The 105,692-nt window shown below is 37.7% G+C and overlaps 5 protein-coding genes across 6 annotated transcripts; 3 read left to right on the top strand and 2 right to left on the bottom strand.

Annotated features, from left to right (window-relative positions):
• The first annotated feature begins 11,048 nt into the window (after positions 1 to 11,048).
• LOC140225828 (uncharacterized protein C05D11.1-like) lies at positions 11,049 to 30,435 on the top strand. Its single transcript, XM_072305780.1, has 18 exons — positions 11,049 to 11,586; positions 12,723 to 12,863; positions 13,712 to 13,812; positions 14,441 to 14,650; positions 15,607 to 15,738; positions 16,821 to 16,975; positions 17,446 to 17,545; positions 18,580 to 18,849; positions 20,129 to 20,383; positions 21,185 to 21,361; positions 21,888 to 22,124; positions 22,469 to 22,649; positions 23,832 to 24,078; positions 25,391 to 25,577; positions 26,405 to 26,548; positions 27,597 to 27,754; positions 28,612 to 28,764; positions 29,990 to 30,435. The coding sequence occupies exons 1-18, from the start codon at positions 11,412 to 11,414 to the stop codon at positions 30,042 to 30,044; spliced, it is 3,078 nt and encodes a 1,025-aa protein (XP_072161881.1). The 5' UTR covers positions 11,049 to 11,411; the 3' UTR covers positions 30,045 to 30,435.
• Positions 30,436 to 31,367: 932 nt separating this feature from the next.
• On the bottom strand, positions 31,368 to 42,900 carry LOC109041418 (uncharacterized). The gene is made up of 8 exons (XM_019057776.2): positions 42,577 to 42,900; positions 40,907 to 41,023; positions 39,750 to 39,860; positions 38,950 to 39,053; positions 37,499 to 37,612; positions 35,841 to 35,951; positions 34,517 to 35,113; positions 31,368 to 33,907 (listed from the first exon to the last, which is right to left on the bottom strand). The coding sequence occupies exons 1-8, from the start codon at positions 42,605 to 42,607 to the stop codon at positions 32,501 to 32,503; spliced, it is 2,592 nt and encodes an 863-aa protein (XP_018913321.2). The 5' UTR covers positions 42,608 to 42,900; the 3' UTR covers positions 31,368 to 32,500.
• A 152-nt stretch (positions 42,901 to 43,052) lies between these two features.
• LOC140225834 (recQ-mediated genome instability protein 1-like) lies at positions 43,053 to 48,670 on the top strand. The gene is made up of 4 exons (XM_072305790.1): positions 43,053 to 43,175; positions 44,557 to 44,694; positions 46,111 to 46,341; positions 48,605 to 48,670. Exons 1-4 carry the CDS (start codon positions 43,053 to 43,055, stop codon positions 48,668 to 48,670), a joined length of 558 nt encoding a protein of 185 aa, XP_072161891.1.
• Positions 48,671 to 48,677: 7 nt separating this feature from the next.
• LOC140225829 (uncharacterized) lies at positions 48,678 to 52,958 on the top strand. The gene is made up of 5 exons (XM_072305781.1): positions 48,678 to 48,865; positions 49,336 to 49,404; positions 50,100 to 50,807; positions 52,311 to 52,406; positions 52,547 to 52,958. Exons 1-5 carry the CDS (start codon positions 48,827 to 48,829, stop codon positions 52,652 to 52,654), a joined length of 1,020 nt encoding a protein of 339 aa, XP_072161882.1. The 5' UTR covers positions 48,678 to 48,826; the 3' UTR covers positions 52,655 to 52,958.
• Positions 52,959 to 66,150: 13,192 nt separating this feature from the next.
• On the bottom strand, positions 66,151 to 94,766 carry LOC109041420 (Fanconi anemia group D2 protein). Of its 2 annotated transcripts, none has more exons than XM_019057779.2 (23): positions 94,146 to 94,766; positions 90,053 to 90,198; positions 88,798 to 88,937; positions 88,183 to 88,315; positions 87,745 to 87,821; positions 87,432 to 87,624; positions 86,134 to 86,339; positions 84,509 to 84,659; positions 84,045 to 84,142; positions 82,688 to 83,178; positions 82,092 to 82,198; positions 81,525 to 81,598; positions 80,321 to 80,443; positions 79,300 to 79,552; positions 78,171 to 78,319; positions 77,225 to 77,486; positions 72,990 to 73,328; positions 72,073 to 72,340; positions 71,020 to 71,245; positions 70,329 to 70,518; positions 69,441 to 69,590; positions 68,529 to 68,696; positions 66,151 to 67,253 (listed from the first exon to the last, which is right to left on the bottom strand). In XM_019057779.2, the coding sequence occupies exons 1-23, from the start codon at positions 94,609 to 94,611 to the stop codon at positions 67,092 to 67,094; spliced, it is 4,572 nt and encodes a 1,523-aa protein (XP_018913324.2). In that variant the 5' UTR covers positions 94,612 to 94,766; the 3' UTR covers positions 66,151 to 67,091. The 2 variants fall into 2 exon arrangements, with proteins under 2 accessions (XP_018913324.2, XP_018913323.2); XM_019057778.2 differs by having other exon boundaries at positions 88,183 to 88,318; positions 94,146 to 94,765.
• Between the last annotated feature and the right edge of the window lie 10,926 nt (positions 94,767 to 105,692).

The raw sequence follows: 105,692 nt of genomic DNA, 5'->3' as shown, positions 1-105,692 counted from the left end.
TTTTACTCGCCGCACTTGGCTGGCTCGCTCAGATTTCCCGCCGCGCGCTGCTCGTTTAGTGCAACGGCCAATCAGCGTTGCGGGCGGGAATGTACGCGATTGGTGGAACTCTCGTTGACCGGAAGGCGGGAAAAATTTAAATGTTATGAAATATTTCACGAATTTTGACGGGGATCACGAGACACGAAGCTGCGTTTATGAGAACTGTGAAAAAATGATTTCAGGAGATGGTCACACGACATAGCATCCAAGAGATCGGAATAATGTTGCATAAATCATCGATGGTGAAAGTTGTGAAACACAGTGCTCCCAAATCTCCGCTGCTATTCTGCCGTGCTAAGGAAGAACGCCGCACACTGTGGTATTTGACCGAAAAACCTGGCCAAAACCTCAATTTTAAATTTTTTTTTAGTGGAAAACCAATGTGATATTCGAAATCTACACTGTTTTTTACCCTGGTAGACATGTATGTACCATTTTTCGAGTGGCTCAATTTCCCGCGAAGAGACCACGAAGTTACCTATTTCTCAGCGATTATTTTGATATGTTTCGGCGCGCTACTCGTCGATCAGTTTACTTCAACTGTGCGATCATAGGAGGGAAGTTCGGCGATATGCAACACATTCTTAGGGGTATATTCTACACAACTAACCACAGTATTTTCGAAATTTCTTTTTTTAGTGATTTTCACAGGAGGTTGAAAAGTGATGTAAAAGTAAACGTTTTTTTCGAAATTCAGAGGCCGATATCTTTTTTCTCTCAACTGTTCTCAAGCAGTTTGAGGCGGGATGTTATAGTCCGAAGTGGGTATTTTCAGGATTCAGGGCTGACAGACTGAGGAAAACTGAGGAAATTGAAATTTTTGACTTTAAAGATGGACTTTTGAGCGATTTTCACAAAAATGAATGGGAAAAATTATGTCGATATGACGACTGAAATTGTATTTTTCCAACAGCTCTGACCCATTTAGTACCAATTGGGTGATGTTTGGTCACCCAACCTGTTTTTTTGGCCCCTACGCCCTCGAAAGAGGGATTAAAAAAAATAATTTGAAAGCGGATGGGAGGGTCACTTTAAAGTCTTGCAAAAGTGTTTAATCCGTTATCTAACAATCTCTTCGTGCATTATCCTTGAGTATAGACATATTTATGCCATGATTTACTTTGACAGACAAATTTGAGTCCATGCGGCCCCGGGGATGGGGCTTTAAAAGTGGCCCTCTGGCACCATGAAATTACGCTGTGAGGCACATTTGAAGCCTCGTAAAAGTGAGATATGTGGTTTTCTTACAAATTTCTTAGTGAAGTGCCTCACTTTGAGATGTGGGACCATGGGTTAGGAAGGAACCCATCAAAATGAATCTTTTTCACAGGTGCTTTCTGTCCTTACAATGGTTCTTATTATGATAAAACTCATTTTCATCTTATAATTTATCCTCAAATCATCATATGGAGGTCCCGGCACTTTCATATTAGGACTAATTTTGATTCAAAACTGTCAAAAATCTAATATCTAGAATGATTCATATTAATTTTTTTGAGAAATGTACAATTACTCCTCAATGTGAGAGATCGGCTGTTTTGTCAAAAATTTTGAAGTGACTTACGCTGTTTTTAAAAAAAAAACCATTAATGAGGTAATAGAAAGTCCTTATTTCGAAAAGTAGACCATAGGTGAAGGAGAAACTCGTCTAAATGCACCGCTTTAGTTAGATACTTTGCGTCCTTTTAAAGGCTTTTTGGAGGGCTTCTTGCACCCTCTTTAAACTCTCCGCAAATTGTCATATGATGTGTTAGGTGGTTAAATTGTGCATATTATCACTTAAGAAGAAGTACTGATTGTAAAATATTTTTAAAACTCGGCGATATCTGGTGATAAATAGTTTTGGCCAGCTTTTCAGGTCCAATACCACAGTGTGCGCCGTATGAACATTCGAGTATTTGCCAAATTTCCTCCGATAAAATTTTTATTTTTGAGGCAAGTTATGAATATTTTTCCTTGAAATTTTCAGGAACTTTAGGTGAACTTGCGATCAAAATTATCTGAAAAAGTAGAGGGAAAATATTCCTCAGTTTACCAGGAAATTTGTGTTTTATCAAAGGAAATTTGGCAACGCCTGAAGGTTCATACGGCGTCTTTCCTTAGCACGGCAGCATTGCTTATACTTTTTTTTCTGCAGAGACACTAATGAAATTTAACACGGGAATTTTTACAAAAATTCTACAAGGAATAAAAAAGATACTGTAAAAATTTAAAAAAAAAAATAATGTTGTCGATCCTCCTTAAAATGTGACAATAAATGTGGAAAGTCGTAAGTCGAGAATTCGAGATGCGCGTTTCACTTCTTTCACTATCGATGACTCGATTGCGTTGTTTCAAAATATTCGTTTCTTATCGATTTTTTCCAAAGAATATTAACCTTCAAGGACCAATGTTATATTTTGGTTTTGTAAAAATTAACCATAATTTTTTCCTGAGCCAAAGAGGAAACGATCTCTGACTCGGAATGTTACCTAAATTTTACCACTCATACAATTGTTCAAGCGTACTTCCAGTCGCATATGCAGAATAAGGTTGGGGGGGGGGGACCTTCCACGTGGGGGTATAAATACCCCCCCCCCCCCCGACCCTTAACCTACCCATCACTCATAACCTACTATTTCAAGTTTGGTCGCTTAACGTCAACGATAGGACATTTATCGATATTTCCCCATTTGAAGCTACGGTAAAGAATCGATTATTACGGCGAACACCCTGTATATCGAGCCTTGTTCTTAGGTTTAAATGACAGATTAATCGATATCGCGCAAAGCACGCCACGTCACCGAACCAGCGTGACTACAGTGTAGTAAAAATGTTGCTTCCTCATAATTATTATCTAAAAAATCTCCCAGAATAGCAAATATTAGCTTTGGCTTTCCATTTATTAAGTTTAAAGGAAAATAATTGTGTAAAATTTAACACTGCGCGAATATTCAGTATTTATAAAAGAAAAGGAGAAGTTGCACAATTTTTAGAACGCTGTAATCGCGCTGGTTCTCTTTTGCTAAATGCGGCGCATACATCGATTGCGCCGTTTGAATTATTTGATTATAGACCATTTTTTTACAGTCACTTGATCATATGTTCAAATCCGTCTCTTCGAATCAAATAGTCATTAAGAAAATTGAACACTCAGATTTTTTTTAAAATTTTACGATCCTTAAACAAACGACTGAAATCATTATCGCATTTATCGCATTTGGCAAAAAGGAACCAGCGCGATTACAGTGTTTTGAAAGTCGTGCAATTTCTCCTTCTCTTTCAAAAATACTCAATATATGAACGGTATTAAAATCTACACAATTATTTTCATTCAAAATTAACAATTTGTTAGTGGGAAGGAAAAACTATTTTCAATGGAGATGTTGCATGTGTGAGGAATTTGCGATTTGACTAGCTGTTGATTCTTGTGTAAAAGTTCGCGAGAAACACGATGGTGCCACTGGTTTTCTCTGAAATCAACTCCCAAGCTCAAAAAAAGTTCTCAAGTTGAGGCCAAAATGGAGGGGATATCCAACGCTATCCTGAGAGTCCACCTCTACATCAAAACAAACTCTCCATCTAAAGATAGGGAACAAATACATTGACAGGGCTGCCACTTTATTTGGGGACTCCAAGACTGAAAACACGGCAACCCTGCTAATGTATACTTGCTCCCTATATTTGCATGGAGAGTTTGTCTTGATGTAGAGGTGGACTCTCAGGATAGCGTGGGTTATCCCCTCCATTTTGGCCTCAACTCGAGAGCTTTTTTTTTAGCTTGGGAGTTGATTTCAGAGAAAACCAGTGGCACCATCGTGTTTCTCGCGAACTTTTACAGAGAAATCAACAATCAAATCGCAAATTCCTCACACATGCAACACCTCCATTGCACATCCCTGGTAAAAATTGGCAGTAGAATCTGTGTTCCAAAATACCATAGACTTAAAGCCGGCTGTAAGATTTCCAATAGCTTCTGTAGCCGGCTGTACAATTTCTTATAGCCTTTTATAGCCGATGGCGATTCAGCATTAGCCAGACGATACATTTTATGCTAAACGTTACTAAATACGGATACTAGGACTTAGTGAGTTTTTGGACCACCGCTCTCTTTTTGTGCCGTAGTATCTTGATATATTTTGCGAGGAAAGCTCCGCACTTTTGAAGGATGTCTGTCATTATTAATATGTGGGAGCGCCTTCAATTTCTTATGATACCGTGCAATACCTCTGGTGTGAAATAGTTGCTTCATACGCCGTGGCACGCTGCGGCGCGGCGAGAGAGCAGAGAGCGCAAAACGCGCATTGGCGCCTACAAACCTAACAGTGATACTTCACGCATTGCGCAATGCATGAAGTATCCCTGTTAGGTTTGCAGGCGCCAGTGCGTCGCCGCTCCGCTTTGTGTTAGGCTCTAATATTTCATCTCGCGGAGACAGCGTTTTTCAACTCATGATTCTGAAATGTTTGCACACTCTGTATGGATTATTCTCATTTTAATTGATGTAAAAAAATGTGTTTTAAAGGAAAATATAATATGTGTTTTGTAAATACTAGCCGTTCTGGGCGCGCTTCGCGCGCCCGTCACGCCTAGCCGGGGGCTACGCCCCCTGGACCCCCGGTCACTCGCTACGCGAGTGACATTCGGCTCGCTTCGCGAGCCGATTTTGTAGTAGTTGCAAATTTTTTATCACTATATTTTGAAGATTTCATAGAAAACATTATGAAATTCTCACTCCACAATTAACTTGTAGAATAATAATGGCAGGGCAAGAAATAGACTATATCTTAAAGTGGACGGTTCCCACTTAGTAAAAACAGCCAACACCACGTGAAGGTGAGGAACCATCGTTAGCCACTTTTTTTTTTTTTTTCTTCTTTACTTTTCTGAAAAATATTTACTGAAATTTTAGTTGCGTCCCCTAAAAGGAAACGCGGAGAAAAAAATTTGTGCATGGAACCCGAAGCTGAGATCATTGGATCTCTAAGTTTTCGGATCACGCATCCGAAAAGTTAAGGTCCATCTGCCGAAGTTCGGGTCAGACAATTGAAGTAGTTCGGTATATACCGAAGATTTCAGGTCACACATCTGAAGTACTCGGTGCATACCGAAGTGCTGCAGATTTCTGACTCAGAGATTTAGGAAAAACACAGTAGAGAACCAAGGAAATCACAGTGGAACAGAGAAAAAAATACAGTCGAATAAATAAAGAAAACTATTATCGAAGAAATTCTAATTATTAGAAAGTAATTAGCTGGCGTAATCAATGCGTAGTTGCATAGAGCATGAGCGAGATTTATCATCAACTGACCGCTGGCCGCTAGGTACCTGGGTGGGCGAGCGACAATACGTAAGCGGTGGCATATGGTTCGATTGACAGAGGAGTGGGGAACGGTCAGACGTAGGGGAAAGGTTCAGGCTGAACCGTTCAGCACAGCGCAGCGTCAGTCACCGGGTGGGGAAGAGAGTCCGGGAGGGGACACTTCCCCTCGAGTGAAATAGAAAAAGGCAGAATCCTTCGAAGTTTATATTAATGATGATTAAGGTAGTTCCGTACCAAACTTAATGATTTCCAAAGCACACGAATTTCTACACAATTTCTTATAGCCTTTTATAGCCAATGGCGATAAAGTGGAAAGCCTTGCGATAGAAACTACATCCCGACTGTATTTTTTTTTAAAGCTCCGTATAGCCCGGCTATATGATTTGCTCCGCTTTCTACAGCCAACTATACATATGATTTTCTATAGCCTTCTTTAGTCGGTTACAAGAACTCCTATGGTATTTTGAAACGCAGCTCCTATCGCCAATTTTTACCAGGGATGTTGAATTGTTTGGAACACTCACCAATCTCATGACAATGCCGGGAGTTAGTGGACGCACACACCGTTATTATCGGAGGGTAGGTTTTTCCTCAGGATTTACAGCGAGATCCCTACACTTTCACTGCGTGATCTCGCGGAAGCTTGGACACCCATATTTCCACTCCCCACTATCGACGAAACCGTCTGCACGACAAATGTGTCCGTGCGGTCGAAGCTAGCCACCGCCGAAGCAATCAAATAAACGGAGAGAAACGTTGCGAGTACCCACAAAGAAAACCAATCAAGGGTGTCGTAATACTACCGTGCTAAGTAAAAACGCCGTATGAGCCTTTAGGCGCTGCAAAATTTCCTTGGATAAATCACGAATTTCCGGCAATATTAACAAACATGTTTCTTTCGATTTTTCAGAGAATTTCGTTCGTAATTTGATTTAAATAGTCTGCAAATTTCAAGGAAAAATATTGATAACTTTTCTCCAAAATAAACATTTTATCGGAGGTAATTTGGCAACTCTCGAATGTTCATACGGCGTTTTTCCTTAGCACGGCAGAATAGCTCCCGAGTCGAGCATAATGGGTGGGAGAAAGGGGGCACCGTCCCCCATGGTCACTCTCCTCACGGGAGATCCGTCGACTTTTTTTCTTCTTTTTTTTTTACTTAAGACTACAAGACTATAATACTTCCCTAGTAGCTGAACAAATTTTTGTTTTTCTAAAAAAAATATAAAAAAAAATATCTGTTATCTAAATGATAGTTTTATACAAAAAAACGTGTAACGTTTATATAAAAAAAAAAAAAATCAAAATTCAGACCTAACCGTAATATCGTCACCTTCCAGGCAAAGTATCACAAGCGCCATGCGACGTTTAAAAATTTCCGCCGCCATTTTATTTTTTCACTGAGAAATTTTTGGTTGAATCTGTTCGAAAATTTCACTAAATTTTATCGGCAGCACAAAGAAAATTCGGTGTAATTTTCGGACAGCTTCGTTGAACAATTTCTCTGTAAAAAAATATAATGGCGGCGGAAATTTTTAAACGTCGCATGGCGCTTGTGATACTTTGCCTGGAAGGTGACGATATATGAAAAATGATAAAAACTAGATAAGGTAATTTTTTTTACAGACAATTTTTCATTTTTTTATATAACGCATGCATACGAAAGTGTTAAAAGTGAACATTTTCATGTAACTATTATGTAAAAAAAAAGTCATAATTGGACGTATTTCTATCAAACAGAACTATGTGCATTATGACGTGAGCCCTGTTATGCATGTATTCTTATGGGTGTCAGGGCTCATGTCTTAATGCACATAGTTCCGTTTGATAGAAATACGTCCAATTTTCGTGTGCTTTTCGCGAATTAGAAGATTTTTTAATATTTTTGCGAAAAGCTCACGAAAATTATGACTTCTTTATATAATGGTTACATAAAAATGTTCACTTTTAACACTTTCGTATACATGCGTTTTATAAGAAAAATTAACTTCCGTACCTACATAATCTTTGTCTTTTCCTTCTATGGTTCTGCTACTGGAGTTAATCTACTTAGGTACTTGCATTTACAATTGTAATTATTTAATCACTAAACGCTGAAATAATGTCGGGACTGCCCTGGGGCTACTTTAGCTAGATCCTTTGTCTAGAACACTGATTCCAGAACATTTTGCTGATATAAAATAGATTTTTTGTCTTTTGAAGGAGCGTCAAGGGATAGGGTAGTTCGGGCCTCGGTCCCTTGACTGAGTCTCTGGCTCCAAAAATGAGCATTACGTAGATACCTTAGGTACATAATGACTTATTTAAAAAGAAAGGGAACGGACTGTCGTAGAACTGGTTGATTGTGCAAATGCGAATGGGGAAATCCTCTTGGTGGTTTATAATCCTCATGTGAAATGTACATTTGTGGAATTCACGAAAAAAAAAAAAAAAATTAACGGAAGAAAATCGGTATCCAAATTTTTTGAAATTCTAAATATCGACCGTGTTGATGAGTGTTAAAGTCAATTACAATACTCGCACACAACACACCGAAGTAAATTTGTTTGTCAAAATGCCCTAAAATAAAGAGATAAAATCTCGTATAAGTGCTAAGTTGCATTTTCAAGTAAGAAAAAATTAAATTAAAAAAAAAGCTCTCTCATCCGCATAAAAGTTGAACTTTCATTCAGAGTTTTTCCTTTTTAAAATGTGCAATTAAGGTTTCCTATTATTACTTTTTTAGTTTTCGTCTTTAAATGAATGCCATCCTAGCACTGAAAAAAGCTGGGGCCGGAGCCTCGTCGAGACATAATAAAATAAACTCGTTTTTGTCATCCGACAACCTTGCCGCAAACCGTCGCGATGGTTGCGTTCGTTGCGTTCAATTTTGCCGGGTTGAACGTTGAATTTAATGATTCGCCCTGTGAACGCGGGGGTTTTCCTCACCGCCCGGCAAGCATGGTTGCGTCGCGCGTCGGTGTCTGATGATGGATGAAAACGCACGGAATTCCCCGTTTCCTCTCTGTAGGCCGCAGTCGTTGTTGGTGCCAGGAAATAGTCTGGAGTCGGTGGTCGAGAATACCTCTGTTCCGATGTTTAGTTCTTGGACCTCTAACACGATCCACTCATTGCAGCTCCGTGCCGCACGTCTCGCCATCATCCGTAAGAAATGAAATGTCTCTTCTCGGTAGCAGAAAGCCCATCATCGCGGTACGGCGTGCTGAGGGCCTTTCCTGATGAAAAGTGGAAAAGGTTCCCTGGTAAAAATTGGCAATAGAATCTGTGTTTCAAAATACCATACACCTACAGCCGGCTGTAAGATTTCCAATAGCTTCTATAGCCGGCAACACAATTTCTTATAGCTTTTTATAGCCGATGGCGATTAACCAACAGCCTGGCGATAAAGTGTATGCTAAACGTTACTGATTTCGGATGCTAGGACTTATTGTTAGTGAGTTTATGGACTACCGCTCTCTTTTTGGGCCGTAGTATCTTGATTTATTTTGCGAGGAAAGCTCCGTTCTTTTGAAGGATGCCTGCCATTCCTAATATGTTGGAGCGCCTTCAATTTCGTATGATACTGTGCAATACCTCTGGTGTGAAATAGTTGCTTCTAACGCCGTGGTGCGTGGTACGCTGCGATGCGGCGCAGCGGGCGGGCAGCCAGCGCGAAACGCGCATTGGCGCCTACAAACCTAACAGGGATACTTCACGCATTGCGCAATGCGTGAAGTATCCCTGTTAGGTTTGTAGGCGCCAGTGCGCCGCCACTCCGCTTTGTGTTAGGCTCTAATATTTAATCTCGTGGAGTCAGCGTTTTTCAACTCATGACTTTGAAATGTTTGCACACTCTTTATGGATTATTCTCATTTTAATTGATGGAAAAAAATATGTAGTGAAGGAAAATATAATGTGGGTTTTGTAAATATTAAAGTGATTCCGTACAAACTTAAGGATTTACAAAGCACACGAATTTCTATACAATTTTTTATAGCCTTTTATAGCCGATGGCGAAAAAGCAACAGCCAGGCGATAAAGTGTAAAGCCCGGCGATAGGAACTATAGCCCGGCTGTATAATATTTCATCGCTTCGTGTAGCCCGGCCGTATAATTCTCCCCACTTTCTACAGCCAGCTATATGATTTTCTATCGTCCTCTTCAGTCGGCTATAAGAACTCCTATGGTATTTTGAAACGCAGCTCCTATCGCCAATTTTTACCAGGGTTCAGAGGAGAACTGGAATAGCCCTGCAAACTGCAAACTCCTACGAGATTTCTTGAAAGAGTGCCGAGGTAATCGGGCCCACATTTTCTCGACAGAGGTCTCCGAGGAACCCTTTTGCGGGCTAATTCTTGAGACTGATGGACAAAGTGATGAACGAAGAAGACAAATGGAAAATAGAGTAACCTCATTGGTTAAACCGGGTGGTTGTCCTGGACCTTCAGACTTCGAATTTCAGTCACACTATTTTTCTCAATTTTTATTCATTGTATTTCTACTCGTGGGTATACATTGCAGAAGGACCACATTAAGGGCCGTATTCGTAGGCGGTGAATCGCTGGTAAACCGGAAGCTATTTACTGGATTGAAGTTTTCGACTTAAATAAGGAGGAAATTGAGGTATCCAGAGATGAAGACCAAGGTGACATATGGAAAAAAATTGAGGTATTGTAGTCATTTCCAGTATAACCCTTGGTTCAGGGTGCTTTTCGTTGAAAAATTTAACTTTGGAGCTCACATTCTCGTGCTGATATTCAAGTTTCGGTTCAGTTAGAATTCGGTACTTGTCTACCATTTAATACGATTTTGACGTATTTACGCGAAAAAAGAGTGTTTGGTTTTTATTTCCCCGTGGAAAAACTTCTTTCGCGTCAATTCGGATATTTGTTAGGGGCTGAAATAAAAAATTTAGTCCGAAACCACCCTAAAATTAAACGCGTGAGGTTCACGTTTTCATCGCCTCGCACGAGGACGAACGCAGCAGCATGGCATCACGTAAACCATTGCGTTTTCATGAGCGGGCAGGGCCGGATTTACCTACTTGTCGCCTGTATTTTGCCGCCCCCTTCTCATTCGTTTCGAAACATCAATAAAAACCATCAAGTGAACGTGCCGGAGGGGGAGGTGAGGGGCGCATAAGACGCGTTTATTTGTGTTGGGCACATTTTTTGCAAAAGCCCTGTCAACACTTCTAACAAAAGTTCACGGAACTTTGCGCGAAAGTTAAGTTCCGTAAACCTATCTCTGTGTGAACAAGACCTTCCATTTGCGAGAAATGAACGTAAAAATTATGCAAGAACAAACATAAATGCAGTTTATTAATTTTAACTTCCGCCGCCGCCGCGCCGCGCTGACCGCACTGTGTTTGGCACAATGCGGGAAGTATTCCGACAGTCTTGTAGGCGCTATGCGTTTCACGCCGACGCGACCGTCGCCGAACGTACGGCGCGCGGCGTGCGTGTTTGACGCAATGCGTGAAGTATTCATGCAGTCTTGTAGGTGCTAATATGTGTTACATGCCGACCGCCGCACAGTGGATTGGGTCAATTAGAGAGGTCGGACATGCAATTTTTGACAAAAACTGCTAATGCTGATGTTTATTTAATCAATCGGATTCATATTTTTGAAGAAGCGAAGTAATAAAAATCAAGTAAACTTCTCTTTATTTCTACATTGTGGCAACATAGCATGGCATAGAACAACAACAACAGTGGTTGCATTTGGCACTTTTGCAGGTTAGATTCCCGCCTTTGCGTTGGCTTCATAGCGTTACATCGAGTTTTATTTAATTATTTAGCTCTTTTCCTCGTGGGAAAGTTTCCCATCTCTATTCCAGGTGTCAGTGAACGCGTTGGATTACTAACTTCGCCCCAGCAAGTGTAAATTTTTTCGTTTTACTTTAAATTCTCAATACGCACCTCGAGAGAGCCGTTCGTGAGCGGCATTCCTATCAATCCTTTATCAATTATCAGCTGATAACTAGATGTTCAGATAGGCGTGTTTTGAAATTTCCTCTCTTTTCCGAGTAATTTGGCTCTTCTATCTCATCGCCCTAACTTTCGTTGCGAGTGTGTGTCTAATAAGGATGGCCCCCACTGACCAAACAGGACAAAATAGTCACTCCAACAGCTTTGAGCACCTGTTTTCATCGAAAGCCAATGACAGCATTGCTGTCCACAAGTACAGGTCTTCGAAGACAGGACTCACTGTTGTCATTGCAGATGTTGATGGGCCTGTGGTCAATGGATACTTTTGCCTTGGTAAGACACAATTCATCTCAGTTCCTGGCAGTTACTTGTCAAGGCGGATGAAGAAAGGTGGTCGCATTTCGAGTTGAGCCGCCATTTAAAGGCTGTGAGGCGCAGCAGAGGGTACATATTTTGCCATGCAAGTAGGATGTACCGGAAAGGTACCCAATTCCATGGGGCGTCAAGAGGGTACGAAATGCGACCACCATTCCTTATCCACCTTGGTTACTTGTATTTTGTTCATTACGGTACTCATGCCTACAATCGTTATGAAACATAGAGCTTGCGCATCGTATATTGAGACAAACGTCAAAGTATTGTTTATGTCACCACTCATCAGGAGTGCTATCTGACTGCATTCAATAACCTGTTGAGTGGTGCTAATTCAGAGCTAATTAGAGATTGATGTTTGTCTCAACATACGATGCATGAGCTCGTACAGGCCATTCGTCAACAGGCCGTCATACGGCATTGCATTATGTGGCTGATCATAGTCTCAAATCTACTGTTTTGGAACTGGTAAGTGCTCCAATGGTTTCTTTGCGACTAAGGCGGAGCTCGCCCATTGCATGTTGAGGAATTAGCTCCGCTTCCTTGGTTCATGCATCAGGTGGTCACCGATGTTGAGTTGCTGTGAACAAGATTTGACTTTTGTCTTTACATTCAATGCCCTCATTGCTGTTGCCTCATTGGCTCTTGCAAATTGATAAGTAAGGGGTGAATAATTTGCAGAGATTTGCCGGTTAAAGTTTGTGAGGGCTAAGCTTACTTATCATCTTAGAGAATTTACTGAATTCAAAAATTTCTATCGTTTAAAATATCAAGTAAAATTGAAGCCCTGGTTGCAAAAAGGGCATTTCTTAGTTGCAGTGTCTCATAATTTCAGGTAACTTTTCATCCATTATAATTGAAGCAAATTGCATGGAATTTGTCAAAACTTTTACTGAATTTTCTTCATGATTTTCCAATGCTGGAAACTAAACATTCAAGAAAATTCACTAAATATTTTCCTCTCTAAAATGTAAATTAACCATGAAAATTGTGAGACACTGCAACCAAGAAATGCCCTCTCTGCACCCAACGCCTAAACTCAAACTCATCAGTTTTTTAAGGATATATTGAAAAGAATATTTGTGTTACAATTTCAGCAACGGAGGCGTTCGATGATGATGGATTACCGCACACTTTGGAGCATCTGATATTCTTGGGCAGTGAAGAATACCCATACAAAGGCGTTCTTGATCTCCTAGCCAACCGATGTCTTGCCTCAGGAACCAATGCCTGGACAGGTGCGTAAATCACTGATTTTTTTCTGCATCTCGTCTCCAGAAGTGATTTTGGTGAACCTCATAATGCAGCTGCTCTTGATTTACATTTTAGTTAGATTGGAAAAGTCCAAACTTTTTTTTTGATCTCTTTTGGAGATCAAAGCAAGCCTAGAAATTTCAAGATGTCCTGTAATGTATGACCATCTTTGGAGAAAGATAGCATTGTAAAATAAGTTGCCAAACAAACATTTTTGTTTAAGAAATGCTCGAAAATGTCAAACCAAACTGGAGTTTAGATGTCTTGAAGTGTGCACTGTTAGAATCAAGTTTTGGCAGAACTTGTGTTTAAATTTCAACCAATTATTGTTAGGAGCTCAGAATTTTGGGCTTATAATGGCACATCCTCAATGGTACCTACCCTCTCTTGGTTTAAAATTCAAAATCAAAACAACGTTTAATCTAACGTTATAAAATTGCTCGTCTTATTCTGTGATATCAGAGACAATTTTCTGTCTAAAACTCAAGTGCCATTTTTACCTCCTAAAACAATCTCCCCATTGAAAATGTATCTCTCCAAACGATGAGCCCTTCTCCTGATGATGGTCATGGTATAATGATTTTTCTTTTCGCATAATAATTTTCTCCAAATGCAACAGAAGACCAATTCAAATTAATCCAATTTTTTTTTACTTTTACTTAATCTTCAAATTTTTGTTTTTGTCATTAATTAGTACATTCTAGTAAAAATTGTCTTTGACATCTCATGTGGGCTGCCAGGATCTCATGTCAATGTAGGATTAGAAGAATTTAGAGGAAGATAAAAGAAACTGAGCCTCTTTTATCAACTTTTTTATGATTTCATGTTTCAGACACGGACCATACTTGCTACACCATGACAACAGCAGGAAGCGAAGGCTTCCTCTCATTAATGCCGGTGTACCTCGATCATATACTTTATCCAACTCTAACGGTATATCTTCTTCATTCATATTTCTCCTTTTTAAAAGCTGTTATCTTCCTGGAAAATAAAAACTCTAATATCATGCATCATCCGCTTAAAGATGAGTGTCTACAGAGACTATTTAAGTTACATGTCGAAAGCACGAAATCACTCATCTCCTTGTACGATGTTGCAGACTTCCTGTTATACTTTGTTTTTTCATTAGAAATCTAATCTACTCAATTTCTTGAAAAGTTCCTTAATTTTCCCTCTCTGTTCATGGAATATTATGTGTAAATTTTGAGCTGTAAAGTTGTCTTGTTTCTCTTTGATGCAAATAATAGGAGCAGAAATTTTGAAACACAATAATGGAGGCATGTGGTTTTGAACTTAAGCCACTTGTGTAACTGGATGGCAGTCAGTGGTAATCAAGGTTTGAAGGGTTCGCATTTTGCTGGTTTTTTGGTGTTTTATGAATTGAAGGGAATAATTATGCAGAAAAAAGTTACACACTGTGCACTGTATACACTAAATTTACCGCACAGACAAAATGAAATCTGCTCCATAGTCTAAAAGAGTCACAGTAAAAATCACTGAAAAAATCCTTGCAGTTGAAGGTTTCATATTTTAAAACCTTTACTCCTTTTTTTTTGTGCAGGATTCAGGGTTTTTGACAGAGGTGCATCATGTAACTGGTGAAGGCAGGGATGCAGGAGTAGTCTACTGTGAAATGCAAGGCAGGGAGAATACCGGTGAATCTCTAGTCTATCTAAAATTGATGCGAGAACTCTACCCTGGCAAGTGCGGTTACAAATCGGAGACAGGTGGAATCATGAAAAATCTCAGAGAATCATGCAACAATACAAAAGTAAGACTCCTCTATTTATTTGATGATCCATATTTTTGAGACACATGGACACATGAACAAAGTCCATTTCATTGGAAGAATTAAAAAGAACATATCAGTGCAAATAAATGATTGGTTGCATCTTAGGAGTGGAGTTAGAAGTGTAGTATGGGCGAGATTCAATGCTCAAGCTTGGCCATGAATAAATGAATATGCAGCAAAAAGACATGGCACATCTTGGAGCAGATAGGGGGTTTCCTCAAAAGTTTTTTTGCAGATAGACTTGCTTTACTTGATGCTGCATGTCATGAGAATTGCAATACCCAAAAGAGGTCTATCTGCGAAAGAGTAGAAAAACTTTATCCGTCTGTAGCATATAATGTATTCTTTAGTGATTTTTGAAGTAGCTCTCATTATCTGGTGCATATTAGCATCTTCATCCTTTTCTAAGTTCATTGGCATCTCTTCTTAACCTATTTTTGCAAAATCAGTTTTCAAAACTTTCATCAGAGAAAAATCTCTTTTGTCTTTAACCAAGGACTAAAACACAACTTGGTAACTAGTGCAATTGTTCTAACAAGAATGGCATCATCAAAGTGTATAATCTAAAAAAAATGAATTAACTGTTATATCCACTGTAAATTTTTCAAGACCAAAAGGAATCTTGAAAGTTTTCATGCCCAACGCCATAGTGCTCTGGTCTAAAATTTTACCATATTGAATAAAATATATATTGTTTTGAAGTAAATTTTTCAGTTCGCTCCTACCAGCTGTTTTAGGGTGCCAATCCAAGAATTTGAGAGGAGTAAATTCAGTTTTAATGCATTTTTGCTGGCATGTTGTTCCAATCTTCAAAATTTTTGCTCTTCAAGACAGCGTGAGTTTTTTCTTTGTTATTAAAGTTCTTGTAATTTACATTTTAAACGATCCAAAAAATACGATAATTTGCTCATATTTTTTATTTTACTCTCTGGTAGGTCAGAGATTTTCACAAGAAATTCTACCGAGCTGAAAACTTGCGCCTCATCATCACTGGCCAAGTCTCGGCTCAACAAGTCTTTGATGCTTTGGCGCCTATTGAACAGAAAATCCTACTTAAAGCCCATCAGGTACAAATGTCTGATTTATCTTAGATTTAATTTTTTTTTACCTCATTCAATTTTTCTTACATAACTAAGAAACAGACAGTCATGAAGATCTATTTCCAATTTCCTCCGGAGAGAATATTTACACACACATAGTTGTTACATTCTAAAAAAAAGCTTATTTTTGATGGTCCAAAGAGAAAAGCACCTTTGTTCAGAAAAACTCAAAATCGGCATATGAGTACCACTGCCTTGAGGAATGTTTTGCGAACACTTTGTAGTGTGTGTAAAAGTGTGTACACTGAGGATCCAAAAATGTCAAACCCAACTGTAGTCGTAAATGTTCAAAATTTGCTGCTCAAAAAATGTAGTTTCTAGAAAAAGCCATTCGAAATTTTTAATCTGCTATTTGTGAGGCTCAGAAATGTCTGATTATAATGAAGCTTTAAATCATTCATCGGCATATTTATGAGTAAGCCTCTCTTAACTTATCCCATAGAATACTGGAGAGTTTTCCTTTGAGAACTTAAATTCTAATTTTTTGACCCAACCTAGCAAAGATGAACAGATTTAATTATAGTCAGTCTGACTGCAAATCCTGTTACCTAATTCTCTCATGTTTTATTTTACCAACAGAGAACTTAACTACTTCACGCTTTTAAACCCAAATTTCAAAGTAGCTTAGTTTTCTGTGTGAAAAATAAAACATGAGAGAAAATTGGGTCGGATGTAGTTAAGCTCATTCCGGTTAATCTGTCTAAATCATACTGCTGAAGCAACTTATATCTATGTCTAAATGTGTTCTTTGTACATACTTTTCTTCCAAGAGTACAACCTAAAAAAAAAACCGCTGAAACATTTGCACGCACAAAGACAACTTTTTTTCAAATACTATCACTTTTTCTAATTTTGATGTTTTCAAATTTCTGCTAATTTTTTTTCCTTGTTGGACTTCTAAGTTAGTGCCTCAAAGTTGGTGTGATCTTTCTTTGTTTCTCCAAGAATAATTACCCATTCACTATCTGTCAACTGAATTTAACTCAAAGCACCCTGTTAATTCTGCGTTGTTAACGTTGTTTAATTAAATTTTTTCCATTTTAAACCAGACACCACAAGCTCCTTTCAAAAGACCCTGGCAAGATCCTGTGCCCCCTCTAACAGAATCTACTGAGAATTTGGTCTTGTACCCATGCGATGATGAGGAAAATGGCATGGTATATGTCGGATGGAGAGGCCCATCTGCTTCAACCGATATTTACAAGTACATACCTATTTCTTTTTTGCGCAAGTCCATTTTGTTCGATTTTCAATCCATCACACGATCGATTTTTCAATTGGAAAAAATAATGTTCAAATTTGCCTTTTGGCTATTTCATTGTGGTCACCACTTAAAGAAGAAAATATCTGCCTTTCCTGTGGCAAAATGTCAGTTTTTGATCTCCAAAAATAGTTGACTTCTAATTATTCATGCTATCTATTTGGAAGCAGAGTTTGAACTCTGCCCCATCCCTGAAAATTTTCCCGATTTTTTAGCTTCTATTCATATGTTATGACCACAAATTTTAAATTGAAAAATAGGTTTAAAAATATATCAACATGCTTTTCTCAGATTACTTGAAACAACGTGAGATTACAGAGTCTGTCTCAGAAGACTTTGAAAAATATACAAGTTTTTTAGTGGTTTCCTGCGGTGGTGTATTTGCCTCAACTTCTTTTGTACCTCTTTTGCAGACTGACCTGCTGTTCTGTGCTATTGAAGTACCTGACCGATACTGCTGTCAGCCCCCTCTCCCAACACTTTGTCGAGATTGATGACTCTTATTGTAGTAATGTAAGTAAAGATCTTGGCTTGTACCAATCTTATCTCCAACTCTTGCAAGAATTATCCTTCCAAACCAAATTAGAGCTCCTATCCATCATAGCTGAAATGGATGCTTAAGAATGGCATGTCAAGAAATCTGTCATTCATTACTAGCATCGCTGATAATGAAGAGAATTTTAGAGCAGACAAAGGCTAATAGATTACACTGATCGACAATTTTTCTTTCTATTTTTTTTAGATTTGCCAAAAATTTGGTAATTTATTTAAGGTAGATATTTAGCACTGTTTTCGAAAATGACCATTGATTCTCTGGATCAATTCAGTTTTCCTTTGAAAAATTGGAATATTCCTTAAAAAGCAAGCTTTGTCAGAGAAAATTCAATTATTTCAGAAAATCTGTGCACGTAAGAGGAAAACCAAGGCCCATTATGTATATAACAGCCAACAATACATAGATAAGCATGTATTGCATGTCGAACACATTTCCCCTCTGTCCCTAATATGGAGGTTTTTCCAGTGAAATTCCACCTTTGCCTGTAGTATACCACCATCTAAAGCTCATTCTATTGTCTGAAGAATGTAATGGGGTCATTATCACCTACTTTTTGTTTCTGAAGCCGAAAATGGCCTCAGTTTTTTTTATAGCACCACCATATTTTCGGAACATCGAATTTCAACCAAAAGAATGGTTTTTTTCAGCCCAAAAAACCCCCATCTCTTTGACAACTTAATTTTTCAAAAGTGGTAGGAAAAAAAATCATTGGAAAAACTGTCAGCCTGCGTTTATAAAATTGAAATTTTTTAGAGGCAGTTAAAAGTAACAGGACACTTTTCCCCTTCGAGACTCTTTCCCTCGTGAGAAATTAGAAGGTAGCTGGAAAATAAATGTGTCAAGTGAGGGACAGTCAAATTTTCTAAGTTCTATTGCATTATTTATTACAAAAGTCAAAGACATATTCAAGAGTATGTGAAGAATTTCAGAAACTTAGTATCAGTTTTATTTGTCAACTTCCTGCTGATTAGTGCAATTTGCTTCCCTGCAGGTGTGTTATTCTATCGTCGAAAATTCAGAATCAGCATTCCTCCTGCAGTTTGAAAACGTGCCGGTGCCCAAACTTGACGCTGTTTACCCGAAACTGAAATCTGTCTTGCATGACATCAGTCATGGTGTGGAAAAGATCGACATGAAGCGGTTCCATTCTGTGATTCATCGGCACAAGCTTGAGTGTCTTAGTTTCCTGGAAACAAACCCTCATCCTGCCGTAGCTTTTATCGTGATTAATGACATGTTGTATGGGAACACGAAAGAAGACGTGAGTATTTGTCTATACTGAGTGCATATACAACTGCAGCATCAGCTACTTCTCTTCACTTTTCACAGGGGTATGATTGGAAAGACAGTTTGCTCTGGCGTTATAGCATGAATATCAACCATTCTTTGAGGTTAATGGGAAAAACACTTTTAGTGAAGATGTCACCATGGGGATTCACCATTATGTCGAATTGGATCCGAACAATAGCAATGACACAACCTCTCTCAATTCCACCAATGAAAATGAATTGATACATGATTTGAAGTCATATCTGTATAAACAGCAAATATTGAACAACTACCATTTATAGGAATAATTATATAGGGAGGAATAATAAAAGATAGGAAAATGTTGGTACCAAGTTTCAGACTTTTGGTATAATTTTCCATTAAGACATGATTAAAAAACTGCGTTATATCTAAAAACAACAGATGTCAGAATTCGCTGAAGAGCATCAATCTCCTTTTTTTTTTTTTTTTGAGTTTATTTATTGTAACCTTCCTAGGAGAAAATATATACAATTATCTTAATGTATGTACATAAGGGTATATAAAAGTAATAACTGGATAATTACTTATTTCTATAATGATGTTAATCTCCTTAAGGATCATTTATACAAGCTTATCACAATAGCAAAAAATTGAATAAGACCTGTTGCATGAAGGCCTTTAGGAGATGGCACCCCTTGCATTCCGCTGTTTATATTTGTATGGCCTCATGTATTGATTTTCCGTGATGTTACTCTAACCGCGTCTATAGTTGAAAGTAATCATGACAGACGAGTGAAGATTTACATGAGGAAGTTCAACTATTCCCTAATAACATCAGCTGTTAAATTCATACCTTAAAAAAATTGTTGTAATGTATGTATAATAAAATCATTTTTGTTCTTTATTTTAAGTAAGATGTATGTGAAATACACAGAAAAGTATGAAGCAATGAAAAAAAATTGGAATCAAATTGTGTTAAATTCTAAAAATCACTTACATTGATGCTAAACGCAAAATAAATTTCCAAATATGCAACATAAATAACTAAAAAAATTGTGAAACATTTCTTTCAATTTATAAAAATGAAGTGATGAAAACTTGTAAAAGTGGAAAGAGGAATTTTCTTGCAGAAAAGAACAAGAAAAACGTAAAATACAGCAATCTCATTTTTCACAGAATAATGTCATGTAATGAGCGTCATGAACCGTTAGTCTAAGTTTACAATTAACCTCAAGTAAGAAATTTGCCACTGAAATTTTCATCTCATGAATTTTTTTGTCTTATTTTAGCTGGACCTCCGATTGAATCAAATATCGCAGCTAGACAAGATGAAGAATGAGCCTCTAGAATTTTGGGAGAGTCTTCTCAAGAAATATTTTGTTGACGCTCTTCATGTTCTGGTGAAAGGCAAACCAAGCACAGCAGAATTAAAACGAATGATGACGGAAGAGAAAGAGAGGATCTCAAAGCAAAGAACTCAAATTGGGGACGAAGGTCTTAAACAAAAAGAGCGCGAGCTAGAAGCTGCCATGGCTCAGAATGAGGTAGTCTATTGTTCAATTCGGTTTAGCATTTTAAACCTTTTCAAATTGAAGCCGTAACAGAGGGGATCTCTCTTGCTACACTGAGATTCCACCTCCGTAACTAATCAAACTCTTCATGCACAGACAGAGAGCAAAGACATTAGCAGGGTCGCCATGGTTCTAGCCTTGGAGTCCCCAAACAAAGTGGGAACTGTGCAAAGTATTTGCTGCTTATATGTGTTATGGAGATTTTGATTAACTGTAGAGGTGGACTCTCAGCGCAGCGCAGAACATCCCCACTTATGGCCTCAACTTTGAGAACTTTTTTTGAGCTTAGGAGTTTTTTTTAGAGAAACCAGTGGTATCATTTTGTTTCTCACAAACAGTTACTTGAAGAAATGTACTTAAATTGTAGATCCATGACACATGCAATAACTCCACCGTAATTCACTCAAAACAGTAGATTCTATTCTAATATGGCAGTTCATATGTTTTATGTACTATACGATTGTGCTAAATCAATTTTCTCTGTTATTCGGCACGTTTTGCAAGTTCTACCATTTTTATAGTCTTAGTCTCAAGTGGAAAGAAATGCATTTTTTATAAGGCAATTTCGGTTGAATTATATCTTGGAATTATAAATACCAATTACATCAATTTTGAGTACTATCGGGTGAGTTTTAGGTATCTTTACTGGTGCCTTAAGTTACACAGTTATTTTTAGTACTTATAACATGCTGTTAAATAGATAGTTGTTTTATCTAATTTTTATTTGAATTTCAACTTGACCATAAGTTTCTCTTTTTTCTTTCGAATTTGCAGATTCCTCCTCCCAACGATATGCTTGTCAAAGTTCCGATTCCATCAACGGATTCCATCAAATACCATTCCATCCACAGTTATTCTGCAGATCCAGATAGTCCACAGCACCCTCTATTTAATGCCTCAAAAGCTCCTATTTACATGAATGTTGATGACCTACGAACCAATTTTGTTTATGTGAGTACTGATTTTTAGCTCCTATTCATATGAATGTTAATTTTTTGCAAACTAGTTTTGTACATGTGAGTACCTATCTTTAGCTTTGTCCTTCAGAAGATATGGCTCTACTGTGCCAGAGATTTAACTGTAGTTGTCAAGCTATTTATTGGGAATATACTCTTGAGAAGTCATTAATTCAGAGACAGATTAGGTGTCGATGTGAGGTATTTCAGTTTTCAGCAATAACATTGATGTCTAACAGAACCGGAGGGATGATGAAACTAACCTTTGTGTGCACTACAGTAGTGGTTGAGGTTTTCTGGGAAGCTCAAAAGGTTTAAATGTGAGGATTGTTCTTACAATGAGGTGTTTTACATCAAGGCCTAATTTCAGATTTGCCTAACGGAAAAATTTTGGATTTGATGACTAAATGTCTAATTTTATCGCAAAATGTGTAATGTAATCAATTTTTGTCTACATGTAGTGTTTTAAGTCGTATCTACACTCCATACTTCATTGCATTAATTGATTGTTGTCGTTACAGATGGCCATCCTGATGGATAGTAGTTCGCTCCCTCAAGAACTCCGTTCCTATCTGCTCATACTCACTGAGTGTCTTTTGGAGAGCCCTATCAACAGAGATGGGAATATGATTTCTTATGAAGATGTAGTGACCCAACTAGAGTCAGACACCGTTCAGACTGAAATCAATGTAGGACTGGAACGAATGCCAAGATTCACGTGTGGTCCGTACTCGGAGACTCTTCGCTTATTTGTTCAGGTAACCAAATTCCATTTGCAATCATATTCTTTTTTGATTTCCTTGATTCTACTTTTTACACAATATAATTTAAAGTTTTCCTCATTTGTAAAATTGCATTTTGTATGAATCTACTGGAGCCCCCAATGAAAATTTCAAGAAAGATAAGTCAGCTGTAATGTCATTTTAAACTCTAGGTTTGAAAATTGTAATTAAATAAAAGCTTACTGACTAGTGTATTACTTCAATACCTGAAGGTTAAATTACAATATTTTTAAGGTTTCTGCAAACATACTCTCAGCAAAGTTCAATTCAATTTTTCTACTTGCAAGTAAATTATTCTTAACAAACTGTTTTGATTTCAGCTTGAGCCCGAAAAGTTTGAAAAAGGAGTTAACTGGATCCGTGAAATTTTATACCAAACAGTATTCACTGCTGAACGAATCAAAATAATCGCTACGAAAATCATTAATGACGTTTTTGCCATCAAACGTTGCGGAAACTCTATGGTTCGAAATTTAATGAAAGGCCTTTTTTTCAAGAAAAGTATGATCCAACTTTTAACTTCATTTAATGTTTCTTATATTGTTTTTATGAAGATGCGTCAGATTTTTTAATGTAACACCGTTTTCAAGAAAATGAAAGGTGCAAACCATACCACAATGTAGTCACTGAACATTGTAATTGCCCTGAAATTGAATCGTGTCGTGCCAAAATCACTATTATCCATTTTTCTAGCTGTGTGCTTTATCGTGTTAATATTATCCTTTTAGCGCCTGTACTCCATACAATCATAAAAGTGGTATAAATACTCATTCTGGGATTGAGTTAACTCCAAGATGAGTCAGCACTTTCATGGTTCTCTTCTACTTTAAAAAGTGTCATCAACCCAAATTAACTGAAGACTGGAAATATAGACTTTAGTGGTTTTCACTCAACATGATTCAATTATTAGCTCATCTTATCCTGTGAAGTGCAAAAAAACATCCTCACTGACTTATTTTTATTTTACTTTTTCTGGAGAGATTAATTTTCCCATGCATCAACCATAAATTCCGGAGTCGACCTCCCAAAAGGAACTCGTAATTTCATAATATTTTTTTTATTCTGTGCTCCTTTCGTGTTAAGTCACCAATAGTATACCCAACTTCAATGTTTCAAAATGAAGGGACATTTTTTAAATGATGTATTTTTTATTTTTTGTTCTGCAACATTCCCCTTTCATTACACGGCTCCTGAAATGTCTAAAAAGTCAATAGCTTCATCTCCTTCTGTGACCAAAATTTTGCTTTATTTGGAACCACATTGACAGTCAAACCAAAAAATCATGTCTCTTGTCTGTAATGTTTCAAAATCTCCGCTCCTCCTTTACTTTTTTAAAGGGGAAAAAATCAACATCATTTCTCGAAGTTCTCACAGAATTTTCTCAGTTCAGAGAAGAAAAATCATGGCAATTTTTAAGAATTCCTGTTGAGTAGTTTTCTATTTAAGAAATGAAGTACGACAGGAAGTCTGCAACATCTCAAACCGAGGTACGTGGTTTTAGAAGTTTCACCGTCAACATGAAGTTTCTCTTATGTATGTATTTCACAAATTTTATTTCTGGGCTTAAAATCAGGATCCTAACACTTGCAAGGCGAATCAAGGCCCATTTTCTTAGTTTAAACCTTATTCAACTTACAGGATACTTCTGATTAACTCAAAACAACTATATTTTTTGTCATTCAGGTAGTAATCACTATGCGTTCAGTGTTCTTCAACAGCATAAGTTTCTGACTAAGTTATTAGAACGGTTAAGTGCAGACCCAGAAAAAGTAATTTCAGAGTTCAATGCTGTCAGGGAAGTTATTACCACACCCTGCAACATGGCCATTCATCTTTCGGCGAACATCGGAAATCTCTGTGAATTGCACCCTGATGCAGTTTCAACTCTTGCCAGACTCCTGCCTGATACTCAAACACCCGTCAAAAACCCGTAAGTCACTCTCTATGCGATGCAAGAGTATTGAATATATTCACCCTGTGCCCCTGTGAAATCTTACCCTACAGTATAAAATCATAAGGGTACTGTGTCACGCTCAGGGTGTCACGCTAAACTTGTCACAAACCGGTTTCTCCTCCACTCCCCGCTCCCCACCTGCCGCCCACGTTCACGTGCTTCCTGCCGTCTCCTGCTCCCCTCTGGCTCGGAGCCCTCCACCACCTGTGCCACTCCAGCTACCGTTGCCGCTACCCCTCTTACCTCCCGTCAGTCACCACTGTCGCACAGTGGATCGAGTCAATAGGAGAGGTCATACAAAATTCGGAAACTTTAAATGCTTACAACTCGGTTTATAAAAAACTTTGAGGTTTTAAAGTGGTTCCATTGGTTTCCACAAGAAATTTGTTGCTCGAAACACTCCTTGAAATTTGTAATGTGATGAAATAAATATTGAAATTTGCAGTTTTAGTAAAAAAATTCATGTCTGACCTCTCTAATTGACTCGACTCACTGTGCATCATTTTGGCAATAATTTTGTCCATTCATTTATCTTGGCGATTTTGCGGAAGCAAGGACTCCCACAATTCCTCAGTCTACCTCTCCCTCTTACACTTCGCCATCTAATCCAACTTCCTTAATTACCTATCTTACCTTTCTTACCTATTTTTTTATATTTTTTTAGCGGGAAGTTCCAGGGCCTTCCTGATTCGGTAAGTCCTACCAAAGGGCCTGTTAGATGAAGATCGCGTTTACAACCTTAATTTTCTCATTTCCACATGTATATTTCAACCCCCAAGGTAAAGACCTTGGGGATGTAGTTAGGTTTTTTCCTGTAGATTAGATGTGCGAAGCGCCTCTGGGGGTTGGACCGCGGAGCAGCCAGGGGGCGCAGATGATGGTATAATCATCATCGTTAATTTTCACCTGTTCGCAAATACATCTTAGTGCCCAGATTCTCAAGATTGAGATATTGTCAACGCCATTGAAAGAAGTATTTTACAAACATTTCGCTGTAATTGCCCAGCAATGTTAAGATCAAACGGGTGGTATAAAGACTGAAAGTTTGCTGCTCAAAAAATGTAATTTTGAACTAAAGTTTTTTAAAATTTCAATCAGCAACTTTCGGAGCTAGACATAATTTGATTGAAATGTAACTTTATTCCTTCCTTTGGCAAGAAACTTATCTAGAACCCACGCATTTTAATCTTAAGGATCCTGGAGAACATTTCCTGTCTTAAACTCAAAATCTGATTTTTTGACCTAACTTTTGTTTGAAAACATCCAATTAAAAGATCTTCTTATTCAGGCTGCACGTTACTCCGGATTGGGAGTTGCTCTCATCCGAAGAAGAAAGACCTGTGTCTGGTTGCGTCGTCGGGATGGGGTCTGTTGAATCAAATTTCTTCCTACAGTCCACACCTGCCATCAAAGAGTTTGATCATCCTGACCTACCTGTACTTCTTGTATTCCTACAGTATTTAACACAGCTAGAGGTTTGTATCTTTTTACTTAACTTCTTTTATCTTCATTTAATTCATCCCGGATCTTATCCACTCTGAAGGAATACAGGAAAGCTCTACATGTCTGCTTCATTGTTGCTAACAAAAATAACCGAATAACAAAAATACGATCATCCAAGGGAAAAAGGACCCTGGTCCATAGATGTATAATTGTGCAAGTGCCTTTTATCAAGTTCGGTTAAAAATTTGAACCCTGAGATTTTAATAGAAAACTCTCCCTAGTGTTTCAAAAAAGAAGTTGCGAGTAGTTTAGTTCATTTTTGTGCCAATAGAGGAGGTAAAATGACATTATAATTTATGCATTTTATGTCTGGAAAATGGATTAGTATTTTAAATTGTTTTTTCAAGTAAGTTTTTTAAAAGGACATAGTTTGGTTTTGTTTGACATAACATCATCTCCTACAAGAAGGTAGGTATCTTGTCTGTACTGTTTCAGTATTTCTATGAACATTTTACTTTTTATGGTAGAACCATTGTACTGTGTCTGAAAATATTGGTGTCTTGTCTCACAGGTGTAAAGAGAAATCAGTGAATATTTCAGCCTAAATTATTTTGAGGATTCTCATATGAAAAGCTAAATTGTCCATGAGAAATACTGAAAAAGTGCAATCGAGAAACGTTCCTTTGTGTAGGAGACAGTATTATGTGATAATGTTTTGTCCCAAAATCTTTGTTGAACACTCCTCCATGCTGTAACATCATTAATTCAGTTTTGAGCTTTTGTTGTGGAGGCCATTTTCCTCATGAATAATAAAGAATGATAATAAACGTCACAAATAATAAAATTTTTCTTTGTACAGGGACCTCTATGGCGACAAATTAGAGGCGCTGGTTTTGCCTACACATACAGTATGATCCCACGGCCGAATGAATCCTTGCTGAATTTAATTTTCTTCAAAGCATCCAATGTTGTTGCGGCTTATAAAACAACAAAAAAAATTATTGTAAGTAATTTATTTTAAATAATTTACTTAACACTATTACTTTTACTTTAATACTTCATTTTTTATCTATTTAATTATTTGTGATTTTCTTTTCTCTTGTTAACTTTTCTGCTTTCAATCAATGATTTGGAACAATTGACAAGAAGTACTTGACTCTAAGGGGAATGTGGCTTTAAATTGTATTAAAAATTGAAATTGTAAAAATAAACAATTAACACTGCTTCAAACATATAGTTGCTAAACGTTGAGACAGTAAAAAAGTAAGAAAATTTTTCGATTTTGTTTGGGTGTGTCTTGTTTTTGGTTTTGAATTTATTTGACGAGAAAATTACTTTTAGGCCTGTGTATTCATTTTTTATTTGTTCAAGAGTTGCAGCGCCTCATCAAACTCTTTTCGTCTTGTAACTATCTCAAAGCTATGAAAGAGGTTCTTTGAGTAAGGTATTGCATAAAACATCAGTAGCAAATTTTATAATTATGTATGAAGTTTATTCTGCAAATATTTTTGTGGGTTGCAAAGTAAAAATTGTTAAATTTACTCACTCTCTTTTAACTTAAGTTTGAATTTTAAGACCTGCCAGAAAACGTCCCTCTTTTCCACTTCAGTGTAAACAGGTCACATTCAAGGAGATGTTAACTCAAGAAAATTCAACTGAAACTTTAAATTTTGTCTGAATTTTGGTAAAAATGATTTTGTGTGCTTGGTCAGTACCAAGAGAAGCTGAGGAGGACCTTCATAGAATTTTTTCCAAGTCAAACTACCAAGTGAAGCAAGATTTTTTTTTTGGAACTTAATGAAGCAAAAACTCAAGATGGTCAAGACTGTCTTGTCAAACTTTATGTCACACACAATACTCACATTCGTACTACTGTTGTCCACTAGTTTTTCTCAGGAGAGGTCTCAAGTTTCCTAGAATTATACAAGTTAGATTTCCCTTAATTTTCCCCGTCTGATTTAATTCTTAGACAGCTCAAAAAGATTTTACAAAGTCGTTCCTGAAGAATGCTGACCTAGATAAAGTTCAATTTATGGTTCTTATCTTTACAGGAAGAATTGTGTCAGTCTCAGCAATGGGATGCAACACTCTTTGAATCAGCAAAGAGTTCGCTCATCTTTGAAATCATTGAAAGGGAGAAAAATATTGGTGATGTAATTCTTCAGTCGTTACTACGAAACTTCAAGAAAGTTGCCATGGATTATAACCAGTACGTATTTTTCAACGAAAAACAAGGACGTTTTCGACCCGTCTCTCGTCCGTTTTTTCTTCTCTACCCGTATTTATTCTTTTTCTTCAAGAAAATTATGAACTTTCTGTATCACCATCTCATTTAATAGATTTCTGCCTTTAAATTTGTCCGGCTGTAAATTAATAAAAAATAAAACATTAGAAGCTTAAGTTCGATGAAATGAGGGATTCGTCAATGAGAAATTTTAAAAAGCAGTAGTTAATAGTTGTAGAATTCAATTTTTTCCTTTTTGTTGTGCACTGCTTTTCAATAAAAACACACATGCGTGATCGGATCTGTAAAAAGGGACCTTATCTTTCAGCAGAAAATTTTCTTAACTTTTTATAAATGCATGGAAGGATAAAATGTGGAAATTTTAGATCAAGTTTACCTTCGAAAGCTCTAAAATTGAAGGAGATATGAGTACTGAAGCTCCAAAACAAGAATTCTTAGTTGTAGGAAAACGTGGTCTAAGTTTTTGGAAAAAGTTGAGGAAAATTTTCTCCTGGAAAATATGGTCCTTTTTCACAGATTCGGTCACATATTAAGCAAAATTACAGAAAGTAAAGGAAAATTTTTTCGAGGTGTAAAAAAATGGAACTTCTAGTCACCATTACAGAAGTTCATGTTTATATAATAAGGTTTTCTATATATGCATGTACAATGTTCTGTTCAAGAAAGATCCATAACGGTTATGTAGTAGGCTTTAATTTTTTCCTTCGTGTGATTACAAGAAAAGTCGTTCAATATCCCCTGCAAAATTCAGTAAATCAATTTGAAGATTTCAATTTCCTACTGCATGAATTAATTTTTAAAACTTTTTTTTCCTCCTGTAGGAAATTAGTGGAGAGTATCCAAAAAGTTACCATCGAAGACGTAAAAAAAGTCGGACCAAAATATGTTTTGGCATTGTTTAACTCGCCCCTCACACGAACTGCTCTTGTCTGCAATCCATCCAAAGTTGAAGAAACTGCTGCCGCACTCAAAGAGTAAGTTTTAATTGCATTCCAAATCGCAAAGGTTCTGCTACCGGCGACGTAAGCTTCCAAATCTTACCAAAGTGAGAGTTTTCTGCTGGTCTTAAGGTGGAGTCTTAAACTTTGACAAGTTTTAAAAATAATAAATTAATCAATAAAAAGATCAAAATTAAATTGGAGAGAAAAAAAAGAACTCAATAATCATAGAAAAGCATTTGAGTTATTGGATGTATATTTTATCTTATTTTACTTTAAAGTTTTCCACAATTTTTTTTTTAGCAAACTATATTGAAAAACTAGTCTTGATTAGCTTGCCTTGCGAGCTGACACGCCTAGCCAGGGAGTGCCCCTGAACCCCCGGTTCCTCGCTTCGCGATGAACTTGCGACTTGCTCTGCGAACCGCCCCTACCCCGCATAGCTTTTAACTTTAGTGAGAAGACAAGATCTTTGTCCTCATCTTCTTTTTCACCAAATTTCAAATATTACTGCAACAGGAACGGATGTATCATTTTAGACCACGTCCGCCATCTTGGATTTGAGAATTTTGAAAATCTGACCAAAAGTTTGAGTTTCCTGTCGAAAAATACCTCTTGATACCGAGTTTCACAAAAATCGATGCAACAGGAGCCAAGATAGCGTTTTAGACCTCTTCAAATTGAAGCCGTGACAGAGGGGATCTCTCTTGCTACACTGAAATTCCACCTCCATATCTAGTCAAACTCTCCATGCACAGATCGGGAGCAAATACATTAGCAGGGTTGCTGCGGTTCCAGCCTTGGAGTCCCCAAACAAAGTGGGAACCGTGCAAAGTACTTGCTGCCTATCTGTGTTATGGAGAGTTTAACTAGATGTAGAAGTGGACTCTCAGCGCAACACAGGATATCTCCTCCATTAAAGTCTCAACTTTGAGAGGTCTCCTGAGCTTGGCAGATCGTTCCAGAGGAAACCAGTGGTATCATGTTTTTTTTTTTTTTTTCTTTTGAAATATTTTGCATCAGGTTAAGCAATAAAATCGCACAGCTCTGACAGATGCAAGAGCTTCATTGGACTTGTTATCAGTGCAGCGCATCTTCTTTATCCTCGTCTTGTCTGTCAACTTCTCTGTCTCTTAACTGAGAAGTGCTCTACCCCTATTCTCGTTCATTTTATCTCAGTGAAGGGGAAGGCCGTTTTTATTATAATGCTTTTGTCATCTATATTTCATTGTCTTCAGCTAAGAATTTCTGTTTGTTTCAGACTTGGCTGCAATTTAACGACGTTTTCCTCATTAGAAGACAGTTTTATCAACTAGTAATGAGACAAAATCAGCTCGATTTTGCTAAGCTGTTCTTAAAGCTTGGCAGAATTTTTTCCTTGCCTATGGGAATATACTTAATTGGTGACCCTACACCTTACCAAATCAGTTTATTTTTATATGATAATTTAGGTGGATTAAATTATTCGAGTGCATGAAAATCAAAACTGTACTCAAGTGTGTTCCAACCAACATCAACTAATTACTAAGTGCTTTTTACAATTATTTTTATAAATTTTTGTCTCTGCATGTGATATTAATGAAAATTTGGGCGTTTTCTTTGCCTTGTAAGTTTTATAATTAATTGAACGTAGAATAAAAAAGAAGAAAATCTAACGCTTTTGTATGTCATTTTGTATTCAGATTAATAAAAGTTTGTTTAATGTTATTCACTTTGTTTTCTTTTACTATAAACTGAGTCAAAATCTGAATCTAATTTTTCTGTAAGTATGCCAATTTTTTTCTTGTTTGGAGTTTCTCAAAATTCCAATTTTAGTTGTATGCCTTGAAACAACACAGCTATTTTCGGGCAAGTTCTTCAGTCTTAAAATTCTTCTGGATAGATTGCCAAGGCACTTGATTTCATTCTCGTCCTGTCTGCAAACATTGTGCCATCTTGTTCCCATAAACTAACTTTTAAGATAGAACTTTCTACCTTGGACATGACTGCTCATTATAGACATGTACGTAGATTGATTTTTTAATCAATGATTTTGATCATTATAAAAGAAAACTAAAAGGGGTATTAACAAACAAATTTACTCATTAAATTTTTAATGAATTTTAATTGATGGCACATATGGATTGCCTAAGTACAAAACCACACATCTCTGTTTGTGTTGCGTCAGACTTTCTGTTATTCTTAATTTTTTACTTGGAAAACTAGTCTACATAATTTTTTAAAACCACCCTGATTTTTCTTCTCTCTTTGCAGAATAATCTGTATAAATTTCAAGATATAACGTTGCCTTGTTTCTTTTCAAAAAAATAAAATAGGAGCCGAAATTTTGAACCATCATAATGAAGATATGAGGTTTGGCACTTAAGCCATAGATACACAACCTTTCAGATGACAATGCTCTTCACAAATATAACTCGGTAGAAAAAACTGTTTCTTAAATGCATGTCTACTCCTGACAAACTTTCCTACATTTTTTAGTATTTCCTTGAGTATTTTAGGGGGGGGGGGGTGTTGCAATTTTCTTCAGTTTTCACGACCTGTTAGGTCCCTCATATTCTTCAACAATGACTTGAAATGTAAGTACCAAGAATAAGAACAATACATTTTTGATGGTTGGAGGAAAAGTTAAACACAAGAAAAACAGGATAACAATCAACAAATTTATTGATCTTGAAATACAAACTCAAATATTTTGAGAATTTGTACTCAATTAAAGATCTGTGGAACATGATTTACATTTGTTTGAAAATAAATTAAATCACTTTGATGAAAAATTAAAGATTATAACAGTTATGCGCTTTTTCACTTCTGTCGCCAACTAGTAATCATAAAGTTTACATTTTATTTGAATTAAAACCACTTGATTCACTTCTCCTTTTTACAGAATAAGCAAGACCATGTTGATTTTAACAAGCTGACACTAAGCGGAAATGATGTCTAATTGTTAGTCTAAGTCTTAAAAGCACTGTTGCTGCCTGCTTTCTCTGATTGAGGACTATTGGTTCAAGTTAGAAATGTATTTTTATCAAGTTCATTGCTATTCATTTATCCATATCCATTTGCTAAAGAACCTTCTAATAGTAAAAATAAAAGGAGAAAAGGTGCGTGAACAATAATTTTGAAGTTTAAACTTTCACTTTTATGCGCACAATTCAAGTAAAAATCTCAAGTATCATGTAAAAAAAATCGATTTTAGCCGTATGCTGGCTCCAAATAAACATTACTTTCAATTAAATTGGAAAAGACGAATTCAGAAGTAAGAATTCAGGGATAGAAAACACAAAAACCAGGCGCAGGAATCCTCTACCATTTTCTCAAAATACAAAAAAACACAATTAACAAAAAGACACAAAGAAGAGTGAGTCTAAACCTCAAACACAAGCAATAAAACCTAAAATAATCGAAACCTTATCCTGTATTGCGTCAAAATAAAGTGTATTATCAAAAATTGAACTCAAACAAATATATTGTAGAGTGGGTAGGGGTGTAAATTATAAATAAAGAAACAAATAAATACAACAATGCTATAAGAATTGGTTAATACACTAAATAGTCATTTCATACTAGTTAACTCCATGTTGATAGGTTTGCACTGAAAGATACCTCTTAATTTTATAAAAATAACTGCAGAGCGATACAAAAAAGTTTCAAAATAATTTTTAGGTCTCAAAAGTATAAAGTTTGAACGATGCTTAGATGCATAGCTAACTAGAATCTACAATTGTAAGCTCTGATGAGAGAATAGTATAATTATACTGCCACTAGATGGTCTTCATGAAGAACCACTGTCAGTGGATTCAGAGTTACCAGCGCTTGATGCTTCTGTGACAAAAATCTTACTTAGCTGCTCACTATTCAGAGCGCTCAGCTGAATAGATGCTAAATTACGGCTCATACGAGTGCTCTTGTTGACAGGCATCACAACGATTTCGATTGTAGGAACGTTATCATTATCCGGAGATACTTCAGTCTCGTCAAAACATTTCGCTTTGGAAAAGGAGTCCTTATGCTGCTTGGGCTTTGAAGACTTGGCAGGTGGTGGGCCTTCAGACTCCTCATCTCCGTTATTCTCTCGGTTCGCAGCGCAAATTTGCCGATGTTTCATCAGGGCCGAAAAGCGTTTAAAATCTTTATCACAAATATCACAGACAGTGCGGTCATTCTTATAGTGTGTAAGAATGTGGTCTTTGAGTTTATCCTTTCGGTAGAACTCTTTATCACAGCCGAGCAAACCTCGAAAAGAGCATTTGTATTTCTTCACCCCTTCATGGAGAAGCAAGTGCCGGCTCAGCCGGTCTTTGCGTTTGAATTTCATCGGGCACCGTGGGCAAGGGTATGGCATGCTAGAAGAGTGGACGCTCATGTGCCTATCCAGGTACTGTGGCGTCTTGAATTTTTTCTTGCATGTTTCACACTCGTACTGGAAATCTTCCGCGTGGATGAGTAAATGCTTCCGTAGAAACCGTTCCGCAACAAACACGCGGTTGCAAAACTGACACAAATGTCGGTGTGTATCTCGTTGCATGTGCTGTTTCAGAAGCTCTGAAGACATGAACTTCCGTTTGCATTTTTTGCACCTGAAATTCTTACCTGGAGCCTGTCCTGGCGATATCTCATGGTAATACTGGTGAATACCAAAGTCGTCCAGAGACGTGAACACTTTGTGACAAATGTGGCAGTTGTACTTAGCATCTTCATCGTGGAATGACAAGTGCTCCAGAAACGCATCAAGATCAGGTGAAGTCCACTCGCACACATTTTGAATGCACTTGTAGACTTTGCGATCTGCATGTGAAACTCTGTGGACTTTAAGTTCTCGAAAAGTTAGGAACACCTCAGAACAGAATTGGCATCCGTAAGACTGGCTCATGGCATTTGGTTTGCGGGAATCGGTGAGAACTTCACTTTTGACTAGAGTTGTGATTGGCATCGGCCAGACTTTGTGCGATGCCATGTGTTTCTTGACGTGCGACTTTTGTACGAAGGCACGCCCGCAAACAATACATTGGAAAGGCCGTTCACCGGTGTGTGATCGAATGTGTTGCTCCAGATCAAAGTTTTTATTTAACACTTTGTTGCAGTAGGGGCATTTTAACTGTTTTTTTTCACAGACCTCACTTTTGGCACTATTTAAGTCTGAGCCGGCTCCTGATTTTTCAGGTACTACTTCAACAACCACCTATAATTTATGTAAAAAAGATTAGAATTAGAAAAGAATATCGATATTTCATGCGAAAGAATTGTGAACTTAAAACCAGACTTCCAACATGTTTAAAAATTCTGATGGTATTCTTCATGTTATTTATCAAAATTCCCTATGGACTTAATAGTTCTTTGGACCACGAATAACTAAATGGTTCATGAGAGGTAATTTTGAAACATAAAAGTGAACGGACCTCCATCCCCTTTTTTCCCTTTGATACCTTTTTCTCTTTTTTACCTCGAGTAGTTCTCATGGACTAATACCCCATTACAGCTCCACCTTTCAGCCCCTTATCAGCCCTTCCTTTTTCCTGTCTTGTGCCCCTCATGGGTATAGGAAGTATTTTTTCCCGTGTGACCTTAGTTTCAAGACCTTTAAGAGTAAGTCAATTGACCAAGAAATAAACATGGAGCCTTCAATCTGATGCTATCAAGATAAAATCAATTTGATTAATCATTAGCGAAAATTGCACACTGATCCAACTTTTCCAAGAATAATCCTTGCATAAACGAGTAGTGTGTGAAAGACTTACTTGCTCGTTTGCATTTCAATTTAAATAATTCATTGTATAAAATGATTTCATACCTGTTGCTTGGGACTTAGTTTTCCTTGCTCATGTTCTATGTATTGATGGACGTTCAGATTGTCCAATGAGGAGAAACTCTGTTTACAGACATGACAGCCGAACACCTCGTGTGATGTTACATGATTGAGGAACGTGTTCAGATCAGGTGAGGTCCATTCACAGTCTTTCTGGCTGCAGCAGTAAACTTTCTGGTCCAAGTGCTTCAAACGGTGCGACTTCAATTCAGAGGGACTGGCAAATGCCTCCGCACAAAACTGGCATCGATTCGCTTCAGCAGCTCCAGATAAGTCCCTTGGCCAGACTTTGTGCGACTTCATATGTTTGCGGAGAGTTGCTTTCTGCGTGAAGGTCCTTGTGCAAACAATGCATAGGTACGGGCGTGGACCGGTGTGAGACTGTACGTGAAAGTCTAGGTCAACTTTTGAGAGGAAGGGCTTGCTACAGAAAGGACAAAGCTGCTTTTTCCCCTCCAAGCTACTTGTGTCTGCACTAGTTTCCATTCCCGGAATGGAATTTAGTGTAGAGTTATCACCTTCTTGTATGACTTCAACGATTGAAACAGCCACCGTTCTTTCGCCTAAGGCATTTGTTTGGATCTGGGGAAGAAAATGTTAAAATTTTAGATTGATGAGACAAGAGAAACAGTTTGCATGAAAACCTAAAATTAAAAGAATGCGATTGTCTTCAGGAAAAAGGACGTAAGTGCCACAACTCAAAATTCACATAATGGTATCATTCAGAAATGTTTTACTAACGTTTTGGAAAAAACATTCACACATGTAGTTTTTAAATAAAAAAGAGGATAAAAGTTTACCCTCCTATGTTCAGAGTTTAAAAGTAACTCAATTCCCTTTATTGGCGTACAAAATGAACTGCACCACTTACAATTTGTTCTTTGGAATACTTCAGAGTTTTTTTTTTTTTTTTTTTTTTTAATTCTTTGATTTAATTTGACTGCAAATCCTCTCTTAAAAATTCTGCCACTGGAACTATGGCCTCCAATCCCAAAAATGTTCCTGTCTAATAAGAGTCATTGGGGCCTAAAATCAAGATGCTCGAGGATAGGTGAAGAGTCCATAAAATGGGACATGTATGGGATACGTAGCCTTCAGCCTACAAAGGAATTGAGATCATTTTAAACTTGAGTAACACTAAAGTGACTAATGCAAGTAATTGAAAATAAAAGAAAGTATCTAGTGTTCCCGTATCTTTCCTGTAATTAGCTATTCCACCGTTATACCTTATATTTGGTACCTTACCAGGATGGTAATATTTAACATTAAATGTAGTTTAAACTATTTGCAGAAAAGACTGTCAACTAACCGCAGATAGTAGCGGAGAACTGGATAGGAAGTTGCTATCTTCAGATGTAACAAAAATTTGATTTGTGGTAGACGGCTCGTTGAAAAGCACTTCTCCTTTATCACTCTCCATCTGAAAGGAAACAAATACACATATTGTAAAAAATAATTTGTATTTGTACTTACTTTTATTACCTCAAACTCAGTATCAGCAGGAGGCAAAACTGTATCTTTCCTGCAAAGATTCCATCATTGTTAAACAGCCTCTATTCAGAAGTATTCACATTTGTGTTTCTCTGTTGAGAAGAATCTGAACAAAAACTTTGGGCACTTCCGAACAGAGTGCACTCAGATATGTTTCCTGACCAATTCCTGTTGTAAGGATTGCACATGCAGAATCTAACCTAGTAATGAAAGAGTTCAGCGTGAAAAAAAAAACCTTGCCCCAAAATTTTAGTAACCACCTTCTAATGCTTGTTTCATTTTAAAGGGTCTGGATTTATTACCAACCAGATAAATTTTTGGTGAAAGCTTCTCCCAGTAAAGTTGCACAGTGCACACTCCACTGCAGTTACCACCTATTTAACAAACAGTACTATGCAACTCCTCAGAATGCTTCAACTCATGAATTATATGGACGTATTTCTGTCAAACAGAACAATGTGGAGGGGGAAAGATGGGGTGTGCTCGTTAGTGCTCGGGTCATAAGAATGAATGGGAAATATTGGCGCCCCAGTGACGAAACCACCGTCGCCGCGCTTCTCCCGCGGTCGACTAACTCATGAGCCCTGTCCACAACGCTCCAGATACATACCCACGGCTCATACCCTGAGCACATAGTTCCGTTTGACAGAACGTGGAATCCCACTTTTCCAATTCAGCAAACAGAACTGTGAGCCAACTAAGTACGGCACCCATGAGCCTTGGGCAAGTATCTAGAGTATTGTGGACTGGGCTCATGAGATAGTCGGCCTCGGGAGGAGCGCTGCAGCGGCATCGTCACTGGCGCCAATATTTCCCATTCATTCTTATGGCCCGAGCACTAACGAGCACACCTCATCTTTCCCCTCCACATAGTTCTATTTGACAGAAATACGTCCATATAAAAGGATGCATAGGGTTTTAGATAGCTTGTGGTATCTTTTGACGAAGCATTCACTCCCTACGACCTGACCCTCAATAAGTATAAGATTATGCTACCTAACATCCTTCAAATTTTCACATTGGGGGGGGGGGGGGATTTTTTCTTCCAGGATCTGTTCCTTCAAATGCTCAGATTTTTCTTGAGTCTATATCAATCCAAAGGGCTGCAAAACCGGGCAATTTTCAGATTCAGTACATTACCATGACTACTCCAAGAAAATTACAATTACATTCACCGAAACCAATTACTCTTGCAAAACTAGCCATTGATGCCCAGAAAAGGTAAAGGGCTGAGAAATGGTTGGGGAGTATGCTTTAAAAAGTCCTGAACTAAAAACATTGTTAAAAAACTTTGAGCTTCCTCATGAACTTTTACAATTACTTGTTTCATTCAACCAATTTAGATTCAGAATCCCAATTTTCAGCCCTCTGCTGTGATATAATTAGTGGTGTTTTAACAGAAATTCTTGAATTTTATGCAAATATTGTGATCCAGAATGAACGAATGGTCATGAGGTAGAAATTAAAATGAAAAACCTGGGTAGCAAAAATGTTTTCTGTCAAGGAATTCTCAGCTGGATTCATCTGAAGGCTTGTGATTTCTGAGTCACTGGAGGGGAAGAGGGAATGAGCCGGAACCGCTGTTAATACCTGAAATGGCCAAAATAATAATGAGATTACACACAACAGTCGATTTGACAAGACTTAAGGGCGACCTCCACTATCCTACTGAGAATCTTTCGGAGGATAATGGACAATTTCAGGAGCAAAAGAGGACCTGTATAGTAAGTTTTCCACTCAGACACTTCTGGATCCATGCTCTCAAAACTTCTTTTTTTTTACAAACTGCTCTCTTCAGTAACATGGAATTACCTATGTTCAACAATCCTTCTTCGGAGTGAGGATCTCAGAACTTTTGTGTTACAATATAACAAATGTGAATTATTTGCAGTTTTTTGGTCCCCATTATCAATGATCGTAAGCCAACAGACCTTAATTACTTTCAGGAAATACCTTCCATAGTAAATTTTTCCATTCTTTTAGTTCTGTGAGAGTTACTCTTCAGGACGTGGTTTGCTTTACTGACAATGCATCCCAATAACAAAAATACAAGAAAAAAATGAGACAAAGCAACTAAAGGATTGTAATAAACATGTAAATAAAATGATGAAAACATCCCTCAACTTAAGGGAAAACATGAATCCCTCTAACCATCTAGATATGGTACAAGGTCAGAGAGAACTGCTGATAAGTCCCACTTTTTTTTCCATCTAAAATGAGAGGTCATTTTCTGAAATCCTTCAATATATAACAAGAAAGTGACTAATTTGTGTCAAGCCACTGCCCACTATTTCGAAAAGTTTCACCAAAATTCCTCAATTTTGACAAAAAAAAGTGACATTAATCGAACGGAATTTTGCAATAAAGGACTGGCTGTTTTTGGGCATATCCTAGCTGAATTTCCTCAACTCTACGTTTTTATGCTCATCAAAGATTCATATTTTGCGGAATGCATCAGGATTTGGTCATTTCCAGTCTCTTTTTAGGTCTAACTGATCTAAACATGGGTATGAGGGCCGGTTTGGCAAAAAATTCTGATTTTCGGTATTCGAACATTAATAAGCATTTTCCGCCAAAATCGGCCTTCAGCCACATGTTCAGGTCAGTATTAGATCCAAAAGAGACCGAAAATTACCAAATCGTCATGCATTTCACAAAATATAGACCTTCAATGGGCAAAAAATTGTTGAGTTGAAGAAATTCAGGGTGGGCGCAAAAACAACCCTCATTGACACCCCTTCTTTCCAGGTGTAACAAGACCAATAATGATAAGTGTCTACGGAATATCGAACATCAGCAGTGCCTAACATGGGAGCAAAAAAGGATCAAGGAAAAAGTTTGTAGCCAGAAAGTGAACAACGTGTCCAACGGTGCCTTTAGATTTATAAGCCAACTATTTATTTGACTAAAGTACTATATTAACTTACATGAGAATTTAAATCATTTTGGTCGATGGAAAAAGACAGGATGTCAGTGTCACTTAGGATCACCGATTCTGCCAGACTGGTTTTATCATTTCCTCCTACCCCGCCTGAAAAATAAGGAAATTGACAAGATGAAAAGTGGATGGTGCAGTTCTTATTTTACATCACTCTCTCAAATTCTAGTTCAAATCTACATATAGTGTCCCAAAATGATAGAAACTGGTGTTATATATTGAAATCTGAGCTATCTTTTGAACCGATCTTGGTCCTATTTGGACGTATTTCTGCCAAACGGAACTATGTGCATTATAACGTGAGCTCTGTTACGCATGTATTCTAATGGGTCTCAGGGCTCATGTCTTAATGCACATAGTTCTGTTAGACAGAAGTACGTCCCTTTAAAAAGAAATTATTAAAAAATAAATTAAAAAAAGAGGATATCGACTGAGACTAAAATTGGCTAACTTGATCAAAAATGGCCAAGTTATAGCAGCTGAAATCAGGACATAAGGCAACCAACCGCCTACTGGTTATTTTTCGCAATTTATTCTCACTGAAATGTGCCAGTAAAACTTTAAAATACTTTCACTGACAAGTACCGCTTGGCAACATCTAACATCTAGTTATTAAAAGACGCAAGGCAAAACCTTAGTAATGTTGCAAAAAACTGAATGAGTTGGTTTGGTAGGAATGAATTGGTGAAGTTCCTGCCGCAGGTTTTGTTTTATTATGCGAGCAGGACTCATTTATCTTTTAAATGTTTCTTGGGTCATATTTTTTTTTTATTTTTTATTATTACGTACCAGATCCATGGAGCTTCTTATGGTTGATGAACTGAGCAAATGAGGTGAAAAGTTTTTGACACTTTCCACACTGGAAGACATCGCATTCATCCAATGATAAATCTGTACAAACTAGAGAGAAAATAAAAATCAGATGAAGAGAAATGGAGATCACACACCAAGAGATAGTTGACTTTCACATAGTCTTTGGAATAGATAACTCTCTCTTTGAATCGTTTGTTCAGCTATATTCATGGTTTTATTTAATAAATGATGCAAAAATTTACATATATTACAGACAAAGGCGTTCGGAACAAATTGTCATTTTATTGTAAAGCTGTGTCACAAGGTCCATCTTTTCCTCCAACTTTATTGAGATAAAAAGTTTAACTATGCGCTTGGTCTGGCACAAAGAAGAAAGGAATTTTTGATGTGTTATGACATTAATCTTCTCATCCCATTGAACAGCTGATGGAAAAATTGGGACAGACTTTTTACATCTGAGATTAGCACTCGCACGGGCCATGAATTCAGCATGTGTAAAGGAGTTTTCTTGTGGAGACATGGCACTGCTGATATGTCATAAATGCAGAGCCTTTTTTTCTGAAGCAGTTGATGCAGCTTCCCTCTCATCCTTTCCGGCCGGACTACAGCGAGGAAAGGGGAGCTCACCACAATCATAAACACTTCCACTGAACAATGTGAGTAAAAATGCTGAAAACTTCATTTCCAGCCATGCTTTCCTCAAATTTGGCAGACAGAAATTTTGATTTTAAAACCAAATTGTGCTCAGGAGGTCGTAAAGAACACCGTACAACAAATAATGGCAAAATGTATACATGCAGAATCTTTCTTTTACATACAATTTTTGTTCCAATTTTCCTCCTCATTCTATTACATAAAATATTTGATAGTGTGATTAAGCTGAACACATTCCGTCCATTTGGGTTCTCCCTTTGACAAAGGAAAGACAGAAAATACAGAATCGCAAAAGAAAAAAAAAATAGTAAAGAAACGTATCCATTGAGGTTTTTTTTTTTTTAAACCAATACGAGGCATTCCTCACTTTTGGAAGTGCAGGTTTGTTTAGAATTCCAGACCCAAAATTTAGGAGGCGATAAATGAAAAACAAAAAAATGTAAGTAATAAATAAGAAATACAATTTTGTAAAATCCTACCGATATTATTTGCATGACAGGGGTCAGTAACAGAATCTGAACCACTCCCCAGATGATCAGTAGAGCTCTGAGTGTCAAGAAGTGATTGCATTGACAAGCCTGCCTCGCTTTCAACACCTAAAAACCAGGTTAAGAATATTAATAAATAACCACTACAATGCTGAAATTGATGAAAACAAAACCTGCACTGCTATCCAATCAATTGCATAGAGAGCTTCTAGCTGTAAGGATGTGTTATTAAGGCTATGAATGGCTTCCTTTGGTAGGCAAACCATGCATAGAGTTTTTTTTTTTTTTTTTGACTTCAAATAGCCTTCAAAGGCTAATCCCATTCAGTCCCTACCTACCTTCCCTACTGACATTGCATCTTTAATTTTAATGCAGATTATTTTCCCCCAATTGTTATAAATGAGAGGAAATTCAATTACTTTGTGATAGGGTTGCCAATACGTAACGGATACTTCCAAAGTATCGATACTCAGCGATATTGATACCATGTGGTATCAATCCTCAGACCCCAATATCGATGATATCAATACTTAATCTAATTCGGCTAGGAGGAAGGCCTCTTTTTCATTTTTAACAACTTCTCTCTCTTCTGTTTAACCTTCACTATGCACTGTGACAAACAACGGAGTAATTAGGTTTCTTACGATGATTACTTTTGTTAAACATGATAAAAGCTCCGTTCGATAACAGTGGTTAAGGACTCATAGAGCTCGCGCATCGTATGTTGAGACAAACATCGATCCCCGATTAGCTCTGAATTTGCACCACTCAACAGGTTAATACATGCAGTCAGGTGGCACCACTGGTGAAGGTGACATAAACAATACTTTGACGTTTGTCTCAGCATACGATGCACGAGCTCTAATAGTTGACTAAGCATGTGAGTAAGGGCGGTTTTGAGAGAAGCATAAATCTGGCGGTACTACACAGCCGAAAGACAGACACACACTCCAAATTATGGCATGCGATGCTCGATACTGGTATCGATGCTTAGAATCGATACCAAGTATTAATACTTCCCAGAGTATTGACATCCCTATTTTGAGATAAAACCTAACCAAAAGGGCTTTTTTTTTTATCGCGGATCAGGGTGGATCGCAGTGGAACGCACTGGATCGGAATCCTGAGCGATCCGGACCGATCCAAGTGTTCCAAGTGATAAAAAAATCCAAACTTGGAATTTGGTTCGATTTGTTATTGTTTTGATTTTTTGGGGACGGCAACTTCCTCGCATTAGGTTAGGATCACAGTGGATCGCGAGCTCGCCCCACCTCGGAAGAGCGATCCAGGTTCCACCCGATCCCTAACGCTTGGATACGCTGAGGAACGATAAAAAATACCGATGTCATCGCGATCCACCGTTCCACTGCGATGCGCATAAAAAAAAAAGCCCTCAAAAGGTTGGAATAGTCTACATTAAGTTCATGTTAGGTGGATGTTCCTCTGGCAAGGTGACCAGAGAGAATGATATTTCAAATGGCACAAAGGTAGTAAGCTACAAAATAAAACATTTCTTAACCAAGTACATATTGAGGCATACATGAGGGATTGTCAATCGTTTCAGTGAAAAGATGCGGATGGTTTCTTTCTGGACCATTTGGCTCCAACGCTACTTGAATTTATCCTCCGTTATGCATTAGACAAGAAAGAGAAAAACTTACCACTAAGGTCACTAAAGAATATTGATGCCATTCTGCGTGGGATTTGGTTTGGAAGCTACACAAATTGGACAATATTATGATGAAATATTCACACCAACTTTATACTAGGATACATAGTCCCCTAGGGGCTCATCCTTGAAAAGACGAAAATCAGGCCATGTTGGAAAGAAAACTCAGCAATTTGTAACTAAGAGAAAAACGTAAAAATTTATCCAACACATGAATACAAGTTGAAACTAGTAGACCTCATTATCACGAATTCACGATTCACGATTTTATTACACGAAAATCCAAGATGCCCGAAAAATTCACTGCAGTTCAAGTTGTGAGGGTCCTACGCGAGATCGCAGCACCACTGTTGTTTTGTTTTGATTTTAGGTTAGTGAACTCTGAGTGAACTTGCGATGCGATGATGGGGAAGACCTATTGAATTTTCCGGTTTACTGGTAACTTTGCTGTAAGAAACTTTTCATAGAATGATTCCAAACCAATTTTACAATCAAGTCTCTAATTTTTTCCGCACGAAAGGAATAATTGTACCTAGTGATAATCAATGGATGCAAGGATGCATCGACTTCTACCTCTCAGAAAACCCAAACGTAAGTTTTTTCTCATAAATTTTGCACTCAATGTAAGTATCTGTCCTTCAGTAAGCTCTATAACATTTGTGGCCAGACCATATTGTGCAATAGAGTTGCACTGTTCTGGAGCGACAATGAAGTCAATCCTCGAACGATGCATTTCTGGCCTCCTGTTCGCAGGAAAGTGGGAGTCATGCAGCACATTTCAGCACCGCAGCTTATGGAAGAATCACAGGCTGCGAGTGGTCTTCAGGATTTAATAATTTAAATTGATAATTGGACGTATTTCTGTCAAACGGAACTAAGCGCCAATTTGAGTTCCTTTTGAGGAATTTAGAATGCCGGATAGCGCGTTCTGTCAAACGGACCTAAGCGCCATGGAAAAGCATTGCGAGTGTAGGACGGAATGAGCCCGACGCCCGGTTTCGCCGCCAATCCAAGCCCCCCTCTACCTTCCTCACCCTATGGCGCTTAGTTCCGTTTGACAGAAATACGTCCAATTATTTTTGAGAATTTTGCTGTATTACTTCGATCTAAGTGGTAAGAAATTAAAAATGTAAGAGACTCCCGGTTTTTATGAAATAAATTTTATTCCTGTATTTTCTGAGCAAAGGTCAGAGCTGAAATTCCACGCATGCGGGATTTGCCACTCGCAGTTCGCCAGTCTTAGGAGCACCTACTGAACATAATAGCTACGAAAAGTGACTTCAGCAGCGCTCCAGTACATAGCGACTCCATTGTAATCCATGGGCTAGACTTGGGACTCGTGCATTTCGATGACGGTGTTTCACAACGTTTGCTCCTGTTGTATATTCTTGCTGGGAAGTGAGCAAATAATAACAAATTGATACTTTTCATAAAACATTTTCAGAAGCAAAACATGGAAACCGTGAAGTAAATACATTGATTGGCTCTCTAAGAAACTTGAAGCATGACAAGACAGCTGCAATGTCACAAACTGATGTATATGGTTTCTAAGTTAGTGATTGACATGTTTCACTCTTGGAAAGAAATTGCTTATCATATCAGCTCCTTTTTTTTCTTGCGCTCAAAGAGCATTTTTTCTCTTTGACTGCCAAATCAATTGGTTGCCATAATTAAGAGCAGTTTTAAATGATCTTGATTTGGTCAGTATACTTCAGCCAAAGTAACAGGGATTACAATATGTTACATAGAATCATGAGAAAATTGTAAATTTACTGTGCCCCAATATTGTTGGAATATTGTTCAAAAAAAAATTGCAATTAAATTGTAATTTTATTTCAATTTTTCATTGGCTTTTAGCTGGTCAAGAATTGTGATGGAATCGCTAAACCTTTTATTGGTTTTTTGTTAAGTTTTTGTAAAACTTATGGTTTTTGGTAAAGCCAGTTTTCTAACATTTATCTTGTTTCTCTAGAGCAATCTAAATGAAGGGCAAGCGTTTGTTTTTGACCAGTGGCTTTTGGCAGACTTGTGTGACGTAGGTGTGCCATGTCTACCTCCCAATTTATCTACCAGGCATTCTTCAGTCCTCCAAGGCTGCCTCACTCTCCAGGTAAACCACTTACTTAAAGATCCATCATCAAGATTGTAGGGAACCATGCCACTGCGATACCCTCTGTTGTCCTGTAGAGGCAATAGAATATAGTAGGGACATGGCCATTCAGTAGTAGTATCTGTGCACTGTTTAACTTTGTTGTGTTTAAATCGTGGATTACTTGTAGCATGCAAGACTGCAAGTGTTGCCTATGAGTGGGAGATTGAAACAACAAAGTCCAACTTGGTGGGAGCATAGCCATGCTTAGAAATGCAACGCTTGGTAGCGTTTGCCACAGCTATTAATATGGCCCACCATTGCTCATCAGGTGGTCCCTTAGCCTTGCATTATGATGGGATTGGTGAATGGTACAGGAGGAGAAGCACGTTCTCAAAAGAACGCCTCCAGTTCTCCTGTTGATCTCTCCTGTTCTCCATGAGAGACGCTTGGCCCATAATGGGTGTAAGTGTGCCACCTCTACTAATTCTAATAGCACAAAATGTTTGTGTCACATTTGTATTCTAGAAACTGATTGGATTCATTGCCACAAATGCATTTAAGAGTTGAATATGCATTTCTTCATTATGTATTTCCAATTTGTTGGTCAATCATCGATATTTGCCAATATACCAGTTCTCATTTTTCAACAGAAAAGTTGAGATTTATTCAAGTAAAGTATTTAGCAGTTTTATTGTCATTTTATCCCGTTAAAATTGTTAAAGAAAGATTAGAAAGTTTTCTCTTGATTTTTCCCAAGTATAAATTTCATCTTTTTTTAAACTTTTTTTAGCAATAATATTGCTAAAAAATTTTGTGGATAAAGTTTCGAATTTATAGAAATAGGGGTATATATATAGTATAGGGGTATATGTATAGTATAGGGGTAAATATAGGGTGCAATAAATTTGTCGTCTTCTGCACAAAAGAACGTATCTTGTCTGCGTGGTCTCGGAATTTTTACGAATATTTCATTTTTTCATGGAAGAACTGGCGCACAAATTAGGCTGAAAATTTCAGAGTCTATTCTCACAAAGTGGGAAAAATCCCTAAAAATTTCAGGAAAATTCATCTGACAGCTTTCCTGCTATAGTATAAAATGTAGGTAAAAATTACTGAAACAGCGCAATCAAGATATATGTTCCTTCGTTAGGAAACACAATAAATTGTTGTCGATAAAATCACAAAATCTGTGGATTGAATTGCAACTTATTACAACTTTGTCCTCTTGTTAGGTCCTGAAGAATGTTAGGGTAAAAATTAAGAATGATTTTGTCCTCTAAAACACCCTTTTATTTAATCTCAACATTTATCTCACACTTATCAATTTGAATCTCTTCATGTTTCCTTTTTATTAATTTTAGCAGCTTTCTGTATTTTGATTGAGATTTCATTACTGTCATGACTTTTTCATTGTTTATCATCAAAAAATTTCAGGTGAATGAAGTTATGAATGTGGGTCAGCCAGCCTATGCGCAGCTTCAAAAAGTGAGGAAGCTAGCTACAGAAAACGCCGAAGTAAATGACAATAAACCAACAACCCAAGCATGGGAGCCAAAAGGTGGCAGGATGCTACGTTTAATCATGACGGATGGTGTGCAGAAAGTGTTTGGGATGGAGTACAAGCCAATTCCAGCCCTGCAAGAGCCATTCATTCCTGGTTTCAAGGTAAAATAGTACCTTGTATGTCCCAATTTGAGGATTAAATGGTGTCAAGCAGTATATTAAAGTGGAATTTTTTTAATTACTCTAACACTAGTGACTACATCTGCATTTCTTCAAAAACCAGAACTCTAGACCTCAGATTATCCGACTTCAATTATCCAAAATAATTTTTAGGAGGACTGATCATTATTTTAACCCATTTTTTGTGTTTTTTCACTGCGGCAGAGTAATAACTATTGTTATGACTCTCTCCTATTCCGAACTTGTTTGCTTTCCCATTATGTATTTGTATTTTACCACTTGCGCACGTATTTAATCGTATATTTTACTTTTAATTATCGAATACAGCATTTTGTTCTGAATTTGTGTTTGCTTTATCCCATTTTATGAATTCATTGTGTCAGATTAAGCTAGTCATTGTGACCTCTGCATTATCAGAACTTTCTGTTAGCCGAACTGACCGACTGCCACATTAGTTTGGATAATCTGAGGTTTAGTGTATTTAAATTTTAAAAAATTCCGAATTGATACCAGGATATTGTAGGGAGGAGTGATAATCATCCCAAATATTAATAATTCTCAGGATGTAGAAATGTTTAATCGGTATTTTCCTAGCAGAGTGCTTCTGAGCAGTATTAAGGTACCAATTTTTTTTTTTTGCTCATATTTTTCAGCCCTGAAACCAAAGTAGACCATAAAAATTTGTGTTAAATCGTGGAGAGAAAAAAAAACATAATAGAAGAAATTAGATTCTGTAGTATGCCAAAGTGTGCTGATGATACCAAGGATGAGATGGAGATTGGATCAAATCAGTGTTCTTGATTAGTCAATTAAGAATCGCCACCTGCTGGCCTAAGTATCACCATGTTTGGCACTACGTTACCAAATTTATCAAACTTGTCTAATTTTTTACGAGAAAACTGATGAAAAGAATAACTCAAAAATTTTCCCTAACACTTCTTTTGTCGTCAAAATTAATTCCTGACATTTTTATGGGAGTATGTGCAAAAGTTTTAAAGGAAAAATTAACAATATTAAAATGTCTGCCAACGTAGTGTCTGAGTATAAAAGACGCTCAGGATACTTTGGCTGGAAGGTGACAAAATATGGAAGGTATTCTCTATCAAATATAAGAAGAATGGGAACGAATTCAACATAAGTGTAAATATTTTTCTCTTCAGATCCTGATAAGAGGACCTATCGAATGCCGAAAAGGAGTATTTCTCCTAGAGGAAAGACATCTAACTGTCTTCGGTGGAGAAGTTGATGATCTAGTCATACAAAATTCTTTGGAGAATCTTCTTCTAAAATCCTTGTGAGTTTTACACCGATCATCTCTTTTTAGAATATTTTATAGTCCTGTTGATACTCATCCTAGAAAAACTTTGAAGGCCTTGCTTCCACACCAAAAAGCTTTTTCTCATAGTATCTTCTTCACTTACCGCACAGTTTTTTGTGTCTCCTGGACATGCTCATTTTTCGGAGTTGACGCGTTTTTGTTCCCACTAATTCAAATCCAGTTTTGTCATAAATTCTCAAACTTTCAGGGCCGAAATATCCATAGAGCACCCCTCTAAGTGGCAATAACAATAGCTTAGTTTCAGGTGTTGTAGTTCTAAGGCCTCTCTTCCCCTAGAGTGATTTACATATAGTCAAAATGTTAGGGCTAAGTCCATGCTCAACGTTTTCCATAAAAGAGGAATTAAAAAGATAGTGTATTTCCTTTAGGAAGTGCGCACATATAAAGTATTTTAAAGCTATTAAGTACTTATTTTGTTTGTGGTCTTGTTGTGGCTTGTTTATGGACTCTTTCCCCACTCACGATTAGTATTTTAGGTTTAAATTATTACCAGGGTGTCTACCGGTCCTCAAAGTTCCCGACTCTCGAAAGGTGTCCCCTATCTCCCTGAATGTCCCCGATTTTCATGTTCAGGTCCCCAAAAACTGACCAGAATCGTCCACCGTAAATTTCAAATTAACGGGCGGCAGAAATTCGAACCCTCGCTGGCGTCTTTCGGCAGGAACGGTCCGAAACTTTGGGAGCTCGGTGTCAAGTTTATCTATATTTTATTTTATGTCGCTTTCTCTCGTGGCTTTTCTCTCGTCTATTAAGGTAAAAATGTCCCCAATTTTCATGAAAAAAGTTCCCAAATGTCCCGGATTCTGGTTTTTTCCAGCTGGTAGACACCCTGATTACATTTTTGCTTGTTCTTCTCATGTTTTAGTTTTAATCCAAAATCAACAGAAGTTTTTTTAACTGTTCCAGAAATTTAGAAACAGTCCAAAATCCAGTGAATTTCACTGCTCAGACTCAAATGCAAAGGGCTCCTAACAATGACCAAAGCCAACATGTAGCTCCATCACAAATTGTGCTCCTGCTAGAAATCAAAATGAGCCGTTCAACAACCAACCGCCAAATCTTCCACTCCATCGAAATCCACCTGTAGCTACCTCAACATCAAATCCTCCAGTCAACAGAAATAATCAAATGAGACAGCACAATAATTCACCACAAAATGATCAAATTGTAAGCACAGAGTAGTCTTTTTCTCCCTTAAAATTTACGAGTGTACATTTATATTGGTCGTGAAAATGAGGAATTTCAGTTAGGATTTTGCAGGATACTGAGCAGGGCTCACTGGCTGTGAGAGACCCACTGATGAGATCAGCAAATACCTAAATCGGCACAGATCTCTTGGCATGGCCCCGGCTCAATATTCCAATACCTCTGTCTGAGCTGAGCACTTTTTCCCTCAGTCTTACACTGAAACTCATTAGAGTTAACTTTGTGACTCTAATTTTAATTTTTAGATTTTTTTTGGCTTTGATTTTCCTGCAAATTAGTGTAGATCTAGCACTATTCTACCATTTTTGTTACTTGTAATGGATAAATCAAAGCTCGGAGAAAACATGATATACTAACTAAGTCACTGAAGCCTATCGACCTTCATTATCAAAGCCCCTTATAATGGATAATAGTTTCTTGGTAATTTTCAGAATCCTGATTTCTTCGAAGGATTTTTGGATGATGAAGATGATGACCTACTAGCCATGCACCTGGATCAGGTAATATTTTCTGTTTTCATGTCAGCTTTCCTTTTTTTCAAAAAAATTTCCTTACAGTTTGTTACAATAAGGAGTACTTCTACTGTATTAAAAAAATAATAAAAAAATACTCAGCTTGTTAGAATTTAATCAATCCTTCAGAGCTCAGGAAATCATATTTTAAAAAAAAAAAAACTCTGGATAACAATTAATCAATCAAGTGTGGATTCTAAAAATCTTTAGCGATTCCTAGCCAAGGAGTACTTCTGCATGGTCCTCTCCTTTTTTTCCCTTTTTTTTTGAAACCAAAACCTAATGTAAAAAAAAATCTATTGTCATTAAAAATATGTTTCAAATCTTAAACGTTCCCTACTTAGTTATTTTGCACAGTCTATTCTCCAAACAGAGGCCTCAGAATATTTTATTTTCAAATTATCAGAGTAAGTTCAAATCTGTTCAATCATCTTCTCTGTAGGGTATTGTGCAGCCGAAGTTCTAGGTATGTGATAAATTCAGATTTGAATTTTTGATTTTCCTGTATTTTATTTTCTTAAGTCAAAGCTTTTTGACACAGGACATCATCTTTAGGACAGATAGGGAGAACAATATTGCTAACAATTATTTCGTTGAATGACAAATCACTTTAGGCATTGCTACCATCTTTTCTGCTGTATTTAAGGTAAAAAACAGTCAGCTCATCTTCTATTTGATTACAGGTAGCTGCTGAAGAAAATAATGCGATGAACACCTCGCAACACTTAAACTCAGACGAAGACGAAGAGCTATTGCTTGTCTCCGAGAATCTTCTCAACCGAAACGCCGCAAGCCCAGTCCGTGAGAATGCCTCTCGCGATGATCATTCTCATAATTACTCATACCTTCACCTTGCAGGACCATCCTCTAGTCGTTATAATTTAACCAACCAAGAAGACAACTTTTCAAGATCTAGTCAAGACAGTGGGATTTTGTCAAGAACCTCTCAAACACTGAAGTCGACTATTCCTGTCGCTAAAATCAAGCCTAACCCAATTCCAGAAATGTCCACGAATGCATGTCCAGGGCCTTCAGCTCAAGGCAGTAGGGAAGTGCCGAGGGTTATCGGTACATCTTGTACTCCTCGACTACCGGATCTCCCATTTCTCAAACGTACTGCCTTGTCACCTCTAAAAGACAGTCAAGAAAACCACCCGATAGATAAAAGGATGAGGAGTTCATCCATAGATTCAGGTATAAACAATGCAAACACCCATCTTAACCTAGCAGCATCGTTTTTTGAGCTGTTTCAAGACTTATCTGTCCCAAAGTTTGTTGAAGCAAAAGTGGCATCTTTGGTGTCTAAACTCAGGATCAAGGATCGTAAGTGGATGCTGACAGTGAATATCAGTGATGGGCAAGAGACAATAGAAGCTGACTTCTCTCCAGAGGTAGGAAATATTTCATTTGTTGTTATCCTCAATCACGGGTTATAGACAGGGAAAAATTAAATTAATTGTCATTATTATGAGATCAGTCAAAGTTGTTGCCATGTTGTTGATGACATATTTCATTCTTTATTTTCAGGCTGCCAAGGAAGACACATAGTTGTATGAATTGCTGAATTTTTGCTCATCACCCCTAAAGTGTGCGACGGTATGTGTTAATGTATCAGTGACTGCACACAGGAATAGGGGTTGTAATGCATAAAGGCTCAAAATTAAATTTTTGATTCTAGAGCATGTCAGGGTATTCTGCAACAATTTTCGGACACAATCGCCCAAAAATGTCAAACCAAACCGATGTTATAGCGGTTTGAAGTTTGCAGTTCAATGAAGGCCATTTCGAGAAGAAGCCATTTAAGTAAAAACCTGCCGTCTGCTGTGTCCAGGGAATGGAATAATTGGATTATAATGCAATTTCATGCCCGCTTTTGGCACAAGCTTGAAGTGGAGCCCCTGCAACTTTTTTCTCAGAACACAGAGAGAGTTTCCCATCCAAACCTAAAAATCCAGTTTTTTTACTCAACCTAATGAAAATCGCTCTACCTAAAATTTTGCTGACATTTTTAAATTTTTTTCTTCATTCTTTTCCCTTGGGAGGTCACATTATTTCACTAAAAAGTTTCCAGGAAGCTGCCCTTTCTTTCTGTTGGGGAGCTGCAACCCATATGCCTCTCTCTCAAGCCCATTCTCAGTCTTGAGAGAAAATCTTTCTCCATGAAGAAAGGAGTCAGAGCGGTAGAAGCTGAATTGCATTGTTGTGTTGCCACTTGACTATTTACTTACTCAGGAAAAGTTGACAATTTTCTTTTGAATATTTTCTTGAATTTTTTTAGTTATTTGATACTGGAAAAAATTCTCAAGTTTGAAAAGTTTCACAGCTCCCTTAAGTCATAGAAGCCATGTTTTTTGTCTCACGGTAACTGAATTGAGATTGTGTTAGAACTTGCGTCACATAAATTGGCAGTTGTTTACTTTCCATTTGCAAGTGACTGTGCTACCATCGTCCAATAGCAATCAAGGACTAACCAAGTGCGATGCCTACGCCATGCTGCTGTTGTGTGCAGATACTGGAAACTAATATCTTTCCCTGAATAATATTTCTAAATTTGTCCGCTGCGAGTGACAGTTAGGAGTAAATGCCCAGTAACTAATTTGACGCGAATTCTACATTACTTCCAAATGAGTTTAGGAAAATATAATTTTTTTGACTAGTGATTAGACATATTCTTTTTTGGACTAAAATCACCCAAATAAACTGATGTCTTCAAAAACTTTTCGCTTTCAAGTTCACTCAGACTTTAATGTTAACTTAACCTCTCATCTTTCAGAAGGAAAAGCAAGGGGAAACAATGTCTCTGACTTTTTGACCCTTCAAACTTTATTTCTCCGGTTTTGTCTTAACAATTGACTCTCGTATCTTTAATTTCCTCAATTTTTTCTGTTCATTAGGTTCTGGAAAAATTGGTCGGTGAATCAGCTGACGATATTACAGACAAGAGGGATGAGATCGAAAGAAATCCTACTCTTAAGATGCAAATTCGTGATGTAAGTCGATCTTGATTTTAATATTTTTGTTAGCTCCTAATTTTCTCATTTTTAAAAAAAAAATGAAATTAAAATGTATGTCTGAATTTTTATTTGTCATTTTATTTTAAAGTAATGGGTGTTCTTTGCTCTTTTTTCAGGTGATAGCAGCAGGCAAGGCAAAGATTGGATCTTTAGAAGCCAAAATGAAAGTTGAGGTACCAAATTTGAACGCCATTCCAGTAATCACAGAAGTAATTGAAGAATAGAAAAGTGTGAGCCTCGTTTTATTTTTAACTTCAATTCATTCCCCTACTTCATCTGTACATTTTTTTCCAAAGTCTGTTAGAGCACTACAAAATGAAGCTTCTGTATGGACGGTTCTACATCTATGTAAAACCAAGTTATCTAGCACAACTTCTCAATAAGTACATTAAAGTTTATCCCAAAACTGCTCTCTTAAGGTGTGCCATCATCAAAATTGTTTGATATATAACTAGGAACACATTCATTATTTTTATTCCTATCGACTGTTTAGATAAGTATTCAAATTTTACATCATTTAGGCAGTTTTTATAATTAGTTTTTCATAATTTTTTTTTAAGACGGGAGAATAACCCATCCTCTTTGAGCTCCAGAAAAGATTAGCTAAGGATGTTTTGCTTGTTTAGAAGTTTCTTTACTAATCAATCAGAATGATTTTAGATATTTTTGGTGTAAATCAATCACTGAAGACTTTTTTTTGGTGAAAGATGAGGAATTGAAGTGATCAAAAGAATCTGAGTTTTAAAGCACATTTTAGAATGAGAATGGGCCTGTCACAAACTTTTGCTAGAGCAAAAATAAGAGTTGCTACTCTTAGAAAGTGTCTCAAAAATCACGATGAGCGCATCAGCAAACTCTGAAATGCACTCCTTACCTCACAATTTGCGCAAGAAATTTGCGTTTTTTCGAGCTTCCTGCTTCCAAAACAATACCACGGCACAGGTGAACATTTCGTTAGAGGAGTCATTCCATCCAACCCCTGCTCTTAAGGATACAACGCAATACCCAACATAGCCGACGCCAATCCGCCAAAACATATGTAACAGGATGATAATTCTAACCACCTGATAACAATCTGCGTGTTTACATTCACATTTTTCTCGCGTTGTTAGATATCCGCCTTGATAGACCTTGTGCTCTCCTCAACTTGCGCGCGGAAGCATCGGCTATGTTGAGCAGGGATTGAATGGAACGACTCCTCTATCGAAATGTTCACCTGTGCTGTAGTATCCTTTTTGAAGCTGCCCAACCAGCAACAACTGACGTTTTCCAGGAGAAAATTTTCGGATAAACTGGGGCATAACTGATGGGATAACATGAGAGTATCACTGGGGAAACTGATGTATTCCACTTTGTTATAGGACGGATTTTGGGGGGAAAACACATGCATTGACTTGGTTTAACCCCCGTTTTTCTCCTGTATAACAGACGGAAAACAGGAGTTAAACTTGTTTTTAACTGGGGGGTGATGTTTAACCCTAGTTTTTCTGCTGCATATCAGAAGGCAAACGAAAGTTAAACCTGTGTTATTCTGAGGTTTTCCCCCGGGATTTTTTTTTTTTTTTCTGGGAAAATTTTGGGTTGTTGAAAGCAAAAATCCAGCTTGATTCATTCCAACGTTTCCACATTGCACTTTGATTTTAGCCCTTTTTTCGCAGCATTGACATGCACTTTGATTCATTTTTTAGTTGTTTTAACAATTTTTGAGATTTACAATTTAAAAAAAAAATCTCAAAAATTGTAAAAACGATAGAAAAATTAATCAAAGTGCAGTGCATGTCAGTGCTCCTAAAAAGGGTTAAAATCAAAATAGGATGTGGAAACGTTGGAATGAATTAATCTGGATTTTTGCTTTCGAGACCCCAAAATTTTCCCAGCAAAAAAAAACAGACAAAAAAGTGCAAGGGTTGAATTGATGCGAGTATGATAAAATATTTGAAAAATGGTACTTTGAAATGTTACACAAAGAAATTCATATTTGAAATGTGAACAGAAACCCTTTTATTTTAACAAAAAAAATAAAAACAGAAATATATACAATAATGGAAAATGACAAGAATTAAGGTTGCAGGTTTGACCAAAAATTAATAACAAGAAAATGGTTAATGACCATCTTCATGGGTTTCTTCATCTTTAGTTTCTTCATCTTCCACTGGCAGTTGTGGTGCTTTTGCTTTTCCTGCTGCTTTGTCACTAGTGGCACTGCAAGTATAAAAAATACCGTTTGCTTAGGAAAAAGTATCATGGGGCAAGTACATTTTGGGGAACAAAATAGTACTTTTTCATTTCTTTCACATGACTGAATTCTTGGACAGAACTTTGAGACGCATATTTATGCTAATCAAGTTCACTACCGCAGCGCTACAAATTAACAGTTAAACAAAGCAAAGAAAAAGGGATACTACACGAACAAGGTTGAGCAACATAAATTGCAGAAATCTCAGGATGCGATCGTGAATGCATAATCAAGGTTTTCTTAATTTCTCCATGTTAACATTTTTAGACTTTGTAACAAAACTTCCGCAGCAATTTTATATTTAAAAACACACTGACTTTTGCAGCAATTTTGGCTACAATGCCACGTGTACGATTCAAACGACAGAAATAAGCACTCCTGTGTTAATTGCACCACCTGAAGTTGTCAAGACAACACAGTATCGTGCTTGCAAAATTCCTTAACTTTTCATGGGTGCTCCAAGTTCCGCAACATGCCTAATTCTCCAGACTGCCAGAAACCCTGCTGATGATGTATTAGTATGTGGAATGTATATTCTCTAAAAGAGCACAAATTCCTTTTTCATCTTGACTAACAGAAGCTATAGCAGCTCCCACTCTAGTATCAGCCCTTGTTCATTCTTCAACATTAGTTACAGCAGGGGTCTATTTGATGATTCGGTTTAAATCAGTCATAATAACCTCAGGAATTAACGACATTATTTTAACAGTAGCCATGGTCACATTAACAATGGCCAGAATAAATTCACTGCTAGAAATAGATAAACTAGCAGAACTACTAGCTACGAACTTTTACCTGACTTTCCAAAGAAAATGATATGATGAATTAAGCTCAACGTACCTTTGTGTCAATTTCGAATGAGAGAAAAGATCTGACACACTGCTATTAACGCGGGTGAAGTTTGCACTTTCCCCATGAATTTTCTCGACCATCTCTGTAATAATTAAGAAGAGGGACATCTATTAGTTTCTGCTGATTAGAATGAAGAAAAGGAACATTGTATAGAAAAATTCTGCTGGCCTTGCAGTAACTCATAATATAACAGCTAATTTTATCCGCAACACAGCAGAATATTTCCAAATGAGTTTCTTTCAGAGGACTGTGTACAGGACTTAAGGGATATAGCAAGGGATTCGAATTTCTTTATCATTGGAAATTATGTCTTTTACAAGCTCCATAGATGGATAAGCTTATCTAACTGAACTTACTGCAGCAAATTTCAATTGAGCGCGGGGCTGAATAATTCAATTTTCACCATGTTCACACTGGTTTTTATAGGGAGACATGACACTGCCTTTGCGTCAGATATATGCTGAGTCTTTTGAGATACATGCCGCGAGGCATGCCCTGTCTTACCTTTCCAGCAGTGTGTGGCATGTTATCATAGGAACAAAATACCACAAGAAAAGAAAAAAAAAGGGGGGGGGAGAAGAGAGAAAATGCTTGCCATTGAAAGGTTCAACAAAATTTGACATTTTGTAAAATATCATCACCTGTTAACAGGTGTTGATATCCTACCCTATGCTTTGCTGAAACTAATTTACTCGATTCAGATAAAAGACAGAAAACTTACTCTCCATTAATTTGAAAGTACAGGAATTGGCTTCGGCAGCAAAAGCAATTTTGCAGTCAAGGTCCTTCCGCTGCTGGCCTTTCCAAGAAAATTTGCAGAGGAACTCTTTTGAGATCAGAGCCCTTACCAGACTGCGGGCAGTCTTGCAATCCGTGGTTGTCTCCACAAATGGTTCCAACTGATCTGTGAGAAGATGTTTGTAGCATAGCGTGAATAAAAGTGAATGGATGGATTGCACAGATTACAAATACAATAGGTGAGCAGTAGTAAATGTAGCGTTGACTCACAGTAGGGAAATGAAGAATAAAAGTAAAAGAAAAAGAAAATGAAATTGTTTAAAAGTGAGAGAAGATATTGTAAAAATAAAATGAGGATGAAACTACAGCAAGAATGTGAGAACATGTGATAGAAGTGACTACATTGCAGTTACGAGGGACAATGATCCAGGGGGAGTGAGGCTGTGTCGCCAAATGTATGTATTTGAAGAATAATTGTAGGGCAAAGTGAATTTGGCAACCATGGAACAGAGAAAAATCGGACATGAAGGAGTTTGGGGACTTAAGGTACGGCAATTAAGACGCGGAATGCCGCCGCGGAATCGTACGCGGCGGACTCACGGGAAAATCTGTTACACGCGTTTCAATGGGAGCGGCAACTAAGGAGCGGAGCGATGCCGCGGCGTCACGGCGCTCCGATCTGTCGAAAACAGATCGGAGCGGAATCCCTCGGAGATTCCGCCTCGTCCGCCGAGGTTTTCGATGATTTTTCATGTCTATGTGCCGAAACGTGGATCGCGGTGGAGAAACCAATGGAAAATTGCGGGCCATCGTGACTTATTGGATTTATGAAAGAATTTTTTTTTTTTAGCACGATATCAACGCGTGGCAATCCTACCTCGTACCAGGTGCAAATAATACCACACAAATAGGTAAAAGAAACATGACACCTTTTTTAGGAAATAAATCTATAAAAAAAACGGAATAACTATTTTATGACTTTTTGGCATCTGAACAATTTATTTATACGTTGCTATATATCTATAGAGAAACCTAATCGACCAATCTTTTTTTGAATATCATGGCTGAAAGTAAAAAAATGGGTGTCTTTGCTTGCAATGTTGCAACTCTCTGCTCAAGCTTTATTCGTTAATTTGAAACTATTGATAGGGAGCTTATCTTGAACTTTTTGTAAACATTTTATTGCTGTATGTTGGAGTTTTTTTGCCAACGTGCGTTAAAAATTGTTTCGCGGTCATTCAAAAATACTTTTAGAAATTTTACAAAGGGATATTTTGACTGGTATTCTTGTAAAAAATATTAGAGCTTTTGAAACGTGGTGAATGTTCATTGTAGCAAGGCACAACACACCTACACTCGTGAGTTATCATCGGATACTGATGACGAGACTGCTGACGGACGCGGCGGAATTTTGGAGGCGATTCCGCTGCTTAGTTGCCAGGCACGGCGGAGCGGAAACAAACTCGACGCCTCGCTCGCTCGGGTCGTCCGCCGCGTCAGATTCCGCGGCGGCATTCCGCGTCTTAATTGCCGTACCTTTAGTTTCTGGGCGTAAGGGATAAGTTATTTTGTTTTTTTGTTGTTTTTTTTTACACTCAACTCACTCTTTTCGTTTTATTTTTCTTTTTTTGTTTTGTATTTTATTTTTTTTTATTTTTTATTTTTTATTTTTTTTTATTTTTTTTTATTTTTTTTTATTTTTTATTTTTTTTTTTTATTTTTTTATTTTTTTTTTATTTTTTATTTTTTTTTTTTTATTTTTTATTTTTTTTTTATTTTTTTATTATTTTTTTATTTTTTATTTTTTTTTATTTTTGTTTATTTTTTATTTTTTTTTTATTTTTATTTTTTTTTTTTATTTTTTATTTTTTTTTTTATTTTTTTTTATTTTTTATTTTTTTTTTATTTTTTTTATATTTTTTTTAATTTATTTTTTTATTTAATTTTTTTTTTTACAAACACATAGGAAAAATACATAAGTGGAAAGGAAGAAAAAGATGCCCCCCGAGGTTGAAAAGAGAAGAAATAGAACAATTACATTTGCTTAAAATTAAACGAGAGAAAATGGATTATAGAAAGAGAAGTCTAACGCATTCCAGGAGATCTTGTTCCTCCTGTTGCTGTTGAATGTATTGAAATCCGTCAGAGATCGTCTCTTGCAGGTCTTGGAGGATGATTTGTAGATGGAGTAATTCGAACTTTTCTTCATCCGTTGTCGTGGGTAAGGCTTGATTGTAGGCTTTCTTTGTGGCTATAAAGAGTTGTGTATCCGGGGATTTGTAGTTTAATAAGTAGTCCAGATATTGTGTCTTGAGATGTTGTTCGTATAAGAGTGTGCTAGTGAGGTTGTATTCCCGTTTGCTGTTAGCAATTTCGGATGCAATAGTGGATATGTCTCGGCTTAGCGAAGATAAATGACGGTTGATGATAGTGTATATGGGCACTGGTGCCCAAAATTCGGGGTTTTCGACTTTGGTGTTCATTGTGGAGGAGTTCGGAGACAGACGTGTGTCAAAAAAAAAGGGTTTTGTGGAGGGGATTTTTCAAGTTACGAGAGGTAGTTGGTGGAGATTTTTAAAGAAAGAAAAAAAAATTTTGGATTAATGGGGGGGGGGGGGTTTAAGTTGTTTTTTTTAGTTGCGAGAGGTACTTAAGGAAAACTGCGCCTCCACCAATGTGAGAAGATGTTTGGGTTGCTTTTAATTAATATGATGGATTTAATAGAAATTTATGATGGATTGAAATGAATTGCAACCAAAACAACTTTCACCTTCTTACCTAATTTATTCTAGATAAGGAAATCAAGGGAAATTAAATGAAGAGTCGGACTCAGTACGTTTGAAGTCTTTCGGCTATGTATATTAAGGAAATACAGTTAGTACGTACGCGTACGTACGTTTACGTATACCGTATTACAGATATTACAAGATAAATAAAGTTACAATTATTGAGTTTACAGATAGAATGGTTACAGAGATTTTAGTATGAAAATTGGAGTGGAAAAATTGGTAGAGGAAAGATTTGGGAAATAATGAAGGATTTTAGGATGATGAGATGTTTTACCTTAGTGCACCATAAACTGAAGATGTTGAACTTTTGCGTGTAACGTACGCGGTCGGATTTGCGTGTAACGAACGCGGTCGAAATTGCGTGTGACGTACGCGGTCGAATGTAACTTACGTGTTACCACCGAATTAACACTTAACACGTGTAAAACGAGGTGAGTGTAAAGTACTCAGACTAAATTGTGTTGTACGTAACACCGTCGAAAGTTTGAGTTGTAACGAAACTCGATCGCAGTCACTAAATTGTAACTGGAGCCTTAACGAGACTCAATCGAAACCACTAAATTGTGGCATAATGCTTGAGGGCACAAACCTGGGCTGTAGAGCAGAGATACTTTAAGTATGAAGGGTAAAATAAGATTGAGTCAAGGGCGCTTGGATGTTGCTGAAGACATCTCGGGCGCTTTATAGCGCAGGACGTGAATTCGTCATCGCAAGGGGCATTTCGGCGCCTACGATATTGATTTGAGGTGACTCATCAAAGACGGCGAGGGAAAGAATTCGGTTAGCAACAGAATTATTGACCTCACAGATCCACCTAAAACATTAAAGAAGGTACAATTAATTCCTATATCACCCGTAGGAAAATTTCGAGGGAGAAAACGTTAGATTTGAAATTATGCAGCGATTAGTACGGCAAAATATGAAATAATGATAAAAAATGCTTCACATTTTACACCAAAAAAAACTTAAATAAGTCTATAAGAGAAAATTTTCTGCCTTTTCCTACTAATGTGGTATATTCCTAGTAATTAGTTTCTAAATGAAATGCTCAGTAAGCAATTGGTAAGAGAATTGTACAAAAGCAGTAATGAAGACATTTCTGTGCTTGGTTCATGGTCCCTAAAAGATGAAACTAGGCATCATACTTCCTGAAATTGCAGAGAGAAAAATTTGACGGAATTTAATGAAATTTGGGGTTTTCGGTTTTTTTTCTAGTTGGAGAAGGAGAAGCCACAATTTCTGAGTAAGGTCTAGTTAGATCCTTCATAGAATATTGGTAATTATCTATTTCCATAGCATTAATGTCTATCAGATTTACAAATTTATTTTTAAGTTCTGGGAAATTAGCTAAAGACTGAATATTTTCAATATTGTTTGATTCGACTGTTCTTATATTCTTTTGGATTTCTTCAATCCTACCTGTAAGGTTTACTATAGAGTCTTTTTCGTAAGTATTGAGTAGTTTTTGCGCAGCTTTGAAGTTTAAGTCGTATGTAGCCATACATTTTTTTATCAGCTTTTGTTTATGCATTTCCGGGCATGTTGGAGAAAAGGTTTGGTGATTCCCCTTACAATGAAAACATTTTAAGTTATTAGGACAAATGTCTTGGCCCGCGTGAGTTTCGCTACACTTGTTACACCGAGACTGAGATTTGCAGATTAAGGAGTCTTTAAAAAAGGCTCGGTGTCCGTAATTTAAACAATTAGTACAGTAAACAGTACTATAGATATATGGGGAGGTAGCGCACCTGGAATAAAAGATGTATAGGTAATCCGGTCTTGTAGTGCCTTCCCATAAGATGTCTAGTTTTTGGCAGAAAACATTTAACATTTTCATAGGGGAGAGTGTTGTTATCATCATTAAGAAAATTATTTGCTTGTTCTCTCGTTACTAACTCGATATGGATGAGGTCCTTGTTTATTCTTTGGATCGTTTTCAACCCTGAGATTTTAGATTTATATAGGAACTCTCCAATGAGGGTTGGGTGTTTATTACCGATACCAGGTTTACTAATAGCTACCATAAAGGGTCCTGTTGCATCTTCTTCGTAACGATTGTCATTTAATTTCGAGGGAGAAAACGTTAGATTTGAAATTATGCAGCGATTAGTACGGCAAAATATGAAATAATGATAAAAAATGCTTCACATTTTACACCAAAAAAAACTTAAATAAGTCTATAAGAGAAAATTTTCTGCCTTTTCCTACTAATGTGGTATATTCCTAGTAATTAGTTTCTAAATGAAATGCTCAGTAAGCAATTGGTAAGAGAATTGTACAAAAGCAGTAATGAAGACATTTCTGTGCTTGGTTCATGGTCCCTAAAAGATGAAACTAGGCATCATACTTCCTGAAATTGCAGAGAGAAAAATTTGACGGAATTTAATGAAATTTGGGGTTAGAGAAAGGTGCTTATACCGTAAATTTTCAAAAGTAAAATGACAGTTGACCTTAGAAATATAGTTACATAAATACTTGAATCAAGCAAGTAACTACTTACCAACTTATCGTAGACAGTATTGTCGACTTTTAACAAGGTTGACAATGTTGTTAAATCGGTATTGGAGCTGATAGGGAGCATGCCCAATATTTTTTCCACAGCAGAATCAGCCTCAGCGGTGTCAGTTGCTGTAGAAGTAGAGGCAACAGGTCCTTGAGTTGCCGGGTTGGTGACAACAACAGTGGGATGGTGTCGATTTAAAGCTTGCAATTGTTCAACAGCAACTACCAATTTCTCCAATTTTGAATCAAGTTCAGTCATTTTCAATTTGAATTGCCTAATTAGGTTTTCTACACTTCCTGCAAAAAAAAAAAAAAAAAAAAAAAAAAAAAAAAAAAAAAAAAAAAAAAGTTAATCATGATTGCTATGTATTTATGAAAAGAAATGTACATTCACATTCAGAAGGCTGTATTAATTATAGTAAAAATTGTCTAGACAATTTATGGGCGTAAGTACTACATAGGAGAATTGCAGTGAGGGAAAAGAGGGGCAAAAAGAGAGGATCAGAACAAATACTTGTTTAACTTTTTTTTCAATGAGGAGTAATTTAGGCTGAATTTGACAAAATGAATTGAATTTGGGTTGATCATAAGTAGAAATTTGACTTTTAGAGCAACTTCAGCTTGATAGCAAAATGAAGAGGGGGAGGGGGTCCAAGAGGTAATCGTCCACATTCCTCTCACTGCTTAAAGATACTGAGATCTGACTCTCCTGATTCATGGACACCACAATCTGCATGAAAAACAGATAATAGTTTACAGTGTGCACGACTACATATGCTTACAACACTGAAAAAGAGGGAACAATCATGCAATAATGGAAGGGATTCCAGGAAATAATGATGAAAATAATGGAAAATTAATAGATAACATAATGATGAAACACTTACGTGAAAGTACATATAGGCTTTGAGAAATAGTTTCTGTAGTCAGGATCTTGTTGCACGCGCAATGGTGGAATATTCCGGCCTTTAGTGGGCAGCTGCAAAGCGTTCCTGCTTCTTGGGTGGAATCTTAAAAAAACGCAAATTTCTTACGCAGACTGTGAAGTTAGGAATGCATTTCAGAGTTTGCCGATGCGCTCATCGTGATTTTTGAGAGATTATCTGGACCGCATTAAACAGAAAGGAACCAAGCCACATCAGTTATTGCCAAATTTAATCGGGCAATTTAATTTTTTACATGAATACGGTTGTGCAGATTTTAGAGAATTTTCTCCATAATACAAAGCAAATTCCTTAAAATTTGCAAAGGAGTCTGCACAGACATTCTTTCGTAAAACAATGTAATTTCCCTGTTAAATTTGGCAATAGCTGATCTGGCTTGGTTCCTTTCTGTTTAACGCGGTCCATCTGTAAGGAACAACTCTTACTTTTGTTCTAGCGAAAGTTTGCAACAGGCCCATTGATTGTCAGGCCAAAATTGATAAAATGTTGAAAGCAAAGGATTGGCAATGACTCCTTCTTCAGTCTTTTAATCTAAACATTTCCAGCAGCTTTACCAGTAAGCAGGCGAAAAAATCAATGTTTTCCTACTAATTAATAACTATGTTTAGATTTTAAGAAAAAAACTCCTGATTGTTTCAATATATAGTTTACGCAATTTGTCATTGTTTTGTTACCTTGAAAAGGGATTGAAAGTTTGTTATGCAATTTTACAAAGCTCTATCAATTCTAAAGAACGGCTGTGATATTAATTTCTGTTGAGCTCACCCCAAGTAAGTTTACACACTTTCGTAGTGCCATAGAAGATCTGCTGTTTTTAGTCTCAGATGGCAAGTGCACAATGCTTAAAATTTTCCGGACCCTGAGAAATGGAGCTGTTGCACATGTAAGGAATTTGCGATTTAAGTACTGACTCCTATGTAGAATGCCTCGAAAAATACGATGTGCCACTGGTTTTCTCTGAAATCAACTCCCAAGCTCAAATAAGCTCTCAAAGTTGAGGCAGTCATGGAGGGGATATTCCTCGCTATATTGGAAGTTTACTTCTATGTTAAGTCGCACTCCCTATGCAAAAATAGGGAGCAAATACATTAGCAGGGTTGCTGTGTTTTCAGTTTTGAAGGACCCCAAACAGAATGGTAGCCCTGCCAGTGTATTTTATTCCTACCTTTGCATAGAGACTGCGACTTAATATAGAGGTAGACTTCCAACATAGTGTGGGATATCCCCTCCAGCAGCCTGATTGTTGAAATGTTGTGTTTATCGACCGGTTAAGACAAAATTAAGGAAATGTAGCCGTGTGATTGGTCGGTTTTGTGAATCATCCTCTTTGTCGTGCCTTTAAAGGATTTAATCATCGAGAAGCTACAGGCATCCCTCGAGCTGCCGACACTTAGTCGTCAAATTCTGGAGAAATATACCCTTTATCGGCACGGTAAGAGGATAATTCATAAAACCGACCAATCACATGACTACATTTTTCTTACTCTTGTCTTAACCGGTCGACAAACACAAAATTTCAACAATCAGGCTGCTGTTCAGCCTCAACTTAGAGAGCTTTTTTTGAGCTTGGGAGTTGATTACAGAGAATACCAGTGGCACCATCGTGTTGCTTGGAAAATCTTACGCAGAAATCAGCAAAAAAAAATCGCAAATCCCTCAAACGTGCAACAGCTCCATTCAGTAAGTGAGCAAGGCCAGAAAACGCAGTGTGTTACTTACTGTTGTCACAGTACCAGAGTTCAAGAGGCGATAAGGAGGTGCAAGAATGTGTCTTATCAGTATTATCTGAGTGCCTGACCAAGCATTTTCTTCTCATTTCTCAATACATTTGTATTATTCTTGGGTACACATGTGCTATTAGTTTTTGTTGGTAGGTAAGTCCTTTCGTGAATGAGCCAGAAATAGTGAAATAGTAAAGATATATAATAGCCAGAAATAGTAATCCATGTGTTTGCCGAAAGAAATACAATTGAGAGTTAGCACCTCTTTCAGGTAACCATATTTTTTCCTTGTTCGGTTTGGCCCACTCTCCATGAATCTGGATAATTTGAAGCACATTAAATAATTGAGATAAGGGATCTTCTGTCTCCTTCTAGATGTGTGTTAGGTAACTTTCTTTGGGTGAAGTCTATTGTACTTTATTTTTAAGGTGAAAATTTTTATTTAATTCATTGCATATTACTTGTAAAGAAAGACGTTCAACAATGTATTAATTTTTTTAACTATGATCTCAAGTAAATTATTTGTATGCGATCAAGACACAAAGTTATAAAAATGAAAAGAATAAAACAAGTACAATTTTTAAAGCAAATAAGATTTTTTGTTTCTTCTTTGGCTCCACATGATGTACATTTGTGCCACATGGTCAATGCAGATTAATAAGACTCATGCGAGTTGCAGATCTTGGATCTGGTTTTCCCAATAAATTTGCCCAAAATATTCTGCCGATAATCCATTACTGTACACTGGTATGTTCATTCATCAAGCCTCAGCAGGTTTCTAAGTATTGGATTCAATTGGTCATATCGAAGGCTCATGAACAATACCTTCTGACAATTTTGACAAAAACGAGTCAGCAACTGTCCAGCTTTCTACAGTATTAAAAATGCAAGCTAACATTTTAAGATTTTCCCAATTCCGCATTGAAGTGCTGTAAGGCCTTGTCTCCACGAGCCGTTTCGCGAGATTTGTCCCAGGGAAAAACTTGTACCCCTAGGACCCACTGAGAGAAGAAGAAGAAGTGAAAACGAATTTTGCGATATTTTATTCATTACAACATTGTTCATGTTTGTTTAGTTAAAAAATGTGTCTAATTGTCAATTGAGTGCAATTATTATTTTAATCCCGGTCAAATATTCGACTTTAACTAATTTATCTTCCCGCGCAAATTAGTCGCAGGACTACAAAGAGCCCTGTCCCGTGGAGACGGTAACTGGGAAAAATCCCAGAAGTTTCACTTCTGCGATTCGAACTTGGGAAAAATCCCATGAAATCGCCAGCTTAAAGGTGGGCGATATTGTTCATTAGCCATTGATATACAAAAGCAGTCCAATGAAAATTGGAGACCCTTAAAAGAATTTACCTGTTTCAGAGGTGTCTTTATTTAAGTTTAGGAATTGAAGGCGGGTGTGGGCAAACCCGTGTGGCAGAATTCGATGCTCAAGCTCTGCCATAAATGAAAGGAAAGCTGTCAAAAGACATGACTCGGCTTGGTAGAGAGACAGGGTTATTCTTAAAGTTGCAGTGCACATACACTTATTTAAACGATACTTCTCCAAGCGAGAATTGCATTATGTAAGAGAGGGCTATCTCTATCTACAGAAAGCCAATTACTGGAAGTTTAAAGCAGCCCAATGAGACATTGAAAATGGTTGAGACAGAGCCATGTCTTGTCTCATCGTGAGAGCAAAGTTGCTGCAAGTCACAAACCGTTAATCCTCTTTGCTTCCACTGGTGTCTTGAATAGTTTTTATGAGCGCTCATCATTTCTCATTAAAACAATAAGTTTTTAATTTTGAATCCATCCTAATGAAGAATGTTACTTGTCCTAAACAATACCAGAATAGTCTCTTTTTAGGACACTCATTGTAGATTGACTTCATTTGCATAATTGTGTCAATATGAAGGGGGGGGGGGGGCGAGGAGAAAAACCAGAATGATTGAGACTTTGTCTTCTATAATTTAAATTATAAACATCTTACTCTGACAACAAGATAAACTTAAATTGTGTAAAATCTTACATCTTATATAAAATATAAAAAAATATGAGTGAAAAATGTTACAAAAAGAATTATATTTCTGAGGTAAAGTAATTGAAGACTAAAAGAAACTTAAACTGAGAGACTAAAGAACTAGAAGTCTAGAAGATTAAAAGAAGTTAAGGAACATTCCAAAGCACACCTGACAGTTATTTCTTGCCTCATTTTCAAAAATGTTCTTAATTTTTTTGAGTTTTTTGCAGAGACAAAAATATTTCAGACATAAAACTTTTATTTCTAACAAAAATTTCTCCTTTCATAATGCAATATGCAAATTGCATGACTGATTATTTTTTGTGACTCCGTAAAATAAATCTGTAGAAGTCTTTTAATTTTCAATCATAACAAGTTAAAATGCTCTGGGATAGTCTAAATCATTCTGCGAGGATAATTTACTTCTGCTTTCAGATTTCTGACTAATCATAATGACAAGTTACACTATTTAAAACAGCTTTAAAAATATTGACCCATGAATTGTTGTCCTAAAAATTCAAAATCTTTCAATGTTATCAGCTGAACAAAAATGATTCAAGAGTAATTTTAGAATCAGATTAAGACATTTTGGAGAAAATAGCTCTTAACTATGGATATATGCACTTGAATAAAATTAGAAATACCTGTAAAGAACTTTCACACATTTTACAAGTGCTGAGAGGAATTGAAAGAAATTAAAGACCAAGATGAACGAGAAATGTCCAGAAACATCCTACAGATCAATTTGCATCACTGAGGCGCATGATATCAACTTAGGAATTTTTGGCATCAGTATTGGTTTAGGTTGAAACTAACATATTCAGGACGCTGCTGTCTCTCAAATTGGATCATCAAAATGAGAGAAATGCTTAATGGGAGGATGAATAGGTTCTATCTTCCTCCATGGCTGACTCATCGTCTGATTTATCACTTGAAGAATTGTTGTCTTCGTTTCCACTGGCGTCACCTTCATCGTCCGAATTTGCATCGCCTCCTTGATTGCTATCTGAATCTTCATCTGCCACTGTTGACTGCACAAAATAATAAATGAATTCATGAGCAAAAGATGAACGATAGGACTTGTGAATTCCTTTATTTGATATGTCAAGTAATGTTTCAGAGAGATTTTGGGTCCTGCTGGCATAAAGGTTGCATCGAAAGATTTTTGCATTTGTACCCGCAGAACGTTTTCCCGCAATGTGACACAAGGAAAAAGTCGCACTTACAAAGTTGCGGCATTATCGAATAACTCGATATCAATAGCAATAACTTTTGTAGAGTTCCAAGACCAACTAAGGGAAGAAAAAGAAGCGAAAGCAAATTGTGCGATATTTTGTTGTTTGCATTTATAAACTTTAAATACTTTATTTAATCGTTTTAAATTGAATCAGTGAGTTCGAAAACACACCAACTTAGGTTTTTTTCGATTTTCACTTTCTTGCGGTTTCATGACACTTGTGGATAGAAGCATCTACAAGCAAAAGGAAATTTCGAAATTGCAATCAGAAGTGCTCGAAACAGCGACAGGAAAAAGGAAAAATCGAAGTTTTTCATTGGAAATACCAATTTTTGGCCATATCAAGGGAAACGGGTGACCATCCAAGTTCCAATATTCAAATTTTGCCCCCTTTCTGAGCTCCCTGGTCTACTCTTATATAAAAAACCTGGGTCATATTTTCAAAATCTGAATAGAGCGGGCTCATCTGGAGACAATTGTCTGTTGATAGCGGCAAAAATCATGAAAAACGGCCCAGTAGAACACTGGAACTAAGCGTTACCAGATATGCAAATTTCGGAGGTCTCGGAGCTCATAGTATAGATAACCTTGCAAAATTCTTTGTCATTGCCCCATTTCTTCTCAAGTTTTAATTTTGTGAGTGTATTTATTGTAGTGTAAAAGTTATTGACAAAAACTTCCGACGCATTATGTTGCTTGGTTTGTATATCAAATAATACTTGATGGGAAGAAGTTAGACAATTTAGAACAGTTCGGCTGATTTTATTCAAATCAATCCACTTAGATATAGATAGAGATCATAATTTTTAAGGAAAAATTTATTTTGAATATCAAAATAAAAGACAATTATTGCAACACTGTAATAGATATTCCAGAAAGCCTCAAATTTCATCCAGACTACCTTACAATAAGATGTTTTCAAATTTTACATATTTATTCTTTTGACAAACCAATGCCTATTAGACTGGTTGGGCGATGTTCAATAGCATTATTGTATGAGAATACAAACGTTTGAAAATTTTAAATGAGGGCTTCCAAAAAATAACTTGAATTGTACAGTTGTTATTACCTGCGTGGGAATTTCCTCTCCTTTCAAATTTTTATTCCTCATGCTCCCAAGGAAGAAAGCGTCCGTGCAGCCATTGAGAACGACAAGATTTTTCACTTGTAAAACGACAGTTTCCAAAGCCATTCTGATTTGCGGTAATTTTTTGGCCAGTGCAGTATCTGAAGCCACCTGAGATAAAAAATAATATGACAGTTGTAGTTAAGCCAAGACGTAAAGAACATGGTTAGAGACAAATAGAGAAAAGAAGGTCAATTATTAACATCAAGTTGGTTATTCACGAATCGTTCTTTTACACAAACCTTTTGGGTTATCATGGAAAGAGGATACAACCTATTTATATCTCCAATCTTCCTCATTGATTGCTAGACTCGAATAAAATGCATCTCTAGAATCTTCAAGTTTTTGCCCCTTTATCATTTTTGCAAAATCTTACGAATCATCTCTTCGGGCTAAACTTTTCACATGTATATACTTTTGACACGGAGGAGCACAAAAATCAAGGAAGATTTTAAGGAATGATGTTGATTAGTTTTCTATTTGGAAAACAAGAGGATTTTTGAAATGAAATATTTCTCACTTTGATCAATAAAATCTGGCCACTACCGATCTTCACAGATAAAACAGTTCTCAGGAATGAAGGCAGATGACACAGTCTCCCTGATTTTTCCCATTTTCACAGGATTCTCTCAGTTTTTCACATTCTCACAGGATTCTCTCAGTTTTTCCCATTCTCACAGGGAATTTCCCTCTTACACACAACCGAGCAAGTAGTACGATCAGGAAGGTCCTGCACCCCTAAGTTGAGCAATGGCCATGTCCGTCTACAGGCTGTGTTTCAGTATTGATTTGAAATTGGTGACTGTTAAGTTTCTTTAACAGGAGATATGTAGGTGGTTTTACTCGGTTACTTACTTTTACATGGTTGCAGACTGTTTGAACATATCTAGTGAGGGTTTGGAATCTTTTTAGAGCTTGAGAGACTTCTGCATTTTTCGTACGGAACATGACAGAGCAGACAGGTACTGCTTGGGAGTTGAAAAGTCGCAAAATTCCGAGAGAACTCTGAAAAAGAATATCGGCGATACGTTAGGAGCTAAAAAAAATGGAGAGAATGTATATTAACTTTTGTCACAAAAAATTTCCCTGAATCGACTTTTGGCAAAAGAAGTTTTAGATCAATTTTTAGTGCGTTATAAAAGAAAATAATAATAAAAAACATTAAAAAAACTGGTGCAAAAAATTAAGAGATAAAAATTGAGGTAAATTTGGATCCAGTTTTATTAAAATTCGACTTATTTTTTACATTCAGTTTGAAGTTTTCAGGGCACTTTTTTCCTGTGAAAATGTAGGCTTTTGGTAAAAACTTCCTTGAGAAATTGTGTAAAGGTTGGTCAGTTTTCACTATGTGGCAAAAACTGATTTACTTCGCTTAAAATATGCCCACTGTAATGGTTCAAGAATAACAAATCAAATGCGAATTCATTTATTTCCCGCATTCTTTTTATTCACAGATTTAAAAAACAGTTTTTTTGGGAAGTTTTAGAAAAAACTGGGTAAAACCAAAACGCGAGTTTTCTTTTTGGTAGAGAATTTTCCACTTCTTCCTGTGCATGTTAAAGTGGCTCGGCAACAGGGTTACTCAAAGGAATTGTTTGATAATCTTCCGTCTCTTGATCTTGCACAGCTATTGGAACTGAGCAGATATCTCCTAAAAAACTGTCATTTCATCATCATGATAGATGAGACAGTAGACTCAACAGAGCATTTAGATTACATAGCAAGTTTCATGGAATAACTTACGCTCACAAATGCAACAAGATTCTGTCTGCCGTCGAACGTTTTGACTAGTTTCACAACTTTCTCCAGAATGTTGGTTGCTTTTGTCCAGACTTCGAGTTTTTCAACGTCAGAATCTGCTGAATCTAGCCCCTGGCGAATAGCACTTTCTATCGACTTGCAGAGTGCCTTCATCAGAACAGGAAAGTTGGTCCTGTAAGAGATATTGAAAATTGTACTATAAAGACCTTCCCAGTCACATAAATCTAAATTAGGGACCCAAGTGAGGACTTCCCAGTTCCTGCAAATTCTTGGCTGAAATATATTTTCACAGAGAACTTCGGTGAGGAACTCACACACATGCATATATGCAATCGAATACTTGAAAATAAATTGAATACTTGAAAAGCTTACTTCAATCAAATTTGTTTTTAACGTACCTTACTAAGGGAATGAAGAGGCTCAAAATGACTTGTTCTCGAGGACCTCAAAATTATCAGAACTAATATCTATCTGGGTAGACTATCTGCCTAATAAGTTCTGATAATCCATGGTTCAGTGAAGCAGCCTTGTCTTTTACCAACTTTCCACGATTTAAACTTTAAAACGATGTTTCTATCAAAATAAGGATTTCAACAAAAGTCTGGCACTGCAAATATGTGTAAGGAGTCCTGTTTAATAGGTAAAAAAAAAGAAATGTAGAATTAGAACTGACTTGCTTATCGTCGGGAAAGACTCCAATCTAGAATCTTTTGAAGACAAGTCAGCTGCCTCTGCTTCCACTAGAGAGATGAACTCTTCGAGAAGACTCAGCTGATCTTCAGTCATGGAAAGATAGTTGTATAGGAATGCTTCAATCACTTTGTTATAGATCGAACCTTGCTCTTCAGTACCATCCAGGTCGTACCAACGCCGTTTTAGGAATTTCAGACAAATTTTTCCTGAAACATTTCCCGAATGCATCGAATAATTTTTGCAAAAGTAAAGCAAACTCAGTATTGCAATGAGTCAGTTGCGCTGGTGACAGAATTGTGTTTTGATGCTTGAGTCTTGTAGATTAGCTAAAACTATTGAGATCTGTCCAAACCGCAACTTTCTAAGTTCAGTATTAACCAAGGTATGGCCCTTTGAAAAGTTGGGTTTTTGACGTCATCCACCGCGGTAGTGAATGACACCCTTAGTTTCTTCCAACTTGCTTTCATCCAAGTTTCACATAGAGTAACCACTGCTAATGTGTGTCTCCCTTACTGATAAAACCAAGGTGGAAGAAACCGAGAGTGTCACTACCGCGGTGGATGATGTCAAAGACCCGACTTTTCAAAGGGCGATATCTCGGTCAATATTGAACGTAGAAAGTCGCGGTTTGAGCAGACCTTGACATTTTTAGTTAATCTACTAGAATCAAGCATCAAAAAACAATTCTGTGACCAGCGCAACTGACCTACTGCTGATAGCATACATGCTGATGATATGAAATAAATAATATGGGTGTTAAGTGGATATCATTTTCTGCCAATCTGTAGCTGTCAAACATTTAAAAGAGATTATACGATGCGAGCAATCATCTAACCAAACGAAGCACACAGATGACACAGCCATGTGTATAGTGAGGGGTTTTGGGGTGGAAACATGAATTGAGATACTTGATTTTTTAACCTGTCTATCAGTCTGTGTTGCGATGAAATAATTTGTTTACACTCAATTTACATGAAATGCATGAAAACTTTACAGAATTCCAATCAATCAGATAAATAATCATGAGATTTACCAAGAGCCTCATTAGTAGTTTCTTCGTTGAGGTGCTTGGCAAGAGCTTGGTAAAATGAAACGAGGCTCTGCGCTGATGCCAGATGCAGGATATGTTCCTCAATGCTGACTAGGTACTTGCAACACTCAGCGGCCAATTCATCAACAGTCATGTCAGAGCTGGCCTCAGTTGCATCGGAATCCTGCGCCAACCGAACTAACCCAGTCTTGAATAGCTCGTGGTGCTGCTGCGATTTAAACCCGTTCCAAGAGAAGATTGCTGTGAGAGCCTGGGAGAAGAAACAAAGAATTATCATTGATTAGGTCAATACATAATTGCAACTCTTTTGTTAGGGCAGGGACGAGTTGACAATTTGCGGTGTGACAGCCCACTGCAGAGCAACCTTGCATGAGATCCTTGTGTAGTCAGAAGATCCCACTTCCCTCAAACCTAAACCAATCAATCAACCATTTTAAAGTGAGGTTCAGCCAATAGTTGAAAGCTAGACAGTACCATAACTAAATCTTAAGAATATAAGGATATTTGGCATTTTTTGACTCCTTTTGCATGAGACCTTCTTGCCAGCCCACTGAAAAGAAAAACAAGACCGATCTGAGGCAAATATTCATGGTATTAAGGATTGGTCATGATGCCCAACATCAGTTGATTGCGAGGATCTTACACAAAGTTGCAGCACTAGCAACTGCTCAACCGTTTTCACATTGGCTCTTACTGGAATTCAGAGTTCTATGGAGCACGCCCCTGGTTGGAGGGAACTATTAAATACAAAACAAATTTAGCTTGTATTCGGACATCGATAAGATCTAGTATGCCTACGAGAATGAATGGATAGCTCATCAATCACTTGATGATTTCTAAGTTTTAAGACTTTTTTTACAAAACCCCTGAAAGTCACACCTGTGGCAATTCCCACTCACCCTGAATATGAGTCCCAGACATTGTTTGATATTCTTGCTCTCCGGCATGAACATTCCACGATTATCAAGGATATGGTCGTTAACGAGCAGTAGATTTTTGGAATACTCCAGGATGGTATTTCGGTGGCCGCACAGATTTGGAAGCAGTCTCAAACAGTTTTTGATGATGCTCACGGCTGGAATCGAAGATATTGAGTCGATGCCAATCGGAACTGTGTTGGCTGTTTTCAAGTGAGAGAATTTCTTTACAGCTGCCAGACAGTGTTCCACTTTGAAAACGAAATCTTCGAGAAGAAATAGCAACTCATTTGGTCCGAGTTCTGGGCTGAAATTTCCATTCTGTAAAAAGAGATACAGGATATACTTAATATTAGCGATGAGACTTCTTTACCGACAAAAATTAACTTAATTAAAACACTTGACATTAACTTACTTTTCATTGGCATTTTTTTATTCAGTTCCCCATCCAAATTCTATTGAACAGCTTAAATTGAAATTACAGTTAAATAGAGCTTTTTTATTTCATTTGGAGTTTAAATAACACTAAAGCCCATGTCTTCTGTTTTAAAAAAACTTTATCGTTTTAAACAGAAAAGAAAACCTTGATACAAATAAAAAATAAAAACTACGTAGGTAGTAAAAAAATCCCAAAATGAACCCTTTCTGGGAAAGAGATGTTTTGGTGTAATAATTCCTACTAGACACTTGGTACCAAACTGAAAACTAAATTTAAAAAATGTCGAAACTTAGGAATGAATATTTTTGCAGTGGACAAAGGTTTTGATACATCTATTTCTAGTTGAAACTGGTTATGAACATGTTTTTTTCTTTGTGAATAAAAGGGTAAGTCACTGACAACCTCAATGACTGAACTATTAAAATAAATAAATAAGTAAGTAAGACAAACGAAACATCATGCCAATGTGTTAGATTAAAATTACATAATACTATGAATGTGTGTGGCCAAATTGAAAAACTTGCATGTATCTGCATTGCAATGTTTTAAAATTTCCGATCCTATTTTATTTCTTCGCAGAGAAACAAGCCAACTTTGTAGTTTGAAATTGACACAGACTTATGTGCTTAAGCAAAGAAAAATCGGGGCAGTTTTTGAAAAAGTACATTGAATATTTTACCGAAGAAAAGATGAAGTATGACAAGAAGTCTGCAACGTCGCAAACAGAAATGCATAGTTATGCACTTTGACCATCAATATGCATGACTAAATATAAATTAAAGGAGTTAAAGATACTGCTACTACTATCTAATATAAAATAAAAATACAATATTTAAGTATATGCTAAAAAATTCTCCAATGTTGGGATTAAGGAGAAAATAAATGGGATTTTATGGTATGAAAGTTCATGAAAATATTCTGGATTGTTCTATCATTCTTTAAAGGTATAATGGTTAATCTTTCCTTCAATTACAGACATTGAATCTTATCAAAAGTTAGGTTATTTGAGCATTTGCAGAATAGGAGCTTTGCAATTACAGGATATAGCAATGCTGCAGGAAGACACGACAAGACGAACTTCAAGGATTTGGAGGATTCAACGAGTCGAAGATCTGAAGAAATTCCGAGCCCTACAGATGACACTGAGAATTCATGAGGAAAAAAACCCGTGAATTCTTCCAGTGCCATTCCTAGGAGTCGACATACAGTGAGTTTGCGAACTTATGTTGAAACTGAGCGCCTGATAAAGCTAATGTTGCTTGCAGCTAGCCATGGCAAATGAAGATTAGAATACATCTATTGCATACTCAAGGGTGTAGACTTCTAGACACAGCAAACTGAATGAACACTATCTGGTACTGTGTAGAATCACTTAAAATTATGATGAGTACATGTGAAATGACTGACGAATTTCTTTATTCAAAAGTTGCATGTTCAAATTTCCTGCAAATGCGGATGCTTTCCCTGCAGTTGCCAGCAACCAGGTTTGCAAAGAAAAGGGAGTAAAAAAAAACACCCTGCGTAAATTAACCAAACAATTTCACAGCCTGGTATCAATCGTTCTTTCAGATGATTACAATTGTTTGAATGCATTTTTTAAGGCGAAAAAAGATAAAACAATGGAGATGTTGCATATGTGACGGATTTGCGATTTGACCATTGATTCTTACGTAACAGTTTGCAAGAAACACGATGGTGCCACTGGTTTTCTCTGAAATTATCCCCCAAGCTCAAAAAAAGCTCTCAAAGTGAGGCCAAAATGGAGGGGATATCCCACTCTACCCTGAGAGTCCACCTCTACATCAAAACAAACTCTCCATGCAAAGATAGGGAGCAAATGGAGCAAATACATTAGCAGGGTTGCCACTTTATTTGGGGACTCCAAAACTGAAAACACAGCAACCCTGCTAATGTATTTGCTCCCTATCTTTGCATGGAGAGTTTGTTTTGATGTAGAGGTGGACTCTCAGGGTAGGGTGGGATATCCCCTCCATTTTGGCCTCTTTTTGAGAGCTTTTTTTGAGCTTGGGGGATAATTTCAGAGAAAACCAGTGGCACCATTGTGTTTCTTGCGAACTTTTACATAAGAATCAATGGTCAAATTGCAAATCCCTCATACACGCAACACCTCCATTGCTTTAAAACACTTTAAATCATACAGGAGAAAAACTGATGACAGTTGTTGAAATTGATCAATCAGTTGGACATTTTCTTACAATCTCTCAAAACCAAACAATTACAGCAAACAGAGGAAATTGAAAAACTCATGATAGAAACTACACAAATTACACATTTTGGAGTGTATTTAGATACTTCCTATGTGCTCAACATAATTTAAGAGAAATTTAATGGAGTTGGCTGTATCTCTGGTATGCGACAGATCCATTGTTGAGAAACATTTTACATATCTGGATGATAGTAGCACTCATTTCAACATGGAATGAAGATGTGAGTGCCTTTACGTTTAATTATTCCAGTAATAGGCAACCCAGATCTTCATTCCACGAGGGTCTATATGGTTTGTGATGTCCTCAAACGCCTGCATGTTTTGGTGAGAGGCTTTCCGTCTTTCTTGAAATTTTGAAGTTGATGGTGCGTTTGGAAGCTGCTGAAAGAAATTTGAGCTGGTTGTCCCGTAAGGTTGTATTAATTTTAATTCATAAAATTATTTCTATACAATGGAGAATTAGCATGCAAATTTTTTATTGCTTCATCTGAAAGTTCTTAAAGAGCTGATTTCACAGTATTTTTCATAATTTTTTTTCTGATATGGGAAATAGTATAAAGCTAGATTTAAAAGTGACAAAATGCACCGCCTAGTGACGTCATCTGGCAGCATTTCCCATTGAAACACCTGTATTTTAGCAGATTAGATCATTTTGTCATATCTTCTCTAATAATTGGTCATTTCATGAACGAAGGGTATCCTCGTGTTCAGTTTACTCAGAAGTTTCCACTTAAACACGAAAGTCATCAAATTTCAGACACTTGCAAATTCTCTATTCTAAATCTATTTTTATACTATGCAACATAAAAATGTTGCAACATCAAAACATCGATCGGGGAAACCTTTTGCTTCGGTGAAAACTGGGAAGATAAGACTGACGAAAAGAATCAAATTCTTCCAAATGATATCGACATTTTGCGCAGTGCCTGCTCACACACAGCTACGGCCCCACACCTCCATTAGATTTGTGTGTAAGAATGTCGAAAAATTCATTTATCAGCCCTTCTTCTCTGGAGATTAACATTTAAACAGTTAAATTTTAAAAGTTGATTGTGCTCTAAAGACCGTAAGGAGCATCATATCGGAAAAAATCGAAAATTGGCTAGAGTTTAATTTCTTGGTATTCTGTGCGTAGTCAAGTCAAATTAAAAATTTAAAACAGTGAGGCATTGACCGATGACTCTGAATTTCAGGATGTAGATTTGAAATAATATTAGATGCATTATAAATCCAAAATTCTGAAGAGTATCTGCCCATCTTAATTCAAAAGGTACTGATGGTTTTACATAAGCCAGTGTCACACTTTCAAAATGTCAAGGTCAATTGTTGTGATTGGTCTCAGTCATCGAATAAGCCAATCACAACACCTGACCTTGATATTTTGATGGCTTGTTTTGATAGTGTGACACAGGCTATTGGAATAGATAAAACTCAGTGTTACCAACTTGTAATACTCATTACAATGAATGATGAATGGGTAAATAAAGTAGCACAATCTTGATTTTACGGAACAATTTAAGCAAGAAAAGATACTGAAAAAGTCTAACTTACACTGGGCGGTGTTTGGTTGATCGTCAATTTGTAGGTCAATAGAAGCCATACATCAACATCCAATTCTCGGAAGAAATTGCTGTACACGCTCAGATCAGCCAATTTTTCAACTTCTGGCTGATCTTCGGTCTCATCCGCTGCATTATCTTTGTTCTGCGTGCAACCAGATAGGACGGTATTCTCGTTCGCTTTGGATGTGGATGCTGCAGTTTTGTCCAACTTCTTGGATTTTCTTTTCTTTCCGCCTTTCTTAGCACCTTTTCTACAAAACACACACAATTTTGTTAGTGGCTGATAGACTTTCCTTTCCTTTCAATTATTGCAGTAAGTATTTTGAGGCTACAAAAACAAACCTTCCTACGTTTCTTCAGTGTTGTGAGACAAGAAATATTGACGATGAAACTTCCAAACCACCCATTTTGTTTGAGATGTCTTAAAATCTCCGCATCTATTTTATGTTTTTTGGGGACGAGAAAAACAATATCATTCCTTGAAGTTCCCACAAAATATTCTTCACATATAAAGGAAAAATCACAGCAGTTTTAAAAATTGCCGTTGAGTAGTTTTCCATTTAACGAATAGAGTATGACAGGAGGTCTGCAATGTTGCAAACCAAGAAACGTGGTTTGGGAGTTTTACCATCCATGATCACAGAAAAGCCATGATCTAAGGCTTTATAAACTGATTTGTTCTTTAAAATTTTGCTTTAGAACTACATATACAAAAGGATTCAAATTCCGGAATTTACTCTACAGCACAAAATTGAGATTCCGAACTACTACCGATTTTTTACACATTTCAAAAAAAGAGGAAAGAAGGAATAAATTAGTTTTTCAACTTGACAAAAATTAATTAAGATCAATAAAAATGTGCGCAGGAGTTAGATCTGAGCTCCTCATGGCAAGGCTTTAGAGAACATTTAATGATAAAGACCTAAAAAACTTACTTTTTTCCTTTGTCTGCCGAAGTGACAGGGGACTTTACCGCAGTATGAAAGTGGGCCATTGGCGGGCAATAATCAGGAATGATCATTTTAGGCAAGCACCGAGAGATTTGATTTTGTAACCAGATGATCAGACGGAGCCTCATAACAACCTGCAATGAAAGAACAAGCAGATTTAAGGGTTAGGGTTAAGATAATGATCATACTAAGTCAAAAACACTTTTTATTTTATCCATCATATTACTTAAATCACCTCATTTGACATTCAAAAGTCATTCAATTTCAGACAGGGATGAATCCAAATGAGCTTCATTTTGCAAAATGGAACTATATTTCTCTCGTTTATCCATAACAGAACTTATCTGGATAAGGAAACTAATATGTTGTTTGTAAAATGAGCCAGAAATAGTACCTCCTCATAGTACACTGTAAAATCCAAATAACAAATCCCACAATTCTCATATTGCAGCAAACATAAGGACAGGTAGGAATTAGAAAATGATGAGACTTTCAGAAAAATATGATACCTGACTTAAGAGGAACTTAAAAAAAAGACTCTGATGGTTTTTGGGATGTTGGGCTGTGCAATTATTTATTCCTTAACCGAGAGGCGATTACGACGGGGAACAGAATGCAGTTTCCTGTACCCTCGTCTCCAAGTCAAAGAGAAAGTAAGTCAAACAATAAGTGAGGGGTAAATCGGTTTCATTGATGACTTAAAGTACTGGGCCAATGAACCTTTCATTCACATTTAGAGCCCAGTTTGAATGTACTACAGCTTAACACATTCCTTATCGACGCATTTAAGCATAATTAATCATGCCAGAGTTAGAGAACAGGCACAATTAACAGCAAAATTCAGAAACTTCTAACCAGAGATTCCACCGGATGTCTCTAAGTTGGTAATTTCTATCAATTACATACGTGACTGGTGCTCTAGAATTACTCCTGTGAAGGAGCCACAGAAAGTGCCTCTGTCAGAAAGCAGCGCAGTGGAAATGCACCATTCAACATGTCGTTCACTAAAACTAGTCTTTAAGTCAAACATAAAACGGTTACTATAACTTGCTTGGCAGGGAATGTGTTAAAAAAGAGAGTTCAGAGATAGTCGAAAACGAGATTATTCTCACACCTTATCTCCATTCTCCTTCCGGATGAAACAGGAAAATGCATTGATGATCTCTCGGTACCAATTGACGCAGTAGAATAATGAATTCATGACGACGGTTTGATCATCCGGAGACAAGTTGAGAAATTCGTCCAGAGTTTCCAAGGTGGGCATGGCAACAGGACACACAAGAAGTGCGTCAATTTCGCTCAGGTCTTCGCTTTCAAGGGCTCGCAAGAGTCGCACCAGAGACGGCAAAATCAACAAAGGGAAAAGGCTGACCAAGAAACAAAAATATATGGAGATGACAAAGTTGTTTAAAACTACAACTGAAAGTTCCTCTTTGTGAATCTTGTGGTTCTAAAGGAATCTCTCTCCCAAGTCACCTCTAATCATGGTGAATATTTTTTTTTAAAATGGATTTTTTTCAAGATAGCCGTAAATATTTGTGAAAGATTATTAATTCAGATACATTCATTTGAAATGTCAAAATCCAATTCTACAATCTCATGCTATAAAAATTGCTCTACTGAAAATTTTGCCTACACTGTCACTCCTCTGATGTAAGGACGCATCTCAATTTTTACAGGAGCCCTGTTCTCCGTATAACTCCATGGCCTCTGCAACTCATGTGGAAGAAGAGATACGCCTTTACGTCAGAGAAGCCATAACATGGACTAAGGTCGGTGGACATTGGTTACTGTAAAAGATGGTACTTGGTCTTCAAGAAATTCTGCAATTTTTTTTTTCAATGCCAAAGTTATTTTCTAAAAATTAAGTTGAGAAAGAGTTACTTTTTTATTAGAAATTAAGTGCTGATGAAGATTCTGAAACACCACAATTAAGTGATAATGTATTTTCACCACGAATGTATCATACTACAGCTTCAGATGTCCCAACGTCTATTTAGAATAGTTGTGTCTCAAAGGTTCCTTCATCCTTTCCCCTCTGAATCAGGGAGCCACCTTACACACCCAAAAATACAATTTAAAATCAGACAGCTACATATAAAGAATGAAACTGTCTAAAAAGTGATGATGCTTACACTGAGTCAACAGGGATACGCTTTTCATGGTCTTTGATGACTAAAGATGTTAGGTCCAGAGCAATACCATCTTCCTCGTTCTCTTCCAGACTGAACTGAAGTGCATATTCAAAAGTGTTTTCCCTAGAAAATGAAACAAGGTTAACAAGGAGATAAGCAACAACAGAACACTTCACAACACAACATTTCAGCGATAAAAAAATGCTATTGAACATAGAGCTTTCCCAAAATTATCCTTTTGGCTCCAAACTCTTGAATTAAAAGTTAAAACCATTAGAAGAAACATGAGGAAGGTGACAACTTCAATCATTTGATTGGTAAAAACATGGTGTCTAGAATTCTCAATTTGCTCCATCTCTCCATTTTCCCTAATCATCAAAGATTTCCTCTTGATTTTGACCGGAGTTTCTTGGGAATTTTGACAAAAGTCGTCAATTTCTTCACCTCTCCCTCCATGATTGGTCAAGACCATATCAACCCAGAGTGGCAAATTTAAAAATAAAATCTCAAGGGAGGAAAGAAAAGAGGTTCTCTGTTTTTAACACAGATTTCTGCACGATTTCACTGACATTTCCTGTATTTTTCGTTCCCTGGTTAATCCCGTATTTCTAGATCCTGGAAATCATGGGTGAGAGCCTCCTGGACATTTACCGCAGACTAAAAAAATTATTTTGTACAACTGATTTTTTCGGAAGAGTATGGCTGCTGTCACAAACACAATGTGACCAAGTTCGCATGCGCCAAGACTCATAGTTGGTAGTGAGGAACTGGCAACTGCCCATTTTTCTCGCAAATGTCAATCAAACGATTTGCATGGCAGCAACTTATTATCAAAGACAAAGATCCATTTGGTTCCTCGTGGTTGCAGGCTTGTTCGCTGGTGGAATGACCTTCCACAGGAGCTGCAAAATGGTTTAGATTTGGTTCGTCTGAAGTTTTCAGCAAGTAGGTGGGCTTTATGTACTTATGAATAGTTATTATGTCATCTTATTTTGTTGTAATGTTATGCTCCCATACTTGTGCTGTATTGTTATAAAGTTTTATTTTCCCCTTGAATATTCGTTTCTTCGTCAGTCCAATGTTAAATTGATAAATGAATGAAATATTTCCAAATTTTGCAGATAAATTTCAAGAGTTCTGAAGAAATCAGTGCCTCTGACACGTCAACAGCAGAGAATCATCAGATCAAATAAACACTACTTACTTCCTAGAGAAGTCTGGTACACTGATCAAAAAGGACTCCTGCAAATTATTTTTCATGGCAACAGAGACACGATACTGCAAAAGAAAAGCAAAAGAGCAAATTATTACAGTCTTCAAATCTACTAATATCAATCTGCCATCATGAGATTGATGATATCTTTCTGAGTTGTTTCATTTTATCCACTATTGGACCTATTTCACTACTAAATCAGAAAGATGACCGCTATGAAACTGCTGATTATTTGCAATGATTTTTGACTAACATTTCTTGACAATGCCTCGATCGAGGACCCAACTTCTACATACCTATTCCTGGGAGACCCTTGCATTGCATCTGTTGCATACTTGCAATAGATATCATATTCTAACCACCCAAAAAGCTGTTTTTTTATTCTCATTCATGAATTGCTCCTAAAAATTAACTTTGATACCTCAAAATATGAGTTTCTTATCAAATTTGGTGCCAAAAGAGTAGGCCATTGGGAAATACTTGAAACTTGAGTGAAAGTTGTTGCTGGAAAAATTCGTTAAGGGTTGGAAGTTTGATTGAGCGTTTAGTAGTCTTTACCAAGAGCACCCGGTCCAAATTCTTTGTTCGGAAAATGAGTTTTGAAAGCTGATCAAAAAACAAGCCCTGTGCTTCAGGGTTTAATCTTGTACTGGCCATAACGAGATCTGAAAAAAATAAATTTAAAATAAAATTTTAATCATTAGCACAGGCACCTAAAAAAAATAGGCTCATTAGACAGCTTTTTCTCACAGCACAAAAGGGAGGTACAGTATTAATAAAAATAGTATGGTAACTTTATGATTAATTTTTTTTTTAGTCAATTTGCAATTTCTAACTTATGTTAATTTCTGGAAATATATGAACTTATTTAGATACAAAGGAACTGAATCGCATAATAGAGAAAAATGCGTTAGGATTACTTTTAATCTTAAGCGTGAGTGACTCACGCCCTTTTCCACCTTTTTTGATGAGTCTAGACAGATACTACTTAAATATAATAGAGCTAATGCTCTAAAATGCTCTAAATATACCAGAGCTATATCTCTTACATTCTACCTTTTAGAGGAATGAAACTGCCCTGATCACCTAATCACCATTACGAATGATACATAGTTCAATATTTGTAGTATTTTACTTTAATTATAAATAATTACCTAGCAAAGGAAAAGCTCTTTTTGCTCTATCTGTGAGTGGCACGTCAATTTCACTGGCCCGATCAGGCCATTCATTCTCCTCACTGTTGGGGACACTGGCTATGTGCTTAATGATCATGACTGTTGACACCACTCCGTTGCGCACTGTACTGACTTGTGAACTGGCCAGCTGTTTACGTGCCAGCATATTGAGCTCATCTTGAAGTGCATAACAGTCCGTGTTGACATCATCGCTGACGGAGGAATATGCGATGCGCGAGAGCGTGTCCATGAGCATACGAACCTCATTCAGGCCGATCTCATTGAGTTTGTTGAGCAGCGATGTGAGGAGAACTGCAAAGTTTTTGAGCTTGCTGAGCTGGGTTTCGGCCAGCTGATTCAGGATTTGAAGAGCAGACCGAGTGTGCATTGCGTCGCCTGCGCCAACATACATTAATAACTCCGTTACGATCCACTTACACCATTGTCCAGACACGTGACTGAAGCAGTTGCTGCCAACAGAGGAAAATGAGGATGATTTCAGATTTTGAAAAAAGGAAAATACTGAATTTTTGTGTTGTTGAAGTAACCAGGCTAAAATGACGCCCATTTTCATAACTAAGTTAGTAATCTCTTGAGGTAAATGATAAAGAAAAAGAAAAAGTAAGGGGAAAAAGGTGAGAAAAGGCAAGAATTGAAAATTGCTAAATTGTTATAACATAAATGTATTTTAAAATAATTTTATTTTTGATATGATGTTCTTGGCTTCTCTCTACCGAGGATATCCTTTATCTTTAATTTAAAATTTTTTTAAGGCAACGAAGTTATGGGTATTGATGCAAAGGCAGGGGAACCCTATCGAGGGCAAGCTTTTGGGAAGACAAAATATTTCGAATTACGTATCTAGCATAGCTTCTAATCTTTGGTTACCTTCTTCCAATGGTAAGGTTGGAAAAATTTGAAAGTCTTATGTATTTCTTGCAGGGCTGGATTAAAAAAATTCATGCACTTGAAGAATTTTCTATACTAGCTGGGAGTAAGACTCAGCATAACTATTTAATAAAACATAGATCATTTACATGTCTCTATGTGACTGGAAAAATTTGATTAATGAGTATGGAGTGTCATTATTAAGTTTGGACTTTCGTAGCATTTCATCTTACTCTCTTTGAATGTTTAAGGTTACTGTCTCTAAAGTGGAAGGACTTCAATTCATAGAACTGAGATGATGTTTTTCATGAAAAAAAATAACAAGTAATTTCACAAATCATAGAGCAGAAATCAAAAATTAAGATTTAATTAGAAAAGGATTTACATTCTCAATCATCTTGATGCTCTTAGACTTTCTATGACTGAACCAGTGCTGTGGTGAACTTACCAGTAAAGATCAGATGCAAATTCAGTAACAACAACTTCTGGACACTTAAGAAGCACTGATGCAATTTTCATCAAAGATGCAAAATTATCTTCAACTATCTGAAAGAAAAAGTAAAGAAAGACAGCAAGTTAGCTGGAACTATGATTCCTTCAGTAATTGTGTCTGAACTAACCAAAAATTGATCATAGTATTTTCAAGTGTTCATGATTTCGCAAATAACATAATTTTCATGTGGAAGCAAACTGTCTTTTTTTCAGAGCTTTTTTTTCTTGGGTTACTGTTTTCAAAGTCCTTCAGGGTGGCCCTCCCATTTTTAAAATTCCATTTTAAGTATTTTTATTTTTGTACCCTAGCGCTGAATGATTTTCTTGGGCTACTTCTATGGCTGTGTTTCATTTAAAATGTTTGTGATATTGATTCATTCTGTTTAAATATTGAAGGCAGAGTAAGAATACAAATCGTACCAGAAGGAAAGACTCAAAAACATCCTCCATGACTGCAATTTTCAAAACTCCTTTGACAATTTTTGTGCGGAACAATGTTTCAAGCTTTGTCTTTCTTGTTGTGTTGGCAGCAATTGAGTACATGATCAGCAGGACCACAACATCTAGTGCCCTGAAACATGATGAAATGAATACCATGACACATTAAAATCTTTCGATTCAGCATATTTTATTGCGATCAATGACAGACTCTCTCCAAAGTGTGCTTCATTCTTCATTAGTATTTAATAATGCTGTTAGGAATTCATGAAAGCAGTGAAACGTGCAGTGGAGTGGGAGGAATAAGAAATGTCAAAGAATCCTGTTTAATACCGAGACATCTATGTTACCTTAAAATAAATGAAAATAATTTTGTGCTACCATTTGGTCTACGTTCTCTTATAATGGGTATGAGATATGTTTAATGCTCCGCAACCTGTGACAAGATACAATAATAACAATTTAACCAGCAAGCAACAAGGCTAATTTTCACAAAAGTACCACCAAAACGTTTCGCCTGAAAACTCAGCCTTCCTCAGTTGAATTTAACAGTAAAAATTGTTTAAAAAATCTAAAAACTTAGTACTTGACTGTACCTTTTAAAGCGAGAAAAATGTTGTAGTCGACGTTTTGGTGGTATTTATGTGAAAATTAGCTCTGTTCCTCGCTGTTTAACTTATTATTGTAAAATGGGTACATTGCTTCTTGTGCAGTACTGGAAAAGGTATCATCGACAGGTTTTTGCGAGGAGTAAGTAGTATTTCCGTTAAAATTGAACATTTGGATAGATATGCCCTTTAAAATCTAAAAAGTAAGATTCAACTATCTTGAAACAATTGCCTAGTAGACAAGGAGCAAATTTAAGCATCAAGATTTACAAGTCCTCATCAAAAATTTAGGTAGAAAACGATTTGGGTGACAAAAATTGTTGAAAGTAACTCCTAACAAAGATATTAGCGTTTTTCAATGCATAAATTTAAACTTTCCGCTCATTGAAAAATCTGTTCTCCTTGCATTTAAGTCCACACTAAACGTTACCATAACATTCTCGGCACTATAAAAATATAGCAACCTCAATCTGGGGGCTTAGGCTCAGCTGTTACGCGTTGTTTACTTCTTGAACAACACAGGGCAGGGAAGGAACACAGTTCTATGAAGGAGCCTACCAAAACCGTTGCAGTGTGCAATTTGAATCGCTTCGACTATGGTTTTTCAAAACCAGTGCTCAATAGAAACGTCGTTACTTTGGTTAGTAGTTGTTTTCAATAATTTTTGTTGCGTAAGTCATATTCGACATGAAATTTTGGAGAGGAGACATGTGTCAGAATGCTTCAATTGGTACTTTGTGCAGTGGTCCATTCCGAGACATACAACTGACTCATCATTCCACTTTTTACAATGTGATTGAAACATAATACAGAAAACACTACACAACAACACACACCAAAAATTTGATCATGGGTCACTGATGGCAACCTTCCATTTGAAATCAACCTTTTGACATTCTCTGAAAATAAATGGATGTGGTCAGAATGAATTTCATGGTGGCATTAGTTATTAATTTTGCTAGGGTGTCAAATGCTCTGAAGAAATGGAATGTAACTCACTTCATTCCTCCAGGATTAGAGATATTCTCAATATTTTTCAGCCAAGTGTCTGCTAGAACTTTGGATACAAGAAGTCCATAACGTATCATGTTAAAACATAGTTTCTTGGAGGAGGCAATATCTGCTGGTTTGGCATTTTGAGTGCGTGTCTGTGACAAGGCTGGAATCACAGAGGGGAAAAGCTCAAGCCTCAAACCATTGATGACCTGAAAATGACAGGAACGAACATTTTCCAGATGAGAGATATGAGAGAATATTCAAAGTAAGGATCTCCTCTTTTTAAGTGATACAAAGACTCACAAGAAAAGATATTGTTGAAATGTAGATGAGATATCTCATCTAGTTGAATGTGACACTGATGACCATGTTGGCGAACAAAAATGGTTTGAGAGGAGGAACGGAATCTAGACACTGGGCTATAGATGATGGTCTACGAATTAATTTTTGAACAGAAAATCAGAGCTACCAGCAAAAAGTAGCTTGGAAGTTTCGGAAAATATAGATGGGGACAGCTGAATGACTTTAAGACACATCACAAATGGAACAATTTTATTAGTGAGCTACCCATTTTCTTTTGTGTTCCACCAAAAATCTGTGAGAGAGCACTGTAATCCTTTTGGTACAAGGTTTGTGCAGCTGCATGAATGAAAAATTATGTACCTTTTAAGCTCCTTTGGAAGAATTTTTGAGCACTTTTAAAGACTTTTTTTATTATTTATTCCTGAACGCACAGTTTCCTCTCAGCACCATAATTCTTGAAGATGAGGATTTTGTCAGTTCTTTTATTTTGCTTGAAGTTTACTGACACAAAAAGCTTTGAATGGTTCCGCATTGGGGCAGTGCAGCACAGCTTTCGCCACTGCTGCCAAGAGTAGGAGTCTATGGCAGCAATTTTTGATTCGCACGGAAGGTATTTCCTTTACAATTTGAAATCTTTTCAAAAGATCCATTTGACATCAAATGCTTCTCTTCAACAAGCATCCACCGCTGACAATTAGTAAAGGGTAAAATTCGAGAACTTTTCAAGCACCTTCCAAACAATCAAAAACTTTCAAGGCGTTTGAAGAAAATTTCAAAATCTAGCACATTCCGAGCACTTTTCAAGGCTTGTAAAACTTGTGATAATCTTCTAAGTTTCTGATGTAGAGCGTTTTTTCTCAGAAAAAAAGCCTGACAAAATAAGTTTTTCACCCATAAAACGACTCCATTTGCGCTGAGTTACAAAGCTAAGCCAATATTCATTTCTTCTTGACCTGACCTCCCTCAACAAAAAAGCGATTTTATCAAAAGCTACTCACTTCGTTTGCTTCGTCCACTGATGAGACTGATACAAGGAACTTAACCATACTCGGCAAATATTCGACAGGAGCTCGCCGTAAACTACGGAGTAGTGACTGCTGCACTTCTACCCTCGTCTCAGATTGGAGTGAAAGATTTGTCAGAGCATCCAGCACAGCGGTTGTTAAGGCAGGTTTTTCTCTTAGCAATTTGCTGAAAGAAAAATACAAATCTAATAAAAACCCAACTTGCTTTAGGATCTCCTCACCCGTATTAGATAAATTCTAATGGATACACACATTTTTACCTAATAGCATTACTGTAACAACTTACCTCAGCTCTGATGCAGCATTGAAATGGTCCATGTCTCCGATTATGTCAGGTAGACATACAATAATTTCTCTTTGTACCTGAAATCATGAAATTATTTTCATTATGAAAGGTTCAAAAATTTTATGAAATATATACCGAATTGATTTCTATTCTTTCTGAAATTTTTCCGAATATTTAAGGCAAAAAAGCAAGGATGAGGAAAATTATTTATTTCCAATTTTTGCAGGATGTTGGAAGAAGGTCTTCACAGTTTTCCTACCAACTCAAAAATTTTAATCAATCATAATTCTGAATATGCCCATATGTTCCATGCTCTTCTAAATACAAGTCCAGGATCCCTCACTTTCTGCATTTTACAATTATAGAGCCATTAAAATCGACAATTTTTTTTTTTATTTAACTCCCTGTGACAGAAATTGAACATAAAATATAACTTACCACAGGATTATCACAGGCATGTATGATATCGAATAGCTGTGTGTTCATTTTGCCTGGGTCCGAGATTTTGTTGAGAAACCTGAAGGACTGAAGAATCATTCGAATCCATGTGACAGTAGAGACATCTGAGTCACTGCTGAAAAAGCCAAAGATGAAGCTGAAGTGTGTTTGATAAAAAAAGGAACGAAGAAATTCAGACACAGATCTGAGTCCATTTAGAGTGTATTGGAATAGATTAATGGATAAGAATTTTGGCAAAAGAAGGGTTCTTCAAATAATTAAAAAAAAAAGATATTGGCGCAATTCCATAGAGGAATTTCTACAGACATTTTGGCATAAACAGCACTCGAGGAATCTTAGATAAAATTGAAAATATGAAGAAATAAAGTTTCCATATTAAAACTTATGGTTTTGAGAAAATTATACTTAGGGTTTCACTCATCTGCCATTATTATGGCCCAAAATTGTCTAATGAAATTGTGTTCTATTTCAGCATAAAAAGAAACTTAACTGCATGCAATTCATTCTATGGGATATTAGTTGCTTCAAGCACAACAGGAAATAAATGCCACCTGACTTGTAAGAACTGAAAATTCACAAGAATTGAGAACTTACGAATCTTCATCCATTGCTATTTCGCCCATTTTTTCTAGCAAATATTCCATTAGTTTAGGCTCTAGGCAATCCACTTGGAGCAAAAGATGGACCAGGCTGTCTTGTGTGTGACCTCGGGCAATGTTGCAGTCCTCTCCAGTCTGGAATTTCCATCAAACAGCATGAACATTTTCAGCAGCAAACACAAACAAAGCGATGATTATTCCCTACTAATTTCTTGTGGATGAGGAGATCCAAAAATGATTGGATAAAAGCAACCAGTGTATGAGAACTCATGGTTTGCGTATACATGATATTCTCATGACTTGGTGTCCTCTACGGTATTGGTGATTTGTTGATACGGCACTGATGAGTGGGGGTTGAGCTGAACGAAAGCAAAATAAGAGGGGAAAAAAATCTGTACAGCGAGGGGGGGTGAGTGATATGTGCAGAGAACTGGAAAAAAAACGAAAAAAAATCCAAGAAAAATAGTGGGAGAACTTTTACTTCTCAAACAAATGAAGCAGTTTTTGATGAGAATTTGCAAGTCCTTTAGTTTTTAGTTCAAAAAACATTGCTGCCAGCAAGAAAGGCTCACTACAGCTGCTCCAGAAGATTTGCCACAGTGCTTAGGGACAATAATTGAAAAGGATTCCAAAATTTGCCCGATTCCGTGCTGTAGCTGTTATACATTTCACTTTCTTTTGTACACACGTTGTTGATGACATTATGTGCGATCATATCAAAGATAAATATTATAGTTCTCTCCAATGAAAATAGCTACCAAGACTTTAACCCTTTATTATATGAACTTTATTTCATTACTACTATTACTTTGTAGTACCATCAACCCTAGCCTATCACATTCACCTGTGCCTGTACGTACACCGCCTCGCCAATCGGCGTTCACTCATGTATTAGATACATTACTTGAGCTCTACGAGAACATCATCACTGCCAGTTGGCATGCCCATCTAGTGGCTCTACTTTGGGACACCACCAGTCAGGAATCTTCCATGGCATCATCTTTGCTTCAACTTTACTGCCATACCCAATTTTTCAAATGCAAATATTTGTGCAGATTTTCCTATCATTTTGAAAAGAGGCAGAGTAAACGCCAAACAAGTTTACAATATTTTACAATGAGACAGAGGATCCTCCGTTTTGATTATTGTATTATCTTCAAATTATAAAATAAAAATGATAGGATTTTCGATCTACCTCTCGAAGAGCATAAACTTATTTGCCGTGGAATTCAACAAGAATAAGAATATACCTGAGTAGGTGACAGTGCTTTGAACAGTAACTTCCTGTCTTCATGATATTTTTCAAAGTCTTTCATAAAAATGGAGACATTTTTATCAACAGGTCCTGACTTCATAGCTTTGGAAACGTTATTGATGAAGATCGCCTGGTCCTCATCTAAAAACCATAAAAAATGTCCGTTAAAATAAACCAAGAGAGAGTAAATTAGGAAAAATGAAAATGACAAATTATGTAAAAATTGTACAATTCACATTATTTGTGTAGAAGAAGAGTTGCGACAAAACCTTTCGGCTAGAGGTAACCAAAGCTGTATGAACAGTTCGATTAAATCCTGACTAGGGGAGTGAGGATTTTTGGAATTCAGCCTTCGTTTCTCTTGTTATCAGAAGATCGACAGTGTAAGTCAGCAATCACATAACTCATACTTTATTTTTTAAACAGAAAACTACTCAACAGCAATTCTTTAAAACTGCCATGATTTTTCTTCTCTGTGTGAATATTCTGCAAAAACTCCAAGGAATGATGTCGATTTGTTCTTCTATTTAAAAAATACCATAGAGACGGAGATTTTCTGATGCCGCAAACAAGATATGTGATTGAGGACTTACACCGTCAAGATGCCTCAAATGGACTGGTCACTATATTCTATAGTGAAATTTCACCTTCTTCCAGGAGAGTCCTTGAATTATTGCATCAGATCAACCCCTGAAAAATGTCAATGCCAAACAAACATGCATCACACGTTCTCCCATTAGACGCATGTTAAACCACAGCCAAGTGTCATCTACTTGCGTGATGTCACACAGAGATAAGTAAGGTCTCTCCTATTACATAGGTAACATTATGGCATCCTGAAATTTACTTAGATCCTTCTGGGGCATTGAATTGCCTTCTGCAAAGGGAAGGTAATTGAATGAGATTAGCTGTATCAAGAGTAAGCTCTAGCTGTTCTTTCAACTTTCCAGGATGAAAAATATGAAGGTGACAATAGGGCTTCAGACCTATGTTCTGTCCTTAGGTACATACTAAACCAAATGAACCTTGATTCCTCATTCCTGACGGCTTGATTTGCCAAAACTGCACTGGAAAAAATGGTATGCTGTTTTAGCACCTAGGATGTCAGAAATGTGTCTGGTGATCCTAGGATGCTGCCTTGACTGCCCACGCAGTTGACTTTGCATTTAGAGGATGTAAAGTTAACTGCGAGGGCAGTAAAGGCAGCGTCTTGCGATCACCAGACACATTTTTAACAACCTAAGTGCTAAGATAGCATATTATTTTTTTCAGTGTGGCTGGCTGTTGACTTCAGATAGCTGGGTGAGTTCAAATAAGCGTCTAATTTGGTGTCCCGACCTGTTTTAATCGTCATAATCTGAGAAACATAGGCAGATCAAATTTTTTTCTCATTTTCCACACTATTGTTGACTATTACATGCTGTTTCCCACTTTATTTGGACTGAAATAAAAATTTAGGAGAACTTTGAATGTGCAAATTGCCTACATTTGTCCCAAATTTGCGTGTCCCCCGTGCCTGGTTCTTGACTTTAAATCGATGTTGCAGCATAACTAGAGTGATTATTTAAGAAAACTTTATCGGAGATGATAGGTAATGCTTTTGAATTTGAGAAAAAAAATATGTCAATTTATTTTTTGCTCCATCAATAACTTTTTCATGCGCTAGAATCATTGTCCCGAGCAACAGTCAGCAACAGCCAGGAGAGACGTGGCAACGATGTAATAAGCTCTAAATGATTGCCGTAACGTTGAGGTTTTTCCAAAAACGACTTTTTTTGTTTTGATTGAATAGTTCACACGTCGTAGATGGCAAAAATTCTGAAATTCGCAAATTTTTGTGCAAGATTAACGCCATTAATGATGCCAAACAGAATGCTATACATGATAACTAACAGGGCGTCAAGCATACACACACACACTAATATCAGCTCGTAAAATACTTTCGAAGTGTGCGTTAGGGAAAATTTTCTCTAATTCCGATCCTCTAGGACGTGCTACTAAATATTCCGTGAAAAAAAACACCAAAATTGTCTTTACTGTTAGAGATAAGCTTAAAAAACAGCTTATTCCATCCTGTCCCGTTCCATCTTGTCCCGTTCCATCCTGTCCCATATGTTTCCATCCTGTCCCATGCTGTCCCAGTTTAGTGGGACAGAGTGGAAAACTGTTACAACTGAGACTTGCTTGTTTAAGCCCTGTAGGCGCTCTTTTCTACCGATTTAAGTGAAACTTGGTACCCGGGAGTATTTTTCAATGGGGAACTCGAATTTTCAGTCGAATTTTGAAAATTCGAAAATCCAAGATGGCGGACATGACCTTAAATGCTATCGCAGCGCCTAATCAACTGGGACTTGTTTGTTTAAGCCCTGTAGGCGCTCTTTTCGACCGATTTAAGTGGAACTTGGTACACGGAGGTATATTTCAATGGGGAACTCGAATTTTCAGTCAAATTTTGAAAATTCGAAAATCCAAGATGGCGGACATGACCTTAAATGCTATCGCAGCGCCTAATCAACTGGGACTTGTTTGTTTAAGCCCTGTAGACGCTCTTTTCGACCGATTTAAGTGGAACTTGGTATACGGAGGTATATTTTTCAACGAGGAACTCGAATTTTTAGTCGAATTTTCAAAATTCGAAAATCCAAGATGGCGGACATGGCCTAAAATGCTATCTCAGCGCCTAATCAATCGATTAACGCAAAACTTGGTACCCGGGAGTATTTTTGAATGGGAAACTCGAATTTTTAGTCGAATTTTCAAAGTTCGAAAATCCAAGATGGCGGACGTGGCCTAAAATGCTATCTCAGCACCTAATCAGTCGATTAAAGTGAAACTTGGTATCCGGGGGTACTTTTCAATGGGGAACTTGAATTTTTAGTCAAATTTTCAAAATTCGAAAATCCAAGAGGGCGGACATGGCCTAAAATGCTATCTCAGAGCCTAATCAATCGATTTACGCGAAACTTGGTACCCGCGGGTATTTTTGAATGGGAAACTCGAATTTTAGTCAAATATCCGAGATTCGAAAATCTAAGATGGTGGCCGTGGCTTAAAACACTATCTCGGTGACTAATTAATTGATTTTAATGAAACTGGACCGGAAAATCTTGGTATAAGGAAAAGAAAGGAAATTTTAATAGGGGAGCAATAGGGTTTCCTATGTATCTTAGGCTAGGAAATCGAAAAATTCCTGTGTTTTGTCCATTGTGCATAGATTCTCCCGGAAAATTGACTCTTCTGGAAAAGCTAGATTTTTAAGGAAAATTCCGATTTCTCCGGAAAAATTCCGAACTTTCCCAGGATAAATCGCATTGATCCAGGTAAATGGAGTTGTTCTTCAGAATCAGCGCCAAAAATCTACTCCGAAACCATTGGTAAATCTTCAGAAAATCAAAAATAAAAAAAAAAAAAGTTGACCGGTGTAATTGTTATGTTAATGTAAGTCCTCAAACTTTTCCTGGCTTTATCACCACTTCAGCGGGTACACGCCCACTCGAAGTTTTAAAATTCGGTGTTTTTGATCCATTTTGTACTGCAATATTCCAAGAAATAAAAGCTTCTTCTCGTGTGAAACGAAAACAGTGCGCATTTTGATAAACAGACGGAACTGTCTAAAAGACAAGCGGAATAAGCTCCAGATATCTTTCATGACGGATGAATTTTTTCTTAATTTTTTTGGTTCTGCAAGATATGAAAGGGTTACATGTTTTCAATTATGCTTTAATTTAGTGCCCGACGATGATTTTATGACAATTGTGTTCAATTTTTAATTAAAAGTATTATATGTCACCTCTGAGATGAAAATTTAGGAAATCAGGCAAAATTACGGCAAATTTTGGGAAGTGATACACTTCACGGTGGAAATTCGGGTTTAAGCCCAACTATTAAGCTCGACGAGCTATATTTCCTAAGTCTACACCTAATGATAGTCAAAATAAAGTTTGGTTTGCCCAAAAATTCAGAAAAAAATTTTGGGAGGAAATAGAACCTGGAATTTGACCCTTATTTGAATTCACCCAGCTACCTCTCAACAGTAGCACATGTCAAATAAAGTATATAAAGCAGAAAACAATTGAAGTCTTACGTACTTAGGATGTTTGGCGAATCATCTTGCTGCAAAAAAAATCCTGCCGTAACTACTATGTCTTCCATGTATGATAAAATTTGTTTTGAATGCATCTCTTTGTACTGCTCTTTGCTCTTTCCATGGTCTCTTTTCACTTTCTTAGCACGTGGTTCAGGAGACCGTGGTGGTTTACCAGGTGATTTGAAAACGTTCATCAATTCATCTGTGTCCATGCCTTCATCCACAGGGTCCGAATCAGGAATATTCTCTGTTCCTTTTTTCGGCGTAGAGGCAGGGGGAATTTTATCAAAGAAGTCTTGAGAGAGTATGGTGGTTCCATCTGAACTGGTACTGCTGGGACGGTTTTGAATGTCTTGCAAGGCACTTCCCACTGAGGATTGGGAGGAATCTGAGGGAGGCTGAACAGATGGCTTCTGTGAGGGCGCTCGGAGTCCGACTCCTAAGCCCTTTGGTCTTCTTTTGTACATGGTATCGACCAACTACCTTAGTCTCCAAATGATATCCTCTACTTTACCTTTGTCCATGCACTTTGGAATTCAGCAATATACAAAATTTGATTCAGAATAATTTTCAAAGAATGCACTGGCCACTAATTAACTGCTATGAAGGGACAAGTATGATTATAACATAACGAACCAGAAAACAGAAACGCGTGTGATTTCCCGCGTTTATCAGCCGGTATGCTCACCACTCATCAATGACCATCGCGCGCGCGCGCAAAACTCGTGTACCTGCCTGACGCAGCTCTGAGCTCGCTGCTTATCTTCTCGCGATTTCTACTCCTATGCAAGGCGGGCACGGATAAAATTTTTTAATCATCTTCAGAAATTACTAAAATCAGAATCTGACGCTGACGATCATGATTATTGGAGACAACAACAGGAGTCAAAGAAAGTAAACAAAACAACGTGAATGAAATTAGGTTAGAATTTCGTGCACTCTCATCAATCATCCGTGAGCAATCAACACTGAGAGACACCAAAGCACCAGATTTGTATAGTGCTGCGCTCTGTCGTGGTGAGTTTGCATTAGTTTCTTCTGTGCTTCTCGGTGCTCCGTGGTTCCGTCATCCGTGCTCCTGCTTGTCTTGTCTCAATCTGCACGTCAGTTTTCAGTTCGCCCTCTTTACGTGTTTTCGAATTTATGAAATCCGTCTGCGTGCCGTGTTGGTACAAATTACTTTCGTCAAGTTCATTCTAATATCTCAAGTTTACATGAGTGTGTGTTGTTCTTTCCTAGGCGCTCACTTTATTCACTCAAGGCACAGTTTTTTGGATTATCAACTTGCCCCTGCCAGGTAATTGCTGTCATCTGTCTCATTTACCTACGCATCTAAAATTTATTTTCCCTCATTATTGATTGTCAAGGTCTCTGAAGTCTACTTTGTCTCTAACAATTTTGCCCTCTTCGCTCTTCATTTGACAGTCATTTTTCTCTCATCTTGCAGGGTATACAATCAGGTTTAGGCCGAGAACTATTATCATTTGTACACCTGTGAAGAGAAGAGTCAACCACCTTTATCTATTTTATTACGACAGGTGTTCAGTGTCGAAGCATAGCTATCAAATTTTGGTGCAGAGTATTATTTACTATCCGAGGACCACCTTTTGCTTTAAGTCCTCCTGTTTCACTCTTAATGGTGACTATGTAACCCATAAGAAAAATTAGATCGGTCAAAAAGTCAGTTTCGGTTGATCTGAGAAAGTTGTTTGAAACCCCTTCATTTCGTAGTCCAGGTCACAGTACCTTCCGAAGTAAGCTAGAATCCATGTTTTTAAGATAAAGCATCATTTCTTGTTATAGGTGATGCTATCACAATTGGAAATGTGGCCGGGTGATAATCTTTCAGTAGATAATTAACCTCACTTTTTGAAATGTGTCTCTCTATTTTCCCTGTAATCAAAACTAATAGTATGAGCTCCGTTGTCGAAACAAACTGTTTGAGACCATTTGCTAACCATTTGATCGATCTAATAGTGTTGTTGGACTCTGTTTGAATCACCCAGAATTTCAACAGTTGAATGTCCAACAGTTGTACCAAATGCTCAATACTCTCGAGAGGTCGATGGTGACCGTTGGGTTGCATTTGCAAACAGATGAACCTAATGGAATTGGATACGTTTACTTTGACAACGCAGCTATGGTTTTTCTGTCAATTGCATGGAAGAAATTTGGGGTGTAGTTCGGTACTCGGGCTCCTTTTTAGACCCATCAACGGTACTCCCTACGCAGTTCGGTACTCGGGCTCCTTAATTTAAACTTATTTAGAAGAACATACGCCATGATTTGACGCGGCGCCTACGTAAACCCAATATCCACAAGCCTGAGTAGCCCAACCTAAGGTAACTTACCTGACGTAACGTAACCTAACCTAACCTACGGGCCCACAGTAGTCCTGTAGGTTAGGTTACGTTACGTTACGTCAGGTAAGTTACCTTAGGTTGGGCTACGTAAGGCAATGCTCGGGTAAGTTAGGTTAGGTTAGGTAAGGTTAGGTTAGATTAGGTTAGATTAATTTATATTTCATTTTTTCCTCTAAATAATACTTTTTATTACAGAATACACGACAACATCGTGAGCAGTAACGAATAACAAAGAATTCTTTTAATAATGAGAAGAACTTTTTTTCTCGTGTGAAAACACGAAAATTAAAATCAATTAAGGATTAAAATTAAACAGGTATTGGGGGAGTGTGCGCGACATTTGCAATTGTGTTCAATAGTGATAAGAACGGATCACGATTTAGGCGCCGTTGCTCTCGATGCCATAGAAATTCGCAGAGGCGGTCTGCTAATGCCTCGCGCACGTTACGGGCGTTACGGGCATCGTATGTTCTTCTAAATAAGTTTAAATTAAGGAGCCCGAGTACCAAACTGCGTAGGGAGTACCGTTGATGGGTCTAAAAAGGAGCCCGAGTACCGAACCTCTTCCGAAATTTGTTGTTATTGATCCCTCACCCTGAAGAATAAAGAGAGGTAAAAGTAAACCTGAATATCTCCCCTGCAATAAACTTTTACATGCGTTTACAAACTCTAAAGGTTTTCACTTTTCTTCAAAGCAGTTTTGGGGCACCTAGATCTGCTGATAAGAGTGATCATAGCGTCGATGCTCTTGAGCTTTCCCCTGGTTCGACTTAAAAAGTTAAGAGCCCAAATTAAAGCTGGGAGAGTTCCAAATACAACGGTGTGTTCTCATGATTCAATTTTGAAATAATGATTTAATGAAAGGTGAGGACATCATAAGTCTAATAGCATGGTCAGTTTTTCACTGGCATTAACACAATAAAATCTATGAGAGATCTTACTCTCTGGATGACTCTCATGACGCTATCAGCATGGACCGGCTGTAACGGAGGCTCAGCAAGTCATATTTACCTACAACCGAAAAAAGGGTTGAAGTCTATTCCTCCGTACAAATGAGTGTTTAGAACTAAGTTTAACAACTATTTTCAGGTTCAAAATATTTTTCTCTTAAACTATTTAAGTAACTGGAAAATTTTTACCATCATTGGAATTCAAGACCACTGTAAGCTAATTTTCTCCCAAAATGCGACTTGAGTTGTTTCTGCAATACTCAGTAGATATAGTCGAAGCCCTACACTATTCTGCCGTGCTTAGGAAGAACGCTACTTAAGCCTTCAAACGTTGCTATATTTCCTTCAATAATAAACAAATCTACAGCGAAAATTGTGAGTATTTTCCTCCATAATATTTGTCGATTTTGTTCGAATTTTTTCTAAAATATCTGAATATTACAAGAAAAAATCAACATATATTTCATTATAAAAAAAACATTATCGGGAGAGGTTTGGCAACGTCTGGAGACTCATACGGCGTTCTTCCTTAACAGTATTTTCCACGCGTCTTTTTCCAAAGTTCCCAATGCAAGCAGACTTCTCATGTTAAACGTGTCCAAACTTAGATCGAAATGGAGACTTTGCACACAAAAATCGTATTGCTTCATATGAGAGTGCTTAACGAGCTGAGTCCGCAGTATTTTTTACAAATTTTTTTCTGACATGAGCCATTGGAGAAAAATAAATTTAAAAGTGAGAAAATGTGCCGCCTTATCACGTCATCTGGCGGCATTTTCCATTTTAACACGTGTATTTTAGCAGATCAGGTTATTTTGTCATATTTTCTTCAATAACTGTCCAATTTCGAAATCAAGGATACACTGAAAAAAAATCTCATTGTATTTGCTAAGAAAAGGGTAAAATTACCAAGAATTCAGGGTTCTATTTGATCCCAGTTTTTTCTTGGTAAAATTACCATTTATGGATTTGGTAATTTTACCGAGATAAAATGGCAAAGTTACCGGGAATTGATTACCAATAAAAGTGGTATTCTTACCTGGAAAAAAACAGTAAAAATATCGGTTTTTAGGTAATCTCACCAGTCTGTCTTGGTAAAATTACCAATAATTGGTAAAAAAAGTGAGATGGTAAATATAATAACGGACCTTGGTAAAAACGCCGAGAATTTTTTTCAGTGTATCCACGTACTCAGTTTTCCTAGTAGTATCATTTTAAGGATGAAATCCACAAAATTTAAGACACCTGCAAATTCTCTATCGCCACATTTGAAACCATATTCGCCAGACTGATCCATCAAAACGCAGAGCTTTTTCTGCCGGCGAAGCTAGGTGCTCCAAAGCCCGATCCGAGAGGCTAGGTCGCTCGGCAAAGCTCTGCCTCCTTCGGACGTCACTATTTAGGTGTTGCGCGCGGTTGCCACGTTCACTCCTCCAGATCGCATCGATAACTCCGGTTGAAAAGGCGGATTTTTTCGCCCAACTCGGCAGCGGCGGCGTTGCGCTGCGCGTAGGAGCCAAATCCGAGAGCAATCAGCGTCGGATCGCGGCCATTGTAGTCGTTGTCCGGCTCTGAAAGCTCTCGATTCCCACCTGCTGCTGTTTTGGGACGACGCGGTCCTCGCACGAGGAATGAGGGAATGACTCACGTCGATTCAAAACGCCCGAATCCGAATGAAATCGTATCGGATGACGTCAGTGTAACGCGCGAAAAGTTGGCGTCCCAGTTGTAGTGAACAGCAGGCAACGATATTGGGCCGCGCGAACCCATAGAGTACCCATAGTCGTAATGTAAATGGGAGAGCTGGCGCCATGTTCTGCTCGACGAATTCCGAGCCCGGTGTGCGCCGAGTTCGGGTCGCTTTTTCGATACATTTTCGATCCAAAATGGCGGTGTGGAATACGTGGTAATTCCTATCTCCTTTTTGTTGTTGTTGTTGTTGTTGTTGTTGTTGTTGTCATCGGATGGCCGGGTGCCCGTGTATCGCAAACACAATTCGAAAAAGTGACCCGGCGTCACGTAGGAGTCTTGGAATTCGGGACATGGAAAATGCTTAAAAGTGGCGCCAGCTCTCCCGCTTACATTACAACTCTATGTACCCTATGCGCGAACCATACATTTGTGGCCATAGTGTAACCCGGACCTAAGCTAGAAACTTGTAGTCGAAAAGTTAGGCGGCGATCTAGATTTGAGGGCCCCCCGCCCCCTTGTCGCTCGAGGGGCCCTCCCCGGAAAATTTTGAAAATTTCACACTTTTTGAACGCAATTTTAAGCATTATTGCAGTTAAATTCTACAGTACTTGAACTGAAAAATAACCCATTCTCAGGATTCTTTGGGGGCCCCTTCATCTCATAAGCTTTAGGCGACCTTTCATGTCTCTTAGAGACAAAGTTTCAAGGATTTTGGGGCCTTTTAGTGACTGAAAAGGATAAGAAAATTACAACATTACGGGGAAAAACGATGACTCGACAAAAATTCGCCAAGGGGCCCCCGCGGCAAGTTATGTTAGGAGGCGATCGTCTCCCCGCCCCATGGCCAGTCCGCCCCTGAGTACTACCCTTGTCGGTGAATGCCCGGGCGGCCTACGGGCTGATATTGAAATTTATAGACAAAGCAGTAGAAAAAGAAGTTATAGGTAGTATGGAGCGATTCTATTGGTTAATTTGGGTGGTTGTTCTAGACTAAGGGAGGAAATGATGGACTAACTGAAGGGTCCCGCGTGAGTTGCCGTTAGTGTTAGTCTATTACCCCCTCCTTTGTCCATTGCAACCACCCGCTTCCACCAATAGGATCCCTCTATTTCTTTTTTGTCTTGTTTGTCTATAGCTTTGTCTATCAATTTCAACGATCAGCCGGTCAGGGGTTTATCGGATGGTATGTTCACCGGCACCCGGCATACCCACAGGAGGAACAGTCTGATTTGCCTCGATCAGAGGAGGTCGAAGAGGTAGATCTCATTAACCGACCCATACAGTGGATCGAGTCAATAGGAGAGGTCGGACAAAATTTGGAAACTCTAAACGCCTAAAACTCCGTTTTATACAAACTTTAAAGTTCCAAAATTGATTCTATTGCTTTTCTCGTGAAATTATATTCTTGCAGCACCCCTGAAAATTCCAAATGTGACGAAATAAACATCTTGCAGTTTTAGTCGAAAAATGTCCGACATGTATGATTTACTCGATTCACTGTGCGACTGTTCGGTCTGACATCTTGAAAGCTCGATCAGACCAGGTGAATAGTTCGGTATGAAACACTGAACGTTTGTCTTACATGACAGAGTTGCCACACTCGAAGAAAATAGGGAAACGCCAGGGACTTAAGAAATATAGGTTGCGGAATATGAAGAAGAATGATATAGTAAGAATTTGTTAATCCCTATACTTCCTTTAAAGGATGCGTTCGATGTTTCGGATAGCGAATTTTACATGTTCAGGTTTGGTCGTTTGGTTGCAAATGACAATTATTATCTCCACAACGGATGGAAATTTGGCAGTAGGGTGTCTAACAAGTGACACTCCAAAGATGACGTTACATACGCAACTAACGCCAGTTTTTTATGAGAATTTTACGAGCAATTTTTACCGGCGGCGCGGCGGGCCGATTCTTGGGTCTTGGTCGATAGCCCATTGAGCGATCTTAATCGATGGAAAACGATGCAAAAACGGGTTTTGTCTGCGAAGGTCATTCGATAAGGAAAGGAACGGTGTGTCAATCTACAAGAAATTTTCACACCCGCACTTAAACACAGGATTTGCAATGTTTTGAAACAATTTGAACACTCATATTCTTCTTAATAGTTTTCCAGTTTTGTCATTTTCTTTAAATATCTTCGAATTTTACAACATGCGGCTTTTTTCAACGAGTGTTGGGTTAAATTTTCTGATTCAAATCTGCCTGTTTTTGCCGAACATTAGGAAAATAATTATAGAATTTTCCTGAGTAATTTTTTTTTTTGGTGTGAAAATTCTGAAATATTCCTAGTTTCCCAGATGTTCCCAAATCATCCGAATATTCATCTCTTTGTACTTTCGAATCTTCCAACTTTTTTGCTAAGCTTTGGACTTTCCCGAACCTTTCAGAAATTCCAGAAACTCTGAGAGTTTCGGAACCTCCTTCATTTGTCGGAAAGTTTGACATTTGCACAACTTAAAGGAAGCTCTAGAATTTTTCCATTGGTGTGTCGTGCCTTGCGATATATCGATTGATCCATCATATAAACACATTGAAAAGGATCGATAAACAGGGTGCTTGCAACGAACACCTAATTATCGATTCTTTACCGTAGCTTCAAATGGGAAAATATCGATAATCGATCATTCTCGCTTCGCCGCTGAATTTTTCCATTTTCTAATTTTTGGTGAAGTAGTGGAGCCTCGTATCTAAGTAGAAGTTCCCATCTTTCGCTATGAGGCTAGTTCCAGTGGAAGGTCTCCATCTGTTTCTGGGCAACACAGTCAAAACATAGGATACTATACGGCTCGAATGAGTTGCTCAATCCTCAAAATCACTTGTGCTTTCATGTGGAAGCTGAATGTTACGTAATGAAGCTTGACGTACTCCGCTCCGAGAGAGAAAAGCACGGATTAATCGAGTCATCGGCTGAACCTGCTCGTGTTTTATGACACTTTTACCGTCTCTGCAACCGGCGAAAGTATATTTTCATCGAGATAAGGACACCTGCTCTGTCGGCAGGATCACGCTTAAGGAAATGGATCGTAATTTTCACGGAACCCTTTTGTCGCTGAAACTTCCGAGGATGTTGAGCTGTTGGTTATTAAATTAGTTTTGGTGCCATTGGACCAGAAGATACACGCAGCCAACTCCCAAGTAGCACAGATTGCAATAAATTGCAGTTATATGTTAAAATTTGTGCTATTTTATCGAAGTGTTGTGTGTGTTACCTATCTACTGATCGACCGAACCTTTCTTCTCATTGCAATACAATTGATTTAAGTTGCAATTTTTCATTGCATTGTGTATTGCCTATCTTTTTGACAAATTGGCGGACTACCCTATTGGCCGGATTAAAGGCGTGGCCACATGGGCCGCGGCCCATGCCGGCAAATCTAGGGGGCGGCAAATTTTGCAATTTTTTTAAATGTAGGTATAAAAAAAACGGATGTAGAAAAAAAAAAAATTACAAACGAGAAAAGGCTACAAAATCTCTCATTTCCCGAGAGTATAGTAATTTCTAATTTTGTCGTCTTTCAGTGATACAAGAGACAGCACCTTTAATTAGTCGAGTTAAGAGAGAAACCAAACACACAATTTGGCCTGGGACTTAGGGAGAAATGATGACGAGGACTTGAGATGAAAAGGAGAAGCCCTCGGCGCGGCAATCGGCATGTAACACATATTGGCGCCTACAAGACTGCACAGATACTTCCCGCATTGCATCAAACACAGTGTGGTTTATGTGGTCAGCGTGAAACGGATAGCGCCTACAAGAACGCATGAATACTTCACGCATTGCGCCAAACACAGTGCGGTCAGCGTGAAACGCACAGCGCCTACAAGACTGCGTGAATACTTCACTCATTGCGCCAAACACACTGCGGTCGGCGCGGCGCGGCGGCGGAAGTTAAAATCATTAAACCAAATTTTGTTTGTTCTTTCACAATTTTTTCGTTCATTTCTTATGAATGGTAGGCCTTGTCCATTAGAGATAGTTTTACGAAACTTGCCTTTCGCGCAAAGTTCCGTAACCTTTTGCTAGTAGTGTTGACAGGGCTTTCCCAAAAAATGTGTTCAACACGAGTGAACGCGTCTTATGCACCCTTCCCCCGCTGGCACGTTCTCTTGATGGTTTTTATTGATGTTTCAAAACGAATGAGAAGGGGGGCGGCCGAATACAGGCGGCCCATGGGCGGCAAGTAAAAAAATCCGGCCCTAGTCGCGCATAAAACGAAATTTACAAAGTTCATCTTCGTCTTGAATGTATAGTCAATTCGGAGTAAAGATAAAACCTGTTTAGTTGAAGGTTTATATTCGCAAGGTAAAATGTTGCACCATCTTAACGACACTGGAATGCTCTTGGTTCCTTTTTCCAAAATGCAATCCAATTTATTGTCCTCCCTCTTTGGCCTTTTTTTTTGCGGAGCTAGACACTTTTCGAAAAGATCGATTAATTTATGTACGGCCCCTCAGATTCACCGTATCACCCTTGCCCTTTCAAAGAGCGGCGAAGCTCAAACGAACCAATCAGATTTTGATCATCCAATCCAGCGTCGATAAATCGAGCGGAATACCCGCCGAACCGAGTAAATGACTCCTCTCGAATCGCTTTTCGAACAATGAACTCGTTGCACTTTTGTCGCGATTTCGCCGGTATCCCTTTGAGGACGGCGGGGCCGCGGGCCACCGGCGGCCGATGTTTGATGCCCGGTGATCGGTGCAAGTCGTCGTGTCGGCCGGCCGGCGCCGCGCCGGGTCGGTGTGCGCCGGCCTCGGCCCATTCACGAGTGCACGGCGATCTGGGGGGAGGGGGTTGCGGCGATCGCGTATCATATCGGGAGTCGTTACACATGTCTAATGAAAAGGGCCCAATTAAAGCGTGTCCGAGGCCCGACCGAGTCGAAGCGGCGCGGAGCCGACGACGGTTTGGTCCTCCGTTGCCGGATCCCATCGGAAACCAGCCAACTGATTATTGAAATTGATGGACAAAGCTATAGGCAAAGAAGACATAGGGAGTATGAAGCGATCCTATTGGTTGAAATGAGTGGTTCCGATAGATAAAGGGAGAAAGTTATAGACTAACTGTCGGGTCTCTCGTGGGTTGCCGTTAGTTAGTCTATTACCTACCTCCTTTGTCCATCGCAACCACCCGCTTTGCAGTATAACAATAGAAATGGTCGCACCAAATTTAAAAGTCTCGCTCCTTCCTCTTGGCTGAGCTGACGTCACTTCCGCCAACCGGGTGAGGCGTCGGTGACGTCGGCTTCTGAGAGGGAGGCGGTTATTGATAGTCAGTCGGTTGAAGTTCAAGCGCGTCGCAAGAGGAAGTCCGCGTCCTCTTCCAAGAATGTAAGTCCCTCTCTGAAAGCCTCGGCCTTTGGCCGAGGTCCGGTTTTTTTCTTATCCCTTTTTGTACTTCATGAAGTGAAGTTGTGTGAAGTTGCAGTATCCAGCAGGCCCACATAATCTAAATGATGTGTTCTCAGTGCTTCCCCACTTCCACCTTGCTCGGCTCCGTGTAGCTGCTTCTCTTCTTCCTTCTTTTGTTTTCTCTCTTGTACTCTGGTCACGGGACGCAGCCCGTAACACGTCAGCTTCCACCAATAGGATCTCTCCATATCTCTTTTGTCTCCTTTGTCTATAGCTCTGTCTATCAATTTCAATCATCGGCCCGCTGTTCCTGAAGAATTTCATTTTGGTGCCCAAACTCAGGGAAAAACGGAAATCTTTCCAGGGGTGCAGAAAATGCCCGATCACGCGTCCGGGAAATTGTAGAATAGCCTCGAAAATGTAGAAGGGGGGAACATTTTGAGGGGTTGAAAGCGAAAATCAAAGGAAAACCGAAGAAAAACGTAATTTTTTTTAAATTCGTGGGAAATTTTGCGGGAAACTGATGAGACAAATCGTCGTTCCTCTGACGTAAGGGCGTATCTCTATTTTTAAATGAGCCCCGAAACGCATGGAGTCATATGGACAAAGGGGCTCAAGTGGAAATTGAGGTACGCCCTTACGTCAGAGGAACGACGAAATTTGGAAAGCCGGCTGGCAGGCACGTGAAAATGTGGAAGCTTGGAAGATTCTGCACCCCCGAATTTTTCGCCGAAAATCTGGAAAGTCAGGGAATTTTTCTCGAAGATGTAGACGGAGTTTTCTGAGGAAATCTCTCAAGTTGCAGTTTTCATGCGTGCCTCAGTCAATGATAAGTAACCAAAAACGTCTGTTCCAATTTCAACACAACGTGTCAACGTCATGCGTGTCTGACTGAGACCGGTGAGGGGGTCATATAGTCGCTTGGCAGACATAAGGGCGTAACCACACTTACACATGAGCCCGCGAAAGCACTGATTTATATGGATGACAGGGTTCATCGCGATAGTGTAGTTACGTCCTTATGTCAGGACGCCTTAATGCGTTATCCCGGTCCAGCGTCTGGTGCTGCGGTCCTTGCTCCCCGGGACCCGATTGCTTTCAGTTTTCGTCGGCTGATGGGCACCTTTTTCTGTCGCCGGGGAAAGCCCTCCTTCCCTTAAAGCAGTGGCGTGGCGTGCTTTGCGATC

Source organism: Bemisia tabaci, unplaced genomic scaffold, assembly GCF_918797505.1.
Source record: "Bemisia tabaci unplaced genomic scaffold, PGI_BMITA_v3".
NCBI lineage: Eukaryota > Metazoa > Arthropoda > Insecta > Hemiptera > Aleyrodidae > Bemisia > Bemisia tabaci.
The sequence above is the reverse complement of the archived record's forward strand: the minus strand, read 5'-3'. Positions and strand labels throughout refer to the sequence as shown.

Coding starts and splice junctions, on each gene's coding strand:
- LOC109041420 (XM_019057778.2), bottom strand. CDS start 94,611: ATGTACAAAAGAAGACCAAAGGGCTTAGGAGTCGGACTCCGAGCGCCC. Junction 72,341..72,989: donor GTCTGGGACTCATATTCAGG/GTGAGTGGGAAT, acceptor TTCTTCTCCCAG/GCTCTCACAGCAATCTTCTC. Junction 70,519..71,019: donor TCTTTCCCGACGATAAGCAA/GTCAGTTCTAAT, acceptor TATCTCTTACAG/GACCAACTTTCCTGTTCTGA.
- LOC140225828 (XM_072305780.1), top strand. CDS start 11,412: ATGGCCCCCACTGACCAAACAGGACAAAATAGTCACTCCAACAGCTTT. Junction 22,125..22,468: donor CTCTTCGCTTATTTGTTCAG/GTAACCAAATTC, acceptor TTTTGATTTCAG/CTTGAGCCCGAAAAGTTTGA. Junction 27,755..28,611: donor GTTGCCATGGATTATAACCA/GTACGTATTTTT, acceptor TTCCTCCTGTAG/GAAATTAGTGGAGAGTATCC.
- LOC140225829 (XM_072305781.1), top strand. CDS start 48,827: ATGAGACAGCACAATAATTCACCACAAAATGATCAAATT. Junction 50,808..52,310: donor AAGCTGACTTCTCTCCAGAG/GTAGGAAATATT, acceptor TCTGTTCATTAG/GTTCTGGAAAAATTGGTCGG. Junction 52,407..52,546: donor TTAAGATGCAAATTCGTGAT/GTAAGTCGATCT, acceptor CTCTTTTTTCAG/GTGATAGCAGCAGGCAAGGC.
- LOC140225834 (XM_072305790.1), top strand. CDS start 43,053: ATGATTCCAAACCAATTTTACAATCAAGTCTCTAATTTTTTCCGCACG. Junction 43,176..44,556: donor ACCTCTCAGAAAACCCAAAC/GTAAGTTTTTTC, acceptor TTGTTTCTCTAG/AGCAATCTAAATGAAGGGCA. Junction 46,342..48,604: donor CATTCATTCCTGGTTTCAAG/GTAAAATAGTAC, acceptor TAACTGTTCCAG/AAATTTAGAAACAGTCCAAA.
- LOC109041418 (XM_019057776.2), bottom strand. CDS start 42,607: ATGGCATCAATATTCTTTAGTGACCTTAGTG. Junction 41,024..42,576: donor ATTCTTTAGTGACCTTAGTG/GTAAGTTTTTCT, acceptor CCTGGTTTTTAG/GTGTTGAAAGCGAGGCAGGC. Junction 35,114..35,840: donor GTTCTCCGCTACTATCTGCG/GTTAGTTGACAG, acceptor TTTCTTCCCCAG/ATCCAAACAAATGCCTTAGG.